The sequence below is a fragment of the Cryptomeria japonica genome, chromosome 6 (genome assembly GCF_030272615.1).
Source record: "Cryptomeria japonica chromosome 6, Sugi_1.0, whole genome shotgun sequence".
In the NCBI taxonomy this organism is placed as follows: domain Eukaryota; kingdom Viridiplantae; phylum Streptophyta; class Pinopsida; order Cupressales; family Cupressaceae; genus Cryptomeria; species Cryptomeria japonica.
The window spans coordinates 193,438,234-193,582,412 of NC_081410.1; the positions used below are offsets into that span (position 1 = coordinate 193,438,234).

Sequence of the window (144,179 nt, forward strand, 5' to 3'; positions counted from 1 at the left end):
ATTATGTGTGTTGTACCTAAGGAAACCTAGATGGACATGAATCAAATATTCCATTCTTTGGGCCACTTTATGTTGTATAGTAACATTGGGATATTACATTGTATTTATTTACTATTGGGGAAAGTAAATTAATAAAGTGAAAACTTAGTACCCAATATTAAATGTGGGGTCAATGGTTTGTAATCCCATAGTGTTAGTCACATGGTTTTATGTAATACCACTTGGTGATTTTGTGGGAGCTTGATTATATAAAAGCAACCACAAGGGTAGTTGTTTAAGGTTAGCAGGATTGCATGTTAGTGTAATGGTGAAAATTTAGGGTTTCCACCAGAAGAAGGATGAAAACCGCTAATTTTGTGACTTGGGGACCATTACATTCAAAAGAGGGTTCCAATCTAACTGATATAGTCACAAACTAGCAAGGATTAGGACTAAGAATTCTGATTGGATTGGGGGGTTTTGATGATGTGAATTAATACACCCTATTTTGTGAGTTGAATTATTGAACTTAAGGTAAAAGTGCTGAAAATTGAAGTAAAAATGTGTAAATAGTAAGCTAGAATTGCCAGATTGAGCCATGAACCTGGATCTTATCAAAGTAAGCAGATTCAGACCTATTCCCAGAAAGGGCTCCTAAAATGTTTGGACCATGGTGATCCTCTGCAAAATGGGATTAGAAAATCAGTTTGGTGGCAACACACACAAGAGCACAAGAAAAAAAATGTTAGTGTTAGCAACAAAAGATTATCCTAAACAAGCATATCAAAAGAGACACCAAAAGCATGGTAAAATATTTAACTATGGAGGAAAATACAACAAGGCATCTCCAAATGCCTTTTAACATGCTCTTAGCTCCTTCTCCCTTGTTCCTCTCCTCTCCAGATTCCAAATTAGTGTAGCTCTCAGCAGCTTTTTACACTATGGATGTCTTATGGAGATTCAAGATTGAAAATGCTTTTAATCTATTGCTATGCAAGTGTGAACAAAAGCTGAAATAAGAGATTTATCTAATTAGCTAATTGATTTTAAACCAAAAGAGTGAATATGATGCTAAATGCTCTCTAAAAATGCCTATAGATTAAATGCATGCAAGTTTTCAGGATTTGGATTATGAAGAAATGGGCTCTATTTATAGGAAAAATGGAGCAATGGATGGCTGAGATTGAGTAATCTCAACAAGGGTCAGGATTGAATGATATTCAATCCATGTGAGGACTTTCAACCCAATCCCAGGATGACAAGTGTCAACATGAGAGAGGTTGAGAGGAGAGGGAAGAAGCATTAAATGTTTGACATGACCTGAGGGTTAACTTGGGAGGTAAGGTTAAGGTTGGGTTGAGTGAATAAATTCTTTATTCAAAGAATAAAGCTTTTATCCAATGGATAAACTCTTGTGCAAATGTTAAAGGGATAACCATGGTCAAAGCAATAAATGCTTGAGGAGACACATGGGTTACATGAGGGTTAAGTTAGGGGTTAACCATAAATGGTCATGTAAGAGCCATTAATGGTTTGGAAGACTTTAGAGGTTAGATTGTTGAACACACAAAGCATTAAATGCTTTTCAAAGACTTTGAAGTCTTTGAGAAGTGACTCCAAGTTGCTTAGGAATGTGACAATAATTAGGAGAAGGATTAGGCTAATTAGGAAGGGTTTAGAAGAATCTAGAAGGGGATTAGGATTGCAAGTGGGTTTGGTGGGTGAGGGAAAATAGGATTTTAATTGAAATAAAATTCATTTATTTCAATAAATAGGTGCAAGTTGCATTTGTAGGAAAATGCAAGTGGGGGGCAATAAATGATTTAAATAAATGTTTTATTTAATTTATTTAAAGGAGGAAAGGGGATTAAATTGAATAAATAGGATTTATTCATTTAATTGATTGTGAATTTGGTTTAATGAATTAATTAAAATAAATTGAATAATTTATTTAATTAATAGGAGAATGTTTGAATATGAATTAATTAAATATTAATTTAATTAACTAATGGCTAGTGGTGTTTTAATCAAATAAATAGCAAATATTCATTTAATTAAAATGACAGATTTATGTGACTACACATGGTATTGGTCACCCTAGTCCTCCGAACTTTTCTCACTCCAATGGGCGATCAATTTGTCACTGTAAATAATGCTTATTCTGAAGATCGCAACTTTGTACCTATTTCCTGCACCCAAAAAGAAGGGGAAATAGGCTGGGAATAGGGGTTTACCTAAGTCAAACCTAAATTTAGGAATTAACCTTGAATGAAATGTTCCAAATACTGAAATAAACGATGGAAGGATATACCTCAGATTTGCAATGACTGATAATGATGCTTTGCTTCTTGAATGTAACCACATATGTTGTATGAAATGGCATGAACATGACAAAAGCCTAATCACACGCATGCTTACATATGAATGATGCAATGTTGCTCCATAATAAATAAATGAAGAACATGCAACCTTGAAGGTCTCTAAAAATGCTTGATGATGAATGCTTTAATGCTTGAATGGGCACCTTATGATTCTCCTATTAGTCTTCGTGATCATGAAATGAGAGGAATGGACCTCCTTATATACTTTCTCGTCGAAAAACACCTTAATTTTCTGACATAGGCTGATATGGATATCACAATCCCAATAACTCATTGTGACCATTGAGAGGGGCCAAATTAAGGTCCTATTTGAGAGGACCAAGGTGCCATGCCCTAGTCCCAATGAGGACCATGGCACCATGCCTTGGTCCTACCCCATTTTAGAAATAGAACAAAAGGGCCATGTGATGTGCAAAAGTATAAAGAGGCTAGATTTGAATGGCATGAACAAAATTAGGTCCTAGTCCAACTTTGGGATATGAATGCTAAGAGGGCCAAAATGTGGACCAAATTATAAGGGTGTACAATTTAAGGTGCTACAATTAGTTAGGTTAGCATTTGTGGAGGTTTGAAGCATGTCATAGAATTTGTGGTTACATGCGTGTTCACATGAAGTGCTAGTAGATGGCTTGTGATTCAAAGGTGTTCATGGGTGTATTGTAATTACTGAATAATACATGGTGGATGGATGCTTTTTGAGGCTAGGTTTTTCTTTCGCGATGGTTTTCCCAAGGTATATCTTGTATCATCTTTGATGGGTATGTTGTCTATTCTTTTGCATATGGATTTTGAGTACTTGTTTGTATTGATTTCTCATTTGGGTAATGTGGAAAATAACATTGTATGGCTACATATTTTCTAATGGTGGTCACTTTTACATGTTGTTTAAGTAACTCGGGTACTCTCATTCTCCTTCATATTTTGCCTCCTCTTCAAGCCAAAGGTTTCTACAATAACAATAATGAAAGTTTCCTTGGCCAAGTCTATTTGGTTGTTGTTTTCTCTAATTCATTTTTTTTGATAGGTGTTTTGTTTACAACAAGAGATCTTGAGGATCCGCGAAGGCTTGTGGATATAGAAGCTTCTTGATTTGCTAATTCTCTTAAGGCTTTGTGTAAGCAACATAGACCAAAGGTGGGTATAAATATGAGATTGTTTTAGAAAACTTTTTTAGAGCTATATATGGGAAATATATTATGAATGTCTAAACATAATATGGTATATAGGTGATTGTAGAAACTATTGTTATAGATGGAAGGAAAGATGATATGGGTTGTTTGATAGTAAGTCAAGCCAAGAGACTTCAAGACTCTTTGCTTTTATTGGGCCAACCCAAGCCTTATTTCTTCTTCATAATTTGCAACAATATTTTGCCTCCTCTTCAAGCCAAATTATGTACCCATTCTATTAATCTTATTATAAATTAATATAACAAAAGATTTATCATATGTTGGTAGATAATGTGAAGTATTTATGTTTTGTAATGCAGAGTTCTCCTAAGGAGAAGTTGTTCTAAGGTGGGTATTGTGGAATACTACATTAACAATGCAGAGTGCATGATTGTGGTGGTGAGAAAGTAGAATGGGGACTTTGGGAGGATATTTGATAAAAACTAGAAAGTTCATAAGCTTTTGGATGCTAGCTTAATCAAGTATCGTAATACTTTAACCATATTTATTTGTATATGGGTAAGTGCAAGAAGTTGTGTCCACTTAATGTGGAAGTTTTGGACTTACTTAAAAAGTCAAAATTGGGCGGAAAGAATAGGAAACGAATCGTGATCCCGTTGGCTCTCAGCATCCCGAGCCTAAAATCAAATGGGATCTCGTGGGCCCCGGGATCCCGAGCCTAGAGCTCCAAACGTGATCCCGTGTTGAAAACGAAATGGGATCCCGTGTTGAAATGAAACGAGATCCCGTGTTGAAATGAAACGGGATCCCGTTTCATTTCAACACGAGATCCCGTTTCGAATATATAATTTTTTTTTTAACGTAATGCGGTTCATTTTTATCACACGGGATCCTGATTCAAGGTGTGGAGCCCTCACAGGAATTGCCAGCAACCCGCCATCTAGTCTTCCAGGTATATTAATTTTTTAGTTGAAAAATTAGATTTTTAGTTTAAAAATTATTTTTTTTGTTAATAATTTTTAGTTTTAAATTTATTTTTTTTGTTAGAAAAAAATATGTTTTAGTTCAATAATTTTATTTTAACTAGAAAAGTATGTTTTTATTTTAAAAATTAGTTAAATTTAGTTTTAATTTTTTTTACGAATTGATTAGAATAGGATTTTTTTTAAACGAAATGAAAACCCCCAAAAAAATCAAAACCAAAACATTTAGTTTATAAGATCAAAACAAAAACAAAAACAAAAACCAAAACCAAAAAATTACAACAAAAATGAAACTATTTAAAACATCTTTAAATTGTATACAACATACCCCCTATGACCACATAGGATCACATCACGTCCAACCCCTTACGACCACATATGACCCCATATGATCAGCCATAGTGTCCAAAGGGGTCATGTATGTGGTCTTAAGGGGTCATGCATGCACATTCTAATGTACATGTGTGACCCCTTAGGACCACATACATGACCCCTTAGGACACTATGCACGATCCCATGGGGTTGCACATGTACATTGTAGAACACGTGTGTATCCCCTTAAGCCATCTCCTATTTTCAAATTCATTCCCCTTTTAAGCCACATTTGTCCTATAATTTCGTTTTAGCCATGTCTATATTATACCTTGAGTTACAATGCGTGTATGTGAGTGAGGAGCCTTTACTAGGACCACATTTTGTTCTAATGGGTCATAATCTGGTCCTAAGGGGGACCACACATGTGTTAGAACACATGTGTGACCCCTTACAACACAATGTGGTCCTAAAGACTCGTCACACACATGCCACTTTTTTAACATTTATGTACACAACATGTACCCCTTATGACCCAATTTGACCACATAAGATCTCCTATATTGTGTACATAAGTCCATCCCCTTAAGTCAAGTGTCTTAAGTACATGAAATTAACTAATTAACTAATTACGACTATACCCCTCTTAAAACATACTATTACAATCATACCCGTTTTAATGTATACTAGGACCTATTAACTATATTTAAAGTAAATAGTCTTATAAAATTATCCCCTTAACTATATGTATACTAGGACCTATAAACTATATGTATACTAGGAAATTTTAAAATGTATACTAGGACCTTTTAACTATACATGTATATACTAGGACCTTATAAAATGATCCCCTTAAGCCACATGTGCATCCTATATTTAAAGTAAATCTCTTTCCTTTACTTGCCACATACATCCTATAATCTAGGTAGATGGTATTAAGCCACATACATCCTAATTAGGCCTATCATCTTAAGCCACATACATCCTAATTAGCCCAATCTGTTTAAGTCATGTGTCTTAAATGATTAATTACAAAATTTGTAGATGCTAAATTTGAAATTCCTATTCTAAACTTACATGAAATTAACTAATTACAACCACGCAGACCTCTTAAATAGCATGTAATAGGTCCTATTAACTATATATTCAATTTGTTAAACTTAATTATGATCAAATGTAATTTAATTTCGACCATGTCCCCTTAAGACACATGTAATTAGGAAATGTTGCACGTACATCCTATAATTTCTAGGCATGTCCCCTTAAGCCACATACATCCTATAATTTATGCCTCCCCCTTAAGCCACATACATCCTATAATTTGTAGATGCTAAATTTGAAATTCCTATTCTAAGTACATTAAATCAACTATTTACAACCATACAGGCCTCTTAACATACTATTACGACAATTCCCATTTTAACATACTAGGACCTATTAACTATATATATTATTAAATGCCATATATATTAAATAGCATGAAATAGGTCCTATTAACTATATATTCAATTTATTAAACTTAATTATGATCAAATGTAATTTAATTTCAACCATGTCCCCTTAAGACACATGTAATTAGGAAATGCACGTACATCCTATAATTTAGGCTTGTCCCCTTAAGCCACATACATCCTATAATTTGTAGATGCTAAATTTGAAATTCCTATTCTAAGTACATTAAATTAACTATATTTACAACCATACGGGCCTCTAACATACTATTACGACAATTCCCCTTTTGACATACTAGGACCTATTAACTATATATATTATTAAATGCCATATATATTAAATAACATGAAATAGGTCCTATTAACTATATATTCAATTTATTAAACTTAATTATGATCAAATGTAATTTAATTTCGACCATGTCCCCTTAAGACACATGTAATTAGGAAATGCACGTACATCCTATAATTTAGGCTTGTCCCCTTAAGCCACATACATCCTATAATTTGTAGATGCTAAATTTGAAATTCCTATTCTAAGTACGTTAAATTAACTATATTTACAACCATACGGGCCTCTTAACATACTATTACAACAATTCCCCTTTTGACATACTAGGACCTATTAACTATATATATTATTAAATGCCATATATATTAAATAGCATGAAATAGGTCCTATTAACTATATATTCAATTTATTAAACTTAATTATGATCAAATGTAATTTAATTTCGACCATGTCCCCTTAAGACACATGTAATTAGGAAATGCACGTACATCCTATAATTTAGGCTTGTCCCCTTAAGCCACATACATCCTATAATTTGTAGATGCTAAATTTGAAATTCCTATTCTAAGTACATTAAATTAACTATATTTCCAACCATACGGGCCTCTTAACATACTATTACGACAATTCCCCTTTTGACATACTAGGACCTATTAACTATATATATTATTAAATGCCATATATATTAAATAGCATGAAATAGGTCCTATTAACTATATATTCAATTTATTAAACTTAATTATGATCAAATGTAATTTAATTTCGACCATGTCCCCTTAAGACACATGTAATTAGGAAATGCACGTACATCCTATAATTTAGGCTTGTCCCCTTAAGCCACATACATCCTATAATTTGTAGATGCTAAATTTGAAATTCCTATTCTAAGTACATTAAATTAACTATATTTACAACCATACTAGCCTCTTAACATACTATTACGACAATTCCCCTATTAACATACATTCAATCTATCCCCTTAAGCCAATCCCCTTAAGCCAATCTATTAACATACATCCTAATTAGGCCTACCCCCTTAAGCCAATTGTCCTAGTTAGGACAATCCCTTTAAGTCGTGTGTCTTAAATGATTAATTACAAAATTTAATTATGACCTATTTAGGCCTACCCCCTTAAGCCAAAATTATCCTATTTCTAGTTTGATCCCCTTAAGCCACGTGTCCTAACTGTAGGCCAATCCCCTTAAGTCATGTGTGTCACTTGATGATTAATTATAAACATTTTCATGTAGATGTTAAATTTTAAATTCTTATGTACATGATCATATATATTATATGTAAAATCGTGCATGTTCTTGATTTCATATGTACACATGTAATTTTTTATCATTTATATCTATTTGTAAAATTTGTATATGTATATATATGTTTACAATTTATATATATGTAACATGTTTTAAAATTATTTGTAATTTAAATTCATGTTTTAGTTTCAAAAGTTAGATTTTAAATTCTTATTTGATTTTTAATTAAATGTATCATGTGTACATGTGTACATGTGTATATATACATGCAGAGCTCAGATTACATACACATCATCACATGGATTTGTTTGATATAGAAGATTTGCTTAATGAAACAGGGCCTGAGCAACCCCCACCCCCACCCGATCATCAACCTCCACCTCCTGATTCTACTGAGGGTCCCTTTCGAGCCATTATTGATGAGAATGTTGTTTTCATACAGGGGAAAGTTAATGAGATCCTTAGAGCACCACATATATCCCCAAACATGCACTGTTTTGCATCGAAGATGCAAAATGTTATTGATGCAGTTAGGTCTATAGATGCAGAGCTCAATTCACATCGAGCATGGAGAGAGGAGAGACGCCAGTTTTATTCTGATGGCCTCTCCTATAAGGATATTTTGAACCTAAGAATAGAAAAATCTCACCTTGTTCCATATTTTTCAAACCCCATCACAGGTGAACCCATTCCACCAAACAAATCCCGCATATCCATGGGGTGGTGTACACATCGAGGCATGGACGATAATTTTTAGGATCGATGGCAGATGGTATTTGATAGTCCACCGCATGCCAACTTAGAGTGCCCTTTATACTTCTTGAGAAAATTATATGCAGAGTTTGTTTTGGGTTTAAAGCCCAATTATTTTGATATAAGAGCATTCCAAGGTGTTGGTGGTGGCATGCCACAGGATAGGTTGGGGACACGTATTGACCCCAATAGACCTACCCATCGCCAGGCCATTGTGGCTCCTATTCTTGTTATACCTATGACTGTTCATCAGCGTTCTGTTGTCTCCACATTGGACTCATTGACCACACTCACTGGTAGCCTTAGTCAGCAGACAGACGATTTGTTGGCCCGTGGCGACATTGACACTGGTGAGGATGATGTTGACATGAGTACAACCATTCCACGTACATCGACACCTCATTTTTGTATGAGTTGCCATCGACTATGCTATGGGTCTTGTGATGGTCCAGACCTTCCTTCGAGTTCACATCATGGTCCATCCTCTTCAGCTACACGGGGAGCATCCACTGATCATAATAATATTGGTTCATATGTCGATTTTCTTTGTGCCGATGATCATCCCGTAGATCATGATTTACATGGCAAACAGGTATGGGGAGATCCAGTACATACATGTACAGTTTGCAGTTATATATATATATATATATATATATATATATATATATATATATATATATATATATATATATATATATATATATATATATATATATATATATATATGTATGTATGTATTTACATAATTTATATAGATCTCTCTATCTATATGTCTTCACTATTTACACATTTACATGTCTCCAGCCCATGTTTGGGCCACTACGACACCAACTTCCATGTCAGATTACCCATCTGCCACTATGGTGAGTGCAACTCCTCCAACATCGGTTGTTGTGGATGAGCAGAGAGATTCGGTACGTTGACACTCTATCTTAATTTATATATATATTTAGAGATTTAATTAATTTTGTTCATCAAACTTACATTCAATATTTTAAATAAATAAATAAACATCATGTACATTTGATTTAATATCTAGATTTAATTAATTTTGTTGTACAGGTGGACACGACCATCAGGATGAGTTTACATCCAGATGGGCCATATGATCATCCTGATCCTCTTGGTAGTTTTCTCCAGACATCGTCATCATTTCAGGTATTTTTAAATGTTGATTTAAATTTTTAAAAATTGATACAAGTTTCAGAATCATATTTTATTTATCAATTAAATTAATTAATACATATAATTGACACGTGCAACTCTTTTTTAAATACCTTGTAGGATCTTGTTGATAGTGGCTCAGTTTTTTTTTATGTCACCCCGGATACTGTAATGCCTAGAGGAGATGATCCGAGTCAGGTATGTATGTGTATGAATATTAAGCTATCTCTAGTTCAAAATGAACATTTTAAATATAAATTAGATCTATATTTCTATTTTAAATCATCAATTGATCTTGATCTATGTGTGTGTGTGTGTGTGTGTGTGTGTGTGTGTGTGTGTGTGTGTGTGTGTGTGTGTGTGTGTTCATGTACTATATATAGCATGAGATACCAGTGCCATCGATTGCCCCTATAGTAACTAGAGATGCAGAGCTCTCAGTAGAGTCTAGAGGAGATGAGCCTACTCATGTACACGTATGTGCTACTGAACTTATAATTTCAACAAAAATAAATTGTTTTAATATATATATATATATATATATATATATATATATATATATATATATATATATATATATATATATATATATATATATATATATATATATATATATATATATATATATATATATATATATATATATATGAACATGAACTACATAGAACTCTCACAAAATTGAACATTTTTGTCTTGCAGAGTGGATCTTCTCCTCTTCGTCTGCGTGGCTTGAAGAGGAATCTAGATCATATTTAGGGCTTGCAGCCATCTTCATTTTAGGGGCTAGATTTGTTTCATGCAGTTTACTGACATTTGATCATTCCATCCCATGGGACTTGTTTATTTTGCGCACTTTGATTATATATTTCATTTTGAGCATGGACTTGATACATACATGTGTGTACATGTGTGTACATGTGTACACACTAAGACTTGTTTATTTTGCGTGTACACATGGACTTGTTTATTTTGCATGTGAACTTGTTGGTCATCACACATTTAGACTTGATATACATATGTGCAGTGCTTGTACATGTGATATATATATATATATATATATATATATATGTTTTACATTGGAGTGTTCACTTCTCTAGTACACAAACATACATGTGTTTCATGGACATTATATATTTATACATATATTTATTTATTTATTTATAACCATCTCGAGCTATATGTAAATTTCATTTATTTTTAATCTAAATCTATATATGTATGTGTATGTGTACTTACATAATACTAAAACTAAATAAATAGATTAAAAATAAATGAAGCAAGTGCAATTGAACACATATATGTAGTATATGATGCTCTGCAAAAAGGATTAGAAAATCTATTTGATGGCAACACACACAAGAGCACAAGAAACAAACGTTAGTGTTAGCAACAAAAGATTATCCTAAACAGGCATATCAAGAGAGATATTAAGCATGAAATAGAAAGCATATAAACATAGAATAAAATAGCTAATCAAGATGCTCATAGTTGCTCCTCCCTTGTTCCTCTCCTCTCCAAGTCCCAAATGAGTGTAGCTCTCAGCTTTTAGCACTAGCCATGGATGCCATATGGAGATTCAAGATGGTTGAATATGATAAGCAAATGCTATGCAAGTGTAGATAGTGATGCTATGAGAAAGCTCTATGCTAATGCCAATATAACAACAATACTCTAATGCTTCCTTTTGCTTGAGGAGAAGGGTTCTATTTATAGAAGAAATGGGGAAATGAAGGGTTAAGATTGAATAATCTTAACAAGGGTTAGGATTGAAAGATATTCAATCCATGTGAGACTTTCAACCCAATCCCATGTTGACAAGTGTCACCATGAGGAGGCTCGAGAGGAGAGATAAGGAGCATTAAATGCTTGAGGGGACATGATGGTTACCCTAGTCAAAGAAATAAATGCTTTGAAGAGACACATGGGTTACATGAGGGTTAAGTTAGGGGTCAAAGTCCTTAACCATGGGTGCAAGTGGAATTAACCATTAAGGGTCAGGTAAGAGCCATAAGTGGTTTGGAAGACTTTAGAGGTTAATTTGTTGAACACACAAAGCATTAATTGCTTTTCAAAGACTTTAAAGTCTTTGAGAAGTGACTCCAATTTGCTTAGGAATGTGACAATATTTAGGGGATGGATTAGGTTAATTAGGAAGGGTTTAGAAGAATCTAGAAGGGGTTTAGGCATGCAAGTGGATTTTGTAGGAAAATGCAAGTGGGAGGAATTTTGGTATTTTCAATTAAAATAAAATCATTTATTTCAATTAAATGGTGTAATTTGCATTTGGATAAATATTCAAATAAATATTAATTTATTTAAATGAAAAAAAGGAAGATAAAGCATTAAAATGCTTGAAGACTTTGAGGGAAACCATTAAAGGCTTGAAGACTTTAAGGGAAGCAATTAAAGTCTTAAGAAGACTTTAAGGGAAACCATTAAAGGCTTAAGAAGACTATAGAAGGAAGCCATCAAGTTTGAAAACTTTAAAGCCATCAAGTTTGAAGACTTTAAGGGAAACCATTAAAAGTTTCAAGTGGGTGAGGATAAATAGGATTTTAAATAAATAATTTATTTAAAATAGTTGTGCAACTTGCATTTGTAGGAAAATGCAAGTGGGTAGAGGATAAAGGTGATTTAAATAAATTATTTATTTAAAATAGTTGTGCAACTTGCATTTGTAGGAAAATGCAAGTGGGTGGAGGATAAAGGTGATTTAAATAAATGATTTATTTAAAATAGTTGTGCAACTTGCATTTGTAGGAAAATGCAAGTGGGTAGAGGATAAAGGTGATTTAAATAAATGTTAATTTATTTAAATGTGAGAGGTGGGATTTTGGAGGAGTTAAATAAATATTAATTTATTTAAATGTGAGAGAAGATTTAATTAAATAAATATGATTTATTTATTTAATTAATGGTCTGAATTTGGTTAAGTGAATTAAATCAAATAAATTGAATAATTTATTCAATTAATAGGAGAAGAGGGTTAAGATGAATTAATTAAATATATTAATTTAATTAATTATTAATTGATGGTTAAATAATCAAATAAATATTAAATATTCATTTAATTAAGTGGACAGATTTATGTGACTACAGTATGAGCAATTGATATTTATAAAAGTTTAATCCAGGTGCACATCTCTTGAATATATATAATAATTTAGAGCTTCATCCACATCTCAAAATAGCAAGTGCAATTGTACACATATACACACATGAGGAATTGATATTTATAAAAATAGCACACTTGTACACATGTACATATATATCATGTATTCAAAGCAATTGATAATTTCTAAAATTACCATGTACATGCACACATATATACATACTAAAAGCTTAAATATTAAAAAGTTTAATCCAGGTGCATCTCTTGAATATATAATAATTTAGCTTCATCCATGTATCTCAAATTAAAAAATTTCAAGATCCACACGTCTTAAATCTATATATATATATATATATATATATATATATATATATATATTAAAGTCTAACTCAATATTCTGAAATCTAAAGTATTATATAAGTTTGATCCAATCTAAGACATTTAAAGCAGTTTCAAAAGAGATCTAGATAAATTAGATCTCCACAATTTCAAAAGCAATCTAGAGATTTTTAATTAGATCTCCACAATTAAAAGCCTGGTAACAAGATGTACCTACATGCACACAACAAAAAATTAATCAGAACTTAATTAGAAATAATTTATTAAATGCATGTACATATTAACTAACTCAAATTTAATTTAAAATACAAAAATAGGACATGACTCGGCTTAAGGGGATGGGTGTATGATTGGGACATGTGTCTTAAGGGGATCAAACTAGAAATAGGACATGTGCCTTAAAAGAGGATCATTTGAATTAAATTATAGGACATGGCTCAAGGGGAGATTAATTATTTAGGACATGACTCGGCTTAAGGGGATGGGTGTACGATTGGGACATGTGGCTTAAGGGGATCAAACTAGAAATAGGACATGTGCCTTAAAAGAGGATCATTTGAATTAAATTATAGGACATGGCTCAAGGGAAGATTAATTGATTAGGACATGACTCGGCTTAAGGGGATGGGTGTATGATTGGGACATGTTGCTTAAGGGGATCAAACTAGAAATAGGACATGTGCCTTAAAAGAGGATCATTTGAATTAAATTGTAGGACATGGCTCAAGGGGAGATTAATTGATTAGGATATGACTTAGCTTAAGGGGATGGGTGTACGATTGGGACATGTGGCTTAAAGGGATCAAACTAGAATTAGGACATGTGCCTTAAAAGAGGATCATTTGAACTAAATTATAGGACATGGCTCAAGGGGAGATTAATTGATTAGGACATGACTCGGCTTAAGGGCATGGGTGTACAATTGGGACATGTGGCTTAAGGGGATCAAAGTAGAAATATGACATGTACCTTAAAAGAGGATCGTTTGAAGTATAATTTTAAAGCAAGTATAATCATTTCAAAAGACATACATAATTTTAAAACAAGTATACGTACCTCTATATATTAAATACTTATTCCATTACATGTAACACAATTGTGTAAGAGCTCTCAATAAGGGGATAGACCTATATATATCAAACAATAATATTTAAACCATCTATATGATCAAATGGTATGTAATAAAAAGAAATTATACATGTACACAATATATACATACATACATTTAACATGTATACATACCTCTTTATTTAAATACTTATTCCACTGTACCATCTGCATCCTCTCTTTTTTCCAAAGCATCTATAATTGTCTCATGATCTTCCATAGAAATTGTCCACAACTTTTTATTACTAGGTCTGCCACGATATCTCACTAGTTGTATATTTGTTGCAACAATCAAATGTGAGTAGTGTATTATCTTCTTATGTGTTTCATAATCTTCAAAAGCAGGCAAACCATTCTTCCTTGTCAAATATTTCCTTAGCCAAGTTCCAACAACTACCACTGAACCAGTCAGATAATGAAAACCATCGTCATCTTCTCAAGGATTAACTAGTTTGTGTTTAGTCTCAACACATCGAGCCAACCAATATTCTGTTTCTTCTTCATTGTCCTTGGGTGCAACAACGGCATACACATGTCCTAGACAAACAAAAAGTTAATAAATTATCACAATTTAGAATTAAAAAAATGCCATTTTTAATTTACACCAAATATAAAAAAGATTGAAACCAATTTTATTAAATGGCCAACAAAATAATAAAAAATGATTACCTTTCTATACAAGGTCTGAAACATGATCATAATCATCTGATGCAAATAGTTCATCATTATCTTCAATTGTGTTAATCTGATCTTGTGCTTGAGTAGCAATCAACGATCTTTCATTCCAATCTTCAACCCATTCGGTATTCTCACATACATCAGAATCACCTGAAATACAAAACTGACAAAAACATGCAAGTTCCCTTATCCATATAGTCCATGTGCTTGCATTTGAACTCTTAAATGAATGCCATTTTGCTAATCCGCTAATTGTCTCGCAATCAAGTTTCGGCACAATGTTATCCTCTTCAACTAACCAAAAGAATCGTTGAATTGTAGAGTTCACACTTGATCCAGTAGATAAGGTTGTGTTGCACCAATCTACAATTGCACGTGCATCTTTAAATTTTACATTATCTTCAAATTTTAATTGCTCTCTAGCAAGAATTCTTTTAACACATGCACCGGCTCCATCATATTCTCCTTTGCCATGTTCAGCTTCAAAAAAACTCCATATATGTTGGATATTGTATTCCTTGTGAGCCCTGCTTAACCAATAAAACATTCAAGCATTCTTGAATTGTTCAATACAATTATCTGACCATATAAGATGTTTTGTCATCTGGATTCCTCTTTCTCTTATATTTCTATAGAATATGCTGAAACAATATTGAACAAACTCTGACGAGTGCATCCTATTATCACTCACATAAAAATGATACTCCCTTAGGATTTTTCTATCATCCTTTGTGCTATCATCTGTGTGTCTATAAACAATATGAACAAAAATAACAACTTGAGTGGAATTGTAATATTGAGATTGAATTTCCTCTTGTGGCTTAAGAGTATAGTTTTCTGCAAAGTCCACCACTGATAGAATACTTCCAATTGGAAATGTATTTCTACATGTACGAAATTGAGAATCAAGCCATCTAGCATGTTGAGAGTGTGTCACATATTTTGGTACAATCTTACTTTTAAATTCTGACATGAGTGCATGTACACTAACCTTCTCTGTGATTAAATCGACATGCTTTCCTATTTTCCGATCCTTTAAGGGATACTCAACATTATTAAATCTTCTAACATCCACTAGTTGTTGTCCAAAATCAGTTTCACTACTCTCATGCATACATTCTACTAGTGATGAAAAAATGCCACAACTAGAACATTGTCCAGAAATACATGAATGTAAATAAAATAATTGTCCATCAGTTCTTTGACAAAATAAACTTGCTACAAATTCTTTGATTGATTCAGGTGGCATATCAATACCACATTCCTGGATAAGCATGTTACTATGCAAAACACAACGTATGTATCGAAAAACATCATAATAGTAATGAAATTGCACGTGTGTTTTACAACAAGAGACTCTTTACTTGTTAATTTTCACATACCAGGGCTTGCATTTTTCAAATGATCTTTGACTTATAGTGATATCTCCAGGTAACAAAACTTCATCCAAAAATTTTCTATAAAATTCAGTTTGAGTTGTGTCTAATAGGTGTTTTGGATGAGGGTCACGAATTTTACACCCCACTCTCAACTTTAGAACATCTCTAGCATTAGATGATACCCTTGTATTATCATGCCAAAACTTTTCATCCAAACATTTCACTTCAATATTCAATTTCATATCTGACCTACAAAGTCTACCACTAAAACTCCAACTTTGGTTGATTGGATCACTTTCAATACTTTCTCTTCTTTTAGCTACTCTAACCAATGTTTTAGGATGCATCTTTAAAATTCCACTAATGTTGCTTACCATCCTTTTATTCAAGGTTGCTTTATTCACTATGGCAGTTGTTATAGCTCGTCGCGCCGCATTCTTATCTTTAGATCGACTCATTGTACCAATAGATTCAATGGCACTTGCAACAGTAGACATAACATGCTTAACAGATTCATCTTTTTTTTATGCTTTCACATAGATGCTTATTTTTTTCGTCACTTTTCTCATTTTCCACATTCTCATCAATTGCATCATAAATTGACATTGAATTGCAAGTTTTTTTCGATAAAAAAATTCTTTGTATATTCTATTGGCATATGTTCTTATCTGTCTCCAAGAAATCTTACCAGGAAGATTATCCAAAACATTTTTTTCAATTTTTATAAAAAAATTTCCCTGATCTTCAACAATTGGAGGATTTTCATTTTCACCATGTTCAAAAGGATTTTTAGTTTCAACATTCAAAAGAATTTCATCTCTACCAACATGAAGGTTTTCATTTTCATGGACAATTCTATCAATCTCAACATTGGTATATCCAACTTCTACTAAATCACCAATATGAAGATCACCTATAATCACATTATCCATGTCTTGGAGAGAAGGATTTGAAGATGTACCTGGATTTGAGGATGTTGTACTTGGAATATTCTTCATAATTATTTCATTCACATCATCATCATCCATAATTGCATCATCTACGTCCATCTGATCTCCCAAGGCATCATCTTGAATGTTTGTCTCTTCCATTGTTGTGGATCCAGAAGCATCAGGATTATTCATTTGTCAAATCGTCATTCTTCTATCACGTTGACGTTTGGCCTCTTTCTCTCGTTCTTCTTGAATTTCCTCGACGGTCAATTTCCTCCTTTGTTTCTTCTTCTGACATTGTTTAGACCCCATGACTAAAAACTTATGCAATAAATGTCACCTTCAAAAAATGGATCTAAAATTGCAACCAAAAAGAATCCAAAGAACAACTAGATAATAATATATCATGTAAAAACTCGCACATTTGAATCGACATGTTTTATTATGTTAAATGGTCATATATTTATACAATTCAAAAAAAATAAAATTAATGGTAAAACCAAACGGGATCCCGTTTGCTTTTTTAAAAAAAAATAATTTGCAATAATGGTAAAAGCAAACGGGATCCCGTTTGCTTTTTTTTTTTTTAATAATTTGCAATAATGGTAAAAGCAAACGGGATCCCGTTTGCTTTTTTTTTTTTAAATAATTTGCAATAAATAACGGGATCCCGTTTGTAAAAAAATTTCAACACGGGATCCCGTTTGTAAATTTTTTTTTTGGGGCCCACTTGTAGGTTCGGAATTAGGCTTGGTAAATGGTTCGGAAAGCTGAACCTGAGGCTCGGAACTGGTTTGACCTGCAACTTCAAGCCTAAATCAAGCTTCCTACAAAAAAATGACTTCAAAAATATATTTGAACACCTAATTTTCAGAATTTTTTTAAACAACAAAAACCCATTATAGTACACACTGTCTAGATTCCAAATATATAATTTTGTAAGAGAATGGATCAATATTTTTAATTTTAAAATAATTTCTAATGAAAGAGATCCATAAACTTGAAATAACATGGTTTTTTAAAATTTCAATAACTTTTTTGTCTTTAAGTTTTGTGAAAAAAAATTTATATGGCATAAAACTAGAGACAAATCTATATAGTTTAAAAAGAAAATAAATTAAAAAATGTTAAGTTTATGTCAAATTATGCTTGCCGTACACGCGGATTTTTCAAAACAGTGATTATGCCCAATTAAAAAATAACAAAAAAAAAATATATGGAAAAAAATTAGAAAAAAATATACTCATCAAATATGAGTGAGTTATAGATCTTTTCCCAAAAGGATAAAGAAAAATAGTTTCATTTAGGTCAAATTATGTTTGCCTTACACGGGCATGGTATGGTCCTAAAAAGTGACTTTTAAACTATAGGTTTTACTAATGCCTATTCAAACTTCCTTTTTAAGATCTAGGTATTGAAAAAAATTACATATTTGGAAAGTAGACTTCGAGCACTATATTTTCTATTAGTGAATTTTTTCAAGAATCATCCTTTAAGTGCCTCAAATATTTAGGTCAAACGGGATGAAATCGAAAAAAAGGGGAAAATCTTCCACTTTTTGGCCAAAAAGTGGACACAACTTCTTGCACTTACCCATATACTAGTATGTAGTTAATATTTTGAATCAAAATAAAATCTTACACAACTTTTGAAATAACAATATGTTGAAGATAAATAAATTGAGAATAAATGTTATATGTAATATGCAAGTGATAAAGTAAATTTTCTTCCTTTAAAATAAATTCATCTATTATTCTTATTACGAGTTGGAGTTATATTGTATATTAAAAAAATTTAGACTACAAAAGTATTTTTGATTGTATATCAAAAATTGTTTAGAATTATATTCAACTTGTAATATTTTTTCACGACATTTAGTTAAGAAATTGAATATTTTGTTTTATCATAATTTTTTTTTTTAATTTCTAAAAAATTATACTAAGATTTTATATAATTATCTAGTTTATTTTTAAATAGGTTTTACTTTAATTTTCAGGAATTTTTTTTTGTTAAAATATAAATAAAATTAGATTAAAAATTAAATGTGGAGTCACCTCATGATCTTATAATAAAATATTAAATTACATAACTTCAACTTCCTTCTTTTCTTACAACTCAAAATTTAATTTAATTTTTTTTATATAATTATTTAAAAAAATCTAAAATACATTGTTAGTTGAAACATTACACAGTGACACCTCAAGTTACAAAAATTAAATCATAAATAAAAAATTGATATTCTTATTATAATTAGATAAATTTTGGTAGATTTAAGTTTTATATTGATTCAATGATTTTGTAAAAAAATGTAAAATAATTTTTTAGTTTTTAGGTATAAAATGTAATCGACAAAGAATCATAAGTAATTTTTCTTTCATTTGTGTGATAAAAATGGAATTCAATGCACATCATAGTACCATATGATTATAAATTATAAATCGATATTTTTTTATTTTTACAAATTTCATTTGTGAAAAAATATGGGACCAAAAGAAATTTTAGTCTTCACTTTTTATAGTTAGAGTATAGGGCTTGGAGTGGTAGCATTCAATGAGGTTGAAGAGTAGAGTCTCTAATGGTGTTGGATTGAGGGAAAGAGCCCAATAATATTTTGGGGAATTTCCCTTGTTGTATTCTTGTCACAATACATGATGAGATCAAGATGTAGAGCCTTTGCCACAACCCTGAAATTAAGGTCTTCAAGGTCACGTGGTCATCCAAATATGTTTTTTTTTTGGTAGGTAATAGGCCGAAGCCACAATATTTTGAATTATTATTATTATTATTATTATTATTATTATTATGTTTGATTAGATAGACCCTCCCATTTTTATGGAAGGCCAAGAGTCACAACTTAGAATTCCTTTGTAGATGTCCCTATTGGGAATTGAACTTGGGTCTCCACAGTGAGAACCTAGTGTTATAACCAGTTAAGTTCAACCCCTTGGACGGTCATTCAAATATGTTATTATATGGTCATGGGTGAATTTTTTGTACTAACTTGTAGATTTTGACAATTAACTCGTGGAGAAATTGAGAAAAAACTTGCAACTATGTTTACTAGTGAATTATTGGCAACAATGCAACAAACTAAGAGGGGGGCAAATCAATTTGCACCAAAAAATTCTATAACTTAAACCACAACTCAGATCTGATAATGGACAGTTAAAGCATATAACAACACCACATCAATAACACACATAACACCAATATTTTTGACATGGAAAACCCGATTAAGGGAAAAACCATGGTGGGATCCTACCCACAATGAGATAATACCCTGTTAGGAGTAAGTGAAATATTAAAATGGGGAATGCACATGCATTTAGGCACACTGCCTAGATCTCACTGCTCAAATTACAAAAACTCGGAAAGGCTACAACCTTTAGGGAAGGTTCACTACCTTATAAGAAGTCACACTGACTTACAAAAGAATTCGGATTACATCTGGAGAATTATGAACTGAGAAAATATCATCTCAACATGCCTGAGCACAGTTCTGGTTAAGCAAGCTATTTGATGTGCTCTACAATAGACTTTTGCACAACTTCACACACTTATCCTGCTACTGAATGATTGATACAATATTCACATGTAGCTTACACAATGAGTAGATGCCTTACACAATGATTACAATGCTTATTTATACATATCATCAACCTAGCAATATAGGTTGGTTCACCACACACTACATATTATAAAAATATAATCATACACACCACAATAATGCATGTAGACCAAACAATGTCGACTAAGACATAGTTTGGACATAAACAACCACCACAAATATGAAACACCTCAAGAATTATGCCTTGGTCATCTGCAACATGCTACAACACCAAAAACATCGCATAAAACAAAGAACATCACCAGACCAAGAAAATCTTCAATAACATGTACACCAATCAATGCGGACCACCAATACGCATAACACACGATCTAGAAACATCCATAGGCAACGTGAATCTCACTGCAACAATTACAACATCTTGGAATACAAGAGTCATCATCATTAGTATACTGGAGCACAAGAACATACTCAAAACTGACTATCAAATTGAAAGATTTGCTTACGAACTTCCAAATCATGAACCAATCGAATTGAGGACACACATTAACATCCAGAATACATCCCACACATCCACAACAAAACATATCACAAGGATCACAACATATATATTCACCAAAACCTACAACATTGAACAACTAAAATACCAGCTGCAACACTAGATCTCATAGTTCGATCAAATAATCATGCGGACCTCTAAAACTATAACTAGATCAACTAGAAATAAGTATCTCACAATGCATTAAACCACATCAGCTCATATGCAAAATATAAGCTCAACCAATTCAACCAATCTGACTATAATACTGAAACACATATTGACTTCACATATGTTGACATCAATGACAACATATTAGCCAACATCCGACAATCTCCCCCTTTAGTATTAATGGAAACATATGAATATGAAAAACAATCAATGCAAAGAAAGAAAAAAATATCCCCCAAAATTAGAAAAAACTAGCTTCCCCTTGGACCAATAACTCAACATCCTCTGCTCATCACCCCAAACTACTTTAGGGTTTTTCACATGCTTCTCTCCCCCTTTGACATCAATGACAAAGGTAAAGAGATAAAAAAAATTCTCCCCCTTTGAATTAGTACACAAATCTGAACATCACCACTAACTACTCTTGTTGAGTAACATCCACCACTCATCAATCCAGATCACAAGATATCTCTGTGAAGCTCACTAGACTAACGCAAATCCATTCATCTTAGTTCTCATTAGGAGGGGTCATCACCCCTAACTTCTCCCGAAGATATTCAAAGGTATCTTTAGGCAAAGTCTTTGTAAAAATAGCTGCAATTTGTTCCTTGGTAGATACATACTCCAATTTGACTTCTTCCTCATTAACCTTCTCTATCAAAAAATGATACTCGATAGATATATGCTTTGTCCTAGAATGTAGTACTAGATTATTAGAGATATTGATAACACTTGAATTGTCATGGTATATAGAAATAGGATCATCATAAATAACTCATATATCCTTCAACATCTGCTTCATGCAAATTACCTGAGTACAATTGCTAGCAATAGGAATGTATTCAGCCTCTGTAGTAGATAAAGAAATAATATTATGCTTCTTACTTGCCCATGACACCAACTTTTTTCCCAAAAAGAATGCACCACCTGTAGTACTCTTTCTGTCATCAACATCACCAGTCCAATTAGCATCTGTAAAAGCACTCAAAGTAAAGTCATCATTCTTAGGATACCACAAACCAAAATCAACTGTCCCTTTCAAATATCTGAATATCCTTTTAACAACAGTAACATGAGATTCCTTAGGATTAACTTGAAATCTAGAAACAAGGCATGCAACATTCATAATTCCAAGTCTAGTATGTGTCAGATACAACAAACCACCAATCATAGATCTATATCTGGTCTGATTAGCTTTCAGAGAATCATCTTCTTTTGACAATTTACATCTAGTCACCATAGGTGTACCAACGGGCTTTGAGTCATCCAAACCAAATTTCTTTAACAGTTCCTTCACATACCTACTTTGAGATTTGAAAATACCTTTATCCAATTGAGTAATTTGCAATCCCAAAAAGAATTTCATCTCACTAATCATAGATATCTCAAATTCATTCTGCATATCTTTAGCAAACTTCTTACACAAGTAATCATTCCCTCCAAAAATGATATCATCAACAAAGACTTCAACAATCAAAATTTATTTTGATCAATCTTGAAATACAAATTACTGTCACTAGTACCTTTATTGAATTTAAGCTTCATCAAATACTTATTCAATCTGGCATACCAGGCTCTAGGGGCTTGTTTCAATCCATATAATGCTTTCTTAAACTGACAAACCATGTCCTTTTCATCTGTCAACCGAAATCCATCTGGTTGTTCTATGTAAACTTGTTCTTCCAACTCACCATTAAGAAAGACACATTTGACATCCATATGATAAACTGAAATCTTTATGAGAAACATATGCAAGAAATAACCCGATAGCTTCAATTCTAGCCCCTGGAGCAAAAGTCTCCTCATAATCAATTCCTTCTTCTTGAGAATATCCCTTACATACAAGTCTAGCTTTGTTTTTGACAAGATCACCCTATTCATTCAGCTTATTCTAAAAAAACCCATTTAGTACCAGTCACATTTCTATCCTTAGGTCTAGGAACAAGTTCCCATGCCTCATTCTTCTCAATCTGATTAAGTCTTCCATAGCTTTAATCCAATTTTCATCTTTACATGCTTCATCAACATTTTCAGGCTCAATTTTAGAAATCAAACAAATTTCTTTTGCAAGTCGTTTCCTAGTCATCACACCTCTATTCTTGTCACCAATAATCTGATTCTCTGAATGATTCAATCTCACATACCTGAGAGTTTTAGGATTTCCTTGATTTTTCAGGCTCTTGAGCTCTTTGACTAGCATTTGCAACTTCTCCTTGATTCTTGAAGTCTTTTCCCGATCATCTTGAACTTGATTCTAGTTCTACACTTGCTTTCCTTTATCTGCACTGACATCTTCATCATCTGAATCATATCCACAAGGTCTCACCTATCCCATATTTCCTTCATCAACCTTCACATTAGTGCTTTCAACAAATTTTCTCAGTCTTTTGTTATAACACCGGTAGGCTCTACTTTTAGTGGAATAACCAAGAAAAAATCCTTCATCACATCTGGCATCATATTTTCCAAGATCCTCATCTCCTTTAATGTAACATTTGCTTCAAAAAATTCTAAAATATCTAATAGTAGGAGCATGACCAAACCATAACTCGTAAGGATTCTTACCAGTATCACCTTTGATATTTACCCAGTTAAGAGTGTATATTGCAATACTCACAACTTCTCTCCAATACATATGCGACATATTTCCTTCAATCATCATGGTTCTAGCAACTTCTTGATTTTTTCTATTCTTCCTCTCCACAACACCATTCTGTTGTGGTGTCCTAGGAGCAGATAACTATCTCTTCACACTGTGCTCTTCACACCATGCATTAAACTCACTAGAAGTGAATTCTCTACCTTTGTCAGATCTCAAACACTTCAGCTTTAGTCCAGTCTCAGTCTCAACCATAGCCTTGAAAATTTTGAACTTCTCCAATGCTTCAGATTTCTCCCTTAGAAAGGTAATCTACATCATCCTTGAATAACCATCAATCAACAACATGAAATACTTGTCACCCTATAAGCTTCTAAATCTAGAAGGACCACACAGATCAATATGCACAAGATCTGACAATCCATTAGAATTATATTGTTTTCTTTTATATGTAACTCTTGTATGCTTCCCTAATTGAAATTCCTTACATACCGGATTAGAGGTCTTTATCAACTTAGGCAGATCTCTCACTGCCTGAGTAGAACTTATCTTAACCATACTATCAAAGTTTACATGACACATCCTTCTATTCCATAACCAACTTTCACCAATCCGAGCAATCAAACAAATTTTACTATCAACATTCAAGTGAAAGATATCACCTTTAGTCTTTGTACCTAATGCAATCCCAGTTCTGGAGCTACTCAAGATCTTACACTTCCCATTCTTGAATTGCAAGTTATAACCCTTATCAACCATTTGACCAACACTCAAAAGATTATGCTTTAAACCTTCAACATATAGAGCATCATCAATGTTATGCTTAACATCAAGAGAAATAGAACCTCTACCACATATCGCACAAGCTTTGTTATCTCCAAATCTTACCACATCGCCATCATACTTTTCCATATTCACAAAATTATTCTTATCACCTGCCATATGATGAGAGCAACCAATGCCAATAACCCATTCATCTTTCTCCTCAACTTTCACAACTAGGGTTTTCTCCTCATTAATGCAACTTGTAGAATCAGTAGTAATTGGATAATCTTCTTTGATAGCAATGAACACAAATTCATCTCTAGAGTTTCCTTTATCAGACCCATCATCTATCACACCTTCATTAGCAACATAATAACACTTCTAATATTTAGGCTTATAGGGCTTAAATGGCTTCTTAGGATTCCTATCTCTTTCCGGACACCTTGATGCAAAATGTCCTATCTTATCACATGAAAAACATTTAAGAGGCAACTTTCCTTCATACTTACCAGCACCATTAAGGCAATGTTCTGGTAATAAGTGCTTCAAGATCCTCAAGACTTTTTTCCTCATCTTCCATCTCTTTCTCATATCTGGATACTCTTGGAGAAATTTCTCCCGGATCATATCTTTGCTTCCCAAATATAGTAGCTTTGAAGGAAGATTAGGTCTTAGGAAGAGAATCACCAAACTCACTCAACTCAAAAGCAACAAGTTTACCAACCAGCATGTCTCTTGTCACATTTGTCACAGTTTGAATCTCATCTCTAGCAACAACCTTATGTTTGTAAGCAGGAGGTAAGCATCTCAACACTTTAGCAACAAATTTAGATTCTTCAAGAATTCCATCGACACATCTGATTCCGCACACAAGCTCATTCACTTTCTGCATAAAAGATGTAATATTCTCATCTTCACTCATCTTTAGGTTCTCGTACTTTCCTTTCAAGCTCTGCAACTTAGCAAATTTCACACGACTGTCACCTTCATGCAAGGTCTCCAAATTTAACCAATATCATGAGCGATCTCAAGATCCATCACATTAGTCATTTCACAATTTGTCAAGGCACTCATCAATGCTTCCTTAGCTCTAATAGTGTATTCTACTTCCTTTAGCTCATCCGAAGTAGTAGGACCATTCTGAGGAACATTATAGGCATTCTTAGTGATCTTCCAATACTCTTCTCCAATGCATCTCAAATGAACCTGCATCCGACACTTCTAAAGAGTGTAGTTCGTTCCATAAAATCTTAGACTATCATTCTTAAAAGCAAAGGTTGCCATCCCGGATCTCCTCATGCAGTCAAGATTCTTCCGAAGGATCTAGCTTTGATACCAATTGTTGGCAACATTGCAGTAAACTGAGAGGGGGGGGGAGGGTGAATCAGTTTGCACCAAAAAATTCTATAACTTAAACCACAACTCAGATTTGATAATGAACAATTAAAACATATAATAACACCACATCAATAACACACATAACACCAAGTTTTTTGATGTGGAAAACCTGGTTAAGGGAAAAACCACGGTGGGAACCTACCCACAATGAGATAATACCCTATTAGGAGTAAGTGAAATATTACAATGGAGAATGCACATGCATTCAAGCACACTGTGTAGAGCTCACTGCTCAAATTATAAAAACCCAAAAAGGCTACAACCTTTAGGGAAGGTTCACTACCTTACAAGAAGTCACACTAACTTACAAAAGAATTTGGATTACATCTGGAGAATCATGAACTTATAAAATAACATCTCAACATGCTTGAGTACAGTTCTGGTTAAGCACACTATCTGATCTGCTCTGCAACGTACTTTTGCACAACTTCGCACACTTATCCTGCTACTGAATGATTGATACAATATTCACATTTATCTTACACAACAATTAGATGCCTTACACAATGATTACAATGCTTGTTTATACATATCATCAACCTAGCAATATAGGTTGGCTCACCACACACTACATATTACAAAAATATAATCATACATACCACAATAATGCATACAAACCAAAACAATGTTGGCTAAGACATATTCTGGACCTAAACAACCACTGCAAATATGAAACACCTCCAATAATTATGCCTTGATCATTTGCAACACGCTACAACATTGAAAACATCACATAACACGAAGAAGATCACCGAACCAAGAAAATCTTCAATAATGCACACAAAAATCAACGCAGACCACCAATACACATAACACATGATCTACAAACATCCACATGCAACATGGATCATACTGCAACAACTACAACATCTCGGAATACAAGAATAAACATCAATATTATGTGAGAGCACAAGAACATATTCAAAACTGTCTGTCAAACTGAAAGATTTTCTTATAGACTTCCAAATCATGAACCAATTGAACTGAGGACACACATTAACATCCATAATACATCCCACACATCCACAACACAAGATATCACAGTTCTGGAGCAAAACATATGGATTCACCAGAACCTGCAACACTGAACAACTAAAATACCAACTGCAACACTGGATCTCATAGCTCAATCAAATCATCATGTGGACCTTTGAAACTACAATTGAGTCAACTAGAGATAATTATCTCACAACCCATTAAACCGCATCAGCTCATCTGCAACATATAAGCTCAACCAATTCAACCAATTTGACTATAATACTGAAACACATATTGACTTCACATATGTTGACATCAATGACAACATATCAACTAATATCCAACATGAATAACTCAATCAAAGATATAACTTGCAAATTTTAGTGGCATTTTAAATAATGAATACACACACATATACATATACATGTGTGTGCGAGTATGCACATATACATACTTATATGTATATGCACATATATACATGTGTGTGTGTGTGTGTGTGTGTGTGTGTGTGTGTGTGTGTGTGTGTGTGTGTGTGTGTGTGTGATGCGCATACACACACATTTACATTTTTTATACATATAGAGAGTTACATGCATATATATATATATATATATATATATATATATATATACGCGTGTGTGCGCGTGCGTATGTGTGTGTGTGTGTGTGTGTGTGTGTGTGTGTGTGTGTGTGTGTGTGTGTGTGTGTGTGTGTGTGTGTGTGTGTGTGTGTGTGTGTGTGTGTGTGTGTGTGTGTGTGTGTGTGTGTGTGTGTGATGCGCATACACACACATTTACATTTGTATACATATAGAGAGTTCTTTGTCAATTTGATGTGTTGATATTGAATGATTTTATTATTCTATTATGATTAATGATCTAAATTTGAAATCCATTTCTACATTTCAAAAGTGTGTCATGTGAAAAATCTAAACTATATTATGGTTGATAAAAGACTAGGCATCACCATGTGGCCTAGTCTAAGATAGCTTTTCTATGTCCTTTCATAGTAAAACTATTTACTATTGACGTGACATTGTATACTTCTCCCCCACTTGATGTACTTGTTCAATAGTGTTATGTAATAAAAAAGTAAAGAGTCTTTTTCTATTTAGCTAGAGGGAAGAATGTGGACTTCCTTACCCATATAATCAAACCCTTAAAATCAATATTAAACAAAATTCAAGAAAACTTGCTAAACACCCGATACAATGTTCATGATATAATGCTAATGTAATTCTCTAATATTCTTCATGTAGATACTTTGCAATATGATATTTCAATTTACTAATAGTCTTTCAATAAGAATTAATGACCTAAGACCATCTATAACCTTTTTTTAACAACCTTTAAAAAATGATGATAAAAGTGCTCAAAATTGTAACATTATGGCCCTTTGTTCCACTACTTCTCCCTTTCCTCTCATTTTTACTTATGAAAAATATAAATTAAAGTAATCGAATATTGAAAATTAAAGAAAATAGAGAGTGCAATAGAATAAAAGAATATAAGATTTTTAAGGTTCATAGATTGTAACACCACCATTGAGATGCAAATGATAGATGTAGAGGGTGTGCTCTTGAAGCCCCTAGAGTTGTGATGGAGACCCCTTTGATGACGATTCATGGCAAGGCTTCGGGGTCAAAGGTTGGTAAGGCATGTAGCCCTTTGAATCTTTCTTATTCTTTAAAAAAAGAGATTTGAGTGGAAAGACAATATTGTTCTAGTTAATAAAAGATCTTTAGAACAATTTGACTTCAATCCCTTTAATTTTGGGCTACTTGTTTGTGGGTATTTTATTGTCCTTGTTAGCTATTTCTAATAGTTACGTGGTCATCTTATTGCTAGTGTTTGATGGTTACCCTTTGTTGTTTTATTGAGCTTAATTATCTATATTCCTTCTTGTACAAGAATTTAGACCCTTTCAAAATGTCATTTTACTATAATAATAATTTTTTTTAAATTATTAATCTTTTTGCTTTTTCATTTGATATTAAACTCTTCCATTTTCTCAACAATCTCCTCTTTTTCTTATATAAAACTATTGCTGAAATACTTACGAAATTGAACTAAATATAATTGTAAATATTATTATTCATCTTTATAAATAATCAAACTTTGAACATAATAAAAACAATAAAAATAAAAATAAAAATGACGATCTATTAATCTTTTTACAGTTTAAAGAAGCAAAAATATATTGTACTTTATCTATTTTGTTATTCATCTCTCCTCATAAACCTATTCACAAAATATTTATTTAATTTTTAAAAAGTTTTTAAAATTATGAATACAAACTTAGCATCTCTTTATGTTCAGAGTAAAACAGAAAATCTTTCTACCTGTCTACGAGGTACCTACTTATAAAGTGTGCATGGCTGCCTTGGTGTTTATTTCATCCATAAAAAGATTTGTTTGCACCGAGTATAGACAATCGTTTATGTACCTGGACTAACTGTGCTCTCAAGCTATTTAGAAGATTGAATCCAAGGATTACAGGCTTGCCAAGTTATTTAATAGGCTAGGTAGTTTAGATTTATTTACAGAGAGAAGCTAAAATCCGACGAGGAGGTTCAAATGAGCGGCGAGCGTGTAGAACAGCCAGGTTGTCCAATAACAAAACATCACCTTTCTGCCACGGAAAGGCAACAGATTCGTCCTCCAAGATCTTGAGGCATTCATGGACCACATCTTTGGGCAAAGGAGTCCCATCTCCAAATGTTACTGCCTTCTCAGGAACATTACGGGCATCTTCCCAGCCAGTATAAGCAGTCACCATACTGTTAAACCAGATCTTTCGATCCCTTGATTCGTCAAATTTTATTGCTGAAATGGGTCCCATAATAGTTTTAGCACTACCATCTTCAAGCCATTCTAACTTTGTGCCAATCTTTGCTGCCCTGGATATCATGACATTAATGTGAGTAAATCCAATTCAAATGAATAACACCCTATTCGATGTTGATATATATTATGAAGGGACATTCTATTTATTCAAGAAATGCATGGTATATTACATTTGAAAAACTAGAATATTAGAACTGCAAGTAATAACATAGTTACAGAGGTAATCCTTATCTATTAAGGCATGGAAAAATGACATCTGGTTCCGGCAAACAATTAGGTTAGATGCTGTTGGTTTCTTGTCAAGGTGTAAGGGAATTTTTTTGGCTGGATAGATCACTCTTAGCCGAGGGTTCAGCAAACAATAAGATTGTAGCTTGGACTAAGGTGCTTAATTTAGTCAGTATGTCTCCAGGAATCTGATCAGAAAAATGTATTACGGGGTATCTTCACAAATGTTGTCAACTGATGCCTGTGGGCAGTATAAGTCAGTTTGGATGCCATGAATGAATTCTCTTTAGTATGTTACAAATCCTCCGAGCTAAACCAAACAGATAGATGCAGCTTGTACCAAATTACCAATCAATCCATTTAGACAATTTACTTTTCTTTTGCATTTTCACTTAACCAACAGAGAACTTGTATACATGCATCAGAACAAGGCTATTCTGTACTCGCAAATCCTAGATACTTGAATAACTTACAATATGTGTGCTTGCATTGTTTCATTTAACATCAAACTTTTGATGTGCTCCAAGCGTACCTTCCATTAAAATCAATAATATCTTAGTCAAAATGGGATTCTAATAAATTATAAGGCTGGGGTTATTTCTAAAGATTTTGTCAGGTAACAAATTCAAATGATAGTTTATCTGAGTGCTTCTGGATTTAACTCTTAGTTTCTAAAAAAGAACTCAGTTTAATCCAGAAGCACTCAGGTGCACTAATATGGACCGTGGAAAAATCACATTTCTGGTCACATGAGTCATTGAGCTTCAAAGTAAATTGTCCAGAATGTGACGTGTGGTTGCAAGTTGATTATGTTAAAAATCAACTAACACAATTATATCATGAAGCATAAAAAATGAGAAAAAGATTGGCTTCATAAACTGAGCTTCTTTTTGTTTAAAAAAAATTGCTAAGCACTATTTTTTTAAACTGCAGGAACTGGGTAGCGCTCCTATAAGCATTAATCAATAAGAAAGTGAAGATATCATAATTACAGTAATTACAAAATCATTTATGCATTTTTTGAACAAATTCACTATGTTGGCTAGATCGAATCATGTATTTAGAGGGCATAGACACAATAAGAGCAGTATACTATTGTAGAACAGAGGTGGTAAATATCACCCTGCAAAAGAGTAATATTGCAGAGTCGAGTCAACATCGACTCTATGGAGCATATGATTATGTTCCTATGATCATTATTATTAATCAAAAGAAATGTTTAAGGATTGAAAGATATCTGATTTAACATGACGTTATAGTTAACGATGTCATTATTTTGGTTGTCTATGTCCTAATTATTACGTAAGAAACTGAAATAAAAAGTTCTCACTTATAGAGTGTGTACTCACCATTATTCTTGATATACTGTTGCAAGAAAGAATACGCTCCTCAAAAAGAGGCCTCTTATATATTTGAGATAGACAAGAAGCAGAGAGGTATACCAAGGCATAAAATTGTCTATACAGATTTGCATATTTTGTTTTGAGAGAAAGGGATGAAAAGGTCAATTGATATGCTGATGTAAAAAGTCAGGTCCCGGTGAAAATTTATTCTGTAAGATTATTTCTAGCAGGGCAATTACTACTTTTTAAATGAGGTCCATCAATATATGTTTTCTGGTTTTGTTCATTCAAATTCAATATACAAAATGTTTTGCGTATCCGATCCTCCCAACTTTTTCTTTTGTTTGTGTTGATTTGAAGCTTGTGTTACTTTATTCCTAAAGCAATTTTTTTTCCCGTTGATTTGAAGCTTGTGTCACTTTGTTCCTAAAGCAAATTTCTATGTTTTTGAAGATATGTCTTTCTTTGTTTTGATTAATTGTAAAGATGGGTTTTTAAAAGGGGCCCAAAACCTTTTACAAAAGACACAACAAGAACGAGAGAAACTACGAAAAGAGCAACCTTATAGGGAACTAAGCAAAAGCTACAACACTGCTGCAACAAAAAGTTAGGAACCCTACAGCAACCCTAAACAACAAATAAACCTAGTAAAAACAAATGGAATAAAGTAGAGAAAAGAGAGCAATTGCTGCTAACAACACTATAGAAACAAAGTAGACATAAATCAGAACCCCACGGCAGCCCAGGACGGCAACGAAACATCGTAAAACTAAAGAGAAGAAGGCAAAGAGTTGAGACCAACTGCCACTTCCCACTCGTCATTTAGAAATTGTAGGTGATCAGCCACGAACTGGTCTTTTGACTTCTTAAACTCAATCACCTTTGCTTTCTTTTAAGCATGAGTTCTCAAACTAGGGCCTTCTTGCAATGTGCTTTCCTGTTTCCTTAAGCCTGTCTGAAGCATATTAATTTTTTTAGCACAGTTTTGAATTGTTATTTTGCTCACAGTTATCAATATCTTCAAGCTTTCCTTGATAAATCTTCCATAATATCCCATTGTGCCATGTGAAAATTACCCACCAAAATTGGTTGGGCCAAGATCACCACACACGTTGATGCAATAAGAATATGTTTAGATTAAATCTTTTTCTTTCCAACGAAAACCATTATAGAATGTTAAGGTGAATAGAAATCTTATTTCCCATGCGTCCCATCTTATTGGCTAGTTGCTCAATAATAGAAGCAAACTCCTCATCACAGAATTCACCCTATCATAACATTCATGAAAACAAAGGCCAATCTAGGGACAAGTCTAACTCCTTGATTTAACTCTCCATCTTCCTCAATATCCTCTTATTCATGCACCTTCTCTTTACTCTTACCCTACTGATCCCAATCCACTAAATCCCAATCCACTAAAATATACTTCTTTAAAACACGGGAGGCTCTTTCTCTTAGGCTCTTCCAACCTATCTCCAACAACTATTCGCCCCTACTAAAGAAATTCTACCTTTCTTTTCTCCTTTCTCTCTACCTCGAAAACCTTAGAAGGGCCCATCAAATCTTACTAAGTGACATCATAAACCTTATTACCCCATTGCTCTTATTGGTTGTAATAAGCACCCTGATTTAAAAAAAAAAAATTTACCAATTGAAAGTAAAATGCAATGCAAAATCCTTCTCACTTTTTTATCACCTAGATCTCAGAATGGGGAAGGAGAGCATACGGTGTTCTGGAATACAATTAATTGGAAGTAGTGCTCAAAAGAAAGCACCATGTGGCAAGCCAGCCAATACCACTTACTTAGTGGGGTGCATATGAATTACAAGAAATAAAATTAAGTATCTTCCATCTATCTAGTGGTGAGTGAAGGGGCACATCTGCTTATTAGTGGGGAAGTTTATGGGCACATTGATGGGGAGGTATACTCAAAGAGAGTTAATTCCTTGTTTAAGGGCAGTCAGGTGTTGTCCTAGTGGGCTTCATTCATTGTTCATCCGGTCTACTAATAATTTAGACACCTCAACTCTCTAAGAGTGCTCTCAATCAAGATGTGCTCACTGGTTGCTCAAGCATGGTTGAGATTCATAAGGGTAAATCCAACCTTACACTCTCAAACTCCTAACAAATGCTTGTAGAGGTTGTAGTAGGTGTTTGTGATTTTTTTCAAGGATAATCAACTGGTTTTGAGTGAGGGTTTGATTCATTTCCCCATCGCTCCTTCCTTTTCTTATTTTCTAGGCCTAGTAGCCCTAGAGCCCCAATTAGCCTTACCTAACCGGTTTTTGTGGATTTGCTCACAATTTCTCCAAAGACCCACACAAACTCTTTGCTGATTAGGATACCCTTTTGGAAGTACTTTCCAATTTATGAGGTGAGAAATCTCAGTCTAACCGTACAAGTACAAAACCCGAGAAATGCTTGTTTTAGGTGGTTTTAGGCTTGTTTTGGTCTTTTTCCAAGGGTTAGGTGTCTTCCTTGATCTGCCACACCTCCAAATTCACACACATGCTCTGCCACACATCACTTGTTCATCCCAAACACTCTGCAACTCCAACCCTGCTCATTCCTGCAAACACTTGCATAATCTCATTGATTTCCTAACTGGGCTATGACTGAGCTCGCCTAGGAAATGATGCTCATTGGCCTTTCAATGACTTCCAAAGGAAAATAAAAGCTATATACATTGTACAGAGGTTCCATGGCTCGAGTCCCAAGGGTTATTGTGAAGAACTCAAAGGACTTCAAGCTGGAACCATGTTTGGGCCTCTCAAACCCTTACTCAGGCCGAGAGCTTGAAAAATTGAAAACTCAATTCAAACCTGCAAATAAACTAACCAAATTGCTTCCTGAGCACTACAAGAACATATACAAAACAACAAGCAAAGTACAACAATGCAATCAATCCATTAAGTATGGATTGCTACTCTAATTCTTGAAAAATGCAATGTAAAACTTCAAAAATGGTCTCAAATTGTATTCCAATCAACTCCAGGCGTTCAACAACCTCATTACATTCATTCTCAAGGATTTTATATGCCATTTTTGTCCTAACTAACTCTCCATCGGTTTCCTAACCAACCCTTTGCTCAAAAATGCAAAAAGTTGCTCAACGTTGCAAAAAGTTGTCAAGCAACTTTGACAACTTTTGCCAACAAGTGCATTTTTGCCTTATATGCTTTGTTTTCTCCTCCAGACCATCTAGGATGACTAAAAACCATTACATTAACATGTCCCAATGCCAAACAAGGCTATTCAAGGCATTTTTCATCAAAATGCAAGATTATGCCATTTTAGGCTTACAAGGGCTTTCAAGCCAAAATTGAGCAAATGCATTGTCCTAAGGACATTCAACCTACCAAAGCATTACAGAAACATATGAAGACCTATGTGATGTCCCCTTCTAGTTGACATCTGTCAGCTGAGTAGATTAGCCTATCACCGACCCTCGTAGGCTGATGAGGTTGGTTAGAGGGTCCTCTGGAGTTTGATTTGTCATTTTCAGAGCGAGCACTCCAAGACTGGTTTTCATTTGAGGTCTCCAGGACTTCGTTTGAGATACTTTCTATTTTTAGCAGTCCTGCTATTTATAGCCAGTGGGTTGGGCAGGGGCAGAGTTTGGTTTGGCAGTCTCCAGTTCTGACAGCAGGCAATTCTAATGAATACTTTGAGAGATATTAATATTTAATTATTTTAATTAAATATTAATTGGCGAACTTTAATGTTTTAATGTTTTAAAAGTCACTTTAAGTTATAACTTAAGTGAGGGTCTATTTCTCATTAGATGGGGCCAATTTTTTATTAAATTGAAAGTGATTTATTTTTGACACTTCAATAGTCAAAAATAAATAATAAAAGTTAAAACATCATTTTAATGCCAAATCGCACCCTTCTTGGGAATCTCGCCAAACCCTAAGTGGAGAAGATAAAAGAAGATTTTAGGTCTTCTTTTCATTATGCTAAGTTTTGATATTTTGTTTGGAGCTCTGAGAAGAGTTTTGGCCAAGGGTTTCAACAGAAGATTCTTCTGCAGTGATCAGAGGTATCGGTACAGGAAAACAGGGGATTCTTGTACAACAGCATCAGAGGCTATGAAATATTAGTTGATCTTGCTCTTACAGTTGGTTTCATTCAGGGACCAAGTTTGTGCTTATTAGTCTGAGAGGCACTGTTATTTATCAGTATTTTGTTGCAGCAACAAACAGGGAAACAAAGATACTCAAAGGAGATATTTATTGATGGCTATACGACTGCCTGGGGAGTAGCGCCAGTCACCTAAGGGGCTGCGATTTGCATGTTGGAGGGATCCAAAAAAAAAAAAAAAAAAAGAAAAAAGGTGCGCCTAGCCGGGAGTCATCCATTGAGCTACCATGCAAGCTTTTTGGGTCAGTCTGGAGTGAGTTATAGCATGCTGTCATAATAGACTGTGTATGACCAACAAGGAAGAAATAGGGGTTTCCAGAAATTCTTGGTATTTTTCAGTTCCTATCTTTTATTGTTTGTTTATGTATTGAGGGTAAATAAAGGTTGAATAAATATAATAAGGGTTTGATCAGTTTATTACTGAATTAGAATTGATTTCTAGCTTTTCCCTATAGTTGCTTTTTGAGCTTGTAATGGTTAAAGTATACTTGCTGTTCAAAAAAATTGCATAGAACAAACTTAAACGCAACAGGTTCAACTAAACTTCAGTTGTCAGAGTTGAGGGCCTTTTGAGGTTCTTACAGTGGTATCAGAGCTAAATCCTGCCATCCAAGGGTTTAGCAATTACATGCAGTCATAGGAAACGGGTTCATACAGGTATTACACACGCAGTAGAGCTTTTCTTGAAGGAGAGTAGAGTCTTAACAGCTAGTCAGATACCATGGGTGAAAGGCATACAGGCAGCCCACCCAGAGGCCACAGAACTGAGGATGAAGAGACTAGAGAATTTTTTAGGACTATGGCTACGGGGCAGCAACAGGTTGCTCAGGCTTTACAGGTACTCACCACCATGATGGAGTGTATGAATCCTCCAAACCGAAACAATCAAGAACCAGAGGACGATAGGAGTGTAGCCAATATTCCTAGACCTCACATGGCAGTTACACGCACAGTTGACAAGCCTTCAAGGCCTAATTTCTTGGGAGAAGAACCTAAGGATGTTGCTAGAGCTGAGGCGGAGCCTGTCTTTGTTGATAATGTTATGACAGTACATGATGAGTGGAGTCTTCTTCCACCAGATGTTAGGTAGAATTTGAACTTTGATCAGTTCATGAGGCAAAAACGGGAGGTAGAGAGAAACAGGCAAGAGAGGAGGCCTCGTTTCCAACATAGAGATCTTGAGTTTGCCACAAGCAAGCTCACTCTACCTTATTATGATGGCAGCGGTGCAGTTACAGCTAGGTCCTAGATCCATAAATTGGATACATACTTCACTCTGAGACCCATGATTGAAAGGGATGCAATTAAGTTCGCAACCTTACACTTGGACGGTACTGCACATGAGTGGTGGCATAACGGACTCATCACTCTCCAACATGATGAGATTACCACCTACCAGGAGTTCGCTGATTTGTTAGTAGAGAGGTTTGATAAGAAAGATCCAAAGTCTTACTTCCGGGAGTTAGCACAGCTGAAACAAACAGGGAACTTGGAGGCGTATGTTTCAGAGTTTTTGAAATTATCATGCATGGTGAATAACATGTCAAATCAGCGATTAGTAGTCTTGTTTATAGAGGGACTCATGGAGCCTTTGAGAGGATGGGTAAAGGCATTTGATCCCCCAACACTTCTACTTGCCATTAAAAAAGCACGGAGTATGGATGTGACAGCCACTAAGAATAAATTTGGGTCAAAAGGATCAACATCTTTCAAAGACGATAAGAATTTCAGCAAAGGGAAAGAAAGATCGGACTTTAGAAATTATTACAAATCAAAGCCAGCAGCCCCCCTCTTAGATCGTGAGACACTCAACGATTTAAGGCAGAAGAAACTATGTTTTTATTGCAAAGGTCCATATGATGCCAACCATGACTGTCCTTTGAGGCCTAAGGGCAGGGCAAATAGAGTAATGTGGGCATATTATGAAGATTCAGAATCTGATCATGAAAGTCAGCCTGCTGGTTATGATGATTTAGAGGCTGAAAATGACACACACAGTCCTCTGAAACTTGACAAGATGGAGGCAGAAGGTGATGAACACCTTAAGGAGGCACTCCTCACGAGTATTCAGCAGGAAGGGTCATTCAGAATGAGAGGAGTACTTGCTGGTTAGAAAGTTATTACACTGCTGGATATCGGAGCCACACATAACTTTATTGATGCCAGGTTAGTGGAGAAGAGAGGAATCCAGATAGAAGAGTTTGAGGGCATCCGTGTGAGGGTGGCAGATGGTTACACTTTAAAGTGTAATAGGATGATTACACAACTCCCATTACGTGTAAACAATTATGAGTTCAAGACTGATTTCTATGTGGTTCAGATGGGAGATACAGATTCGGTCCTTGGTATGAAGTGGTTACATGAACTAGGGAAGTTTACACTTGACTTGCAGGAGATGGAGATGTCTTTCACTGTTGATGAGAAAACACATGTGCTGAAAGCAATTAAGGACAGCAATTTCAGAATGATTACACTCAGGCGGATGGAGAGGCTTGTATGCCATGATCAGACTGAGTGGGTAGCAGAGTGTATGATCATGCCTATACAGCAGGATGCTCAGAAAGTTGAATATCATCCTGACATTTAGATACTGAGAACCAAACATAGCAAGGTTTTCAGTGACATACCATCAGGGAGGCCACCAGATAGGGGTTTTGAGCACATCATTGAGCTAGAGGAGGGAGCGAAGCCAGTGATGATTACTCCATATGGACATCCGAAGCGCCTGAAAGATGAAATAGAGAAAACCATAAAGGAGCTTCTGGCCATAGGACATATTCGGCCTAGTAAGTCCCCCTTTGCTTCTTCGGTTGTTTTGGTGAAGAAGGATGGCACATTGCGGATGTGTATTGATTACAGGGTCCTTAATAAACGGACGATCAAAAATAGATATATTATTCTGCGTATTGATGAGCTCATAGATGAATTACATGGGGCCTGTTATTTTTCAAAGATTGATTTGAGATCAGGCTATCACCAGATTAGTGTCCGTGAGTAGGATATTGAGAAGACTGCTTTTCGTTGTCATTATGGACATTTTGAGTTTGTGGTTATGCCATTTGGGCTAACCAATGCTCCTGCTACTTTCCAGTCCACAATCAACAAAGTCTTCAGACTTCAGTTGAGGAAATCAGTATTGGTGTTCTTTGATGATATACTGGTTTACAGTCGTACTTGGGAGGAGCACCTCAGTCACTTAGATATAGTTTTGAGCATTCTGAGTAGGGAATCCTTGTATGCCAAGGAATCCAAATGTGACCTTGGAATGACTGAGTTATTGTACTTGGGCCATATTATCAGTGCAGAGGGAGTGCAGATGGATCCGGAGAAGATTTGTGCTATTGTAGATTGGCCTACTCCAGTGAACCTTACTCAGTTGCATGGGTTCTTGGGCCTATGTGGTTTCTATCGCCGTTTTGTTAACAGTTATTCACGCCATGCGGCACCTTTGATAGACTTAATGAAGAAGGGTGCCTTCTTATGGACTCCTGAGGCCCAAGAGTGTTTTGAGAGGTTCAAGGAGCTCATGACTTCATGTCCAGTACTTGCTACACCTGACTTATCGAAGTCATTTGAGTTACAATGTGATGCCTCTGGTGAGGGCATTGGGGTGGTGCTTATGCAAGACAAGCACCCTATTGCTTATGAGAGTAGGAAACTCCGTGGACCTGAGAGGATCTACAGTATTTATGATAAGGAAATGTTGGCCATAATGCATGCACTGGCCAAGTTTAGACAGTACTTAGTGGGCAGCAAGTTCTGAATTAAGACTGACCACAATAGTTTGAGACATTTCCTTGGGTAGAGTGACTTAAATGACAGGCAACAAAAGTGGGTCAGCAAACTTTAGGCTTACAACTTTGATATTTCCTATATCAAAGGCACACAGAATGTAGTTGCAGATGCCTTGTCACGTCGTCCCCACCTAAATTCTATGGTCCAGATAGCAGAGGATTGGCAGCATATTATATTGGCAGAGTATGCCAAAGATAGCTGGGCTGTAGGTGTGATAGAGGGGTCAGTAGTGGACAGTAGGTATACAATTGTAAATGACTTGATCATCTACAAGGGGAGAGTGTACTTGATCCTAGGATCAGAGTTGAGAAGGAGGGTACTGCGGTTTTTTCATGATGAACCGATGGCAGGACATCCCGGGTTTTTCAAAACCTACAGATAGGTTCGTGAGCTCTTCACGTGGAAAGGGCTCAAGGCGGATGTTCTACAGTATGTTAGAGAGTGCCCTGTTTGTCAGAAAAATAAACAGGAGCATACATACCCTGCTGGTTTACTTCAGCCACTTCCAATTCCTGATAGGAAGTGGGAATGTTTGTCCATGGATTTCATCACAGGGTTGCCGAGAGCACAAGGACGTGATTGCATATTTGTGGTTGTGGATCGTTTGACGAAGTATGCTCACTTCTATCCGATCACGCCCACTTATTCAGCTATTCAGGTAGCAGAGTTGTTCTTTAGAGAGGTATTCAGATTACATGGCTTGCCTCAGACTATTGTCAGTGATAGGGACACTCGGTTTTTGAGCCACTTTTGGCAGGAGCTTTTCAGACTTTGTGGGACCGAGCTTACACCGAGCACCAGTTACCACCCTCAGACTGATGGCCAGACTGAGATAGTTAACAAATGGGTGGAGGGATACCTCAGAAACTATATTTCAGGGCAGCAAAAGGCGTGGGTGAAGTGGATTTACCTCTGTGAGTATTGTTACAATACCACTCACCACATGTCCATTCAGATGGCACCATTTAAAGCACTGTACGGGTATGAGCCTCCTAGTTTCATTGACTTATTGCTGAGTGACAATAGGGTGCCTAGTGCGGGAGACATGATACAGGAAAGCCAGGACATTGTGAAGACTCTTAAGGAAAATATAGCCAAGGCACAAAATCAGCAAAAACAATATGCTGATCAGAAGAGGACAGAGAGGTCGTTTGAGGTAGGAGACATGGTGTATTTGATGTTGTAGCCTTATCGGCAGTCTACTCTCAGGAGGAGTGGAGCAGAGAAGCTCAAGCCACGATATTATGGCCCTTTCAGAGTAACCAGGCGTATAGGTGAGGTGGCTTATGAGTTGGATTTACCGGCAGATAGTAGAGTACACAACGTGTTTCACGTGTCACGTCTCAAAAAGGCGTTGGGACACTGTATTGTTCCTTCCACGGTCTTACCACCCCTGGATGATGAGGGGAAGTTGATACTCGTACCTGAGGCTATCATTGAGTCCAGGGAGAGGAATTTCAGGAGACGTACTATCACAGAGTACTTGGTGAAATGGAAGGATTTGCCGGTAGAGGATGCTACTTGGGAGAGCGAGGAGATTTTACAGCATCCGGAGTTGAGATTTCTTGAGGACAAGCAATTTCAGGAGGGGCGGACTGTGATGTCCCCTTCTAGTTGACATCTATCAGCTGAGTAGATTAGCCTATCACTGACCCTCGTAGGCTGATGAGGTTGGTTAGAGGGTCCTCTGGAGTTTGATTCGTCATCTTCAGAGTGAGCACTCCAGGACTGGTTTTCATTTGAGGTCTCCAGGACTCCGTTTGAGATACTTTCTATTTTTAGCAATCCTGCTATTTATAGCCAGTGGGTTGGGCAGGGGCAGAGTTTGGTTTGGCAATCTCCAGTTTTGACGGCAGACAATTCTGATGAATACTTTGAGAGATATTAATATTTAATTATTTTAATTAAATATTAATTGGCGAACTTTAATGTTTTAATGTTTTAAAAGTCACTTTAAGTTATAACTTAAGTGAGGGTCTATTTCTCATCAGATGGGGCCAATTTTTTATTAAATTGAAAGTGATTTATTTTTGACACTTCAATAGTCAAAAATAAATAATAAAAGTTAAAACATCATTTTAATGCCAAATCGCACCCTTCTTGGGAATCGTGCCAAACCCTAAGTGGAGAAGATAAAAGAAGATTTTAGGTCTTCTTTTCATTATGCTAAGTTTTGATATTTTGTTTGGAGCTCTGAGAAGAGTTTTGGCCAAGGGTTGCAGCAGAAGATTCTTCTGCAGTGATCAAAGGTATCGGTACAGGAAAACGGGGGATTCTTGTACAATAGCATCAGAGGCTGTGAAATATCAGTTGATCTTGCTCTTACAGTTGGTTTCATTCAGGGACCAAGTTTGTGCTTATTAGTCTGAGAGGCATCGTTATTTATCAGTATTTTGTTGCAGCAGTAAACAAGGAAACAGAGATACCCAAAGGAGATATTTATTGATGGCTGTACGGCTGCCTGGGGAGTAGTGCCAGTTACCTAAGGGGCTGCGATTTGCATGTTGGAGGGATCCAAAAAAATAAATAAAAATAAGAAAAAAGGTGCGCCTAGCCGGGAGTCATCCATTGAGCTACCATGCAAGCTTTTTGGGTCAGTCTGGAGTGAGTTATAGCATGCTGTCATAATGGACTGTGTATGACCAGCAAGGAAGAAATAGGGGTTTCCAGAAATTCTTGGTATTTTTCAGTTCCTATCTTTTATTGTCTGTTTATGTATTGAGGGTAAATAAAGGTTGAATAAATGTAATAAGGGTTTGATCAGTTTATTACTGAATTAGAATTGATTTCTAGCTTTTCCCTATAGTTGCTTTTTGAGCTTGTAATGGTTAAAGTATACTTGCTGTTCAAAAAAATTGCATAGAACAAACTTAAACGCAACAGGTTCAACTAAACTTCAGTTGTCAGAGTTGAGGGCCTTTTGAGGTTCTTACAACCTAAGAGAAGACTCTTATTCACCACTTTAAACCAACCTATGAACAAACACACCAAAATGAAGAAGTTGGACTCAAAACTAGCTCAAAACTAGGTGCTCCTGCACCACACATCCACTTATTTAGTGGGAAAACTTGTACAATATTGGAATTTAAAAACAAGCTTTTCCACTTATCCAATGGTGAGCCATTACAACAAACTACTTATTCAGTGGGGTAAATATCAGCAAATAACAATAGCAACTTATTGGTTGTACTCTACCATCCAATTTTACAATATATAAATGCATATAAACAATAGCTTCCTGCGGTATTACCATTCGAAGCATTCTAATGTTAGAACATGTGCATCTAAATACTGATGACTACTGTTTTAAAATGTTGGTATGAAAGATACCTGTTGTAACACCTTCAAAATAGTGCCAAATACCATTATCAAATCAATTCAGCTTCTGAAACAACTATTTGATACCTTTCATAGATGATGATTGTGGTTGTAATAGGTTTGATTCACTTTCCTTTGCTGGTAATCTACCATAACAAACCTATACTACTGCTGGAAGTACTCAAAAATGATGAAAAAGAGTGAACAATACACTCCAAACTGCATACACTTGAAAGGAACTCCAAAACACATTAACACTAACCACCAAATTGAAAAAGAAAAACCACCAAATCTGCTATGAAGATATCAAACATTAGCAGATCTGAAAACAGAGATTATTACTGCTGTAACATTAGGACAACTATAAAATGCACAAAACTCAATAATACCCCATTTGTTCACTGTAGAATGACTTAGAAATGAAAAATAATCCTTTAGCTCTCTATCATACTGATGATGAATCACAGAGTGTGGTTTGAAACAATGATGCACAAAATACTAACACACTCTAATCCCGAAACTGCAGCAAGTAATGAAAAATAATCCCAAGTCATCTCCAAATAACATGAAACGAGACTACAAACAACAGTGACTCAACCTCCTTTTATAACTTTATTGGAGGGAAAAAAAACCAATTTAAAAATAACATAGTTTTTTTCCCTCAAAAAGGACCTTTTAGGTGAATTAATATTATTTTTCATGTACAAAGACCCCCAAGCCTAGGTGTCCATCATAGAGCACATTTTTTCACCTTTGAAATGAGATATTACATGAAGTTGTCTATTTATTGTTTCTCAACATTAGACAACATTAGTGAGATATTAATTAATAACTCAATAACTCACCCATGTTGCAAAAACTGCTAAGATATCGGGTTCTGCAGGTCTGCCCCCGAATCAGAGCCCAGTACAATTCAATGCCCGGCTCGAGCTGGGTTCACCCTCGGGTGTGCCCCAGGCAACTGGATTCTCTGTGGGTCTGGTTTAGCAGAACCCACAGAGAACCTAGTCGCTCGGGGTATACCCAGGGCGAACCCAGACGAACCCAGGCCTGTGGGTGCCCAAAAACTGATTTTTGCATAAGAAAATGAAAATATCATTTGGGGTGTTTGAATTTTGGGGGCCTCGTCTTCATCTCGTCTCCTCCTCTTCTCCTCTTGTGTGCTTGGAATTTTGGGTTGGCTTCTTGGATTGAGTATTGGTGATTGTTGGCTGAAGGCAAGTGGGTTTAAATTCAAGTTTAAGAATGTTTTTGTCTTGTTTTGGCCATGCCCGCCTTATGTGGTTGTAGATGGCATCCTTTGATAGGATTAAGCATGTTTTGAGAATTGTTAAATTGGGTGAAATCAATTTAACAATTCTCATGTTTTTAAAATTTGAGACTGCATATTTTATCAAAATTATCCCAAAAATTTTCAATTATTTTTTGTGTTTCAAAAAATGTAATTTCCATGCCATTAGCTTCAAAGGAGTATGCTTGTAATTTTGAAATTCACATTTTGAATTTTGAGTGGGGTTTGAGCTCTCGCGTTGAAATTGCATAATCATTCATATTGACAAAAGAAATAATTAAATTCCAAGTCTATTTGAGTATTATTTTGAGTGAATGAAATTCCTTCATGGAATTGAGATGGAGAATCATATGGCCATAGGTATGCTCTAGTTGGACCTTATTTTCTATGCCATGCATTTTTATGTGTATTTGGTTGTGGTTTAAGGATGTGAGGGCTCTAGGCTATGATGGAATAGACTCACACCCATACACCTATATGGTAAGTGAGGATAAGGGAATGAAGTTAAAATAAGGCATTAATTAAAATCAATAGGGATCACACCCATTCACCATTGTTAAACTTTTAGATGTTTTTCTAATACAATTTTTAATTAAAAAACAACAGATGCTTCAACCAAGGGGGCTATTCTTATCACCTTTCTTAGAATCAAGCCCTAAGGTAGTTGGGTTCATAGCCCTCAATATTGTGACAATTTTTTAGAATCCTTTGAAGACTTGATGACATTGCTAGGGGAAACTTGAAGACTTTTAAGTGAGTTTGAATAGGCAAGAGGGTGGAATATAGAGCTGGTTGATTTACAATTGAATTTAGGTCTCTAAGGATGTGATGGAGTCTTACGGCATCAAGTTTTGAAATGCTTTTGTTTATGTTATAAAGAATATGTCATAGTCTCCAATGATAACATTTTTAAGTATTTCTATCATTTTGGATGATGACTAGAGAAATCCCCTTGTATGGCCAAAATTTAGTTTCCTTCTTTGATAGTGAGAGTCCAACAACAATAGCGAAGAGCTCCACATACCATTAATAGCTGACCAATATGCTTGTGGTGAAAGAGCAAGATCTCTTCAATTTCAAAAAACTATCCTAATACCAACTTTATCTGTGTTGCCTCTAGATTCTATATTGAGATTAATCTAACCTTTATTTAGTGGATCCCATCCATTCAAGCATTGGAATATGATGCGCTACCAGAATGCTATTTCCCAACTTTTCTATAATCAAAAAGTCATTCATATAACTAGGGAATATATGAATTGTATAGAGTTTGAGAACTCTATGTGATGAACCTAAAACCTTACTTTCTTTGAATTATAGGAAACCCAAATAGAGACTTCAGTTATAAAGATTGTCAATAAATTAACGACTCACAGTTTTGATCCACACAAAATGACATAAAATTGCACATGAAAAAATAATTGTAAACTTAAATTTCAATATAATTTTTGGATATACAAATAGGTCTAGAATTATGAAGTCCTTACAATGTTATTCCTCCTTCAAGTTGATATAAGTCGATGCATATTTTCCTAGGGTTCATAAATATCAATAGATTTGTCAATGGTAGCAAACCCTTACAAATCTCAGGTCTCTGCATGTGGCCTGAGTGTGCCTTGATAATGCAGCTGACTGCATATGGTCTGTGACCTATTAGTGATGGGTCTAAATATGGAATCATAGGAAGTCTCAGCTAGATGACTAAATCTATCCTGCTGTCAATCATTTGATTGTTGTTTTGTAGGTTCCTTATAAAATCTGATCTCTACCAAATGCCTATAGTAATGGTGTTGATAGATGAGTATTGGAGTTTGGTATTAACTCTACCTTGAATACTCATATGAGATGATGAACACTGAAAGATGCCAGCTTATAGAACTTGCAACAGAAAATGAGTTTTCACAATTTGTTTATCCAGTTAGGAATGAATTATACCACTCAGAAATGATTTCTTCAAATATTCAATGCATCAATACAAAACTATCAATAGTTACATAATATCTTCTTCAAATAGAATCCAGCTCTCTCATTTGTTTTCTGCTTAGTCTCTGATACAATAAAAATCATCTATGCATTGAACAGGCATACAAAACTTACAGGAAACCATCTGAATTAACAATCACTCTATTCACCCAGCATTCCACTATGACATCAGATGTATAATTGACCCCTGTAGAATGTATGAGTGCAGTGATAATCAGTCTCCATGCGTAGTCCCTTCACTCGCTATGAATGGATGGCGATGAGGTGACTCAGGTGCTTGTGTTTAGCGGCGTAAGCAACTGTTGCAGTCATATGTCTTCACACAGATGATGCATCTAAGTTTGGGCTGATCTGGTATCTAGTTTTGGCTTGCTTCAACACTTAGTTCTTATGCAACTCCCATCAAAACATGTCACAAGCCTCATGGCTCCTAGAACCTCTCCTTAACCTCCTTGTTGGATCACACCTATATAGTGAGATTAATCAGGAATTGCCCAATATGGATGTAGTAAGAAAATCAATGATGAGGCAAGGAAGATATGAAATTTGGTAGTGAAGCTGGCAGGAATTTCATCCTACTAGATGTGAGGGCTCAGATTGGCATCCGAGATCTCTATGCATTCGTGTAATGCGAAAGTAGATAAAGCCTTCAATGCTTTCCTCTTGACTTGATCCCTTATTAATACTAATCCAACACAAGTCAGTCAAGACACAAATTAACTAAGGGGCGGTTTAGAATAAGTCGGCCCAAGAGATTTATAATAATTTATTTAATAGTTTCACTTATTCATAAATTTATTTAATTATTAAACTAATACTAAAGAAATAAACATACTTAGCAAAGTAGCAAAGGGGAAAATGCTATCAAACGTCGGCCCAATAAGGGCTGATTGGACCAACAAGGCTGGTCAGCCAGCCTTAAGTCTGGCTCATTACAAAGGTGCTGTCAGTATAATGAAAGACTACCTTAGAATGGTGTCAGAACATCAATGGATGATGATACGTCCTCCTTAAATGCATGATAATGTTGAAGACTCCCATGCCAATATCTATTAAATTGTATTAGTAGTGATCTGCTGCTATAGATTAGTAGAATGGATCACCTCCTCTTAGTTGATCAGCAACCTTAACCTCTCATAAGATCGCACAAGGGTTTGTGTCCTTTTTTTATAAGTGATCTATTTCACCTCAAGGGTTTTTGTCCTTGTCTAGCAGTGATAAATGATTTGAAAATAATTGCCAACAAAGGTATCCTGAAAATAGTACTGAATCTGATTTTATATCCCCATGGGAATAGGTCCCAAGGCTTAAAACTAGGTGGCCAAATTTTATTTCAAACTTGGATGCTCACAAATCTCAACTCCTTCCCATGTAGTGTCCTCAAGTGGAAGATTCTTCCATTTCACCATGTATTTGGATTAATCTTGTATCTCAACTTCTATTCTCTCACACCAATGATAGCTTCAGGGTCCAAAATCAATTTTCCTTCATCGTCAATTGGTGGAAATTATAATGAACATGTGACTTGGTATCCAAGGGCCTTCTCAGGGCATGCCACATGATAAATATTATGAATCTTATTGTTTTCTAAAAGTTCCGGCTTATATGCAATCTTAACCTCCTTATGATCTTGTAGGGCTTGTAAAATTGTGGCTTAAGTTTTTCTAAACCACTTCCCTTGAGTGAGGATTGTTTATGGGATGTTATTTCAAGAAAACCATGTCTCCCACCTCAAAAACCTATTTGTTTGATGATGATTAGCACACATCCTTTGCCAATTTTGGGATTATTGTAGTTTATCTTAGAGTGCATGCACAATATTTAGGCTTTGTTGAATCAAATCTCTAGCTCTAGGGACTCTAGAATATAAAATAATCAAATCTGTGAATGAAATAGAATCATAACCATAGAGAGCCTTGAAAGAAGTCATACCAATAGACATGTGGTGTGGTGAGTGGAATTGTAGTAATACTCTCCAAGGTGGAGTCATTGACCCAAGTTGTTTGCTACCCTATGGCATAGTCCCTCAAATACCTTCTATTCATTTGTTCACAGTTTTTATTTGTCCATCAGTTGAGGATGTTAGCTGGTTCTTGGAGTCAATTTCACACCTATCAATTGAAAGAGTTCTTGCCAAAACAAGTCGATAATTCTACTATCCCTGTCACTTACAATGTTCCTTGGTAGCCCATGAAGTCTATAAATCTCTCTAAAGAATAGATCAGCCACTTGTGGAGCCCTATACTCTAAAGATATATCATAAAAATGAGCATATTTATCAAGTCTATCAACAACCAAATAGATACAATCCTTACCTTGCACCTTTGGGACACATGATGAAATCCATTAAGATGCTTTGCTATTCTTGATTTGGAATGGGTAGAGGTTGCAACAAACTAGCTAAAAATACATGCTCTATTTTGTTTGGTTGATAAACAAAACGCTCCCTAACATGCTTCAGCAAATCACTTTTGAGACCTTTCCACGGAAAACATTCACTTACCTGCTGTATGTCTTGTTTTTCCCTAGATGACCAACAAGTGGTGTATTATGACATGCCCTCAAAATTTTCTTCTTCACCTTTTATTTTGGTACAAGATATACCCAATCCTTATAAAGAATGTACTCATCCACTACTTTGTACCTATCATCTTGAAGTTTTTTTTCCAAATTGTCAATAGCAAATATGTGCTTGGCATATTTAGCTATTATAGAAACCTTCCAATTAGCAGATATATTAGTCATAGAACATAAGGTTTCCTACAAAATGCATTAGCCATTGCGTTATTCTTTCCCTTAACGTATTCAAAGTCAAAATCATAGGCTTGTAACTAACATACCCATTTTTGCTGCTTATCATTCATATCCTTTTAATTGAGGAAGAACTTTAAGTTGTTATAATATGTTTTTACAACAAACTTCCCACAAACCAAGTATTGCTTAAATTTGGCTAGTGCATGCATAATGCCTAACATCTCTTTGTTATACATAGAGAATCTTCTCTCTATTTCCTTGAGTTTCTTACTCCCAAATGCTTTAGGGTGTCTATTTTGCATAAATATTGCTCCAATCCCCTCTCCTGAAGCATCACATTCTAAAACAAAACAAAGTGAAAATTTTGGAATAGCCAAAACAAGACATGAACTCATTTCCTCCTTGATCTTGTCAAAAGCTATTTGTGTAGAAGTGCTCCATGAGAAGGCCCCCTTCTTCGTCAAATCCTTCAATGGAGCTACAAGTTCTAAAAGCCCTTTGACAAATGTCCTATAATAGATGCAAATTCCCCAAAATCCTCTCAAATGTGATTATATCCTAGGCCTAGGCCACTCCCTTATTTCCTTGATCTTCTCCTCATCCACGCTAACCCCCTAGGTACTAATCTTATGCCCCAAATACAATATCTTAGTAACCCAAACTCACATTTGGATGCTTTGGCGTAGAATGCATGCTACTATAGTATGCCAAGCACCTCATTTATAAGCTTTAAGTGATCCTCCCATGCCTTATTGTAGATCAAGATATCATCAAAGGAAACCAATAAAAATTTCGTCAATTGTAAAATTAACACTTGATTCTACAATGTGGCAAGTGCATTAGTCAATCCAAATGGCATGACCAAGATCTCATTATGTGCATAATGACACTTGAAAGCTGATTTGTGCATGTCCTCATCTTGGATCCTTATTTAATGATACCATGGTTGTAGATTAATCTTGGAGAAATATGTTGCACCATCGATCCTGGGTATGGGACAATGATTCTTGATTGTCTTTTTGTTGAGGGCTCTATAATCAATGCACATCCTCATGGTCCAATCTTTTTTTTACCAATGCCATGGATGAAGGAAATGGGTTAAAGCTAGGTCATATATGCCCCATGTCCAACAAATCCTTAATTGTCTTCTCAATCTCCTTGTATCTCCTAGGGTGATAGTAAGGAGTAGTAATGATGAGTTTTGCTCCTTCCTCAAGCTCAATTTCATGTTAAAATCCTCTATCAAAAGGAAAACCTCAAAGTAAGAGCTTTCGTACTTGGATGGAATTGTATCTATAATCGAACATTCTATTGCCTAACCTACCTGGTCTTTACAAAAGGCCTTATCCATCCACTTAGCTGAAACAACCATGGGGCCCCCATCGGAGAGGCCATTAAGGACAACCTCATTTTCATTAGACTTGAATTTCATCTCCATAGTTTAATAATTTTATGTATTCACCAAGTGAGTGCAACCATTGTACTCAGAACACCAAATTGTCTCACCAATGCAAACCACATAGAAGTTATCTCACATTATATGCCCTTCTAGAGTCAACTCCATTTGTTGAATCATTTGGTTGCATGTAATGGTGAACCCATCAACCACTATAAAATTTAAAGCCCTCAAAACATTATGTCCTTAGACCTAACTTAGCCACCAAACCCTCATCAATGAAGTTATGGGTTGCCCCACTATCAATTAAAAACTATCACCCAATGCCCCTACAAGATTCCTCTAAATTGAAGAGGATGATATCTAGGTGCTCCTAAAAGTGTTGCAGGTGTTCCCCCTAAGGCATCTCCTCCTACCTTCTCCTATGCTCAGCTTCATCCACCACATTCTTAGGCTCAAACTCCTCGACCTTTGAATCTTCATCAGATACCATCTCAATGTAGTGTACTCATCTATTTCTCAAGAATGTGTCTTGGCTCCCATGGCTCTCTACATGTGAAATACAACTTCTTCCTTCAAAGCTTATTCTTAGATTCATTTATCTTGCTTGGTGTCAAAGGTAGTGTCTTGGGCTGTTGGAAATTCTTGTGGAACAGTCTCTTGTATTGTCCTAATCTGTGTCACCGCATTCGCCGAATTTTTGGCTTGAGGTTTGAAATTCGTTGAACCTATAAATTTTTTATAAAATTCGTAAATGTTTGGCTCAAATTCTTACGACACAAATATGAATTTGTTTTTTTAGGGTTATGGCTCAGATTCGTACGGCATAAATATGCGTTTTCTTTCTACGGTTCCAGCTGAAGCTAAAGTTTGTCTGTCATGCTTGTTTGTTCATGTTTGTGAGCCCCTACCAGGCACAACAGGTTTCCCCCGTGGCTTGTATATGTTATTGATGTTCATAAATATGAAAGTATTATTGTTTTATAACTTATCGGGTGAGTTTTATTTATTTTTATTTGTGGGTGAGAGTTCTATTATTATTCATTTATAACTTATTGGGTGAGATTTTTTTTTAATAGGTGGGTGAGAGTTTTATTATTAAAATATTAAGGGGTGAGAATTTTAACTTATCAGAGAGAATTTTATTATTGTTTTATTTTTTTTTTAATTTAAATTATTTTTAATTAAAATATTAAGGGGTGAGAATTTTAACTTATTAGAGAGAATTTTATTATTGTTTTATTTTTTTTAATTTAAATTATTTTTTTATTAAAATATTAATATTTTATTATTTAGTATATTTAATTATTCTATTTTACTTATTGATATAAAAACCACACTAAAATATTAAATACTAAATAGCATTTTTTACTTGTTAATTTAGTGTTCTTGTTTTATTTTTAAATTTTATATATATATATATATATATAAATTTTTGTTTTTATAATTTATTGTATATATTTTTATATTTCTTTACAAAAACATATAAGGCGAATTTCATGCCAAATTTTTTTTTCGAATTTTTTGTCCTTGCCGAACTTCATCCGAATCTCATGGTTGCCGAACTCAAATTCGAATTCGAATGTGGTGACTTAGGTCCTAATGGTGCATTCCTAGAATGAGACTTGTTCTTGGTCTTAGTATCCTCCAAGCTCAAGGCTCTCTGAATAGCCTCCTACATACATGTAGGCTCAAAATACCTAACCAAACCTCAAGATGAATGTGATAATCCCTCAATACATAAGAACATAAGTCTCCTAACCATAATATTAGGAATCATGAGTAAAAATTGCCAAAATTTTACTATATAGTCCTCCATTGAACTATGTTGTCTCAAGTGTGTCAACTCTTTGAGATGCACCTTGGGATCCTTCCTATCAAACCTATCTACGAGACTTTGTGTAAAATCAGCATATGTCACAACACTATGATGTCCTCGTGTGATTAATCCATGATGCCACCACTCATGTGCTATACCATTCAAATGAAGAATAGGAAACTTGATAGCTTCATCCTTTGTCATAGGGCTAAATGAAACATATGTATAAATTTTGTACCCAAGCCCATTCAGTGACCTTCTAGAGCCATCAAAATTTGTGAGATTCAACTTACTCACCGCTTGCTTGTCATGTCCCCTTTCTAGAGTGGACATCAGAGACGAAGGAGTTGGCCTATCATTGGAGTCTCGTAGGCTAGCAGAGGTTGATTGGGACTCATTCAGTGCATATAGAGACTCGGTTAGGATATTCGGTGTTTGGATTTGGTGTTTCTGGCAGAGGTAGACCAGTTTGGAGTATTTCCTTGATTTTAGGGAGCAGTTCCTACATTTTAGGAGGCAGTTCCTACTTTTTAGGAGGTTGTGACAACGTCCAGGGTTGGGGTTCCATGAGACCATTCCTTGGTTTTAGTTTCAGGAGATTTGGGTGTGTTTTCTAGTTTCAAGGAGCATCCCTAGATTTTAGGGATGAGACTGCCAATTGATCCATGATTTCCGACATCAGTCACAGATAGGTGACAAGTTCAGTTTCAAGCTTTCTATAGCTATTTGGGTTATATTTTTAATATATTTAAATATTTCCTAAGTTAGCGTTTTAATATTTTAAATAAAGTTATGTCTATAGCCATTTCAGAGTAACAAGGGTTTTTTGGCTTCATCTGGATTCGTATGCCCATGTGTTATAGCTCATTGGAAAGGTCTTGAACTTTTCTAAATGATTTTCACTTGCTAGGGTCCTTTTGGCGCTTGGAGTTATTTTATATTGAAAAAGTGGTGTTTTCTCTATACTTGGGCGCCCAATATTGGGAAATATGACTTTATATTAAAGCGCACTTTTCATATATCTTTAGGGTTTGATTTGGAAGGAAAGAGATATAAGGAGAAGGAAACCTAATTTCTCATTATCTTTTACATATTGTGTAATGTCCCCACTTTAGCAGTTGACCAAGTGTATGTGCGTTAGCCTAGCTCTACATGGTCCCGAGGGCTAACGAAGGGTTTAAGGGGATCCTGGAGTGTTTTGGCCTAGTCATTTCCAGTTTGGGCTAAAACGGAGTTGATTTACTTAGTTTCAGGCATACTTACTATTTTTAGTAAGTCAGCAGGACACAATAGAGGCTAGCTTTGGTGATTGGATTCGATACTCCTCGGCGAGAGCTTTTTGACGAGCTATCACTCGCGTTATTCGGAGTCCGATTGCTAATATATTTTAATGCCTAAAGTGTTATTAAAGTAACATTTAATTTAATTGTAAAATATTAAAGTGTTACTTTAATATTTATTTTATGGGGATGTGTGCAAATCAAAGGGACACCTAAGGGAGACATAAGTGAATATTTTAATATGTTTTATATTGCACATCTTTTATCCCACATTGCTCAAGTGAGTTGGGATGACCCTTGGAGAAAGAATAAAAGGAAGCTTTTGTGGCTTCATTCGGGATGTTGAATATGAGAAGAAATTGATGTGTGAGTTGCAGATCCGTTCTTGGCATTAGGGGACGTCTATCCTCTCTTGTGACATTCTAGACGTCATTCCTTTGGGGTTTGGCCTTTGGAATCCATTGCTATCAGCTTCATCAGCAGGCAGATTGGGTGCATCTCCAGCTACAGGCAGATTTGGTGTTTTTGCTCATACCTTCTTCACTTCTTGTCCAATGCTTATGCCATTCTGATGGGATGATTTTATGAAGATATTGGACTGATTGAAGACTAATTAATACTGTAGCTGCACTGTAGTGCAACACTATTCACGTTACTGTAGCACGGCACTATTCACGCCACTGTAGTGCGGCACTATTCACGTTACTGTAGCACAACACTATTCATGTTACTGTAGCAGCAAGATGGGAAGTCATTGTTGGAACATTATGTCAAAAATGCTGGAGTATTTAGTGAGTTGAAAAATCTACTATGTATTTGATTTTATTAATTCTGGAAATAATATCATATCAGCAGTAGTTCAATCTTCATGTTGCATATAATTGTAATTTCCTTCCAGTTCATGTTATGTGATTTCAAATCTATGCAAAGACTTAAAAACAAACAAACATTTCATTTCCGAAGCCATAAGGGGGTTTAAACATTAAACGGAGAAATAAGGAGTTGGATGCAAACTGTTTGACTAAATTCCTATCAGCAGTTGGTTTAGTTTTTGGGCATTCTAGGGTGCCCATTACATATTGAAAACTTGTTTGGTGCGATATTGCTCTGGTAGAGCAATTCTTCACGCAAACCTCATGATTGGTACTGGCTGGGACGTAGCCCTCAGCTATTGATTGGTAGTGGATTCTTTTGGCATTGGCATTATTGGTCAGAGTGTATGCGCTATTCCTTGTGGAGATTCAGATTGCTTGGTGAGGGTTTCAGCAGGGTGGTTGAATTTCCCAGCTGGGGCGTGATTGTTTCAGCTTGATGCCACCATTACAGCAGGTACACTTTACGCTGGAAGTGGTGAAGACTTTCATTCAGCCATAGCTGGTGTTCTTGGTTTGTGTTCTTCATCTACCCTTCAGTTGGCGCCATTATTCGATGTAAGCACATCCCCAGTGCGTAGGGAATAATCTGGATATTATAAATCAGAAATCTGCCTGGTACGATTCGTATCAATTCAGATTTAATTGACTGTTCTTACTTGTTTCAACTTCCTTCCTTATTTGCCGTTCTTTATTCATTACTTGCTTATATATTCAAAAAAATACAAAAAGAAACCAAACATTCTGCAACTTCTCTCTATTCTGTAAGACCATCAGCAAAATCATAGGAAAATATAGTTTATCATTTTAAAAATTACAGCAGATCAGCAAGGGGATCCATCAGGGATCTTTCATTGCTATAGATATCTATTAAATTGCCACATAGGTTGCCTCCCTCTTGATTCGTTCCTAGCACTATTATAATGTATGAATGGAATCTAGCATCTAATATCAAGATCAAGTATTGAATATTCATCCATAGATGCATTAAATTCATTTGCTATACCATTTAGATCTTCCTCTTCTTGTGCTTACTCAACTCTAGGTACCTCTTGAGGGTTGTGTGGGTCTGCAAATATTGCTATTAGGATATTTAGACCCATTCTGAATTAAGTTGTTGCCTTCTGCTCCATTATTCTGTGTAGATCTGATGGAATTGTTTGTGTTATTCAAATTTTGCAGCAATTGTAGGAGAATTTGTGTTGCTTGCTTCTACTATTTGGCCACTTGTTCCTACTTTCGTGCCATCTGTTGCATGAAGAATCTCCCATCCTCTTCCTAATCCAACATCTTATTACCTTCACCTCCAATTCCAAACTCTAACTACTATGGCTTGGCTTCAAGTTTGTTTCTTTCCCTTTCTATGACTTCATGATCGCTTTGGCTCAACAACATACACAACACACACCCAACAAGTTGGAAAGTCCACTGGCTTTGATACTAATGTGATGAACCTAAACCTTGCTTAGAATTATGGGAAACCCAAATGGAGACTTCAGTCACAAAGATTATCAGTAAGTTAATGACTCACAATTTCAATCCACACAAAATGACATAAAATCTGCACATGGAATAATTGTTGTAGCCTTCAATTTCAATATAAATATTGGATATACAAATAGGTTTGGAATTATAGAGTCCTTACAACATTGTTCCCACTTTAGGTTGATATAAGTTCCTACATATTTGACTAGGGTTCATTGAAATCAATATATTTATCTTCTATAAAAGAAAACACTCATAGATCTGAGGTTTTTGTGTTCAGCCTGATTGTGTCTTGAGGGGTCTAACTAGATATGGTTTGTTACTTATCAATAAGGGTTCTATGTATGGCATGGTAGGCAGTTTGAGTTGGTTGATGCAAGACATTCCAAATGACTCAATCCACCCTACTATCAATCACCTGATTGTTGTTCTATAGTTCCTTAAAAAAATCTAATATCTATGGTGCTGATATCTAAGTGCTGGAGTTTGGTATTGATCATGTCTTGAATACCTAGGTGAGATGATGAAAGTTCTATCACTGTACTAAAAGAATTCCTCTGAACAGAACCATAACAAAAATGGATTGATGATGTCGGCTGCCTTAAATGCATGACAATTTAAAATACTCTCATCCCAATATCTAGTAAACTATATTAGTGGCAATCTACTGCTGTATATTAGTAGAATGGATTGCTTCCTCTTAGCTGATCAGAAACCATAACCTTGCTTCATCTTAGGGGTTTTTGTCCCTGTCTATAAATGAGAAATGATCTAAAAATTATTGTGAACAAAGGTATCCTCAAAATATTCCTAGATCTGATTTTATATCCCCATGGAAATAGGTCAGCAAGGCTCAAAACTGGGCACCCAAATTTAATTTCATATTGGTGCCTGAATTCAGTTTCAAATTAGGTGCCTAAAATAAATTTATTTTATATATTTATTTATTTATATTTTATATTTAAAAATGTTCACCTTAAGGTGGCTTTAAAGAAAAAACACCCTTATCAATAAACTACTGGAGGTGAATCTCCTTTAGGAGGGACATGGAACTATACTTGTTTCCATTATATGATTTTGCACTAACTTGAGGATGTGACCTATCAAGAATTTCTCAATATTAAAGTTTCTTCCATTCTTTTCCATCCCCATTTCAAGAAAATAAATCCCAAAGCCAATCTAATAAGACCTTAAATTGCTTCAAATCTATATTCTCGGCTATTTACCAATTTTTCAGATGTTTTCTAGTGATATTGGTTCTAAAACTAGAACTCAATGGTTTCCAAACGTCCTTTTCTAAATGGGATTGTCGGAAGATATGTGTAATGGTTTCTTCTCCTCTTAGATAGCTTGGGCAAACTAAACAACCAACCCAATCCCTTTTTGGAGAGCCATAATGAGAGAATTTTTAAATGGAGTTTTGATAGGAATTGGTTGATTTTTGACTAGTTACAAACATTGGACTAGGTTCTTCATTTGTGTCTTTGTGTTTAGATGGGTTTTGGGATATCCAAATATAGAGAGGTGACATTTCATTTACCATTGTACCCCAAATAAGTTTCTCTATACTTGCCCAAGAGAGGATTTTTTTGTTGGTGAGTGTTGCTAATGCTAACTACACTCTGCAATATTGCAAAATTTCATAATTCCAATTATGATATTCCTATTGCTCAATGAAATAATCCACCAAATGAACTAAACTATGTTTCATTTTTGCCTAAAGACCCCTATAATCTAGCCTAGTAATAAGGAATACGAGTTCCAAGAGACTATTGAAATTTTGATTTTACTTCCTTACCCAAGTTGGACACTCATTCCATAATGCAGGTATGTCCTATCCTTTTGAATGCTTCCTCTACCCAAAGTCTAGGTTTCTACTATAATGTAAAAAAGACTTTTTTATTTTTTATGATATTTTTCTGTACTTCAGCCCAAGAAGAGATGGGATTTTTGTAAAATCTCCCCACAAATATCATTGCCATATAGATTCATTAAATATCATCAAGTATTTTATGATAAGACTATTGTCCATTCTTTCATTTTAAATTGACTTCCAAGATACTAAATGGAACTTGAAATTGTTCTCCATAACTTGCTTTAAGAACTTCTATTGTGTACTTTCAATGTCCTTTTGAATAACTCTTCAAATAGCTAGAATATACATCAGATGGATGGTCAATTTTTGCAACATTGTGTTGATGAGTCGTTTTCTTCCTACAAGGAGGAGCAAACAATTAGTCCAAGTTCCAACAACTTAGTCTATTTTGTATTTTTCTTGTAGTGTGATTCCATAAATCTCCACTTTTTTTACTATGTAAAAGGGAAGCCAATGTATTGTTGAGAAAGGAATCCTTGAAATTTTGTAATTTTTGAGGATTCTATTTTTGGCAACCAAGCATGTATTTAAGAAGAATATAAGAGACCTGGCCTTAAAAATGAGTTTCCCTAAATCCATATGATATTCAATCAAAAGTTAAAACTAAAGTTGTAGTCAAACTTAAGCCAAGGTTTCTAAATCAATTCTTAATTTTATACAATCTCTATAAGCCCCTATGTATCTTCACACTTCAATCTCGATTGAAAGAATAATTTTTAGGAGTTTTTTACAAGACTCGTTATGTAAGTCTCCTAAGTTTTGGGTTGACTAGGTCTAAACAAGGTTTGTCCAACCATAGCAAAAGCTCACCGAGTTTCTAACAGACATATTGAGTCTATTAGACTCACTGATAGATGCAATGCTTGTGACTCCTCCTAGAGGGACTCCCAATGCAAAATAAACCCCTTGATAAGGGAAAAAAAGTAAAAAACATGACTTACAAGAAAAAAATTAAAATAAAAAGGTATCATAAAAAACAAAATCAAGAAGATGGCAGAAAACTACAAATATAAAGCAATATCAAATGGTGATCAAAGGGTGCATTTGTGAATTTGGAATAGTGTGATGTATATTTGAAGTAGTCCATAGTGGATTTGGAAAACAAAGGGCGAATTAAAAGGAGCAAATCTAAAGAGGTATGCCTTTCTTTTCATTTTTTTTCATTTTTCCATTTACTATTTCATGTTACAATTTTTTCTTCCTTTTCCGATTATGGAACAAGAAATGAAAATAAGGAAAAATTAAAGAAAACTTAGTCTCCTCTTCATTTTTACCTCCTTTTTTGTTTTTGTAATCCTTTTGTTTTTTGCACCCTACTTGCAAATCATCATAATGTTAGTGCCGATAAAAAAGGCCCCATGTTGGATACATGTTGCCCCGAGTACTAAGAAAGGGGAATTGATTTGCAATGGTTAAAAAACAATTCCACCTTGCCCATAAATTTAGCCAAGGTGCTTATTTGTGTGCAAAAAACCCACTTGAAGTTATGCACATTCAATATAGAGGTCTTTGAGGAAAAAGAACTTAGAGAAAGGCGAAGTGAAGAAATAGTAGCAAGAGGCCAAATAGACACTTCTATTTCTAAACTCCCTTCATTCCCTTCAAGTTTAGGCATTAGTGTTCGCCTTGAAATTTGTAGATTGGGATTTGATTCCTATATTGTACCATGCACTTCTCCAGGGTTTTAACCATCTCTTGAGATCATTGATTGGAATAGATACAAATACCGAGTGGCAAGAAGCATAGTTGGAGATTTCTCTTTCTATTTCATGTGGCAAGTAATTAGTTTTGTTTTTTGTTTAAAAATGTGAATTTTGATTATCAGTGTCTTTCAAATTCAAAAGTGAGTATTTATTTTAAAATTGAGGATACTCAGTTATTATATCTATTTATTAGCAAAAGTTGGAGGATGCTATTGTTGTTTTTGGAACAAGGTTTAAAAACTCTATTAATGAAGAGAGATAAGGGACCAATTGTGAATGAGAATATGGAAAATGTGAGGTCCGTTAATGAGGAACAATGTGAGAAATATGGTAGAAGAAGGGTTGTTTCAACACCTCTAATGGTTGGATCGATAGAATTCCTTTGTGAGATTTTAGAGGAAGTTGTGGCTGAGTTTGGTCAAGCAAATGTTGTGCATGTACTTATAGACAATGCAAAAAACTATGTTGTTGAAGGAAGATTTGTAATTGAGAGACACCCGTCTCTTTTTTGGATTCCATGTTCTTCTTATTCCCTTGCCCTTATGTTAGAGAATCTTGACAAACATTCTAGGGTCAAACTCGTTGTGAATCATGGTTGTAATATTTAAAATATATATAAAGTTTAAACCATGCTTTGACCCTCGACTTAATGGGAAAACATATGAGGGAGTTGGCATATATTGGAGTAACTTATTTTGCAGCCAATTTTATCACATTGTAATCTTAAAATGAAAGTTTCTTTAGAATATATATTTGTTAGTGAGAAGTGACCCCAATCTTCATACTCAAGGACCAATGCCAAAGTCAACGTTGTGAATCGGGTCTTTGATGAGGAATGCTTTTGGATTCCAACAAAGAGTTTTTAGATGTAAGTTAGTATTTTGTTCCTCTTTTGCATAGTCTACAAGTTTTCTATTTATTTGTTTATGTTCTCTTCTTGAATCAATCTTATTTATGTTAATTTTTAACCAACCACAAAGCCTTCAGTTAGCCTCCTTTGTGTTGCTAAAAGGGAGAAGCTTGTGATGAGTATGTGTATGAGGGCATTGACATGGCCAAGGTGGCCGTTAAAGTCATGTACGCTGGAGTTAACAATAAATGTCATTTTATATGGGAAGCATAGTTCCGAGACTCGCTTGGACTTAGCGAGTCTTGAGCCGTGTGACCCTGGGCGAGTCCCAAGGGCTTAGACTCGGGCTCATTTGAGTTCAGAGTGAGACTCATTGAGACCTGGGCCTCATGGACTCAGCTTGGACTCAGTGAGTCTCGATCCCCGAACTCGGCCAAAGTCAATTTTTTTTAATATCTCAATTATAAACAAAAACATACATTTTTTTGAATTTTTTTTAAAAATTGCATCCAAAAACCCTAAAATGTCCCTAAAAGCATCATTTCACCTAATACAAAGATCATTTTTCTCTCCACTCTCTCTTTTCTCTTTTTCTCTAAATTTTTTTTGGGGGGGGGGCATAGCCCACGAACCCCCACTTCTGGCCCGTGGGGAAACACAAGTGCTTTTCCCTACAACACTTCTATCGTTGGGTTTTTCTCACATCTAACACCTTGTGTAGATTATCATTGCTACCTCTCAAATCCATTTGTGTCTCCACTCCCAAACTTCCACTAGATAGTGGGATTTGTTGACATGTTTTTTTATGACAATGCCTAACACAGAATAAAGTTGCCCAATGGTCACCTTATTCTCTCTTTTTCAAAGTACGATTGCATGCTAAGATTGCAAGAAGTTCAAACAATCGACTCCAAGTTTCCTTTATGCTACGGACGTGACTCAGTTGGCTGATGTAATTGCTGGTAATCCAAGGGGCCTTATGTTTGGACCGTTCTTTCACTTTTTTCGCTGTGGCTGGAACTTCATCATCGGATATGGCGATTTTGTGATGCTTCTGCTTCGGATGAACTGAACTAAAAGAATGGACTAAAACTAAAGGGATAGGGTTTAGAAGGATCTAGATCTACTTCTAAGGGCGGTGATATCAATAGGTAGCGCTCTAGTGGACAAATTCCAAATAAACCAAGCTCTGCTTCTCCAAGTTTAACTACAACTTTGCAAGAACCGGTGCAATCTTCTGAGGATGTTTAAGGATTTTCACATTGAGAAAGTGCATTTGAATACCCAGCACAATGCAATCCAAACGACTATTCACAATTGAACTTAGCACAAATTTGGGGGTTTAGGCTAACTTTACACCGCAACTTACAATCAGCAAGATGTAGAAAGTATGAACCATGGAAATTCATCAAACACTATCACATTTTCCATTGAAATCAAAGCACTATACTATTCTACTCTAAGTGAAGAAGGTGAAACCATGCAAATTTTGAAAAAATAACTTAAGTGGACACCATTAGAGAACAATGTTTCATTGTTATTTTCTTAGAATCTTATCGCAACAATTTCATACAAATCTCCCTCTCTTACAAAAGAGGAGGGTCGCCCCTTTATATAGGCTTCATACCTCGAGGACACATGCAAACCCTAATTAGGGTTTTCACAAAAAGATTCCCCACACATGATGCAACAAGGTGGGAATCATCAATTAATGACCCATCATGCCCATATACAATTAATTTACGTGCCCAAAATGGCATCCATTGTGCATTAAATGCACCACTTCTTTCAAATTCGCCCAATGTGTAATAAATGCTCCATCATCTCCTGAATACGATAGTTACTTGCGAAAGATGCTCCACCACTACATTAAGTACGACGGCTGCCATGGTCAAATATTCCAGCAATGAATGCGCCACTATGCCTTCACACGACGACTGCATGCAAAAAGATGCTCCATTGATTAGACTCGACTGCCACTTGGCGAGAAATGCCTGGGGAGGGAGAGAAAAATTTGATCCATGAAGAATTTTCTTGAAGTTTTTCGAACTTTCCTTGCTCTGGAGGAGATTTTTAATGATTTTCCACCATCTCCTATTTTTTGGGAACATTCAAAAAAGGGTTCCAGGTGTAGGAGAGAGAAAATTATCTCATGAATCCAAATCTGAAAGAATTTTGAAATTTGGATGTGATTTGATGCCTGAAAATGGATTTTTCAAATTTTTTCCAAGGGGGGAAATTTCTTGTTTAGTTCATCCTTGATTCCTTGCCTTAGAAATTTTTTCTTTAATTCATCCTTGGGTGTGATTTCTTCTTTGCTTGGAATTTCGTCCCAAAGAAAAGAATTTCCAACACTTAGTCAATTTTTCACCTTTCCTGGAATTTTGTCCTGAAGGAAGGAATTTCCAACACTTAGTCAACTTTTCCACTTTCCTGGATTTCTTTACCTTGGGCGCATTTCTTCTTCGAGAAAGGAATTTTTTTTGAATTCTTGAAGTTTCCTTCCTGAACCTTGATTTTCACATTCTGCTTCCAACCTTAGGCACATTTTGGAATTGGAAAAGAAATTCTAGAAATTTGTTCTTTGAGGAAGGAATTTTTGTGCTTTTTGAGTTCATCTTGTCCCGAGGAGGCTTTTTCATCAATTTACCACATTTCCTATTTTTAGGAATTTTCTTAAAATTTAGGATCTGGGTCCAAGAGAGAGAGAATTCTCTCACGATTCTAAATTGCAAAAAAATTGAAATTCGGATGAGATTTGGTGTCTAAAAATGGATTTTTCTAAAATTTCCCAAGGGGATTTTCTGCTTCTTCATTCCATTCCTAACCTTCAAATTCCCCTTTGCCTTGGAAAATTTCCAACCTTGGGCGTGGAATCCACTAAGTGGAGAAATTTCATCATTTCCACGCCTCTGTCATTTTAAAATTTTCTCCTTGACTTGGGTGCTATTTTCCTCTTGTGGTGGAATTTTGATTCTTCTCGGTTTTCCACTACCCCTCTCCTTTAGCACCCTAACTCATCCTTGGGCAAAATTTTCCATTGGGCAAGGAATTTCACTTTTTTCACATTTTCCATGCCATGGGCATTTTGGTGCCCTACTCCATCCTTGGGCAGAATTTTGCATGTGTCAAGGAATTCTTGATTTTTACCGTTTTCCATGACAATCTAGCTTTGGCGCCTTTGCTAGGATTGGGGTGCATTTTTGACTTTGTCATGGATTTTTTGTTGCTCAACATTTTCCAAGGCACAAGCATTTTAGCGCCCTATTCTATCCTTGGGCACTGTTTGGGCATAGGCAAGGAATTCACAATTTTTTTTTTAATTTTTCCATGCCCTTGCTAGTTTGGTGCCCTTACTCATCCTTGGGCAGAATTTTCCACTGGGCAAGGAATTCACACTGCCATGGATTTTTTACATTTTTATTTTTCCTTGATGACTCCAATTTTGTGCCCTACTTGGCAGTTGGGCGTGGATTTCACTGGATGAAGGAATTTCACCATCTTCACTTTCTGGACTTGGCCAATTTTCAATTTTTCACAGTTAGGATGCCATTTCAAGGAGTTGAAGTGATTTTCTAGATTTAGAAGATTTCAACGCTTTCCATTCCTGGACTGATTCCCACACAACCAAATTTTTGATCACTCTACCTACCCTTTGACTTTTCTGGATTTAGAAATGATCGTGTATATCTAGCAGAGTTCCAGGACTCGCCAGGACTCACCAAAACTCGGCGAGTCTTGGGTGGCTCGGACCCAGACTCGGCGAGTTTTGGCCGAGTCCTGGTGAGTCCTGGAACTCGGTGACTCGGCTCGAACCCGGCGAGTCCCGAGCCCAAAACTCAGCCGGCATAAACAGCCAAAAAAAGCAAAAAAACATTTAAAAAATGGTTTTGCTTTCTTTTTTTTTTCATTTATATTTTTAGCTAAGTTGTAAAAGGCATCTCATTTCATTCTATTGAAAAAATAGGAGGAGAAGAGTGAGTTGTGAGGAAAAAGAAGAGAGCATAGTAGGGCAACCAGCAAGGAGGAGTAGAATTTCTTCAACAAATCACATTGGGGCAGTGTAATACTTGCATTTTGGTGCATCAAAAGCTTGTTAGAGAGGATTGGAAAGAGGTTGCATTTCATTTCAACCTTCTTATCAGAGGTAAGATTTATATTTTTTGGTTTTTTTGGTGTTTTATAAGCAAAATTTACATTTTTTTTGTTTTCTTAAAACTTAAAGAAATCAGCAAACCCTACAATGTACATTTTTTTTGTTTAAAAATGTACATTGTAGGGTTTGCTGATTTCTTTACGTTTTGAAATGAAAAAACAATATACATGGTAGGTTTGCTAATTTCTTTGAAAAAAATGAAAAAAATGATACAAATTCTATTACATTGTTTTTTATATCAAAATCAAAACATTGCTATTATATTTTTTTTTGTATTAATTTATAATTTAACAATGGACAAATATTCATTTTTTTGTAATTGTGTCTTATTCTAGCAACCTTCAACTTTTGAAAACAATGTCTACTTCCAGTCCTCCTCATAGAGCAACCCCGGGTAGAAAAGATCCAGCCTGGAAATATACAGAACCTTTTCCCTGGGCAAAAAAAAGGAGAGGCAAAATGTAAATTTTGCAAAACAATCTTTCATGGAGGTATAAATAGATTGAAATACCACCTTGTCGGCATACGTGGCCATGATGCAGAGCCTTGCACAAAAGCACTTCCTCAGGCTATTTGTGAGTGCCAAGTGCTATTAGACACATTTGAGACTCAAAAAGAAATAAAGAAGAGGCAAAGGGAGGAGTTGGCTCAGACTAGCATTGGTTGTGTTGGAGAGGCCTCTTCCATGCCTCCATATTGTCCTAGTGGGAGTGCTAGTGCTTCTTTTGCCGGTAGTGTCAGTGCTAGTGGGAGTATCAGTGCAACTCCAACCATTGGTCCTAGAGTTCGTAAATCTAGGATGGATTCATATTTTGAGCTACGCACTACTCCTGGTGCCCAACCTTCACTTGAGAGCATGGCTTGGAACAAAGAGGTACACAATAAGGCTAAAGGTGCAATTGGAAGATTTTGGTTTTATTGCAATATTCCATTCTTCGCAGCCAAGTAATTCCTTTTAGTTTTTATTTGATTGTTTTAAGTTTTTAAGTTGTTAATATTCTTAGTTTGTTTTGTGACTTTGTCTAAGACTCTAATATTTATAATTTTATACTTATCTTATTTAATTTATTTGTGATAGGTCTCCTTATTGGCAAAACATGGTTGATGCCATTGCTATTTGTGGGGCGGGTTTCAAAGCCCCTTCTGATTCCGAGTTAAGTGGCCCAATTTCGATAGAATCGGTGGCTGATGTAAAAGCCACATTAGAGGAACATCGAGAGATATGGAAGAAGAAGGGTTGCACCATCATGACCGATGGTTGGACTGATAGGAGAAATCGGACGCTCCTAAATTTTCTTGTTTCTTTTGCAGGTGATTGAATAACTTGAATTTTATTAAATGATTCGTATTTTTTTTTTGAGTTGAGATTTATTGAATGATCATTGATCACTGTTTTTGCTTTGTTTTCAAATTTCAGGTGGCACCATGTTCATGAAGTCCATTGATGCTTCCGCACATTCTAAAAATGCCACTTACCTATGTGAGGTTATAGAGGAGGTCATATATGAAGTGGGCGAGGAGAATGTAGTACAAGTGGTGACCGATAATGCAACAAATTATGTTGCTGCAGGTAAACTTTTGATGGAGAGGCACCCATCTATATTTTGGTCTCCATGTGCCGCCCATTGCATTGACCTCATGTTGGAGGACATTGGTAAGATTGCATGGATCAAGACATGTGTAGAGAAGGCAAAAAATATTTGCAAATTTGTATACAATCATGCATGGGTCCTTAACTTAATGAGGCAATACACGGGGCAGAAGGAGTTGGCTCGTCCTGGAATCACTAGATTTGCCACTAACTTCATCACACTGCAATCCTTGATTCGTAGTAAGGTAGCTTTGAGATGTATGCTTGTTGGTGAGGAGTGGACTTCCTCATCCTATGCTATGAGTGCTGCAGGAGTTGATGTTGCAGATTACATTTTTGATGAGCCAGGCTTTTGGACCCCTTGTGCTGAGATCGTGAAGGTAAAATTTTTAAGCATTCTAATCTCTACCTTATGTTTTAAGTTTTAAGTTTTTATTTTTATTCGTATTTTTCTTTTATCTGCTTATTTTCATTCACAATTTCACACTTACATTAACTGATATTACATATTGTTTCACAATATTTGCAGTTCATTGAGCCCTTGGTAGTTCTCCTACGTGTTGCTGACGGGGAGAAGCCCGCAATGGGCTACATATATGAGGGCATGGATAGGGCCAAGGAGGGCATCCGATCTGCCTATGAAGGGGATGAGAGTAAGTATCATCCCATTTGGGATATCATTGACAGGAGATGGCAGACCCAGCTTCATAGGCCCCTTCATGTAGCTGCTTATTACCTCAATCCGACATTCCAATTCCGCCCTGATTTCAAGGCGGATGAGGAGGTTCTTAGTGGGCTCTACTCAGTGATAGAGCGAATGTCACCTGGTCATAGCAGCAGTATAGTCCAGGACCTAGAGGCTTTTTCTAATGTTGAAGGGGAGGTCTTCTCTCGTCTGTTTTGCAAAGAAAATCGGACAAAAATGCAGGCAGGTAAATTGTATATTTTAAGAAATTAAGAGCATAATTTTAATTATATGTTATTCAATTTGTTATTAATTATTAAATGAGGCTGATTTTTTTTCCCTTTTTCTCATCTCAGATAGGTGGTGGCAGATGTTTGGTCCTAAAACACCAAATCTTCAACAGGTAGCCATTCATATTTTGAGCCAACCATGCAGTGCTTCCGGTTGTGAGTGCAATTGGAGTATGTTTGAGCACATACACTCCAAGAGGCATAATAGACTGTCTGTGGAGAGGTTGAATGATCTAGTCTTTGTTCATTACAACCTCCGTCTTAGACACAAACAAGTTATGGACCATGACAGCACCCTGATCACGCTAAAGGAGGTTGATCTAGAATCTGAGTGGATCAGTGAGGCTACAGATCCTATCTTTGGTGATGAGGACTTAGATTGGATCGACCAGGTAGATAGAGAGGTGGAGGTTGTAGCCATGGCAGAGGAGGAGGTTAGAGCGCGAGGAGAGCCAGAGCCAGAGCTAGAGCCAGACACAGCTGATGTTTGTGAGGGTAGAGTGGAGTCACGGGCAGAGAGTATGGCTGCTGATGCATCCAGGACCTACCTTAGGGTTAGATGCCTTCGTAGGAAGGACCCGGGCTCCTCTGAGCCATAGACTTGTAGTTGTTTTACTTTTGATATATGTGTGGAACTGGAACATTTGAATTTTGATGTCATGGATTTGATATTCCATGAGTTTTGTAATATTTTTACATTTGACACTATTTATATATCTATGGTTATTGGTTGCTATTTGCTTCAGCTATAATTTGCATTTATACTAATCATAATGTGATTGATATATACTTGACACTTGTGTATGTGATGATGATCAAATTAACTTCTATTTGATGATGTTATTGTGTATTTAAGGTTTGTTTAATACAGGGTGCATGAAACAAGTTTTAAATCCTTAAAAATCGCTAAATTTCTTGGGTTTTTCACTTTGCTGAGTCCTGCCGAGTCCTGGCCGATCCGAGTCCCGAGTCCCGAGTCGAGTCACCCTTGCCGAGTCCACACCGAGTCCGAGTCCTGTTTCTTTGATATCTAGTCTTCAGTGTCGGCCTGCAAGGACTTGTCACAAATAAACTTTCCAAAAATAGAAACTCTTTCAAAATGTCAGTGTTAGAACAAAACAGGATGCAGGGACACTTCTAAAAATACAAACTTACTAAAAATAGTAAGTTTGATTTTCGGTGAAATGAAGACATTCCAGGAGGCAGTGAAATCCCTAAAAAATAGGAACTTTCTAAAAATAGAAAGTTGCTCAGAATTTGCTCAAATTTCACCTGCCGGTTCCTTAGAGGGTCCTGACTCCATTGCAACTTTCAGTTTTCGAAAACCTTAAAAGGAAACCCCTAAAATCTAGGACTAAAGATAGAAACCCTAAAATTGACAAAATGAGCCCTATACTTAACCAAAATTGCTGAAACGAGTTGTAGGCTTGATCATATTGACCCCACTCACTTGCAAACTCAGAGAGATGGACGAGATTGCCGCAAAAAGACTCCAAAAATCAAAAACCAAAAGACCGATAGGGTCTAAAAAGTAGGGGGTCCCCATTTGCAATGGGGCGATGTGTGAAAATGTCACAACAGGATCTACTTTAGATGCCTTCGTAGGAGGGTTATAGGCTCCTTTGAGCCATAGACTTCTAGTTATTGTTTTTGTTAATTCTTGCAACGTCGGTCATACAATTTCATTCCGATGCATACATGTTAACATATTAGTATATGCGTTAACAATAAACAATAAATAAATCAAATTCATTATGGTGATTGCCACTGGTCACACCCCTTCATGTTAGCGGGCTGGGAATGTTATTTTATACCACCGGTCACACCCCCTCATGTTAACAGGTTGGGATTAAACGATTTATAATATATCGCGATCAGTCAAGCAAGCGATTTGTTTGTTAAACATGTTGTGATATTATGAGTGGTACGTAGGGAGAGATGTGTCTTCCCACATGGGAAGACATCTCTTCTCTACACACCCTCTCATTCACATATATATTACACATGGGAAGACATCTCTGTTGACATGTAGCTAGGTCGGATCCCTAGCGAGGGCCGACCTAGTCTTGGAATTGCTAATTGGCCTTTCGGCCTTAGCAATTCTCCATAAAATGCGCAGCGTATATGTTTAATATAAAGGTATTGGTCTGGCCCTAATTAGTAACTTATAATTAAATAGGACTGACCCTATTCTTGGCATCAAATCAGTAAGGCCGACTTGAGGTCTTTTAGGTAGCCTTACCTCATACATATTCAATTGTCTTGTAGTCTTTCATACACAATGAATACATGCAATTCGCAGTAAGCGAACTTGTGCTTGGGGGTGACGATAAGACCTTATCGTCTATGGTTGGGAAGGCAACAATCTAATGTTTGCTTGCGGTGAACAAGCACAGTCTGAAAGTCAACATGGTATCAAAGCTACGGCTTTCCTAAATTGCAGATTTAGTCGGATGCGGCCTGAGCGAGTTGCAGTCGCAAGGTACTCATAGTCCTTGTGTTTGCGGAGGATTGCATTTGCATTATCCGCATGGTGGCCGTGGCTTCGCAGCCCCGTGTTCGTTGGTCGCAGAGTATTCACGAAGTATTCGCAATGGACATTGGGGTATATCCAAATCATCGCGGGATCATCGCAGTAACCGTGTTAGTGATTTTCACGGTGTATTCGCATTTGCATCTGCAACGTGTTCACAGTGTGAGCCATGGATGGTTATAGTCACGCAACAGGGAGGTGTCCACAAACATGTTTATAATCCGCACCGTGATCACCATGGGAATATTCGCATTTTTTATCACCGAGCTGATCATTTAATCGCGACAAGGTGGAAGCTCGAACCAGATTTGGGTCGTGATGGAGTTATCGTATTTGCCAGGAGTCGTGGAGGCATCAAGGTCGCAGTGGTGATCGTAGCAGGCGTATTCACACATGGAGGCCGCATCTACCATAAGGTGATATCAATAATTACAGTGCATCGAGGGGCGTATGGAGACTCATCTCGATACACGAAGATCGCAAAAGGTGGTGATCGCAAGTTACTCACGGTGATCTCATTGATCGTAGGGTGTATCCGTGTATGATCACAGGGGTATGTCCGCAGTATTTGCCTCGTCATAGTCATTCAGAATTGGAAGGATGGTCACTGCCACAGTGCTTGCTGAGAGCCATATTCACGGTGTTTGTATGCACAAGAACCCCAAAAGGAGTTCGTTGTATTCGCACTTGAATGGGTCGCAATATAAGAAATTGGCAATCACAGAATATGATCACAGTGAGTGGTCGACATTCTTGATCGTTTGTCGATTCAGTAAAAGCGTTTGGTGGCTTGGCATGTTGACGCCACCAAGATGGAGTTAGACGATGAGCAATGGCGAGGGCCGAAAGCCACGTAGCCATCTTTGCTAGATACTTCAGTATGGCTGGAAGCTCCAATACTGAGCCAGAACGTTGGTAGAAGACCAACCTAGAAAGAGATAAGTATTCATATGGTTGAATAAATTTTGTTGTCATTAAATCATGTATGATTTTAGTATTGACATTTCAGCTTCACGTCATGAGGTAATTCTAAGGGTTAAAGGGTGTAGGCTATTTAGAAAGTTCACCGTCATGCACATTGTTTGACCATCAACAACTTTGGTTGCTATGCCAACATTCTGAGCATCCTCACTAAGCTGAAGGTAGATGGCAAGAGCCAAAGGCCACTCAGCCACCAAAGATTCATGAAACAACTTAAGAACGCGGGTAAAAGAGATAAGTTTATATATGCTTGTATCATGTTCATGCTATTATTAATCATGTTTGATTCTAATATTGATGTCAGTAAGTCTTAAACTATTATGCTTCAGAGGGAGCTTGGAATAGGCATGAGAGCCTATACAAGTTTTCAGCTCATTTCCTTACTTAAAGAGATGATTGACGATATGTCATTATGCTATGGTTCCCTTCGTAGAAAGTAAAAGTAAAGGAAAAGGAAATTTAGCATTCTTTTGATTTATGAAAATCCTATGATGGTTTTCCCTAATAGGATTCTTATATTATGTATCTCATATCAAGGATTAAGAGGGAGTCCTACATTCCCTACAATCCTTAGTAAATACTAGATGGAAGAATTGACAATATTCAGTAAGCTTTTTTTTTAGGTCTTATGCATTTCCTTCTAGGATTAGAAGTATGACAAAGATCTAACTAAATCGATTAATGTTTTGAAAAGATCTAGAATGATGGATTGCAAACCTATGTCTACTCCTATGGAAACTGACTTGAAAGATTGAGTATGTTTGCGGCTAACTCTATTTTGTAGATACACTTGAGTACAACTACAGACAATTGATTGGATCCTTGATGTATCTAGTTAACACTAGACCTGACACCTGTTATGCAGTGAGTGCTCTCAGCCAATGTCCATTCTTCGCTTGTGTGCAAGAATGGAAGGTTCCATTCTATGCTTGTGTGCTAGATGGAAAATTGCAATTATGTAAAGACCCACTTGTGTATTACACTTTCTATGCTTGTGTGCTAGAACCATCCTATGTTTGTGTGCTAGGTGGAAGATGTAATTCTATGCTTGTGTGCTAGATCCATTCTATGCTTGTGTGCTAGATGGAACTCTAAAGGTTCTGATTATGTATTCTTTTTCTTCCCTAGTTAAGAGGGAGTGTTGTTTGTAACTAGGCTAAGAAAAAGGGGGATTCGGATTGCCTAAGGCAACATCCGAATCCCTAAAGGGCTAGGCCCTTTTGCCAAAGGGTAACGTGCAGTGCTGGACCCTTCACGCCAAAGAAGATAGCGTGTTCCTAAATAGGGCCAACCCTTTAGGGATTTAGATGTTGCCTTAGGCAATCCGAATCCCCCTTTTTCTTAGCCTAGTTACAAACAACAATCTCTTCTCTACGTACCCTCTCATTCACATATATATTACATGCATACAAGGAGGAGGATGACAATATACCGAAATTAAAGTGTTGTGCTTCCTTTCCATTCGCACTACTGCAGTTCAAATTTAATTCCAGACTATATCTTCATCTCTTCTATCCTCTTGATCACAGAATTTAAATAAACTTAACATGGTATCAGAGCTATGTTAAGGAAGATCAATTAAATTTTGTAATGATCATATAGACATTCACCCGGCTCTTAGTAGATCACATTCCTATAATCCTAATGGCAACCGGAGTTAGGTTTGAAGATCGACTAGATGGAGCATCAAATTTTGTATCTTGAAAATTTAGGATCATGCTTGTTTTGAAGGAAAATAAAATTGACTCCCATGTCAAAAGTGAAATTCCTGAACCCTCTGATGATACAGAGAAAATTTAGTGGAGCAAGGACAGTGAGAAGGCTCTTAAGATAATTGTGGATTCAGTGAGAGACCACATTGTGCCAGTTATTTCTAAATATGAGACGGCTTTTCAGATGTTCAAAGCCCTAGCTGACATTTATGAAATCAACAACACTAGCAGGGCTCTCACCTTGAAGAATCAACTACACCATATAAAGATGAATAAAGGAGAGATAGTTACATCCTATTTCTTGAGGATCATTGAGCTTAGGGATCAACTATCCACTATTGGACATATAGTAGACAACAAAGAATTTGCCATGATGGCCCTAAATGGACTTCCTACCTCATGGGAATCGTTCATTCAAGGAATCAGTGCTCGTTCTAAATTTCCTAAGTTTGATAGATTGAAAACCGATTGCATTCAAGAGGAATCTCGGCTTGTCACAAGAGGAGTAAAACAAAACAATGGTAATGAGGACATTCAAGTTCTAAACTCTAATTCCCACAAGAAAGGAAAGAAGAACTTTAAGAGAAAGAGGGACAACGACTCAAATGGAAAGAGGTCATCAAAGAAGAAGAGAGACATTTCTGAAGTATAATGTTTCGGATGTGACCAATATGGGCACTATGCAATGAAGTGTCCAGACAGGATCAAGCAACAGGCTTCAATGGTAGAAGTTAAGAAAGGGAGTGATTCTGAGAGACTAGTCTTCTACTCAACCCTCTCTAGTCAAGTCACCTCCAGTTCCAACTCATGGGTGATTGACAATGGAGAATCTCGACACATCACTGGATTTCGTGAGCACCTAGATACACTTGTGGAAAATTCAAATGAAGAAGTGACAATTGGTGATGACTCAAATTATCCAATTATGGAAATATGAACCTGCAATATCAACCTAAAGTGAGGCATATCCCTACAACTGACTGGAGTTCTATTTGTACCTGGTATAAAGAGAAACCTTGTCTCAGTTTCTGCACTTGAAGATAAGGGTTACAGATTAACCTTAATGGAAGGAAAGGTGCTTGCTTGGCCAAAGAACTCCACCATCAAGAAAGCCCACACCATTGGAGTAAGACAAGGGAGCCTCCACAGACTTTGCACCACTCCACCTCAAGCCTTGATTCATGAGACTCCAGATTCGAATGAACTTTGGCACAGAAGATTAGGGCACCTTCATTTCCATGCCCTACCTAAGATAGAGAAGATGGTGATTGGCTTACCCAAGCTAAGTCACAGTTCTGAAGGAGCATGCAAGGGGTGTGCCTTGGGAAAGAATACTAAAGGGTCTTTCAATTCTAGCAACAGTAAAACCAAAAATGTATTAGAATTAGTTCATTCTGATTTATGTGGACCCATGTCTGTACCTTCCTTAGGAGGATTTTTATATTATGTAATATTTGTAGATGATTATTCTAGGAAGACTTGGATATATTTTTTGAGGTACAAAGAGTTTGAAAAAATCCTTTCTAAATTTAAGGAATTCAAAGCTCTTGCAGAAAACTGACAGGTAAGAAAATCATAACCTTAAGAACAGACAATGGGGGGGAATAGACTTCTGATATATTTAAAGATTATTGTATAAATGTTGGGATTAAGAGGGAGTTAACTGTACCTTATAACCCACAAAAAAATGGGGTAGCTAAAAGAAAGAATAGGACTATAGTAGAAGCTACTAGGGCTATGTTGTTTGACCAAAATATAGAAACGTCATTTTGGGCTGAAGCATCTAGGACAGCTGTGTACATTCAAAATAGATGTCCTCATTCTCTTCTTGATCTTTGGGTGTCCAGTCTATATTCATGTTCCCAAAGAAAAGAGATCAAAATTAGAACCTTCTAGAAAGAAAGGGGTATTTGTTGGGTACAGTGAAACCTCTAAGGCTTACAGAGTATACATACCTGAACAAAGACAAATTGAACTAAGCAAAGATGTCATCTTTGAAGAAGACATAGCATTTAGGAGGTCCAAAAGGTCTAATGAATTAGAACACCAAGATCCTCCTACAAGCATGGATGAGGATCCCACCCTTGAGATTCAGAGGGAGACCCCTGAAAATGTTGAGCATGAAGTTCAAGACTTACCTTTGGAAGAACAGTATCCCGAAACTACGAAGAGACCACTTTGGGCTAAAAAGATGCTTCAAGAAGCTGAAAATTATGCTGCTCCTAAGGGGACCTTCAGAGAAAGTAAGAGACCTAACCTATTTTCCAGTTATGCTGCCTTGATGAGTGAGACCATTGATGCAGAACCTTCTTGTGTTGGAGATGCTCTTAAGCATCAAGTTTGGAAAGATGCTATGTCAGAAGAGTATCAGTCAATTCTGAAAAATGATGTATGGGATATTGTGTAGATGGCACCATTGAGAAGCACAAAGCAAGGTTTGTTGCCAGAGATTTCTCATAGAAAGAAGGCATTGACGATGAAGAGACATTTGCTCCTGTTGCCAAATACACTTTTGTCCGAGCAGTTTTGGCTATTGTAGCATCTAAAGGATGGAAAGTCCATCAAATGGATGTTAAAACTGCTTTTCTGAATGGTAAGATTGAAGAAGTTTATTTGGAACAACCTGAAGGTTTTGTGATTCATAAGGCTGAATCACATGTCTGCAGATTAAAGAAAGCCCTATATGGACTTAAACAGGCCCCCAGAGCATGGTATGAAAGAATTGATCACTATCTCTTGGAATTAGGGTTTACCAAGAATGAAGCAGATCCAAATCTCTACTACAAAGTAATCAATGGTGAATTATTAATTCTTATTCTTTATGTTGATGATCTACTAATCATAGGAGAGGATAATCGTATTTCTCGGTGTAAGAAAGAATTAGCCTCTGAGTTTGATATGAAGGATTTAGGAATTCTTCACTACTTCCTTGGATTGGAAGTTTGGCAACAGGCAAATGGTATAATCCTTAATCAAGGAAAATACACCATTTGATATACTCAAGAGATTTGGAATGATGGATTGTAGATCCATGACCACACCTATGGAGACAAATCTGCACAAGCTAAAGGAAGTAGCTGCAAAATCAGAGTTTGCAGATCCTACTCTCTATAGACAGATTATTGGATCTCTGATGTATTTGGTAAACACAAGACCTGATATATGTTATGTTGTTAATACACTAAGTCAGTTCATGTGTGAACCTAGGGAAATACATCTTGTTGCTGCAAAGCATATTATGAGATATCTTCAAGGAACCATTGGTTTTGGTTTGAAATATAAACATGTAGACCTTGACCTACATGGATTCACTGATTCTGATTGGGCTAGTAGCATAGTTGACAGGAAAAGCACATCAGGATGTTGCTTCAGTTTTGGATCAAGAATGATCTCATGGATATGCAGAAAACAGTCTTTAGTTGCTCAAAGTTCTACAGAAGCTTAATACATTGCAGCCTCCATGGGAGCAAGAGAAGCAGTATGGCTCCGGAAATTGTTTGTAGGACTGTTTGGTCAGCCATTAAATCCTACTACATCTATTGTGACAATCAAAGTTGCATCAAGCTTTCAATGAATCCAGTATTTCATGACAGGTCTAAACACATTGAGATTCCTTATCACTATGTTCGAGATATGGTAGAAAGGAATGTAGATTGCAGACATTCTTACCAAGCCTCTCTCAAGATCAAGATTGAACACTTTAGAGATAAACTTGGTATGGTTGAAAATGTTATTTAATTTGAGATAGTCTCATTTATTCTGATATACTAATATATTTAAGATGTTTAATGTGTAAACTCTTTTATTTGTCATGTGTGTGACTCCATGACTTCATGGGCCCCTTGTGAACATTATTGAAGGGTGATGACTTTTCAATAATGAACACTTGTTTCAAATTGATATTGTAAGGTGACGATTTTACAATTATCAATTTATCTATCTTGAAGGATATCATGTGACTTGATATCTGTGGACATGTCATGATTGTATATATCTCTAAGGCATTATGGTAGATATCAGTAGGTTGGTATCATTAAATAAATCATAATTATGATAGAGATCTTCATGGTGAATATTATGGACATAATATTTGTGGAAATGCCATGAATCATTATCAGTATGGTAGGCATTGTTAGCCGCATTATTGTACACGGGAATAAGACTAGTTAATTATGTGTAATTGTTTTGGTTAGTTGGCAACCGAGGGGTGGTAGTTGTGGTGCGACAGTTGGCGCTCACACCCCCTCGGTATCCTTATATACTTCTGAATGTAACTTGTAAGAGACGACTATGAATGGAATAACATCTCTTATACTTGTTTGATATCTATGGTGTTATTATTCTGCATAGTCGTCTCTTACAAGTTACATTCGGAAGTATATAAGGATATCGAGGGGGTGCGAGGGCCAACCGTCGCACTACAACTACCACCCCTCGGTTGCCAACTAACCAAAACAATTACACATAATTAACTAGTCTTATTCCCGTGTACAATAATGCGGCTAACAGGCATCATGTGACTTGATGCCAGTGCACATACCTTACTTGATAACTATGAGTAATGGTGAGTATCATGAGACTTGATATTCATTGTTGAACCATATCTCTGAATATCACTATGGTGTGATATCTCTTCTCTTCACAATCAATGGATGAATTGTGATGTTTTCTCTAACATGAAACATGTCCTCCCTAGCTAAGAGGGAGTGTTAATTCTTGTAACGTCGGTCGTACAATTTCATTCCAATGCATACATGTTAACATATTAGTATATATGTTAACAATAAATAAATAAAATTCATTATGGTGATTGCCACCGGTCACATCCCTTCATGTTAGCGGGCTGGGAATGTTATTTTATGCCACCGGTCACACCCCCTCATGTTAACGGGATGGGATTAAACGATTTATAATATATCGCGATCAGTCAAACAAGCGATTTGTTTGTTAAACGTGCTGTGATATTATGAGTGGTCTGTAGGGAGAGATGTGTCTTCCCACGTGGGAAGACATATCTCTTCTCTACGTATATATTACATGCATACAAGGAGGAGGATGACAATATGCTGAAATTAATAAGTGTTGTGCTTCCTTTCCATTCGCACTACTGCAGTTCAAATTTAATTCCAGACTATATCTTCATCTCTTCTATACTCTTGATCACATAATTTAAATAAACTTAACAGTTTTGATATTTGTTTGGAACAATTGATGTCATGGATTTCATATTCCATGAGTTTTGTATACATTTGACAATATTAATATATCTAGGTGTGCTATTTCCTTCAACTACAATTTGTGTTTATTCTTATGTGATCGATGTATATTTGTGTATGTGATCAAATTAGCTTCTATTTGATGATGTTATTATGTCTTTATGGTTTATTTATTAAAGAGTGCATGAAACAAATTTTAAATCCTTAAAAATCTCTAAATTTCTTGGGTTTTTCACTTGCTAAGTCTCTACTGAGGTTTTTTGTCGAGTCCCAAGTCCCAAGTCGAGTTACCCTTGCCGAGTTTGTATCAAGTCCAAGTCTCATTTCTATGATGGGAAGACATTAATCAATGATGGCACCAATAGCTTCACAATTTAATAATGTGGTAGGGTATCTTTGAATCTAGCATTTCAATATTGCTCAAATTTCAAGGTCGATGAGAAGGTTTTTGAGTGGGATTTATATAGTCATACAGAGGATGGAAGCAAACTCTCATATTAGAGCAACAATCATCTTCAAGATCAAGATCTTCAAACTTGCACAAAGGGATTTGTTCATAAGATATATGTAACACAACTCTTATGACATTGCAACTAGATAAAGGTTTATTAAGGATGCAGATTTCTTGCATTATTGCTAAATAGTGAGATTGAGTTATGTTTCACCCTTTTTTCTCATTTCATATTCATGGTGGGAGAGGTTTGGTGCTAAGGTGCAAAACCTTTTGCCGATTGTCATATGGGTCTTGAGCCAACCATTTAGCCAATAAGGATGCAATCACAATTGAAGTATGTTTGGGCACATACAATTCAAGAAGAGGAATAGATTAATGGTGCAAAAGTTGAACTATCTTGTTTATGTTTATTTCAACCTTTGCTTCCATCAAAAGAAAATGATGTTCTTTTATTTATCTCTCAATGAATTAGAGGAGGTTGATCCACTATCAAATTTGATCACCAATAGTGAGCCTCCAATGTTTATTAAGGATGACTATGCATGGTTTGATCAGTAAGCATGAGTTAGAGACAATTGTAGCAATAGAGGAATAGGAGAGTGTGAGAAAATCCCTTAGATATCGTTGACACATGCAGAGGTATCATGCCTGTGACAGCATGGAGGAACTATCTGAGATATGAGTACGAGAGCCATTGTAGAGCTTGTAATGTTAGACCTAGTGATGCTAGGTTAGGTGTTACTAGATCCTCTTTACTATAGTTCATGACTGAGTGATGTGCCTTTTCCTTTTGTTGCCGTGGATAACCTAGTCAATGAGCTTTGTACATACAAAACAGCTATGAATAATTTTATATGTAAAAGTTTCCTTCATCTAAATTCAATTTTCTACTCATTTGTTTAATGTATAATAGTCTATGTGAGCAAAGTAGCCTGTAATTGACTATTTTTTTATGACTTCAAAATTGAGTTAGAGAAAAACTCAAAAAAAAATCACGTGGTTCCATAAAATATCTATGATATCATTTTTTATTTTTATTTTATTTTTGAGTTTGTGTCATGATTTTGTGTTGATTTTAAGTCCAAGTCCAAAATCACCCACCGAGTTTCTTCCATCTTTGAGTCTGGTAACTATGTTAGAGACTATTACAAGTTACATCTTAGTTGTTTTAATTGATTGGATGTGATTGAAAGCCCAACTAATATTTGCTGACTTCAATGATCCAATTAGGGTCATATCAAGTCTTCATATAACAAGTAATAGTTCAGATTCGATGGTTCTTGTAGGACTGGTATTTGCTGTTTTTTTATTACCTTTCTCAACGGACATTTTAAAGGAGCTAGAAAACAATAGTGGGGGAACTAGAGCATGTCAAACCTTTTTCAGCATCATCCTTATCCTTTTATTAAAAAAATTGAATGAAATTCACAACCAATTCAAGGTGAGCATCATCACCTTCTCCCAAAACACTAATGAAAAGGAAATCAGACTCCTCTAAATTTCTGAAGTTAGGATTGATTTGCCGATTTTTGGTACACAAGATGGCTTAAAAGACTTGGAGTTTCTCCACCAATAATTTTTTGTCTTTAGAGCTGATTTAGAGAAGAGTGCATGGAAAAACATGTGCTTCCTTTCAAATATCTACATATCATGTTTTTCTTTTTCAAATTGCCCAGTCTGTGTCAGGTTTTTGTGCCAAGTTTAAATCCAAGTTCAAAATCAGCCACCAAGTTTGTGCAGAATCCAAATCTTGTAATTGTGTTAGAGAGTATTACAGGTTACATCTTAGTCATTTTGACTATATGAATGGGAATGGTTTCCTAGCTGGTTTTTAATGACTTATATGATGTAATTCGGGTCATATCAAGTCTAAAGATAGCAAGTAACAGTTCAAATTCAAAGGTTCTTTTAGGACTGTAGAATACATCTTACTCACCTTGCTTCACAGGCATTCTAAAGGGGCAAAAAACAGTAGTGGGAGGATTACAGCATTTCAAACCTTTTTTCAGCTTCATCCTTGTCCTTTGTCAAAAATGTGGAATGCCACCCACGGCCAACTGCAGATGAGAGATCATCATCTTCTCCTATAACACGAATGTAAAGCAAACCATGCTCTTCCAACTTTCTGACAAACTCAGGGAATTGATATGCCATTTTTTGGTATACAAGATGGCTCAGAACAATTGGAGTTTCTCCACCACTTGCAGGCTCCACTTCACAATAGAAAAATAATTTTGCAGGATATTCCAGTACCTATAGAAGACAACAATAATAAGTAATGTGCAATGTGAACAAAAATTGAAGTCAGACTGATACTCTAAAATAAATATAGGATTTAAACAAGAACTGTGTGGCAAAGGGTTAAGATAAAAAAGTTCAACTCAATTATAATTTTTTACATACCTTAAATCCATTTGAATTACTTATAGTTTTCTTAATTATTTTGATCAGATAAAAAGAGGGTTTGTATTATATCATGAAGAAATATGGTCAAAATGCATACGCAAGCTTGTGGTTTATTCTAATAATGTTTAGACACGGATTGACAAATCAAATAAAAAAATCCCATGGCCAAATTAACTAACAAATACAGGTGATTAGACTACCAAAACAACTTAAGACATGAACCATTCTTGAGCTTGATCAAGAAACTCAACATAACCAACAGCATGTCTATATTATATAACAGCAGCCATTTATCTGAATTTTAAACTAACAGTCCAAGGCACCGGGGATAATTAGCATACTGATTGAAATCTAGAAAATAGTCAAGCTATTTGTAAGAGTGTAATTACGACCCATACGCAATTCTGTAAGAAACTAAGGACTTTCCTTCCTTGAATCTGAAGAAGGATAATTACAAAATTGAGGTTGGATTTTAGCCATTGATTCACAGAAATGTTGGATGTAACATTCCTGTTCTCAGTCCATTTACATTTGCAGCCGAGGAATGAATTTGAGATGCTGGAATTTGATCCAAGAGATGAGAAATAAGGATGTGACTGTTGTAACACTTAGAATAACACGTGCCTATGCCTTACCTTAGCTCAAAGTCCCTATAAGGTGACAGCCATTTACTATACAAATTAGGGAATTAATACCTTTTTTCTTTTCAGCTTGGCATTGACAGCATTCAGGCTCCTATTCAATATCGTTCTCCCCTTTTCTTCAACCAGTAAACTAATTGTTATAAAAGAATTCCATAATTGAGAGGTTCAAATACTGAGTTTCTTCTCATACTGGCCATGAAGAGCCCATCTTCATCTTTTGCTGCAACCGTACTCTTTGTGTGTTATGTCCACCAATATCCATGTTATATTTGGAACCTCAACAGATAATTCTGAAACAGCTCACTATTGAGAATAGTCAAAGTGACAATGTAATGTATTGCTTAAGCTGTCATTAAAAACAAATAACAATGTTGAAAAGGACAGTCAGTGGGTTGGAATTCCGAGACATGCCCACCCTATCCTCAATGATTCTTTACGATTACCCTGCCTTTAAAACCCATGCTTGTGATCGCATTGTTTATATGCCATGTATGCCGATATTAATAACACAATGGCCCCCCCTAATCTGATGAGTAGATAATTTCTGAACAGCTCCAAACGTGTAGAGCTCTAAACTAATTTTGAGTAGATTCTGAACAGCTCTACACGTAGTAAGACTATTAGTTTGAAATTTTGAATTATAAAATGGTACTCCTTTGTGAGTGGATTTTTCTCACCTCATTCATTCTCTTCTTTGAAGAGTCAAAGTTTTCTGTTCGCAAACAACCAAAAACAAAATAGCTATGGAACATTTGACTGCTAGTTCTTCCTGCAATTTCCACTGCCCACCAAAGCACTGCCACACTGCCAGAAATTATCAGGCCAATGAAAACACCCTGTTTGATAGAACTGCTACATGAATTCAATGTTTATTTTGGTGAGATTCGATCTGTAGTTTTGTAAGTCATATCAAAATGACCTCCATTTGTCATTACACTAATAACAATTTTCCTCATATATACTGGAAATTATTACTACACAAGGTCACCCACTTAGCACATAAGCACTATTCAGTGACTTTCAAACCTTTTTTGCCATGATATATTTTTTCTGCGAATCTGAGTTGTTTTTGAGAAAACTCTATAGGTGCCTATCTTTCATCATTCTCACAAATGAGAAGTTTCAAGTCAACTAACAGAAGTTATCAGGCTGTCTCTTTCTTTGTTGTTTTGGGCCTCTATCAAATGAATTTTATAACTCTCTGATAATAAAAATATGTTTAGATCATTTAATGTGTTTTGAGTTGTTCAGCATTTTACAAGTAATCTTGTCTAGGACAGCCCATATTCTGCTAGTAGTAATGCTCTTGGGGTGATTGAGTAGATAGCAGATGGAGATACAAATACTCAATTTAGTGAGAAGGAACTTGAAAAGGTTAATGCACATGTTAAGGGCGATGCAACAAGGTATTATGGGAGATATTTTGGGTAATAGCAAGAATTTCTCCCCAATAATAGCACATTAACATAAATTAGGCCGACCACAAAAACTCACATTGCAAAAATGGCTAAGTGGCACAAATTATTCATTATCCATTTTTAAAACACAGTAATGCACATTAATAGCAAAAATTTCACATTTCTCTAAAGCTATTTGTAAGACCACACATGGGAAAAAGAAAAGCATTTTAAAGTATTTTACCCAAAAAGAGAATCTAACTAAAATTTGAAGTTTTGCAGTGACAGAACCAACTGAGGTCAATTGAATGGGAAATCTTAAGGTTTCGACAATTTAATGAACCAACATCTATTGCTGCATTGGGGGATGACATACAAAAATATCTCTCTTATCGGGAACAAATGCATTCCAGTCCGTGCATGTTGGAGGACAAAATTCGCAGCAGCTAGTATATTTTAAATATGCAAAGCTTGACATTTTTGAAGCTGCTATTGAAAGAACTGGTCTCCAAACTCAGCATATTTAAAGTATACCAACTGCTGTAAGTGAAGCTAGCATATTGGACAAAATTCACAGCAGCTAGTATACTTTAAATATGCAAAGCTTGAAGTTATTGAAGCTTCTATTGGAGGAAGTGGTCTCCAAACTCAGCATATTTAAAGTTTTTGAAGCTGCCATTGGAGAAATGTAAGTTTTGAAGTTGAAGCTTGAAGAGTATGCTATGAGAAAACATCTATTGTTGAGAGTAATTGTAATTTTCTCTTTCGCTCTTGGTGGGCTAACGCTTTTCTGATTTGCTAATTTAGTTCTCTTCGTTTCTCCTCTTTCCTTTCCTTCTTTAGACTAAGGGAGCATTCAGATTCCAGACGAATTTGGACCAAGCATCCTATTAGATTTGACCATCTTCAGTTTGTATTATAGTCAAAATCAATGGCAAATTAAGTAAGTATATTTCCTTCAACAACTGATCCTTTACCAACATCCTCTTCCACATGACCAAATGGAATAGTTAGTTCAAAGCAAAGAGCATACTTATGGTTGGATGGACGATAAATTTAGTGGATCTTGGTGAGCATGGACAATCCAACCTGCAAATTCCAGGTGACTGTACCTTCATCTTATATTACCTTCGATTTTTAGTTACTTGTGTGGTTCAAATTGATAACTGGATATGATGATTCAATGCATAGGTTAAACAACTCATTACAATCCCACAGCAAAATGAACTTGTAGTTAATGGATCAAATATGGTAATTATCTCTCGAGATGTCCCTTCTTTTAAACCATTGCAACACCTATACATGTCCTCAGTTAAGAATAGGATAGTGTCCTGGAAAAATTGTTGGTTATCTCTTGCAGGCAAAATTCTTCTGATTAAGTCAGTTTTAGCCTCTATCCCCAACTACATCATGTCTGTTCTTCCAATGCCAAGGAAGGTTAAGGAGGAGTTAGAGTCGCATTTAAAAACATTTATGTGGAAAGGTAACAAGGACTCCAAAAACAAGATTCATTTACTAGCCTGGGAGAAAGTATGCTTGCAAAAATTTTGTGGGGGTGCTGGTATACATAACTTTCAAGATAGAAACGTTGCTCTTGGGGCAAAGTTTGTCTGGAAGTTATATTTAGATAGTGGTTCAGTGTGGGCTTCGATCATTAGGGCCAAATATCTAGATTCTAAGGAGCCTGAGAGGATTTTTTCCATTTTGGATCCCCCAAATGGTTCTCAAATGTGGAATTTTTTATTAAAATGCAGAGACATATTTTTGCCCAACTTAACTTGGTTTGTTCACAATGGAAAATCAGTCAGATTTTGGGAAGACTCTTGGAATGGTTTTCCTCTATTGGATCATGTTCAGGGGTTACAGGAAATAAAGGACATTCTCAAATCAACATGGGGCTGTTTAGTGTATAATTATTTTCTTACCTCTTGTGCTAATGGTTTGTGGTCAATTGAGTGGAAGGATTCGCAAAACATACCTGTCTTGGACATTCAGAAACAGATTTTAAAAAGTGAGCTTAAAGGTAGAATGATATTCTATAAAGACTCTCAGGATAAGCTTGCTTGGATTCCTTCTAAATCAGGTTCCTACACTGTTAAAGAGGGTTACGAGGTTCTCACTAGCCCAAATGTGGGCCAATTTTTAAGAAGATTTTCCTTTTGTTGGTTTGGAGGAGGCTTGCAGAAGGAGGGTGCTTTTACTTGATTGGCTCTTAAGGATAGAATTTTATCAAGTGAAAGGTTGTCTTTTTAAGGATTGCTCCTCCTTTTAACTGTGTTTTTTGTAGTCAATTTCATGAGACTACGGATCATCTACTTCTTGGTTGTGACATTGCTTAGGGCTGTTGGATGTGGCTGCTTGGGATGTTGGATGGGCTTCTCCCCTTCACTCTTCATTACCTTTGGTTTTTGAGGCATGGCCAAAGCTATTTTCCAATTCTTTTTTTGCAATAATTTGGGAAATAGCTCCAGCCATTCTTGTGTGGAATATTTGGTGGGAAAAGAATAGGCACATTTTTAGGAAGGAGCACAGTAGTCTAGAGGGAGGATTGAGTAAGTGCAATTTCTGAATCAGTTAATGCTTATACTTTGAAACTCGAGAGAATAGACTTCCTCTTTACCTCATGGGATAATGACATTCTGAGTAAATGGAAGCTTTTAAGGCTTCCCTTTAAAGATAGCCTTATGTTTAATGCAGGAAATAAAATAAATAGAAAGGAGGTGAGATGGATACCTCCTCCTATGAATGCCATTAAGCTAAATTTTGATAAAGCAGCAAAGGGTAATCCAGGGGTGTCAGGAATTGGTTGTGTGCTTAGAAATAATGAGGGTCATGTCCTCATGGTGGGGTATGCTAGGATCCTAGATGGTTCTAATAATGTTGCTGAGGCTAGGTCTCTTCTATTTGGAGTCAAATTGGCTGTATCCCAAGGGGTCAGTAATTTGATTATTGAGGGGGATTCGATGAATATCATTACAACTTCAAAAAAATTTGAGGCTCCTAGTTGGAACATAGATTATAATATATATTATTAAGGAGGTTAAAGAAGTTGTCTCTCACATTGATAGCTTCCATATCTTACATTGCTTTCGGGAAGCTAATCAGTTGGCAGACTTACTTGCAAATAGGGGATGTCTTTTGATTGAAGGGGAAAGATTTATTTCCCATATGGAGGTTTCTGAGGATTCCGTACTTTTTGAGTGTGTAATTGTTGACTCAAATGCTTTCCATCATCCAGCGTTTGACATCTAACATGTGTGTGTTTTCTGTGCAGAAGATTTTTTTCATGTGTGATGATCTAATGATTGAGTTCATCTCAATCCAAACTTGGAAATTCTGGTTTTGTTTATTATAGCGGTGTGTGTTTTCTGATGTAATATGTTTTAGTATATTCACCGCTATTCCTCACATTTCCCGCTGAGTTGGAGTCGTTCGCTGGGGGTTAAAGTCCACATTTTGCATGATGTGCATGTGGTGCATGTGGTGTTTTGTACAGGTGGATCTCCTTTTGGTTTCAGCACACTCTATTATGATTAGCAATGATGACTTTCGTGCAGGATTTGTAAGCTGGGATGCGATGGACTAATTTTGAATTCAGAGCATTTGGCTCGTGGTGTTGCAAAGTGAAGGGCATTTCGATGAATTTGATATCTTTTTGCTCCTCTCACATGTGCCAGCGGTATTTTAAGTTGGATTTCAATGGTCATGGAAATATACATCACTTTGAGTTGCAGTCGGTTTTGCCATCTCTTTGAGTCGAGATCTTACTTGGTCTTCTAACTTTACAAAGTTTCTTGTGGGCTTGGAGGGTGATATATTCCCTCAAGTTTCTATACTAAATCTTATGTAAATTTTCTTTATATATTATATATAGAATGGGCTTAGGCCCTTTGCCAATAAAAAATAAAAAATAAAAAAGTGCTAAGAGTTTTCGTTAGGGTAACAAACATGATAGCGTTTTTAAGTCCTTAAAATAAAAAAATCATGCTTGCATTTATGCTTGCTCTTTTCTTAATTTGCAGAAGCCATATATATATATGCAAGTGCCTTTTCTATGGGGACAGTTTTGTTGTCAGGACATAAGCCAGTTTGATATCATTTAGAGGTATTTTTCTTATGTAGTAAGAGAGTATTGTGTGTCTAATGAGTAAGTGTATGTATTAGTTTAAGTAATCAAGAAATGGATGCATTATTTGTTAGACAAAAAAAACTGTTGCAAATATTGACCACATATCTCGCCAATATTTGCAAGCACAAAATAGATTGCAGAAAGCAAGGCACTGTAAGTGAATGGATTTTCTTAAACCAATTTATTTGAAGACCCAGTACAGTAAAAGAAGCATGGATGTAGCAGTGGATATGTTATCTAGATCACCAGTCACAAAGCAGCCTTTCATAAAAGAGTCTTATCAAGATGTAGATGCAGATTTTAGGGAAATATTCAGGCAATTGAAGGCCGAGAATATTTATATTAAGGACTGTTACCTCACGAATGGGCTGCTCTGAAAGTTGGACAAGCTATGTGTGGCAAGAAAACAAAAAAAATATTAACAAGGGAAGCACACACTTCCAAAGTCCCAGGACATTTAGATGTTGGCATGACTAAGGCCAATTTACAAAGGTATCTATATTGGCCCAATATGAAACAAAAAAAATATTAACAAGGGAAGCACACACTTCCAAAGTCCCAGGCCATTTAGATGTTGGCATGACTAAGGCCAATTTACAAAGGTATCTATATTGGCCCAATATGTAGCAAGAAATATTTAAATTCATTAAAGGATGTAAACGAGGCTGTAAAAGTAAGCCTAAGATTAGGAAAAAGGTTGTATGCACTTCAAGGGCATGGAAAAGCATTTATGTGGATTTTGTGGTAAGTTTACCGAAATCTAGGCATGGGCATATCTCTATAATGCATATTTTGATTCCATATATGAAACCAATAATAGGAAATGAAGCAAATGAATTATTCTTTTCTAATGTTTGCCTTTTTAGGCAATGAAACCAATAATAGGAAATGAAGCAAAGTAATTATTCTTTTCTAATGTTTTCCTTTTTGGTTGCCTAAGAGTCTTAGACCATTGTTTCAAATAAGAGTTTTGGAAATGTTTTGGGTTCAATGAATATAAAGCCAATTGGAAAATGGAGGTTGTCAATAGGACTTTATTGCAGCTGATAATATTATATAATAGCAGATGTGTAGAGACTTTGGATGAGCCTTTGGCATATAACTAGCATTCATATAATAGGGTTGTATATACATCCACTAATAAGTGACCATTTGATGCATGATTGGGTTATTCTCCCACTAATCCACATAATGTTTTGATGGAACTTATATTCTCTTTTTTGGGGGGATGGGGATGATAGGCGACATTTGAACATGTTTTGGGGATGATAGTTCAGAGGGTCATTTGTTGGGGGTAGCGTGTGTGTGTGTATGTATGTATGTATGTGCGATTTTTTAAAAGTATATAAAGAAATTCAAATTTTAAGAAGTTAATTATACATGACATCAAATTTTAAGTTTAGGCTATACAAAATGCATCAAATTGAATATTAAAAGTACATCTAAGTACCTATAAGTAGTTCGACTGCTTTAACCTATAATACCTACAAACCCTATACATGCATATAAGTGGGATGTACTTGTATTCCTATTAGGGCAATGTTAGATGTTTCTACAACTAGGATGTCCAAAAAATAATCCCAAATAGAGCTCATGTAACCCTCAACTAGTTGGACCAACCAAATGATGAATTGTAATAAATGCCCAACAAAAGATATTTATGACTGAAGTTGATTTTTTGTATTATCAAATCTATGTGGTTTTCTTTTGATTCAACTACAAAGTGTCTAAATATATTTGTCTTTTTATCATGTGGATGTTAAGTCAGTCTTTAGCAACTACAAAGTATTGTATATTGTTGTATATAGTAGCTTCTCTTGTTGATAATCCAAGTATAGTAGAAATAACTAGATCTTTTTGCTTACAAATTATTTAACCAATGATATAGAGTGGAAATGAAAATAAGAATGCAATAATAAAACATGTAGACCACAGAAACACTAATATATGTGGAGAGAACCCCATTGGATAAAAAAACCCATCACTAAAGAGGATACAAGCTTGTATTAATTTGAAATGTAGAGTACAACTTCCCCTTTCAATCCGAAAACATTTTGACAACACTACAACACAACCTAGAAAAATTACAAACCACTATCTCAAAGCCTCAATATATAGATATATACAATCTAGAAAATCTAGAAAATTTTAAAAATCATAAGTAGTTTCCAATGCAATGGAATAAAACCATGAGCCATAGTCAACATATAGAAGAGATATCACGACTCATATGTTTGGGAGTTGAGAGTATCTTTCTAGAAGCTTCAAAACCTTTTTCATGAACTTGGTTGTCCAAATTCACTAGTGGACAAAAACAACCCATTAGAAGACAAAATAGCAGAAAAAATAAAAATAAAAATTCTCACATCATTATTCATGCTTTCTTTCACCTCTTATAATGCTATCAATGCTTCTTACACATCTTACAACATTATAAATTGTCATAGTTTCCTTTCCATTTCATGTGAAGTGTCCAATGATGTATTACAATGCTTCTTCCTAGATTGTGCTCCTTACACATATTCCAAGTCAGCTAAAGAATAATAATTGTGTATAAATATCCCTAACCTCATGTGGACATCCAAGTATGCCTTCTCTGTGATTCTTAAAGATATATACATATACAACTAACTATTAAATAAAGAAATTATAATGATCTTAAAGGGTTGCAAGACAAATATCAAATTGGTTATAACATTCTCTTACTTAATATTTACATTCAATGGCATAATAGAGAATATTGAAAAAATAAAGTGCTAAGACAAACAAGGCCCATAGCTCCCTACATTAATAGAATTTATGCATGCTTGTTGTCTGAATAAGTGAATCTGCAACATTCTTCAAAGTTTCAACCTTCTACATTGTGACTTTTTGACCTCGAACCGTTTTGCAAACAAAATGATATTAAAGATCAAAACATTTTGTACAAGCATGATACATCAGGTTTTTAGTAAAACAATTTGCACTTAAATTGTCATATCTTATACTCACCTTTTTGCAAACAAAATCAATACCTGAACATACTCTCTATAATCACTGATGAGCCTTAGTTTTATGCCTTTATTTGCACACATTTTGCTATACTTAGGACTTCTGTATATTTGCTAATGGGACTTTATATTATGATTTATCTGACTTTATAGACCTATTTTGATGATCATGTTACCTATAGTTTGAAACCTTTATTTTGACAAAATCACGAACCTTATGAATGCAAATATAAGTATTTACTGTTTTTATATGATTGATAAATGTGTTGCATTAAGTTATCATGAAATGTGGATAGGAATGCTTGTTCTAATAGTGGTGATGCAGTTGCATGGAAGACTCTTTGTGATGAAACAAGGCTTCATTTGTAGCAGCATGGCAACATGGACATGATTGGACAACAAGGCATGGAAAATGTCAAAGGTTGATACAACTCGAAACTAGTTGTTTCAGTTCATTAAGGAATCTTCAGAAGCAGTTATGATTCATTAATAGTTCTGTTAATTGTCATGTTGGACGTTAGAGCATATCTAGGAAAGATTTACAGATGTTCAAGGACGAAATAGAGTCCTAATTGTCTTAGTTCTCCTAGATTTCATATTATAAATAAGAGCCTCCACCTAGATATTAGGAAGTGGAGCTGCTCTTGTGGAAATGGTTGTAGGGATGAATGTTATAAATCCCTTCCGTGTTTCCTAGTTAGTTAGTTGTTGTTCTTGATAAAATCATGTTTTGTTGTTAAATTGATTTTGAATAGAGAAGCTAATTTACTTGCTGGAATAGTTAAGTCTTTGATGTTTAACATGTTGATACAAGCTCAATAGTTAGTTTCTGTTGTAACTTTTACTCCAGAAGACTCACCCAAGGGGGCCCACTTGGTGAGGATTCTGTTTGGTTAGCTTTCATGCACTTTATTTTTCCAGTTGTCTAATTCTGCTATGTTTAAGTTGCTCGATGATTGCTTATGCAACCACAAATTGTTACTATGTGCTTGTTCTTGGAGCCACAACAAAATAAAATATTAATTTATATATAAGTTAGAGGAATTTACATTTCGATAAATAGAATTTAGCAAAGTCTTTCCGAGTTATAATTTTGGAGTGAGTTCCTTTCCTATGGAGATTTATTTAGCATTTCCATTTTCTTAGAATATGATAGATTTGTTCTTTGACACTCTTGGTGCATATATTTTGCTATCCCATTTCAAGTTGTACGACCTCAGATTGATAAGATAAATGAGTTAGGGTAGTGGGGTTGGGATCGCTGCTCAATTAGGAATTCATGTCCCTAAAGATGATTAATATGTTGTATTGACATCCATTACTTTGAACCAACAATCACATTGCTTATTTACAAGCATGTGTTGTAGCCATATACTCTACATCTATATACGAAAGAGAAACTACAAAATGCCTTATTCATCCAACTAATTGCTTTATCAAATAGGCTCATCATAGTCCCTTGTGTACCTCACACTGCTCACATCATATATCAGGTACCCAATCAAAATCAACAAAGCCCCATAAATCAAGTACTTTTCTCAGATCATTAGTCCCATGCTAGCACATAAAATAATCTAAATTTCCTTACAAACATATAAATACTCTCTTAAAGTAGGTCTAATGTTTTCTACCAAGGTGAGACATAAACTTAATTAAAAATCTCATTAATTGAGCAATATTTTGTCTTGTACAAATCATTTCATTCATAAAGCTTCCAACTCCATTGAAGTAAGTAACATTATAAATATATTCAAAATCATCATCCAATTGAGGATATTGTTCCAAAGAAAATGTGCTACTACAAGTGAAAGAATACTTGCTAATATACAATCCTATATTGCAAAAGAGTGACAAACACTTCCTTTGATTTAATCAAATTTTTGTGTTAACCTAATCCCTATAGATTCTAAAGGATTACAAGGAATATATCACATTCGTTCTAACATTCTCTTATTTAATATTTACATTTTAATGGCATGATAGAGAATATTAGAAAAAAAGTGCTAAGAGAGAAAAGGCCCATAACCTCCCTACACTAATAGAATTTCTCCAAGCTTGCTAACTTAATAAGTGAATCTACAACATTCTCCAAAGTGTCAACCTTTCTAATTGTGACCTTTCGAATCTAAACCATTTTGCAAAACAAAATTGATATTAAACATCAATATATTTTTTACAAGCATGATACATCAATTTTTAGTCAAATAAATTAACTCAAATTGTCACATTCTATACTCACCTTTCGTGCAAAAAAATAATACTTGTACTAGTCTATTAGATTAAATTCTCTTTACAAGCATGTGTTGTAGCAATATACTCTACTTTTGTATTCAAAAGATAAACTATACACTACCTCTTACTTATCCAATCAATTTGTCTATCAAATAGGCTCAACCCAATCACTTGTAAGCCTCCTTCTTTGTAGATCTTGTACCCATCAAAATTAAAAAGCCCCATAATTCAATCACCTTAATCACATCATTAGTCCCATGAGAGAAAATAAAATAATCTAAAGTTTCTTGAAAATATCTAAATACTCTCTTAATATAGGTCCAATATTTTCTACCTAGGTTAGACATAAAATTGATTAAAAAATATTACTAATTGGGCTTTATTGTGTTGTACAAATCATTGTATACACAAGGTTTCTAACTGCATCAAAGTAAGGAACATTATAAATATATTCATAATTATTATCCAATTTCGGACATTGTTCCAAAGAAAAGCTCATGCTACTAGTAAAATAATACTCACTAACACAAAATCCTATAGAACAAAATAGTGTCAAAATACATCTTTTGATTTCACCAAAAAAATTTGTTAACGTAATCCCTATACATTTCCATATCCAAAATGTATTCTAAAGCTCCCAAATCTTTCATATCAAAACCTATCAAATAACTAATTTTTAAGCTCCCTAATCATCCCCTTGTCATTTCTAACTAACATATCATTTGTATACAAGACAATGATTAGTAAATTATATTTTCAATTAATTTAAAATAAGTACAAGCAACTTCACTATGAAAAAACTAAGCTCTAGTGCAAAAGCATCAAATTTTTGGTATTACATGCATGGAGACAATTTCAACCCAAACAAGGGCCATTTTATTCTACAAACCAAATGCACCTTTCCCTTTACTATAAAATTGGCAAGCTATTTTATGTAAATCTATTTTTTTAATATCCCATGCAAAAATACATTTTTTTCGTCCTTTTGATCTTCCTCCAAGTCATAAGCAATGAAAATAGATAAAATAAATCTAATAGAAGATAAATTAGCAACAAGAGAGACTTTCGTCAGAGTCCACTTCCTCAACTTGAGAGTAACCTTTAGACGCTAGCCTAGCCTTTCACTATTCCAAATTATCATTTATTCCCATTATTTTTTAAATACTTATTTTCAACAAATGGGTTTCCTCCCCTCGATTATCTCTACTAGATCCCAAGTATTGCATTTGTCCAAGGCTTTCATTTCATAATACTTTCCTACAACAAAGGCTCATGCTCCTTTGAAGATAGGGCTTCCCTCATGAACCTAGGTTCATTGTCAATAGAAAGTAAAGCAAAGACAACGAAAATTTGGTGAACAATATCTTTGTATTGGTTTCCATTTCCTTGTGAACCTCAAAGATGTAAAAAGAGTCTCCTTTTGTTCCTTCTAGTAACTCTCATTTAAACCTTCTTGATCCTTTACATCCTCAAGTCCATCTTGCTTTCATCAACACATGCATTTTCTTGATCTTTAAAGTAAGCATAAAAAAGAATTGTCTTATTTAGTTTTTCTTTTAGCTATTCAAATTTTGTGAATAATTTTATCTCCTTGAAAATTTTATCATTAATGTTGGTGTAAATTATGTCTCATAATTACACTTTACTTAAGTTGACTTCGAGTAATGCATTTAATTGTAGTTTGCATATGAGACACTTAGGGAAGTGTGCACATAGGGAAGTTTCTTGTAGGAGAAATTCCACCTTTTGTGGTCTTATCTTGTTGTTACATTCCACCTTGGTTGGGTGACCTCTTGTGGAATACTTTATTATTTCTCCCACCTACCCTCACCTACCCTTGTTTCTCATTGAGCCACATGTCATGATTGTGTGCTCACATATCCATATCAGTCTTGCCTTTATAAGTAGGCTCATCTTCAATGTATGTAATTTTCGCATCTTGATTAGAATACAGTTTATTCTTATCAATATTTTGTCTCTCTTGTTGTGTTATTCATTGAGCTCTTGATCTTGGTTATTTTTGACAAATTCTTACATGGTATCAAAGCCATTGTGGCTTCATTGAGTAATATTTTTGGAGACATTTTGGAGAATTTTGTTTTCAGATCTGAGGAGATACAAAAATTGGGGGCATCCTACAACGATTTCAACCTCACCATTGAGTTCAGAGGCCATTTTCATGAATTTTGAGTATAAATTTCCCTATATATGATGAAAATCAAATTAGGGACTGGGGAGGAAAAATTTACCCTATTTGGGTAGTATGGTATGGATTTTGTAAAAAAGAAAATTCTACGAATTATTTAAAAAATAATTTTTTTAATTCGCAATTTTTTATTTTTAAAATTGTAAAAGTTAAAAAAAAGGTTTATTTTTTCCTCATTCGTAGTCTTCTTTTTTTCTAGGTGTCATACTTTAGTTCTGAAAACCTACAGCTTTGGTCGGTCTACCTTGCTCAGACTCTCACCATCCCGTCAGTACTAGGTTCCCAACACTTGCTCTGTCTATTGACCCATACTTTTCTGACATCTTTTTTCTTGGCTGCCCACTTTTCTAGTCTGCATGCTCCACCGCCTGCGCCACCCCGAGCTCACCTCAATTCTGCTTGGATGGGCATTCAATGCTTTGCATCCACACAACTATCCCGCCTGCCACATCGGTCTTTGACCACACACAACCTCCAATGACTTCCTTTCCGCTATGACACGTGGCACTCACCCATTGCACGCTCTATGATCTGTAATAGACACCAACGTCGCCACGTGATAGGATGACACTCACTCCCACCTGCACACCATGGGACACTTTATGGCCACGTATTCGCTGAATGTAACAACAAATCCTCCACGTAGTCATTTCTTATTGGTCCATGTCGATATCCATACCTGCCCAATCAACCTATCACGTAGGCATAAGGACCACACACCTTAACAGTGCCATGCAAGCGAATAGATTTTCCATGTAGTCTACTGCATCATTGTACGACATGACAATCAACAGGCCATGTCAGCAGTTGTACACCACATTAGTATATTCGTACAAAATGTGTTTGCACGTCATCTTGCACATTCAACATCGATACAATTTTGTATTGCCACGTGTTAGACTCAGATTTGTTCGTACATCGCCACGTCATCTTCCATACGGTATGGACAACCATGCAACATGGTTATTTTTGGCCATGATGTCTAGACAAGCGTCAAAATGATGAGGCTAGCACCATGTCAACACTTTTTTGAAAACGATGAGCTTTTTTATTTTGTAGTCCAACTTCAGAGGTTCATAACTTGGTCATTTTGAGGCCTTTTTAGTGCAAATTTTTTTATTTGGGCTGATTTTTCGTGCTCTTCATAGTAGTGTAGTTTTTTTTATGATTTTGGTGGAGATATTTTTCAAATTTTTTAGTTTTTCACAACTGTACCTATCCAATCCTCGATTCTGCAACTTCTCGGGTTCCATTCAAGCTCATACGACCTCCTTTCCAAGTGTCTTTTTTTTTAAGTGTATAATTTTTCATCTACTTTCATGTGGTTCTATCATATTTTCACCATTTTGATTAGAAATTGTACTTTCAATAATTGGTCTTTTTTGGCCTATTTGGTACTTGTAATTTGTTTAGATCTTGGTTTAGATCTCTTGCATTATTGGTTTGAGTCTTGTATAACCTATTTGAGGCAGTTGTAATTATGAAATTAGAAGCCCACTTTGCCCTTGTTTGCAAGTGGCCCATTGTACACACACTACATATAAAGTGTCAAATCATCATTTTGGGAGGGTTTTTTTTTGTTTGAATGGATTTAGGGGGTTGTCTTGTTTGATTGTACCTCTCTCTATCTTGTGCTCTTTCATTTTGTTGTCATGGATTCTCCTAAATTTTTACTTTTAACTCGACATAATTATGCTTCTTGGAAAATAAAAGCATAGAGTAAGCCAATGGAAAAAGGACTCATTCACTACATAAATGGAATAATTATAGCACCTACAAATCCTAAAGCAGATCTTGATGCTCAATTGGAATGACTCACTAAAAATTCTATGGCTCTTGGAACTTTGAGAAAGTATGTATTACATGACCTGATTTTTTAGATTGAGAAATGTACTACAATTAAGGATGCTTGGGAGTTCTATGAGAAATTGTATGGCCAAGTTGACAAGATTAGGGGCTACAAGCTTGACAATGAACTCACATTGTTGTCCATCCCAAGGATTTTGATACAATCCAAGATTATGTCATGAAAACAAATGAGCTAAGAGAAAAGGTTAAGGATTGTGGCATTGACAAGGATGCTCAATTGGTTTACAATTTGTTGGACAAGCTTCCATCAGAGTTTGCAGCCTTTGTCTCTAGCTTTCACATGCATCGGTTGACTCAAGGTGTCTCATACATCCACCATCATTTGATGCATTCACGAAGATGTTGATACATGAGCAATCAAAGTTGAACAAGATGGGGATTCTCAAGTCTTCAAAGTCACAAGCTTTGGTGGATAATAAAAGGAATCAAAGCAATTAAGGAAAAGAAAAGAACCAAAACCAGTCTAAGTCAAAGCCACAACAAGATAGAGTGCAATCATCCTCTCCACAACAAGGTGATTCTACATCCTCACCTAAGGGGAAATCATATAAGGATAGGCTTTTTTGTGCATATTGCAAGAACTCGGGACATGATGAACACCATTGCTACAAGAAAGATATTGATGAATTGAAACATCTTCTTGAAAAGAATATAATCTGTTTGCCTTCTAGAGTGTCTATTTCAACTTCTTCTTCCAAAAAAAAAAGAATTTGATAAAGGAAAGGATCACACTTTTGGGACAAGTAAAGGACAATCTCTTTGTGCTACTACAAGTTATGAATTAGGGAAATGGCTTCTTGATTCAAGAGCTTCTCATCATATGGTATCTTTGCAATCTATGTTTTCTTCATTTGAGCCTTGCATCATGCCACTGATTTTGATGGGCAATCATACACATATGAATATGATTGGGAAACTATCTATTTCCATTGGGGATTCAATGATGTGTTGTGTGTACCTCATTTGACAAAAAATCTTCTTTCCAACTATCAGATCACTCATGGGGCAACAAGGAAAATTGTGGAGTTCACACCTGATTCGGTTTTCATCAAAGACTTTGAGAGTAGAGCTATCATTGCAACTAGGGTGGTGAATCATGCATCTCGGTTGTACTCCTTTGCAGATTTTGGTCCTATTGATTCTTCACGTGATGGTCACACTTGTGTGGATTTAGATATCAAGGAGAAATTTGGGTTACTTGAACTTGGGTGTTCTCACATGTGACCCAGTTCTTGAGACTAGCATTTCATCTCCTCCCACTGATATCAAATCTACTATTGCACTTGATGATGCAAATATTGCAATAGTTTTGCCTTCATATGATTCAATGCAATAGGATATACCTTGTCTTCTAGCTATAGTTCCTTGGGATGACTACTTGATAGTCATTGCAGGTTTGTCTGTGTAGTCCTACATTGCAAATTTCAGAGACATCATTGATGATAATCAACTTCTCTTTGATGGAGATGATCCTTCTTCAATTGTTGCTAGGGAACATTCCAACCCTCTTGTTTATTCTCTACATGATCATTCTCTTTAAGTTGACATGATTGTGGATACTTATGTACAAAATTTGGAGGAGGTCTCTTTATCCTTAGAGGAGACCTAAGTCTTTGGATCATGTTCTACATTCATCTCCATTGGATCTTGGATTGCCTCTTTTAGAAGTGTGGCCTAGTACAACTGATTTGGAGGGGGCAACTTTCAGTATTAACATAGGGACACTTGAGAAAGTTTCAGAGATTTCATACATGATTTTGTTTTCTACATCTTCCCTTGATGATTGGGGAGACTTCATGGATACACCTTGGTTTTATTTCTTCTCAAGGGGAGGAACATTGTTCAACGATTGTGGAGTAGCTTCTTCATTCGGTTTCGAGCTTCTATCATTGGTGCAAATTCTACATTGAGGAAGGGGGGGCGGGGGGGATACTTGGTCTCTCTTCTTCTCTCTTATGGGGTGGAATTTTTCTTCACATGGGGTTTTGTCCTTCTTTGAGAGTTCTTTTGTACATTTTCATCTCTCTTTTGGGCATGTGGTTTTCTCCCTTCCTACACTTGTGAGAGATTGCATTCCTTGCATTTGCATTTGTAAATGGGTACCTAACACGACCTAGTAGCTGAGACCCATCTTGCATAGTTAGCTTGATTCTACATTCCCCTAAGTTGCACTTAAGGGGGGGTGTTGGTATAAATTATGTCTCATAATTACACTTTACTTAAGTTGACTTAGGGTAATGCATTTCATTGTAGTTTGCATATGAGACACTCAGGGAAGTGTGCACATAGGGAAGTTACTTGTAGGAGAAATTCCACATTTTGTGGTCTTAGCTTGTTGTTACATTCCACCTTCAGTGGGTGATTCACCTCTTGTGGAATAATTTATCATTTCTCCCACCTACCCTCACCTACCCTTGTTTCTCATTGATCCACATGTCATGATTGTATGCTCACATATCCATATTGGCCTTTCCTTTATAAGCAGACTCATCTTCATTGTAGGCAATTTTTTATGATCTAGTTGATGGTATTTTGCATCTTGATTAAAATATAGTTTATTCTTATCAATATTTTGTCTCTCTTGTTGTGCTATTCATTGAGCTCTTGATCTTGGTTATTTTTAACAGATTCTTATATAATTAAAATAAACCATTTTTAATATTAGTACATCCCAATCTCATAACATTTGATATTCTTGCCATAAATCATGAAAAAACATGTGTTAGCATTAAAATCTAGTTTAGATTATTTAGATCATGCACGTGAACATAAGTCTCACAATCAAAGAATCTAAAATGAGAAATAGGTGGTGTTTTCCAAATCCATACCATGTAAAGTGTTTTATCAACTAGATAAAAAGTGGGAGATTTATTTACTAAATATCAAGTAGTATTTATCATCTCAACCTAGAAACATCAATCTAACTTAGCACCTCTTCACATACTTCTAGCTTTATCCATCAAATTCTTGTTCATTTATTCTATCTCTATTTTTTTTGGAATGTGTGGAGTAATCTTCAACATAACAACACCTACATGCTTTTTGCAAATTCTCTAGAGTAGTACTCACACCATTATCTAACCTCAAGAACTTTATTTTCTTATCCATTTGTTTCTCTATGAGTGCTTTAAATTATTTAAACTTATAGAACACAATAGATTTGTGTTGGAAAAAATAAATCTAAGTGCACCTTGAGAAATCATGGATAAATGTAACATATAGCAACATTTTTCAATGGAAACAATATCCACAAGACCAAACACATCACTATGAATCACTTCAAAAATTTCCTTTTCTTTATAAGTACTATATTTGAATGTTATTATTTGTTGTTTACCAAACACACAATGCTCATTAAGTCAAAATTAGTACTAGACCCAGATAAACCATCCATAATGTTTTTATTTATCAAGTTTCTATGGTGCCAAAGTTTACAAGAATTAGATTTCTCAATTACATTGATATCTAGATCTCCACAGTTGATGCTTCCAAATTGAACTATGTTCCACAACATGTGCTTCTAGCCAATACCCAGTTTCCTTTAGCCTACTTGCAAACACTCTTCCCAAAAGTAGCATGGACACCCAAATCATTCATTTTGGAAACAAAAATCAAATTTCTTGTAATCCTTGAAATGTGTAATACATTAGTGATATTTTTCACTTACCCATCACAAGTATCAATTTCATTGCTCCCAACCAATTATTTGTGTCATTGTCACCCAATAACACCTCCCCATTGTTACATTATTTATAAGTAGAGAACCACTCCTTATGAGGATTCATGTGTTAATAATAATCTAGATTAATTAACTAAGAATCGTCACTCTAAATGTTAGCTAAAATAAGATATGTATCACTAACTTCATCATTAGAGGATTTCTTAGTAGAAGAATTGTCAATTTTTTTTCTTATTCTTGTATTCCTTCTTAAGGTGGTTTTATTGTCCACAGTTCTAATTTGTATGAACCTATTCTTACTAGGAATTTAGGGTCTATCCTTAGATTTAAATATATCTTTTGACTTATCATTTACCTCCTTTTTCTTATCACCACTTTTTTACTTAGATCTTCACCACATGCAATGCCTCCTTAGAACTGTCCTCCATAGAATTTCTCCTCATCTCCTCACTAAGAAAAGTTGCAACAAGGGCATCGATCTTAGGATCAACAATAGAACTACTAAATAGTACTATTATATTTTCCAAAAACTTAGACAATGAATGATAATGCAATACAAGTGGGGGGGGGGGGGGGGTGTTGGGGGTTCAAATAGAAATCTTGTAAACACCTCAATACTAAGATGGTATATTTCACGACAATGGGCTCAAAGACCCAATCATGCCTCTTCCTCTATAAACTAGTCCTTTTGTCTACTAGTACTACTAGTCACAAGTGACATAGCTGCTCTCAACCAATTCCAATTTGCAACCCAATTAGGGTATCAGGTACACATCATGACCTTCTAAAACATGTCTCAAAATCTCCTTGGTTACCTTGAACCAACACCTTCAAACTAGGACCCTTATGATGTCCTACAAGACCAACTAGATCACCTTCACAAAGGAACTCTCAACCAAGTTTCTTCTCCAACCCAATACTCTGCTCCAACATTATCTACATGAAAAAATGGTTTAATTTAATCATCTCCAAGATTTAGAACCATCAATTTTTCATCAAACTATGAAACCCTCACTACTAGCTTGTCAACAAGGCTAAAACAAATAGAGTAACCAACTTAGGGCATCAAATTTATGTTCCACTCTGAAACCAATTGGAAAATTGAAAGGACTTGGAAAAATACCATTTCACCAAGATTTAGAATATTCCCACGGTGGAATGGGGATTTATCACCAATTTTGTGTCAAAACCCTTGTTTACTGGAATTTTAGACCCACTTTTAGTATTTTGCTCATATCTCCCTTAATATTTGATGAAATAACCTCAAACCAACACCAAAAGAAATCTAACTCAATCCTCCATCCAACCATATAATATTTAGTTCATTTGGAGGCCATACTTGCATGTAATTCGCTGCAACATGACTATTACAAAGAAATTTGGAAAGTTGCAGTCAATAAAACCACCATAACTCCCATAATACATCATAAAAATTGATGAAGTTGGATTCAAATGAAAGGTGATAAAGTGTATTCACTTTCCCCATTGTTCAAAGTCATTATTGCACCCATTTAGTGCTCTATAAATATTATTCTTTTGATTGTTACAGTCATAGAATTATATACATAGTGTTCTTTTATTACCTCTTCATCAAAATCCAACTTACAATTCTTGAAATCTAACCATTGGTCAATGGAATACAAGTATATATAATATTTTATAACTTCTAAAACATCTATAACTACCTTTTGAACTACATGACCCTTCAACTTCCTAAATTGAAACTTTTTGACAACTTTTTACATAAATGACAACTTTTGCATTTTTCATCTATTCAACTTCTAACTCCTTTCCAACAACCTAGAATGACTCATAAACCTTAGAAATGAACTCCTATGACATAATATCTTTCTAGACCCCCATATTTACTTTATCCATCTAACAAGACCTAATGGTAATATCATGCCTTCTTTGATACAATATTGACAATCAATACAATATTCCTTCATTTCACAAATGAGGACTTTTAGATGACTTCCAATGGCTTCATAGAGCCTCAAAGCATATAAGAACATGACTTGAACATTGACCATAATCAAAAGATCCTGATTGTTTGTGAAGGCTAGGTGCTCCAACACCAAATGGGGTAACAAGTCACATTTATTCTCATGTTCAATCTTTATATCAATAGCGTCTGATTGACTCAATATTAAATCACAAGAATGCAAGTGTTCTAAAATCAAATCTCCTTCAATTTTTAATGATTATAGTCTCCTTTTACATTACAACTTGTACACAATCTCCTTATATTTTTATAGACTTCTATCCTCTTTCACAAGAAGAATGTGGTATACTCACTAGAAACATTCAATAAAATAAAATTAGAAAGACACAACTTTATTGTATCTTGGCCTTATTAATCTATTTTTACCTAGTCTTATCTAATATACCTAGGGTTTTCTCTTATTTACCACTACTTTCTATTGATCCCTTTCTTCTAAAAGATCCCACATCTTCAACTTCTAAAATTCATAGCTTGTACCATTAAGCTTCTCAATCTTTATATGACATGAGTTGGCCATAATCTATATCCCTAGAATCTAAATTACAAAAAAAATAATTAAGAACCTCAAAACAAAAATTCCTACACTTCAAAAAAGGCTTTCCCCCATAATCCAAATAAAACTACGTCTAATAGCAAAGGTTGAAAATCCAAATGAAAATACATAAAAAAAAATAAATCATTAGATCTTGTTGGTTACAAATTCTGTAACCAATGATAGATCATGAATGGAAATGAAAATAAGCATGTAGCAATAAAACATGTAGACCACATTGAAAAAATATTTTCTAAGTTTAAAACTCCACTACTAAGGAGTGTTGTTCAACTTGTATTAATCTTAAATGTAGAGTATGACAACACAACTTCCCTCCTCAATCAAGTAACATTTCAACAACATAAATAGTCTTATCAAATAACATTTCAACAACATAAATAGTCTTATAAAACTTAATGACCCCTATCACAAGGCCTTAATATTTACACAAATGAAATCTAAAAATCAAACCTTAAGTCAAGTGGTCTACATTTAAAAAAAATCTCTTTAACATGTGTCAAAGAGTTATAAACATTTGTCTAGAAGCTTCAAGGCCTTTTTAATTAACTTGGTACTAGAGGGCAAACCAACATATACCCTAATCCAACAAAGACAATTAACGTCATAAACATCATATAGATGCTTTATTACACCTCTTACAATGATACAAGTTCTCATAGATCCCCTTCCACTAGGGGAAAGGACCCAGTAGTCGTGCACCCTAACTTCACGCTTCTCAAAATCCTACTTGGAAATTTCGAATCACTCCGATTTTTTTACAGCAGCTTACTTGGCAAGTCCCCTGCTTATAACTAAGGTTTCAGGGCCACATCATCAAATATGATGCCACATCAGCATGCTTTTTGCCAAGGTGTCCAAAACAGCCCCAAAAAAAAGTGAGACCAATAGGCGTGCATTAGAGACCCCAATAGTTGTGCAGCCGATGTGGCATCACCTGATTGGTTACTTTTTACAATATTAGTACATTTCTTAACAACTATTGGTACATTTCCTAACAACTGTTGGTACATTTCCTAACAAAAATTGATATTTTTTGTTTCAAACAATAGGTTTTATTTGTTCAATTTTTGGAACAAAAGGTATCAACAACCCTCACAACAATTGGAACATGCTCAACTACTGGGTCCTTTCCCCTACATGCCAACCATCCAATGACACTCCCCCCACATTATGCCCCTTGCACATGTTCCTAGTATACTAGAGGGTAATCATAGGTCATAAATATTCTCAACCTCACGTGGACAACCAAGTTGGCCCTCTCTATGATCCATGGAGATGTACGTATAAAGTGAATGTCACCGATTGTCCCAACATTTCTTAGGTACCACTAATCTTTGGATGCTCTACTATATAGCATTAAATTTTATACATTGATTTTTTTGGTTAGTCAATTGATTTTATTCTCTAGAGGTAGATGTGATTTTAACACTCTTTATACACAATACAATTTATACCTTTATAATGAGTCATACTTATAAACTAGTTTTCAAATTTATTTTTTTTAAGCAATGAATTTTTTTTTTTTTTGGTGTTGGAGATGCCTAGATCTCCAAGATGGTCAAGGTATATCTTAAGTATCTCTAATTGTTCTAATGGTGACTAACCATTCTAGCAACATTTAAAGTTCTTGAATGACATAGATTAAGAACATTCCAAAAATTCTTATGATGGCCAAGCGATGTCCCCTATCATTTTCAAAGTCCTAAAAATGGTTATACGGACAGAGAAGGGATTTTAAAGTGGGGAATGTGGCTCCATGTAACACATGATGTAATAGAAAACACAAAAGGGAGGGAGATTTAGAGATGACAAGAGAAACAAGGCTCTTTAAGAGGATTAGGAAAACATATATTATAGTGAAAGAACAATTGAAAGAATATCAATTTGAATATACTACTAAAACCACCAATTAAAGAAGGCAACTCTTTCAAAACTATCTAATTAAAGTAGTAAACAAAATGCTAGTAAAAAATCAATGCTTAACCTAAGAAACAATTTCAAACCTCTAAGTCAAAAACATAATCATCTACTTCACCTTGAGAATTAATATAGGCAAGTAACAATAGAATGATTTTGTCTCTTCAATTTTTAAACAACTAGGAGTCCCTTAGCACGTGAAAGGACACTATTTGAATATTATAAGACGATATACCAAGATGGCAATTGGAAACATGAATGTGTAGAAATGGATGTAATATCCTTTTTGGCTCCATTCCAACATTCTTGGAAAGTTTTAAATTTCTTAGAGAACACCAACTTTTTCAAAAAAGAATTTTGACAAGATAATGAGTTCAAGTAATTAAAAAATGTCCAATGGTACTTTCAAATATAATTTTGACATTTTGGAGATAAAATTTAATATTGTTCAAAAATATTTTGGCATGGTCAGAGTTTATATTTGGTTGATTTTAATATATTTCTTTAACTTAGGTGCATGCACGAGAAAAATAATAATTAGATGTTGAGTTGTTGAAAAAGTATAAATTAAAAGATGAATTATATTTTATTGTTTAAAAGGAGTAGACTTTTTTTTACAGGGAATGAAAGGACACAAATAATAATATTTTATCATTTCAAAAAAAGTGTTTATGAAAGGGACACGTCTATTCTGGCTCCAAAACGACAGTACGGATTAACTAACACGCGTGTTAGTCGCGTGTTTTACACCGTCGACTTTGCAATTAACGGTTGTGATTGACTAACCTGTCGCTAACACGCTGTACGAAAGGTCTGTTTTGGAGCCAGAATAGCTTCAGCCTTATGAAAGGGGGTTTTGAAAATTGATTCTGAATATCTTATCAAAGATTGAACTTGATTAATCCATTTGACCATTAATTACGTGGCTGAAAATCTGCCTAACTGATTGAGTGGATCCATATGGAGTTTACCTTGTGCTGGCCATTTGTATCATTTGATTGTATAATATTTAGCTATTAGATTTGTAGAGTTTTTTATTTTATTTTTTTGAATATCCCAATAACATTTCAAATGTACTTATGATTCTAAAATAGTGCGAAAAAAGATTTACCAAATAAAAGTTAGATGACAAAAGATGTTTTATTTTGATTCTTTTGAATTGAAAAGTTATAAATTATATATACGAAATATAAATTATTTTTGGATAGGATGCGGTAGCGTGCTGATCAAGGCGTGGAAATTAATTGGTCAGAAAGGCGACCGCCGACTTGGGTAGTTTGAAAAAGAACTTTTCGGAGAGTCTTTGTCTCATTAGGACTCTGAAACAGTCGCCGGCTTTCTGAAAATAAAGCAGTAGACTAGATTTAATGGCGTGGAATGCTACGGCAGCCTTCTAAAATTATATTTGAGCTGTGTTTTTAGAGCATTTGAGGAAGTTTAACATTAGTTGGACTCTATAAATATATATTCCACCTGTCTCTGCCATCTTGGAGGAGTTTGGATACATTAGGACTGCCCCAAAACCAATTTAACCATCCCTGCCTTCTCATTAATTGGACTAACGTTGATCTTAAAGATTTTCTATTTACTCAAGCTTACCAGACAGCATGTATAAACACAATTCAAAGGAAAGGATTAATAAGTTGTATATAGTTTGAACTTAACTGCAAACTGGACCAAAGGAATGCTCACTACCAAGTTATTAGAGATTAGAAGCAATCCTAATCAAATTTCAAACTTTTAATAAGATCTGATCAGCATCGATCCTCAAATCAAAACTGTATTGCCCATTAAGAGTAAACATTAATAAAAAACATGGAGTGAAGACCAACCTGAGCCATTTCATGATGGAATGGAATTTTCCGATCTGGGGGAGATTCATTTGCAGTGAAAACTCTGCCAAAAACATTTACTCTGGGAGCAGCTCCCCCAACATAAGGCAATTCCTCATACCCAAATGCTTCTACCACATGATTGAAGTCCACAGGTGAGTGGATTGGAAAGCCTCTAAGTAAGAGAGCCCCACTTGAATGGAGAAGAGAATCCAACCATGTTTTATGCCTTGCTATGGCTTCACCCACTTGAGCGGCTGAGGAGAAGGATTGAGATTTAGCAGGAAGCAGCACCTTTGGGAATTGAATTCCTTCTACTAACTTCTCTTCAGCTATTCGGCTCTCCTCAAGCTCTAATCTGCCTTCTGCTTGGCCTGCCATGTCCACTTCCGTTCAGCAAACAATCTCTTCCACATGCAAAAAACAGTGCACTTTCAGAAGACATTAAATATTTAGAGGACAATTCTCTATAGGACTATTCTAGTTACGTGTCAATTTTTAATTTGCTATAAAAAAGACGGCTAAATATTGTTTTTAGTGGAAAGTGCTTTAGGCCGGATGGTGAATGTACCTATTAGGTTTTAAAAGATGGTTAGATACAATGTATTTTGAACTGTTTTTATTAAAAAGTATTTTAAGTAGAAATATTAATGTATTTATTAGGTTTTATTATTTGGTAAGAAGTGAATCAATAAGAAAGTATAATTAAAATATAGTTTTTTTTTAATATATATAATTAAAATATAGTTTAATTATAAACTGTAGATTAGTAACTTTTTGAATTGAAATCTATTTTTGGAGTTAATATATATTTTTATTAGAATGATGTAAGTTAGTTTAATTATAAATTGTAGATTAGTAATTTTTTGAATTGAAATTTTTTTTTTGGAGTTAATATAATTTTTTAATTATATTGAAGGTTTCTTAAATAGAGTAGCAAGATAAAAGGGATAGAATTTAGATGAAATTTCATGATTATGTTCACTTGAGTCAAAGTAGTATTAGGATGGGTGACCTCCTTAGAAGATCAATGCTTTACCTTAGAGATGAGACCATGTGAACAATGAGATGGCTTACACAACACACACTAAGCTTTGACTACTTAGGTGTGTTGTGGGCCCATTCTTTCCTCTAACGTTCTTTCCCGTCCGTTTCCATTGGAAAAATAAGCACCGTTAACTTCCATGGCTCCTGTGGGCCCCTCTAACCCATCTTTTTCCCTTACCTGTCGTTTCTGTTCCCATTAATCCCGCCCAAATTTTAATTTTTCAAACTCTTTTCTCTCGCCCATAAGCTCTATAACCGCAACAAATAGGTTTTTGACCTTAGTGGATCTCATTTTCACACCGCCTATGCCAAAATGGGAGCTATCGAACCGGGTAGGGATGTCCGTCGTAAGTGTTGGAAATGCCTTGAAAGACATGCATGTAAAGTGTGGAAGCATAGGCAAGGCACGTGAAATGTTTAACAGGATGCCTCAAAGAAATGTAGTCTTGCTGAATGACGTGTTTGCAGGATATGCAGAAAATGCATCAGTTGAAAAGGATTTTGCCAAACTCCCCACTCTTTGCTAGCATCCTCCCTGCCTATGCCAAAATTAGAGCTTTGGAACAGGGTTTAGATAAAGAAAAGAATTTTTTATATCTCTACTTCCACATGTTGGTTTCAAAGAAGGCATGAAAGAAGTCACTTCTCTACTAAGTTATTCGCAACAACATATTAGGCTTTCATAGCACATCATTTCATGAGGAGCATGGAGCCCAACCAAAGGATATATGTGCCGAACTAGAAATTTTTGAAAGAATGCTTGCGACTGTATAAAAATTCTAGCAATGAAAAAAATTAGTCTAATAAATTAAAGTTTGAGTTGGCCTGAAAGTGATAATAGTATTTTCTATGGTGAAGCCTGGAGGATCCAAGTTGTACGCTTACTTTGATTTCCAATACCCTTACTTTGGCTCTCATAAAATATTCTCTCCATTGTATAATATATCAGCAATTACTTTAATTATACAAAGTATATGGTTTCAGCTTTCAAACCATGCTTCATTTTCTCCGTCACTTAGAATTTCTTCCCGTTGTGGTCTTAAAATCTAGAAGATGGTTGGTTGTGTTTTCTGCCACTGCCCATCTTCCATGTATTAGCTTACAATGTGAACCACAAACCCACAAAATATAAATATTATTACAACCAGATGTCTATAATCTGTTTATAAATGTGTTGTGTATGAATCAAGATCTATAATTCTATGTATACCCATACATGTATGGTCCCCTAACTAACTGTGTATTGCATGTATATGTTGGATGTGTTTTTTCTATGTATATTCTCAAATAAATTTTTATGCATGTGTGCATATGTAGACCGCATATACCGCTGGACATATATGATCACTTATGTTTTATTTGGGTAATGTACATATGTGTATATATAAACTATTGACAATGGATATATGTGCATGTACATATGCATCTAGACATTTACAAAGATATGGCAATAATGAATTGTTTTCTTGCAAGTCCAATTTAAAAATAAAATAGCCATAATAACCATACATACAAAAAAGTTATTGTTGTGCACTTTTCAGCTGATATTAATAATCCAGCACAAACTATTCACATTTGGATATATACACATGTACATACACATTTGGATATTTGAAGACATACATAATAATCAATTGGTTTATTTGAAATATAAATTAAAAAGAAAGTAAAGGCATAATAAGAATATAGACAAAAGGGTTCCATTTATTATTAAATGAGTTGCAGTTGATAATCTATAGAGGTATCAATAATATGATAGTATCCAATATTAAAATTGGAAAAGAAAGTGAACTTTCCACAAGATAGACAAGAATTTGACAAGATTGTTGGAATAATTAGGAAAACACCTTAGTAGTTGATTAATCAATCATTAATTACTTAGGTCCATTATTATTATCTTACACTTAAGCCAAACTTAGGAGTGTTTTTCTATAATTAGATCGAGTTAATTATAGGTCAATTTGTCTCAAGTTATGTGACTAAGAGACTTGTTATGCTCTAATTTAATCCTCTCCTAGGGTTTTCATCTAGAGTGTTTCTTTATGCTTTTATAAGCATTCATTGTTTACATTGTAATTTATCCAATTCATTTATAGATTAATCTCAATATCACATTCCTATTGGATCAATCTCTCTCAAGGTTGCACATCATCAAACACAACTTTTTCTCTTCAGATATAATAGGTGTTTTGGTTGTAGATGGTTTCTTAGTGTTGTGGAGATAGCTATCAACTCCAAAAAAGATAAGATCATGAGATTCCATCTGGCCATAAATTTTGTTGAAGTTGAATAAAGATTTCCCAAGAAACTAACACAATTAGATGTCTTGGATTGAACCCATATTAAAAGACATTCTTACCTTTAATTTCATAGCAATTGGGATCACCATTAAGAACTTAAGAATACATCTGCAATAATTCATTCCTTCCTTATTTGCAGTTTACTCTATAATCAACAGACGGTTATTCACAATACCACTATAAGACATTGATAACGCTACCTATCATGCTATATGTTAAGAGATGTTCTTTATTTTAATTTCATAGCAATTGGGCCACCACTAAGAAGTTAAGAACATACCCACAATAACTCATTCCTTATTTTTAGTTTGTTGTACAAGAAACAAACAGTAATTCCCAATTAGCCTTTAAGACATTAACAATGTTGGCTATGATTCTCTTCCACATTGTTGTTTCCTAAAACCACTACGCCATAATCCTAGAACTCTTCTAACCTTCAAGTATAAGGCTTGTCTTCAAGAGGTAAAAAATAGTAGGGTTCATAAAAAAACTAAAGAGGATCTCAAAGGCCCATCAACAAGAGTGGATAACCTCTCTTCCACTTTGGGATCAACTTAAACCAAAAAAAGTGTTCCTGAAGGCATCCTTAGCAAGATAAATGGTGTTAAGAGAAGTACACGGTGCAAAAATTGCAATTGTACCCAAAATAAGTTTGACAAGAAAGATTGTCACTATGATGAAAGCTAACCAACTACATAAAATATTTAATATAGCTAATAAGGGGAAGAGATAAAGGTAAGTATAAGTGATTCACTATGACGAACAAACTAATAAGATTTGTTAATGGTGTTTTTCTATTTAAATTTTATTTATTTAAGGAGTGTAATTGCATCACTTGCTTTGAGGATCGATGTGTATCCAATGGGCAACAAAGTCACAGTTTATCAAAGGAATAACAATGAAATTAAAGCATACAAGGATTGATTTAACCATAAAATGCATCAAATGAGAAGTATCAAATAATAGGACATAATTGTCTAACACCACAATAAAGAAGTTAAAAATCTTAGTTATCCACATAATTGTCATACTTAGTTATCTAAATTTAATTGTACAAATAAATATGCATCAAACAAGTGAGAATTAAAAATCTTGTAGTTCATTAGAATGTTATCATATTATCAAATGTTCACATTCATGCTAGCAAGTGTGGTAAGGGAAATACAAAAAGTAATGGAGACACTCACTATATAATATGCACACATGTATTTTATTCTTCACATGGTCAATGAATTCAAAGCCTTTCTACAACTGTACAAGACATGAGTTGAAGTTGTTGGCATATGCACACTCCAATGAGACATTGAAGGTGATTGAAGGTTTTGTCATTGATGGCAACCTTACAATCCTATGGCACCGGCAAGGCATTACACCGGCAAGGCATTATACCGACAAGGCATTACGCCGGCATCAACAGATCACACTCTACACCGGCGCCGGCAGAAAAAGGAAGCATACCGACACAGAGGCCGATAGGATTTTTGATATGTTATATTTTGTTTATTATTGTAAAAAAATTTGTAAGACGACTTGGCATGTTGTAAAATGACTCTCATATATAAGAGAGAGCATTGTAGACATTTTGATATGAAAAAAAAAATTTAGAAGGTAGACCTATTATACGAAATATAGGTTAAGGGGTATATGTAAAGAACAGAGCAGAAACCGGTATTGAAACTGGCATTGAAGATGCTATTGTAAAGCAGTACAAGTTATTGGATTTGTATAATCCATATTGTAAGTCAGTGAGACTTCCCATTGAGCAGTGAGCTCTAGGCACTTGGCCTTCCTGCATGTGCAAGCCCCCTATTGTAAGTAATATTCTCTTATTGGCCAGTAATGAATATTGTGGGTCACAAATCCCACCGAGGTTTTTCCCACACTGGGTTTCCTTGTTAAAATATTGTGTTATGGTGTGTTTCTTATGTGGTTACTTTCATTTCTGCTTATTGCATTATTTCTTGTTTATCGGTACACTGTTATAATATGTTCTACATGTTTTAAATCAAGAAATTCAACTCACCGGTCAGATACTGATTCATCCCCCCCTCTCAGTATCTGTGGGAATCCTAACAATTGGTATCAGAGCTTGGTCCTCTATTTTCAGAAGCCTAACAGCTTGAGGAAGATCTTGACACCGGTAGACATGGAAAATCTGATGAAGCAACTAGAAGCAGCTCTCTTAGACTATGATGCATAAAAATTGAAAAACATCAAACTTGAAGATGATCTAAAGGCAGCTCAGGATATCATTCAGGCACTTCAAGAGAATTTTACCATTGCAAGAAACAAGAGAAGAGAATTACGTGAAAAGTTGCAAAATGAGAATGATGAAAAGGAATCACTCAATGATGAGATAAGCAATCTGAAACTGGAAAACATAACAATGAAGAATGAGATGCAAGATATGATCATGAGATTCTGCAAAGAAACTGAGGATAGGAAAAGGAATAAAGAAGAATTGACCAAAAGAATAAGTGATGCAGCAAATGAGAACACAAGACTCAGCTATGAAAATGACCTTTTGAAAACAGATCTGATGCATACACAGAATGACTCAAATGAACTGATGAGATAGAAAGAGATCTTACAAAGAGAACTGGATATTGCAAATCAACACAAAGACAAACTCAAGAAAAGCTCAAAAGAACTTGGTGACTTGCTGAAGATTTAGAAACCTAATGGTGACACTTGTAGAATTGGCTTTGAAGCAGGAGAAAGCTCTGGTACTGCAAACACTCAGGATCACATCAAACCAGTAAGACAACCAAATGCTTATAAATTCAATGGAAAATGCTTTAATTGTAATAAGTATGGGCATAGAGCAAATCAATGTAGATCTATAAATTATCAGAACATCAACACACCTACCAATCAATGTTCAAAATGTAACAAGGTTGGTCACAACTCTGAAAATTGTAGAATGAATGTGAGATGTTATGTTTGTGGAAGATTTGGACACCTATCTAATAAATGTAGAACACAAATCGGCATAGGTTATGGCAAAGCTATTCAGAAAAACAATGTGACTTGTTATGCATGTAACAAGATTGGGCATATTGCAAAATTCTGTAGAAGTAAAGGATCACCGGTAGATAACAAAAGTTCTAGCTTGAAAGGGAAAGAAAAAGTTGAAGAGGTAAAGCAAGAATTCTCAAAACAATAGATTATAAAAGCTAACCTAAATGTTGGAAATACTCCTCCACCGGTAGAACCAATCAATGCTTCACCGGTAGGACAAAGTGATGATTCATCGGCAGGACAAAGTAGTACTCCACCGGCAAGAAGCTCTTCATCAAACTGAAGAAAATCTTCTTTGAGGGTTTGGCAATAAATGAGACATATGCTATTATTCCCTCGGTTAGAGATAAGAAGTTGGAAATTACTTCATTACCGACAGACAATGTTAAGTGAATACTTAACTGACATGCATTAATTATGGTAGATGACAAATAAACACTATAAATTTATGGTTTTGGCTCCATTTCATTTCACCGTGATTTCAAACATTCGTAGAGCACAAAATTTGCATAGCTAAGGGATTTCAAGCAAAGAGGCGAAGCACTTCAAGCAATCAATCCATCAAAGGACATAAAAAGGTATTTATCATCATGGCATCCACCTCTGCACTTGAATATATAGAAAACCCTACTGTTGTTGAGGTTATAAAATGTCGTAGGCCCGTGTTTCAACTAGTTCCCGAGGTAGCAAAGAAAGATGACAATGTAGGTGCTTTTTCTCAAATTCCAAAAGGAGTTGTTTATGCTGAAGACCCTGGAATTTACATCCACTACAACATAGAGGAATTAGGAAATGAAGAAATCAAAACAATGTATAAATCTGTCATATGTGATGAATCCAGAAATGTAAAACTGGAACATAAAATCATTGAAACCCTAGGATTTACCGAAATCCTCTGCATTCCTGAATTTCCCAAGGATGTGATTAGGATAGTCTTAAGCATGGTTCATGGAGAATTTTTCTAGTTAGATGCAATTCATAAAATTACCAAGGAAGTTGTCAAAGCAGTGATAGGGTTACCGTCCACCGGTAAAAGGCCAGATAAAACCAAGAAGGTCTCAAATGACCTAGTTACTAAGCTAACTAGTGCAACATCCAACAGAAGGTCCTTAAGGGTAAATGATGTAACAGATATAAATGTGAGATTTGTTAGCATGATATTAGGGTATAAAGCAACTCATGCAAATAGACTCAATTCAGTCTCAAGTTTATGCATTAAGAGTGCTTATGACATGATCACAGACAATGTAAAGATTGATATATGTGAGTGGTTGAAAGATGAGTTAATTGACAACCTAGGAAAGATTAAGAAGGATAAGAAAGGAACTTTTAGGTTTGGAAATCTGCTAGTATGTTTAATGCTACATATAACCAAACAGGTTCCCAATATAGGCTACAAAGAACTTGGATTTGATATAACGGTAGGAAAACAATTGACAAAACTATTCAACAATATGGGAGAAGATAAGGAAAACAATATCCATGATTTCTTTCAAGCACTTAAGGCCAAAATGAAGAAGAGAATCAGGTTGTCACAAAAAATCGTTGACAAGTACAAAGATAACATATGCTTTGTAATAAAAAAGGATGAGATATGGATGGAGGCAGTCATCCCAAGGACAATTTAGGTAACAGAAATGGGTTATGAAACTGATGACCTCATCATTGAAACATATGCTAAAGCACTTCTAGAAGCACCAAATGAACCAAAGGAAGAAGTATTTGGTAGTGTTGAGACCATAGAAAAACAAATCCAATCTAAGAAAAGAGTGAAGAAGGTCGAAGTAGTTGTGAGAAGAGGTTCTAGACAAGCAAAGACCATTAAAGAAGATGTGATGAAACAAACCGGTATCACTGAGGAAGAGTTAGGGACTTTACAACCCGAAACTCACCTATCACCGGTAGGTACTTCTTCAGAGAACGACATACTTGCAACTTTCAAAAGAGTTGTAAGAAAAAGAGATCCCTCACCGGCAACCACACCCTCACCTAGGAGGACAAGGCAAAAACAACAAGCAGTGAGATCTCCAGTTAGGAAAGCTACACCAAAGAAGAAACTGACACCCAAGAAGAAGAAGAAGAGGAAAAATCAGGACATGGCCCCTCTTGACATACTGTTAAATGAAATTACAAAGGAAGGGAAATTAAAGAATTTAGAAAAATTGTATAACACTCTGACAACAGAGGAAAAAGAACAAGTAGAAAACAATGTTATTTTGCACATGGACATGTATAAGAAATTTTTGATGGAAGTAGCAGATGAAGTACCAAATGAACTATTTCAAAGATTGGAAGCAAGAAGACAAGTAGTAGTAGAACTTGACAAGAAAATCAAGATAGAAAAGCTACTTGTTGTGTACTTGATGAACTCACCCAAAGAAATTGATGATCTAATTGTTGAAGCCAACCAGTCAGTATTCTCTACTGCACACTGGCACATTGCATTAATGGTAGGAAGAGTTAATGAGGTGACAAATGAAACAAAAAATGCATAGGACACATTCCTAGTTGAAAAAGAAAAACAAAAAGAATACATGAGCCATAAACCTATAAAGGTATATCAGAAGGACAAGGACAAGGGTAAAGGTAAAGTTGGTGGACCACCCAGTATCAAAGTTAAAGACAACTTAACCCCACCTCCTTTGACTACTCCACCGGTAATAACAACAACAACAACTACAGAAGAGCAATCGACAGCTAAAAGTATGAATGAACAGGATGTCAATCCTAATCTTGAAGTCTTATATGCAGTAGATGTTGATACACAAAAGATCAACATTGTGGTGGATAAAGATACAACTGGTAAAACAAACATGGATAGTAAGCCACCGGTAGTTGAGCAAACTGATAACACACAAGAGAGACCGACAGATGACAAAGAACAATAGGTAGAAACTCAAACTCAAACTGAGGCAGAGCAACAAACAGAAGAGCAACAGGCTCCAGAACAGGGACAGGTTCACATGGAAACAACTCCACCGGCAACAGGAGAAGACCAAAAACCATTGCTTAAAGAAATGGAAACACAGACTGACCTACCAGAGGTCACAACAAGCTTGGTTACATCTACCACCAGCGGTATTCAGATTATTGGTTCCTCATCAACAGGATATAAATCAACCGATGTAACAGAAGTACTCTTAGATTCAATTAAGAAGATAACAGATTGCAGCTCAAAAGCTTATAAGGCTATAGATGACACCATACCAATCTTGAAGAGGCTAGCTCCTAACTGTAACATAGACAATAAGGATTCATTAAATCAAATTGAAATTTTGTCAAAATACATCAATGAAAACACAGTGACAATTGAGAAAGAGGCTTTGAAGAATAAGGTAGAAATTGAAAAGAAAAAATTCTTTGAAAATCAGATAAAGAAGTGTACCAGAGAATTTGACACACTTCTACAAGAACTATGTAATTTACTAAAAGAGTTCAAGACTTTGTACAAAGACACCTGCAAGACAAACATACTAATAGCCGATATAGATAAGCAAATAATCAAGGTACAGGATGAAATAAATAAACTTGCAGATAATTTTGTTAACTCACCAGATACACTATCAGTTTTTGAACAATAGATAACAAATTTTGAGGATGAATTAATAAAGTTGGGAAGAGAAAAGGAGAAAATAGAGAATAAGGCAAAAAGTTTAAGGTTAAGATTGAGTCCAAGATTGGACTATCTAGCATTCATTTGGAAAGAGATATATGAGGCACTTGTACAGGGACAAAGGACACCAATAAAGCACATGCAACATCTCACCGGTACAGTTCAAAGGACAGAAACAACCATCAAAGACAGTAAAAAGTTTATGGAGAGTATAAACTTAATTTTGGCAGATCTATTTCAAATTGTAACTATCCAGTTACAAGGTTGAAACTACAAACTCTACTGACATCTTGACAACCTTTGTCATTGATGCCAAAGGGGGAGTAGTGATATGAGAAAATCCAATAAGCACAAGAATCATATGCTCAGGGGGAGCACACATTTTTGGTCATATTTTTTGGTAACACATTTTTGGATTACAAGTTTTTGGATACACTTCTGAATTTTCTCATGAGTGTTGCCATTAATGCCAAAGGGGGAGATTGTTGGCATATGCACACTCCAATGAGACATTGAAGGTGATTGAAGGCTTTGTCATTGATGGCAACCTTACAATCCTATGGCACCGGCAAGGCATTACACCGACAAGGCATTATACCGACAAGGCATTACACCGACAAGGCATTATACCGACAAGGCATTACATCGGCATCAACAGATCACACTCTACACTGACACCGGCAGAAAAAGGAAGCATACTGGCACAGAGGCCGATAGGATTTTTGATATGTTATATTTTGTTTATTATTGTAAAAACTTTTGTAAGCCGACTTGGCATGTTGTAAAATGACTCTCATATATAAGAGAGATCATTGTAGACATTTTGATATGAAAAAAATAAATTAGAAGGTAGACCTATTATGCGAAATATAGGTTAAGGGGTATATGTAAAGAACAGAGCAGAAACCAGTACTGAATCTGGCATTGAAGATGCTATTGTAAAGCAGTACAAGTTATTAGATTTGTATAATCCATATTGTAAGTTAGTGAGACTTCCCATTGAGCAGTGAGCTCTAGGCACTTGGCCTTCCTGCATGTGCAGGCCCCCTATTGTAAGTAATATTCTCTTATTGGCCAGTAAGTGAATATTGTGGGTTACAAATCCCACCGAGGTTTTTCCCACATCGGGTTTCCTCGTTAAAATATTGTGTTATGGTGTGTTTCTTATGTGGTTACTTTCATTTCTGCTTATTGCATTATTTCTTGCTTACCGGTACACTGTTATAATATGTTCTGCATGTTTTAAATCAAGAAATTCAACTCACCAGTCAAATACTGATTCACCCCCCCTCTCAGTATCTGTGGGAATCCTAACAGAAGCCCTAGGCAATATTTCACACCTACATAGCCTCTAGATGCCACTAGTAGAACCACTTCGAGAGAATGGTTCTACTAGAATTTAACTAAAAATCTATAAGAAATTTCTCATATTTCTAATTAAAAAATTGCTGAATTAATTTGTAGTCATATGGGTCAATCAAAACCATTACAAAACTGATAATAATCTGATCTTAAATAGAAAACAAAAACCAATAAGAGCTATCATAAAATCTCTCCTTGAAATTGGTCTTCTTCCCTAGAAACTTGCTTCTCCTCCTCGAGTTCTTTAAATGGCCCTCTGTAAAATCAACAATAGGATATTTTAAATGATTTGTTGCTTCCAAAACCAAGAGGACAACATATTCTCACTTTAGAAATTGAATTTAATGTCATTAGATGTCTTGCCAACTCCACCTCTAAACCTACCAATTGATAATATCTATCAACAAGGCCTCCTCCTCGGCCACTCACAAGAACCTCCACAATAGAAAGAGACCCAAAAATCACTCTTGGAACCAATTTGTATAGCTATTATTTAGGATGATAATTATGAGTGGTAACAAATGATATCTCCTATAATATTACACCCAAAAAAGAATATTCTAGGTTTGAAGTAGAATATGCCAGATTCAAATTTGAATCACCTAGTCAAACTTGCCCTCAAACTATGGCCACAATATTTACTAAATATTGGCCTTTCATTAGAAATATCTTCATCCTACAACTTTATTCAACAAAAACCTTAGTAAAATTACATTAAAATATTTTTGGTGATGTAAGATTGCCCTTACACCATCCAAATTTCCACTATCAATTTATTTTGCTTTTGCCAACACATTCTTGTGTGTTCTAGAAAAATTGTCAAATATAAATATATGAGCATACTATTTAGATGAGGTGGAAGAGCCTCTTTGATTTATAGTGGTCAATTGAAATTTATGTCACCTATTGCATGAATCATAAGATATGTTAAAATAAACTCTTCAAGCATTTGAGAGATTTATAAGATACTTGATAGCATGCTTGGACAAAAAAGAAAGGCATTCATAGTAGTGATCCTACTTTGAGATTTGACAAGAATATTAGGCCCATTACGATACAATGATGGAACATTGTGAGCACCACACTTCATATGACAACCTATGATCTAACTCTCAAATAATATGCAAGAAGGATTGGGAAAGTGCATCCATCTCATGGGAAAGAAGTGAAAGAAAGGCTAATGAATTCCTATGAAAAAAGTATACTAATAAGGAGTCAACTCTTTTAACACATCGGCTAGCCTTCCTCATTCTTCGTAGTCCAACCTTAAACAAACTAAGGTAATGATGAATAAAGTCATGCATTAGCTTAAGTTGACACTATTAAATGGTGAATTTCAAATGATTATAAGGATGCACTTAAGCGGAGGGTGCTTGCCTTTATCCTCCTTTCGCAAGTTGCCAATTATTTTTTTGCAAAGAAGAATTGGTCCACATGTAAATTCATTCAATCAATCAAGAGGAACAACCTTTGCCTTTGATTGATCAAAGAAGCTGGTGATCACTCACAATGTCTCACAACTACAAAATCAAGAGATTTAAGTAATTATAGACTCTAGTGACACACTAGGATGTTAATTCTTCAAATAGCATATAGGTTGTTGAGAAAGGACAAAAAATTATTGATTGACATTCTAATGGAAGAAGAAACTTCTCATAGTAGGAATGACTCAAGATTAAACTCAAATTTTAAATCAAACCAACTAGATGTTGGTTATGGATAACTGCATATTTTTTATATTTTATCATTTGTAGATAAAATTTGTAGCCTTTATACATTTTTTATAGTTTTTATATAATATATATGCATATTAATAACAATAATAATAACATTTTTTAATTTATTTGTCAAATCTCCTATAAAATACCAATTCAATTCTAATGTTTTGTAATTAAATTATATAATATCTATGATGAATGGCTTATTCATGTTACAATATAAATATTTAAAATTTTCTTGTATTTCAAAATATTCTATATTTTAAAAGTATTAATCTATTGTCATCCCCTTACAAATTACTTCAAAAAATTCTCCTAGAAACACATCTTTGTTTCTCCTATTATCCCTAATGCAAGCCTAGATAATTCAAGCTAGTACTTAGTTATTACTATTTACGTTCTTAACTTAAACTCTCTCTTGCATTAAAAAAATATTTATTTCAAGCTATGCCCAAGAATAACTTCAATCCAAATCTCGTATGATTTTGTTAAGTTAACAATGATTCTCTGTTCACGATAAGTCTTTAGAAGGAAGAGAATTTTTAAAAATTATTTTATTTAAGAGAAGTTCAAACTTTATAGAAATCTCAAGTTAATAATCATTCCCTCTTGATGATAGGTCTCTAGAAGGAAGATATTTTTTTGAAAAATTATTTTATTTTAGTAGAAACTTGTTTAAGTTCAAATTTCATAGAAATCTCATGGCAATGGGAGGGAAATATCCTAGATTATTGTAATAAGTTCTTTTATTCTAGATCAACTAAAATATTTGACATATCATTCTTGAAAAATAAAATTGGAAGGCTAAATAAGTCAGTTGAAACTCCAAATTCTATGTGATAGTTCAAAAGTAATTATCAAGTTAATCATATAATTAAAATAACCAAGTTAATCAATATTTAAGAAATCCTTTGATCTTGGGGAATAAATAGTATTCATAACAAACCACTTAGAAAGTATGAGATGCTCTATTGAGAAGCTCAAAAGTTAAGAGACCATTTCTTTTACTTTTGGCCACATGTCCCCTTCAAACCACTCATTATGATATCCAATAGCTAGTATTTATATAGATGATTCTAGCATATGACAAAGCTAAACCAAAACTTATATTCAATTGTTCAATTTTTTTTGAGGCCGATAAAGTCATTCCATAAAATTAAGGGTATATCATAAATTATGCTTTATCAATTTATATTTAATAAATGATTCATTTTTTAAAAATTTTGGTAGCTGATTTTTGGATGTTATAGGTGGTCACCAGGCCTGGAATTTGACAGGCAAAATGGCCGTTTTTTCACTTTTGAACCGTAATTGACAGATTAAAAAATTAGTAGAATGTATGCATTGACATGCTATTTTTTTCTAAAACCGTATAGATGACACTTCAAATTATAAATAAACCGTAAAAAAATATAGTAGGTAATATATATATTAGTTTAGAATGTTTATTATAAAAATACAAATTTATTTATAATATTTTGAAATGGAAAGATTTAGAATACGGAAGGATGTAGTTGTTTCTAATTTTATAATATTTTAATATGATTTTTTAGAATAGTTTTATTTTTTCATATGAATTTAGAAACTTGTCATAATTGAAATGATAGAATATAATTGATAAAATATTTTAATATAAATTTTTATAATATATTCTATTTTTTTATATATGAATTTAGAAACTTAGTCAATTTAATTTTTTAAATATATTTAATAAGATTGTTATAGAAATTTGTCATTATATATATAATTTTAAAATTTAAATGTTTATTATTACTAAATTGGTAATTATTAATTGATTATCATTTAATGTTAATATATAATATATATTAGTGTATTAATTTAGAAACTTATTTAGTAAATTTAAGATTTTTGCATATATTACTAATTTATCATTATTTTCTCATTAAGATAAGATGTGCATTGATTTTTATTGCTTCAATCTTCTACTTTTATATTTTTTGACAGTTCAATTTTTTCTTAAAACGTCAAATGAAAGACATTGAAATGACTAGACCGTCATAAAAAATTCATATGACAGGTAGGGGTGACCGTCAAATTCTAGGCCTGGTGGTCACTAAAAATAATCTCTTAATTATTTTTAAAAAAAATAATTTGTACAAAAAATAAAATAACAAATACACAATTGCATGTGAATGACATTTGTAATTATTTTTCTACAAATTAAAAACTACTTTTAGAAAATAAATAAAAATAGAAACAAATAAAAACAATCAAATTATATAAATATGATTTAAAATTACCAATGAAAAATATATAATCAAATGACTAATTAATGAAGAGTGTATAATAAAATGAGTGAACCAACTTTTGAAATTATATTAAAAGATATCAAGCTGAAAATTTTAAGAGCTGATTAATAAATGGTAGATAATAGTTGTCTTCCACATATAACCCCCCAAAAAACTAAATAGTGATGTAAAAGAACAGTAATAAGCTTTAAAGCTTCCGAGTTAGCCCTAAATTTAACCAAATGCCAACATAGATCACATGCAACTAATTTCAACGTCTAAACCTTAGACCTAACAATCGCATTTTATTGAAAATTTCTAAAGCATTTAAAAAAAAAAACCAATTTCTTCATATCATGTTAACATGGCGTTCCATAAGAAAATATTTCTTTGAGGCATTCCGTGAAATAGTTCACGTGCCTTGTTTAAGCTTAAACATTTTGCATATGTCTACCAGGTCAATTGCAGCTACACCACCTGACAAAATTACTCCATTGTTTATCCATGGATGCCCATACCGTATTCCAAAGCTCCCATTTTCGCGCAGGCTGGGGGGATGTTGGAAAAGCTTTGCATATGCTAAAAGTATCTGAACGCTTCATCAAACGCATTTTCTGCATATCCTGCAATCTAAGCATTCCATGAGACCACATTTATTTGAGGCCTCGGGTCAAACAGTTCCCGTGCCTTGTCTATTCTTCCACTTTTTCGCATTCACGTCTACCAGAGCATTTACGACTGTAATTTGCCCTTCTGTTATGCTTTCATGGATGTCTACCCACATTTTGACACAGGCGGGGAGTACGCTGCAAATAAAAACGGATCTCGATGAAAATCTGTTCGTGGGTACGGTGAAACTTTAAGGCAGGAAGACTTCGAATTTGAAAGTTAATGGCGAGTTTTTTTTGGGCGGAACGGGACTGTAATGGAATGACAATTGAAAGGACTGGGTCCACAGCCACCTAAGCGGTTAAGGCTTAGTGTGTGCTGTTTAAGGTTGGTCTGTAAACAACTAGTCATGAAATATGAGTCAATGAGTCTGACTAAAACTGAACAGTTAAATCATAATAAAAATATCACAATTTGGCACATTATAGAAAACACCTCCTACTTGTTAATCAATGAGCTAAAGGAGTTTTACTATGAATGGTTCATGAGACACAACACTTGATCAAGTTTTACAAATGATGTAGCATCCTAAGTGGTCTTCATGGAGGATTATATATGGTTAACCATGCTTGATTCAAATTAGTACTAAGATGGGTGATCTCGTAGGAAGTCTCAATGCTTCACCTCATATTAGCGTCACTTAGAAGCAATGAGTGCTAAGTGGACCATTCATTCTCCTGAGAGATGATTTTATGTGAATCACTACTCACGAATAATAAGAACTTGATTCATCCAACTTCTAGCACCACCAAACATAGTAAATATATATCCTTAATTCGATCTCCTACTATCAAAATCTATAGCCTAACTTGAATCCATAAGTTAATGAATAGTCATTGAGTTATAGTCCCTTGTACAATAAACATGATAAAAAAAATGGAGTACATAGAGGTACCCTACAAATACTTGAAGACCCTCTTCACTATATCCCAATGTGCTCATTCAGTAGTAATAATGGAACAACTAACAACCCTAATTGTTGATGCATTATATGGTTTTATAAAAACCATAAAATACATAAAAATCTCAATTACACTAGCATATGATACTCTAGCCATATCTTTCATCTCGTGAAGAGGAGTTAGACATCAAGCTCAACTAATAACTTAGTCCCTATATAAATAGTAACACACAATTTGGTTTGTAAGATGAGATGCTAAATCTCACCAATATTGTTTCACATAGTAATTCTAGATCAACCCAGGATTCATGTTAGTTATATCATTACCCATCTATCCCCAAAATGAACCTATCTACTACCAAGTCCTTCATCTCAAATTATGTTAAAATTTGAGATTTCAATTTTCAAATCATACCCTAAATATTATCAAAATATAACATATCATCAAAACAAAATGCAATAATAATTGATCACCATCCATCTTATAATTTAGATATAAAGGTCCAATATGGGGCCTTATAAATCTCAATCCCAACACAAATGTATCAAAATTTCTATACTACATCCTAACATTTTTTCTTAAGATTATAACATATCATCAAAACATTTTTCTTAAGATTATAACATATCATTTCTATACTACATCCTAACAGTTTCAAATCATACCCTAAATATTATCAAAATATAACATATCATCAAAACAAAATGCAATAATAATTGATCACCATCCATCTTATAATTTAGATATAAAGGTCCAATATGGGGCCTTATAAATCTCAATCCCAACACAAATGTATCAAAATTTCTATACTACATCCTAACATTTTTCTTAAGATTACACAAATAATTCTTGAGTTATTTATAAAAATAAATAATTTACCTTTCTTAATGCAATGTTATCATTGTGACATGTATATAAATATTTTCCTCCAAATAATCATGAAGGAAATGTCTTCAAATCTATCTACCCAACCTCAAGATCAAATGTTGTTGCAATAAACAATAGATATTATATGGATGTCATGTTAGCAATTGAGGATAAATTATCAACATAATCAATCCCCTCTATTGACGATTTTTCCTACCACCTCCAACCCTAAGGAAAATCAATACTTCTAGGTTATGGGATTGTGAACTTATAGTACTTAATTCTCACTATCATCAAGCTGAAGACAAAAAAACACAAAACAACAAGGCTTTCATTTAGCCTTCTTCACTTTGAGTTCCACCAAATTGAGGAGGGTATTCCTTATCTATAATTATTATAATTTTCACCAATAAATTTTGCTAAAATCAACTATAGGTTTCTTAGTGGTGGATAATTCTCAAATCTACTGATAACGGGTGTCAATGATCAACTAGTTTTTCATATTCATCCCATTTCTTGTAATTAACTTTTGAGAATAGGAAATTCGCAATCTCCCTTGACCTTTCACGGATAAGTTATATATAATGCCAACAAGTTCTACATCATGTTATTTCCTTCTCTATTTATCTCGGAGTTTCCCAAACATAGAACAACTTGAACAAAAAGAAAGAAAAGGAGAGAGATAATGAACTTAATGTTATGAAATATTCTTTGAGTCTAGTCTTGAAATCTTGACCAACCAGTACCCAATCCATGATATAGAGTCGAGAATTCATTAAAATGCAAACATCTAACAACAACGTGTTAACATTAGTGGGCTAAAATAACATTGATGCCTTACACCAGTACAACCCCTTTCATTGATACAAAAATCATTCTTTAATTAATCTAATAGACACTTCTAAAATTACTATAGCATGAATGAAGGGTTTTAATTTCTTCCTTGAAGAAAACCTACAAATAACAAAACCCTTGGCATTTGCTATTCATATAAAATAAGAAGTATACAATAGAAACAATTTCCATAGAACTTTTCATGATAAATCATAGACTAATTTGTATTGCCCTTTAAGAAATTTACATTCTCCTTGTTTTCAACAATCTCCCTGAATCAAACCCTAACATTAATTCTAATGATATTCTTAAGGGAAACAGGTCACCAGAATCCCCTTTCTACATCCCTGGAATTCCTTTATAACAATAAAGAATGCGACAAGCTTCAGGCTGCTTACAAATGACTACTTTTTCATTTGACACATTTCAAATTATATGCAGGAAAGAGACACTATTTCAAATCTAGAATATGACAAAACTAGATTTGTTTACTAAAAACTGCCTAGATAAAGAATAAAACACCATTGAAGTCCAACTTCTTTGAGTCATGCCACCATCGCATTCCAGATGTCTGAGAGGAGGCAAGTTCCACACCATGTTACCTAAAAGATGAACTCCACAATCTTGAAGGGAGTTTCACGACAAAAGAAGTGGAGCATCCCCAAGCTAGAGGAAGATCTCACTGTTCTAGACTGGAAGCCATTCAAGTGTCCAAAGAGGAACTCAAAGAGAAAGGTTGTAATCAAAGGAGGGGTTGCAGCTCCAGCACTCATCCTGAAAGACAAGTTCTGCATCTGAACCATCCACCATCCATCCTTTCATTTACTTCTCCCCCTGCCTCTTAGTCGCTTAATGTTGCAAGGGCAATTATGAGTATCTCTTGAAAGAATCCTTGCAACTAAAAGGGCCTTTCAATGCCCCTTTGGCTACCCATCGTATTTTCAATACCCCTTTGACTACAAAAACAGTCTATTGAGAAAATCCCCATCCAGTATCATAAAATTTACATCTTAAGAACACACAGTCCTCCTCTGCACACACAGTCCTCCTCTGCATATGATTGCTTCATTTCTAAGATTTCTCCCAAACAAACACAGAAGGTTACTTTTAAAATTGTGCTTGACCAATGCACTGATTATTAATTTAACAACCCTCAAGCTCTAAAAATAGCCTGACTACGCGTGCAAGCAGTCCTTTTTGCTTATGCCTTTTGGGAAAACTAAAGCTTTTTGTTAACCTTCCAACCGCTAATTCAATTATTCTTTTGAAAATTTCTGCCACCTGTACCCATTCAGCCTCTTTCGCCGCCACTTTAAATCCCTTGGTCTTGCTACATATAGGGATTTCTGATTACCCATCTAGAGCTAATCCTGCACAGGCAATTTTGCCATGATTCTCTTGTCTTTTGATCATAAAATTCACGTTTCTTAGTTCCATGGACTTTGATTTCCCTCGTATCAATCTTTTCAATCTTATCTATTGATTTATGCAACATCTACGACTGCCTGTAGCAATTCGACTTGACATTTGATCTTGACACATGTCATTCCTTTGTGCTTTCTTTGTATCCGGGCCATACATCCCTAACGATTCCATCCTTTTCTCGGAACTCGTCTAGACCATTTCATGTGTTTTGCCGAGTGTCGAGTTGACACATCAGACTCCGTTTGATCAACCCATAGCGCATTCTGTCCATATTCGGGGATCATTGAGGTGAAGAAGATGCTTCCAACGAGTCCTGAGTGGCATCTACACATTACTTTTGTAGCCATCCCTCTCGGGCTCTCGCCTAGCTAGAAATGAGATTTTCGCTGAGGATCAAGCTTTCAGTCTTGCATGGCACAACTCGGGGCTCGACAAGACAAGGGAAAAGTCTCCACCGAGTTCTGAGTTTCTTCCTGGAGATTTTCATCGAATGGATTTACATCCCATTAGACACGTATACTAGGTCCCAAGTGTCATTTTAGTTCAATGTAACCCTTTTCTCATTTATGGCCACATTTTAAGACTCACTCATCATTCATACCTAGCCTCCTTTATAGTCTTATGCTCATCTATTTTAGTAATCAATAAAAAATTCTTATAATCAAAAGAAGTATATTTTTTTTTGGTTGTTGTCTTTGACAAGTAGATCTCCTCGGTGATTGATGTGAATACAAGCTAGTTCTTCTTTGGAACTCTCTAATCATTTGAGTTCTTTTCAAATTATGTGTGTTCTTTTTGTTTTACTTTCTTGATCATTGGGGTAGTTAAATGACACTTACTTTTCATATTTTTCTAGTTGTAAAATAGTGGAAGAAGGCTTAAGTTTTCTAAAAATAACGCTTCTACACTATATACAAATCTCTTGGTCATAGGATTCAAAGTGTTGTATCATTTTACACTAATACCATAATTAAGGAAGATACATTTTATAGCCTTTTTCTTTAAGTTTGACCTCTTTACCCTCCTTGACTACTTCTCCTTAGGAATATAAGCATATGCCTCAAACCGAAAAAAAATCCTAAGATTTCTCAATCAAGTTTTTTTTCTTGACCACACCTCTCTAGGTGTATTATCAACAAAAGTTGGTGTATGAGACTTTATTGTCAAGTAATAAGACATAGTTCAACTACTCTAGATCTAAAAAATATTCTAATCGGGCCCCACTAAGCATATTCCTAGCCACTACCATCAATGGTCATATTCATTCTTTCTATAACTCTATTTTGTTGAGTGGTGTACACAATTGTCTTAAATTTTTCTATTCCATGATCCTTGAATAACTTTTCAAAATCTATTGAACAAAGCTTGCCTTTGCCATTAGTCTTCAAAATCTTAATATTTTTACTAGTCTAATTCTCTACAAAAGCTTTAAACTCTTTTAACTAATTGAAGGCTTCAAATCTTCTCCTAGAAATAAATATATCCATCTATCATTTTGTTATAATTATCAATGAATGACACATAGTAAATAAATTTCAAAATTGAAAGAACCTTATTATAATTAAAAACATAAGAATGTATCAAGTCCAATACCTCAAAAATTTTATGAGAAGTAGAATTAGAATAAAATTTTTTTTTCATAAACATAATGTTTAAAAAAAATCAAATGCAAAGTTGGAATCATATATCCCCTCAACAAGGTTTTTATTTTATAAGGTCCTTAGATCCTTCTCACTAATATGATCCATCCTAGATCTAGTGTGATAAAGGATTTTTCTCTATAAGAAGCTTAGTTACAAAAGAACAAGAACTCTTAGGTGCTTAAAAAGAATGAGTATTAGAAGTTAATGCACTACTTCTCTTTGGCGTTGCTTCTAATGGTGAACGTGGAGATTTTGTATTTTTCTTAACTATAAGAATAGAAGATTGTACTAAAATATGCACAAAGCCAACTAAATAAATTTCCTATCCAAATACTCTTTAAAATTAGCATAGACCTTGTAACCATCTTGCACCATCCACTTGGGAAAACCACCTATATTACCATATCATTCAATTTACATACAAAAAGGGGTTTTTTTCCAAATCAAGGATCTTAAGTACATTATTTCTCTTCTTCATTAATCCATAAAAGAATCTAATCAAGAATCTTCCATAACCAAAAATATTTCTATGAAAATCATCTCCAAGGTGCATCTTCTCACCATCATGTTCTTCATTTTATGTGAAATCATTTGAAAATATGCATTAGAATTAATCATCCTTCAGCCATCTGATGTATTTGTAGCTAACCTAGTCATTACAAATACATCACAATTATTCTAGGAGGACTGCTTGGACTCATCATTAGAATTTATTTTTCTTTTATATCCTCCTTGTAGTCTCTTTAGAACTAACCACTTGTGTCATGGTTCCAAAAAATTTCTTTGAAATTATTAGGAGATTTGGATCTCCCATAATATTTGGATCTAGATTTGTCTTGCTTCTTGTCCTCCTTGCACTTTTTCCCCTATATATATGAATATCTAGGACCACCTTGGCTGATTTGAAAGTCTTTCTATACATATATTTGGAAAATAATGATGCTACCACATCCATTTTTAGTTGAGGGGAAAATATCAACATAATCAATCTCCTCAACTTAGGAGCATCCCTTTGCAATCAACCCATCTCGCATTTATAACTATTTCCATAAGTAAATGTGGAATCATGAGGGTCCAAAGAGTGGCAATAAGAAAAAAAGCATTCTAAGTTACCAAAAAATGCAAAATGTCAATTTGACTTTTTAATTGGGTTTGGTAGATAGTACATTTTACCATGGTAAGAACCAAAGAAAAATGTATATCAACTTGAAACGGATATCCAAATTTTAAGCTAAATAACAAATAAATGTTTTATGCAAAAAATAATAATTATGATATGATGCATGACATGACATGACATGATACATGGCATGATATGATATGATATGATATGATATGATACATATATAAATTTAATATAATTGTATGTTGGAAAAGTGGGTCAATGAAACTCAAAATGTGAAAAATAAAGTCCAAAGAGACTTGTCCACACACCCACAGGACTTCTTGGTGCAAGTTATGGAGTCACGAAGGATGACTCAACTTCCCAAGGTTGGTTCCATGGTTCTCTATCTCACAAGGTCCCTCAAACCAATGCCTTTGCTCTTAGATCATTGAGCAAAGTGGTTTAGGGATGACAAATGCAAGAACGAGGGATGCTTTTGATTGATTTTAACATGAATGCATCTTATATATGCATGATTCTACAAAATGCAATAAACTAGATTATAAGATGACAAGATTAGTAGTAATAATATCCTAACATGATATACTAGTTATATGATTTAAGCTAATGATAAAGGAAATAGTCTAAAATGCTTATTAGATTTATTCCTATAACAAAGAGAAGCTAGATGTGCTAAAATTGAGCATAAATGAGATACTAAAAGCTTGCATGGATATTAGATAATAGATTTCTTAGATTCATGGATCCTCAAAATGGAGGAAGGAGAGCTCTATTTATAGTGAAAATGGGGCAATGGATGGCCAGGATTGAAAGAGTTAATCAAGGGTCAAGATTGAAATTGTCAATCCATGTTTTCAATTTTCACCAATAAAATGGTGACAATTGTCAACATAAGTTTGGTTGAGAGGAGAGGTAAGAAGCATTAAATGCTTGAGAAGACCTCATGGTTACCCTAGGAGGTAAGGGTTAAGGTTAGGTTAAGGTTATCCATTGGATAAAGCTTTTACCCAAATGATAAACTCTTGTGCAAGGGTTAAAGGAATAACCATGGTCAAAGCAATAAATGCTTGATGAGACCCTTGGGTTAGATGGAGGTTAAGTTAGGCAAAAAGTCTCAAACCATGCCACTAAGGGTTAGTTAGCCATTAATGGTTTGAAGACTTTGGGGACAAATTTGTAAGAGTCCTTCCAAATTTGGGGGCATTGATTGGATAAAGGCTTTAATATATTTTGAAGACTTTACTCCAAATTTGAGAAGTGACCTCCTCAAATTTAGGGAAAGGGGATAATGAATGGGTTTGGGTTAATTGATTAGGATTAGAAGAATCTAGAAGAATTTAGGAAGGGGGTTTAGAAGGCAAGTGGGAGATGTAGGAAAAGGCAAGTGGGTGGGGAAAATAGAATTTAATTAAAATAAAATTAATTTATTTCAATTTGGTTGCCATTTGGGAATTTGAATAAATTAGATTTATTCAATTTGGGGTAAACTATTTAATTAAATGTAAATTTAGTTAAAAGTAGAGAGAAAGGGATTTAATTAAATAAAATGATTTATTCAATTAAATGATGCAAAAGGTTTTAGTGAATTTAACTAAATAAATTTAATAATTTACTTAATTAAATAGAGGAATGAACATAAAATATTCATTTGGGAATATGGTCATTTTTATACGTCTACAATAATATATATTACACACTCCCCTCAACCCAAATGCAGACATAATGTTACTTTAAGCTGCCAACAAATGAAAAATAAAGGAGTACCCAGAGCTATAAAACTAAGAAAGAAAAAAATTAGCTATTGGATTGTGGCAAAAGGACATAGTGATCTAATAGTGGTGAAGAAAACAAACAATAGAGAATTCACCACTCAAAAGTTGTGGCATCAACCTTGTTGCAATAGTGTGTAGTAGAGTCATTGCTTCTCACCAACTCTGCCAACAACTCTCATTTCTTTCCCTCTCCTCACATGAGACAAACAAGTGCATACAATGACGATTCAAAACCTGGTCCTCCATTCCTCTCGCCCTCCCTTTAAAAAACAAGTTTATCTATTTGGAATGGTGTAATGTCCCCTTCTCATTGATGCTTTTTCAGTGGTCCATTAGCCTATTCCTGAGACCTGTAGGCTAGGTGGAATTAAGAATGAGGGTCTAGCATTGATGAAACAAGGACTTACTATTTTTAGTAAGTCAGGGAATGACCATTCTAGTGTTACTGTCCTACTGAGCTCTCCATGTTTTGCCTCTAGACGCGATGATCATGCTTTTCTGAGCATTAGTTCTTGACTTACTATTTTTAGTAAGTGACTGTGTGGCACAATTCTATTTTTGGCAGTAGACAGGGTTCTGATTTTGCAGCAGTTTTGTGGTAGTCCGGGCTCAGTTCCATCCTGGTTGTGATAATAATCAGTATGGGAGTCATTTGCGAACATAATTAAATATTATTTCCTTATCCTAAGGTTAATATTTAATTAATCTGTTTATTGGCTACTAGCTTATTAAATTTGGGATTAATGCTTATTTTATCCTAAGTTTTGGCGAAATTCAGGTGTACTATGGGATGTAGAAATATTTTAGAAGATTATTATTTCACATTGCATCTCCATTATTTGCCTAAGTGTTTAACGTGGGTCCTCCCCCTTTTTGGGCTTGAGTTTTGACTTAGGAGAAAGTGGCACTACACTTGGGTCCACATGTAGTGGAATGAAATTCAAATGCAAGGCGTGGAATTCGGAGGATTGGCATTTGAATTTGAAGAGTGAAGTTATAAATATGAGGCTTGGGCTCCCATTTGCACCATCTTTGAAAATTACATCGTTCTGTTGTCGGTTTGGCTATTGAACATCTAACTTCGAAGTTGGCTTCCTAGCTGAGTCTCAGTTTCATACTTGCAATACAGTACCTAGCTGTGCCCTTGTGTTCCCATTGCAGATTGGTTAATGAGTTGCAGATTATGGAGTGATTGATGTTGGATTTGATTGTTTCTGGTTGTTGGTCGCGAGACTGCTGAAAGTGAAATTTGCTCATATCTCTTAACCAGGTGACTCCATCCATTTGGGTGCCAACTCATCCTTCCTTCCATGCCATGGCGATACAATGTGTGAGTTTTTAGCATTTTAAACTAAGTAATGAATTTAATAGATGAAATCGAAATTCCTAGGCTAGGTGTGGGTTTTCTGTGTTGCATTGGGATGCGTGCAAAATAAAAATGGGTTTGTTTGGGATGTGGCTTTGATTGGTTGTCATTGCATTTGATGTACGGTGGGATTGGGATTGATTTGAATCAATTCGGGTAAAAATTGAGTGAGTTATGAGTGTTTTGATGTTTCCATGCGCTGTTGAAACTGTACTTTTAGCCTACAAATCAGTGTAATAGAAAATTACAGTCTTGTTGTAGAAATCTGCAATTATTCTCCTCATCTCATCTCAATATTATAAGGTTGTTTCAGTAGTACTGATCATCCCTTCTTTCTGTTTTTATTTGTAATTCCCACTGCATAAGTGGAAGAGGCTGGCTTGTCGCCTTTTAAGTTTTGTAATTCAGTTTTTGTATTCTGTCCTCCCGCTGAATAAGTGGTCGAGTGATAAGTTCAATACAATGGTCCTCTCGCTGAAATATGCAGTAGAGTGATAGTTTAATGTAATGTCCTCCCATTGAAATACGTGGTTGAGTGATTGAACTTCAGTTTATTGTAATTTTCCCTTGGTCGGTTTACTGCCAAGAGCTTTGGTTTCTATCCTTCTGGATAAGCAGAAGGGGCTGGCTTGCCACCCATGCATTGTAATTTTCAATTTGATTATTATTGCTAATGATCCCCGAAACACCGTATGCTCTCAACCTCCCAGTTTGGGCTCTCAGTGAACAAAGGGTGGAAGGGTTCCCTTTCAGTTGTTTGGTTTATTCCTCTAACCTTAATGGGTTATTTGTTGTGGATGAATTGTTATTGGTCTAAAAATTTAAAAAAAATTAGTGGAATATTATATTGGTATCAGAGCTGGTTTTCCTGCCAACCTGTGAGAGTCAGTGGGTTCAAAAGTCTCCATGAGTGACAGAGACATCAGATACTACAACAGAGAGCAGAAGAGACAACAGTTTCAGGTTCCCATAGTGCCGGAAGAGGATACTTTCTCAGAAGTACTGAGAAACAGAGGAAAGGATATTGATACTTCAGATTCAGTGGATTCAATGGCAGATAAGACTACAGAAACAAATGAGGCACCCGACAAGAAGGAAGAGATGCAATTCAATGCCATAATGGACATGATGTATTTACTGTTGGCAAAGCTCAACCAGAATGTTGTTGGGGTCCCTAATCAGCCCAACAATGGACCGGAAGCCAACACTTCTAACACTCCTGTAGGCAATAGAAATGGGAGTAACAACAGGAGTAACAATGGAGGTTCAGCCCCAAGGCCTTTACAACCTGTCTTTTTGCCAAAAGAAGTACAACAAGCTGAAACAAAGATACCCACAGCTGATGAGATAAGAAATAGCTACATGGAGTATGCTTCCCTTCCCGATGAGATCTAAGATATCCTAACTCTGGATCAATTCATGAATCAGAAAATGAAAAGAGGAAGGAGGAATGACTACAAGTCTAATGCCCCAAGAGATTTCCAGCAAGTTCTTGGAAGAGTGACCTTAGCACACTTTGATGGAAGTGCTAAGAGTACTGCCAGAGCATGGGTACAGAAGTTGGACAATTACTTGTCCTTGAGACCGATGTCGGAGGAGGACATTGTAGACACTTAAAAATAACTATTTTAATTATTTTTAATTCCTCACATAATTAATTAATTAATTATGTTAATTAAAATTCTTCTCAATATTAATTAAATATAATTAATATTGTCACTATAGCATAAGATTGATTTATTTAATAAATCAATCCCTTTTTTATTCTTCTAAAAAGTCAAATCCTCACAAATCTTCCTCTTAACTAATTAATTTCAATTAATTAGTTAACCTACATGATTCCTACAAATCATCTTCTTAATTCATCATTAACCTAATAAATTCTTCTAGAAACTCCCTAAACTCACTTAACATTATTTTTCTAATTTTTTTATTCCCTCCACTCATTCTCTCTCCTAGTCAAATTCTCCTACAAATATAAATCCCACCTAACATTTCCTCTAATTTCCCTCTTAATGAGCTGTTAATGGCTAATCATCATGATTAGCCACAAAGTCAACTCTTTGTCCTTTTATCCAGCCACTAGCTTTAAATGCTCTTTTTCTAGATGAATGTAAGATTTTCGAAATCTCACATTCCTCTAGGCATTTCCCTCTCCCAAGGAATTTTTAATTCCTTTTTATTCTTCTAATCCCCATAATATCCGTTTTTGGAGAATTTTTAATTCCTCCAATGCATCTTATAGAGTGTGGAGATACAAAATGCCTTTTAGGGCATATTTCTTGGTCTCTACACCCACTCTTGGACCTTGTGTGACCTCACAAGTAAATCTTAGCCCTTCATCTCGAATTCATCCTAGCCATTTGTTTTCCTTTCCTCTTCCTATAAAATAGGGTTCCATTCATTCATTTGAACATCTTGAAATCCAGTAAGCTTATGCTGCCCTTTTGAGCCCAGGAAATCATCTTGGCAACTTGATCATCTCATCCTTATCATTTGTGCACAATATTGGAGAGCCATCCACATCCAGCAATCAAAGGAGCACATCAAGTGGAGCATTATCAAAGGGGCGCCTTCACTTCATCAAGCTCAATCTGAAGGAGAAGGTAAAATAGCAAGGTGAAATGGTTTTTTTATGATATTTTAGCATTCTGCATGTTTATTTCGTTATGTTTTGATCAGTTTACCTTTCAAATCTGTTTTCCCCTCTTCATTTTGGCACGTCCGGTGGGACTCACGTCCCTGAGAACTAATGTTGTTTTTTGTAGGTTTTTGTGAGTTGTGAGACGCAGGTTCCAGAATAGCGCGATTGTAGGAAAAAAATAAATAAATAAAGAAAAAAATATATATATATATATATATATATATATATATATATATATCTTTTTCGCAGGTTCCAGAATCGCAGCTCTGCATTTCTACGCGACAGCTCCTCCTTATTCTGTTCTGTTTCTGTTTTTTTTTTATGTTTTTGTTTCTGTTGCAGCACGACAGCTCTGTTATCTGATTTGTTATTTGATTTGTTGTCTGTTCTGTTTTAGTATAATCTATGTGAAAGTAGGAGAGTATGCTCTTGTCTATATAGACAATTAGAAATCCAAACCTTTCACTTTTCTATTCTGTTTAGCACGACTGTATGCTCTGACCGTAGGAAAGTGTGAAAATAGGAGAGTATGCTCTTGTCTATCTAGACAATCAGAAATCCAGACCTTTTACACTTTTCTACCTATGTAGTGCTACTGTCTGCTTTGTTAATCTGTCTGAAAATTTTAGGCGCTAACTGTAGTCTGCATTTAATTTATTTATTTCCTGTTATCTGCTCTGTTTAAATATAATCTGTCTGCCCGCAGGAAAGTGTGAAAGTAGGAGAGTATGCTCTTGTCTATCTAGACAATCAAAAATCCGGACCTTTGACATTTTTATTTTTCTGTTTAGTGCGACAATTTGCTCCGTTAAATCTAGGGTTTATGTCTGCTCTGTTAAATCTAGGGTTTCTGTTTTGTTAAATTTAGGGTTTTTGTTCTGTTAAATTTAGAGTTTCTGTTCCGTTAAATCTAGGGTTGATTTAAAAATTAAAAATAAAAATAAAAAAGTAAATTTTTTTTCTATTTTTTCGCCATATCTTTTTTTATCTTGACTCCATTTCCCTTCAAACTTCACCAGATTCTCCACATTGCCATTTTCCACATTTTCTTCCTTGGAGGCCTTATCTCAAAAATCCACTTTTTGAAACCCAAAATCCCATATTTCTCTATTTTTAGGGTTTGCCATAACTTCTTCCCTTTTCATCCAATCACCTCCAAATTTTTCCCATATTATCCATCTTCAACTTTTGCTTCTTTTTCCCTCTTGAACAAATTTTCCCATTCCTTCATCTCTCCTCCAAAATCCCCATTTTTCGCTTGCCTATCCCTTGGGAAGTGGTAAAAACCTAGTCAAACCCCATTTACCCATCAAAGATTTCTTCAAATCCACATTTGTCATTAGTAAAAAAAAATTTATTCATGTTTTTCTATTCATTCCCAAAAAATAAAAAAAAATTAATATTTTTGTCATTTTGTTGATTTTCGCAGGACGCTTGTTGAAGACTATTTTTCCAAACTACTAATCAAATTGTTTTGCAGGATGCTTTTTGAAGACTCCATTTTTCAAACTACTAATCAACTGGTTTTGCAGGTTGCCTAGCTGATTCAACCAAATATTGTGCATTTATTTAAATTAGGCACCTAGATATTAATTAAAATGGAATGAACCATTGTCTTATGTGTCTTTAAGAAAAGCGTAAAGGTAGGAAAGTATGCTCTCGTCTTACTAGATGATCAGAAATCCAGACCCTCCAACCTTTTCTTATTTGATTGTGTGTTTACCTCTAGCGGGCCTGCCCTCCCAACTTGCTCTTTGAGAAGGTAAGAGGGGAACGACCCAAGTGAGTACACCCGGACCTGGGGTTCCCAACTCACTATAATAAATAGGCCATTGACTACGAAAGGGTTAACGGTTGGGGCTATATGAGAGTTCACTCTCACATTGGGTGCTTAGTAGGATCCTAGAGATCTCAATCATGCTTGCGTGACTACTAAGTTCTTGGTGCTTCGTTGGGCTATAAGCCTCAATTGCGCTTGCGCAACTTCAAAGGGTAGCTCCTAACGGGAAGAATTACTAAACACCTTGTTCATAGTGGCCAAAAACCCTCTAGTCATTGGTGTAGGAGGTCGGATCGCTAAAGCGGCCCATATTCTTATGGCCCTTAGTAGAGACACAAAGTTCGCCATGAGGAGTTTTCATGGAAATTGATGCTTGGCTGCCTCGAGAAGTGAGTGCCATGGAGGGGAGCCAGTGGGGTCAAGCATCTAAGTGTCCGCTCTGGGTAAGCGTAGATGGGAAACCAATTGGGATTCAATGACTATTGTCCTTGCCAGCCTTAAGAATGTTGTATATGAGCATGAGTGTCTTTGAGATAATATGCATTTAATCATTGTGTTTTCTTTGTTTGATACATACTTGCCAAGAGTAGACTAAAAACACATCACTGTCCCCAAACACTTTGCAAAAATATTTGTCAAGACACAAACAAATTTTCCAAGTCATTACCCACACCAAGTCCAAAATTGCATCAAAACTCCATCCATCCCATTTTTCATAAGCCTAAGAGAGAAGCTAAGAGTTTATCCGCTACGTCAACATTCAAGTTTGTCCTTTGAAACACCTACTATCGTCCAAATCAGGGTGGTCATATCCCTTCATACAACTTGCCATTTAAATAGATCCTTCATGTTCATGCCAAAGACAACCTAGTCATCAAGTTTTCTTTTAAACCATCACTACCATACCTTATTCATCAATCATCCTCAAATTTCTTAAGTCCTTTCATCCTCAAATTTTTTAAGTCCTTTCATCACAAATTTCTTAAGTCCTTTCATCCTCAAATTTCTTAAGTTCTTTCATCCACAAATTTCTTAAGTCCTTTCATCACAAATTTCTTAAGTCCTTTCATCCTCAAATTTCTTAAATCCTTTCATCACAAATTTCTTAAGTCTTTTCATCCTCAAATTTCTTAAGTCCTTTCATCACAAATTTCTTAAGTCATTTCATCCTCAAATTTCTTAAGTCCTTTCATCACAAATTTCTTAAGTCCTTTCATCCTCAAATTTCTTAAGTCCTTTCATCCACAAATTTCTTAAGTCCTTTCATCACAAATTTCTTAAGTCCTTTCATCCTCAAATTTCTTAAATCCTTTCATCACAAATTTCTTAAGTCTTTTGATCCTCAAATTTCTTAAGTCCTTTCATCCTCAAATTTCTTAAGTCCTTTCATCACAAGTTTCTAAAATCCTTCCATCACAAATTTTCTAAGTCATTTCATCACATTTTTCCTAAGTCTTTTCATCACAAATATCGTGTATGGTCGCAATTCGATCCCAAAAGAAAAAGATGGTTGATCAATAATATGGCATGCTAGACATTGGTGTCCTATATGAAGATCCCATGCAAGATCATACACAAAGTGGGCAACCAAGCGATCAAGATCAAAGCCAAAATCTTGACATAGTTAACCAAGATGAACTTTGTCCGGAAGTGCAAACTTTCCTAGCGGATTCTTATAACCAAGAGATGATAGAAAAGTTTATTAAACACAATCCTACTGCACTTCTGAAAACTCTTCTTGAACATGGAGCTCAACTTCCACCTGAATTTAATAGATCCGCTCTCGTCCAACAACCACAAGGAGACCTCGCTCCCACACAAAGTGCTGCACCTACTATTCAAACTCAATCAATTGCAGCCCCATCAATCATCCAAGCTCAATCAATGCCACCCGTGACACCTCCCACCACGGTCTCCATCCCGCCTTCTTCCTCCTTACCATCCATACCACTATCAAATCCAATCTCATCCATTCTCCAACAAACTTCTATACCACCTCCTTCTATTCAACCACATATTTCTATTCCACAAACTTCCCTTTCTCCCAACAATGTCACAAATTTTATCCAGACCGCATTCAATCCCGTCACAACAGTTGGCAGACCGCAACCAACTATCACACGAACCCCAGTGACATCGGTCATCACATCCCACGTTCCCACCTCCTCATCATATCAATATATTGGTGGTAGTGCACCTTCTTTAGTTCATCCAATTCTTGGGGTAGATACAATTCATCAATATCAAAGTCCACAACAAGACCTCATCAAGGAAATTCAAGACATGAAGAATATCATCAAAAACATGAAAGAAAAGACTAATAAAAGGAAAGCTTACTCATTCGAAGAGTTTTGCCCTTGTCCTTACGAACCATCTATATCAGTTGCACCATATCCCTTGGGATTTGAGATCCCTAAATTCACCAAGTATGAAGGCAAAGGAGACCCCCGCGACCATGTTCGAGAATTCCACATCTTATGCCAAGAAGTCTCCTATAGTGACCTTTATCTTCGCAGACTCTTTCCCAAGAGTCTCACGAGAGACGCCCTGGCATGGTTCTCATCTTTACCATGAGGTTCCATTGTCTCTTTTCCAGACTTGGCAGAAAAATTTGTGGCCCACTATGCATACAACATGGGTAATGATGTTTCTATGATGGACCTATGTAATACAAAACAAAGGCCTAGAGAAACCTTCACCAATTTCCTACAAAGATGGTGACATCTTATCAAAAAATTCCAGTGGGACATGCCAGAACAACATCAAATTGAACTATTTCAAAAGAACTTGGTGCCTGAACTTTCAAGACCTTTAATATCTCAATGTATCAAATCCTTCCAAAAATTGACCGATAAGGGCCTTGCCCTTAAACGTGTCTTGTTGGAGGAAGGCCCTTAAACGTGTCTTGTTGGAGGAAGGAGCCTTGAAACATTACCAGAAGTCATCACAAAGTTCTTCCTCTTATCATAACGACAAGCCAAAATTCTGGGCTAAAAATAAAAACGTGGTCAATGATGGTGTAACTGATGCAAAGCGGGTCCAAACCGTGGTCGCTCCCCCAAAATCCACCACCAATATTCATCAATCCAACAATCAAAACAATTCAAATCAATCTCAAAAACCTCACAACAATGTCTCAATCTAGGGACGACCACCCCGATCGAATAACAGGACTCCAAGAGATTTCACTCCTCTTCATGAGCCTATTGAAGTGGTGTTTCAAAAACTTGTCCAAGCAGGTATAGTGGTTTTTCCAATCACTCACTCGTTTGATCCCAATCAACCTAAACCAAGATGGTATAATGAAAATGAGTATTGTGAATACCATCGTATCAAGGGACATGATACACGAAAGTGTATGAAACTAAAGATCTACATACAAGATCTCATTGATAGAGGTGAGATTGAGGTAGCAAATGCAAAACCTGGTAATAATAATGAAAAACTCAAAATGTACCAGGAACCCTTCCCAAAGGATGATAAAGGAAAAGGCTCATCATCTAACGCAATGGGTTATGACTACGCAAATCACTTAACCGGTTTTGATTTTTTAGTAAGTCGCATTGAACCTACAGACAATCATGTCAATGTCATAACCATCCAAGGAGTTAATCCTCCTTCTTCCCAAAGCAGACCAAATCCGGCTAGAATAGTCATTCAAGGTGCCATGCCTTCCACCTCCCATTTCCAGAATGACTGTAATGCAACTACACACCGAGGAAGAGTCACCATCCAAGGAGTTCCTCCCCCACCAAACCCCCCACCCATGTCTTCCACCCGCCGATATGACCTCCTTGATCAACTTGGGAAGACACTCGCGTAAATCTCCATTTTGGAACTTCTCAAGACTTCTCTGGTCCATAAAGAAATTTTGGAACAAGCCCTTCTCCAATCACGCGTTCCTGATAACATCAACGTCACCCATTTTCAAACCCTCATTGGAAACCTTGCTGCCCAACATCACATTGTATTTAACTCCAAAGATGCTCCCGCAGATGAGGATCATAACAAACCTTTGCACATCGAAGCTCTCATCCACAAGCACAAGGTCAAACGTATCCTGATAGATGGTGGATCCGGGCTTAATCTGTGTACATACAAATTGATAAAACAATTGGGACTTTCTGAGGATCTGATAGACACATCAGGAAGGATCACAATAAAGGCATATGATGATGCAGAGAGAATTTCAAAGGGCGTGATCACCTTACCTCTTCAAGTGGGCCCCATTACAATTGAAACCCCTTGCCAAGTACTCGATCTTGATCTCCCCTACAACATTCTCCTTGGGAGGCCATGGATTCATTCCTTGCAGGCTGTACCCTCCACCTATCACCAATGCATCAAATTCCCCTATAATGGAAAAGTGATCACTATCAAAGGTGATCCCCAACCTTTTCAATATTGCAAACTATTAGAAGGGAAGCATCCGTATCATTGCCCGCTAAATAGACCTTCGCCAACGCCTCCATCTGACACATCAAATGTTGCCTCCACATCATCCCAACCAAATAATCAAATCAAGATCTTGGACAATGGTTGTGGAGAATACAAATTGGAAGACGTCTTATTAATAGGCAACCTCCCTCTCTCTCCTAAGTCATTTGGTAAACCAAAAGAGCTAAAAAAGGACCTGAAACCAGTCATGCAATGCCAAAACACAACCTTCTAGAAATGGGGCCCACTTGATAATGAGAACCTCGAAGCAGATATCTCTTCATGGCTGTACCGAGAAGAGGATGATGATCCAACAAGAATATCCAAAGAAATGTACCCAAAAGCATTTGCCATAGTTGAAAAAATGGGTTACAAAGGACACGGTCTGGGACCAGAGGAGAAAGGAAGAAAAGCACCCATAGATCCTATCTCCTACAGATACAATAGAGGCTTGGGGTACACCTCGGTGCCTAAGATTACTATTGTCGGTGCCCCTTCTAGTCCTTCTTCGGATATCGAAAGCGCTGACGAAGAGGAATTCCACGAAATGCCTTATGAATACGAGAAAGATACCTTCTTTGATGCTTACATCAATACCATCACCCTTGTAACCCCTCCCACTTCACATGAGCTACATCTTGTCCATCCTGAACTCATTGACTGGGGCCAACGAGACAAACCCACTTTAGATATCTGCGCCAATGACAATGCTCTCATTGCTCTCCTAACAACGCAAAATATGGAAGATTGTAATAGAATTGAGGGTATTCAACTACACAAAAAGGGATACTTTGGTAGTCAAGTCAATGCCCTTATCCACAAAAAAGATAATAAAAGAAAAAGATATGATTTCCTAGGTGAAAACCTCCCTAAGGTGCTTTTGGATGAACAAGAAATAAAAACAAAGGGCGTATCTGAAAGTAAAAACCTGGAAAAGGCACTTGATGATGAGGGATTTGACCTCCCTACCATTGGTTACCTTCCACAGGACAAATCAAATTTGTTGATAGAAGAAACAGACAACATCAACATGGGCACCGAAGTCATTCCAAAAAATGTGCTCATTGCCAAATCCCTCACCGAAATTGAGAAACAAGACTTCATCAACTTCCTTACAAAGGTTAAAATCAATTTTGCATGGTCCTATTCCGATATGCCAGAGTTGGATCCTGCCTTGGTGGTTCACAATCTCGTTGTCTGCCCAGATGCAAAACCTGTAAAACAAAAACTCCGCAAAATGCACTCGCATATTGCTCTCTTGGTCAAGGCAGAACTTCAAAAGTTGTTAGACGCAGAATTTATCAAACCCATAGACTACGCTGAATGGGTCTCCAACATTGTACCTATCGGCAAACCTGCTGGGGGCATCCGCATTTGCACAAATTTCTGAGATCTAAATATAGCTTGTCCTAAAGATGATTTCCCACTCCCAAACATAGATATGATTGTGGATCTTACAACAGGACATGAAATGCTATCACTAATGGATGGGTTTTCTGGATACAACCAAATCAGGATAGCATATGAGGATCAGCATAAAACCGCATTCACAACACCATGGGGTACTTTCTGTTACCTTTTGGCCTTAAAAATGCTGGAGCTACATATCAACGGGCAATGACAACAATTTTTCATGACCTCTTGCACAAAATTATGGAGGACTATGTGGATGATTTGCTAGGCAAATCCAAGACAAGACAAGAGCACATCCCTATTCTAAAATAGATCTTCGAAAGATTGGAAAAATACAAGCTGCGCCTAAATCCAAAAAAGTGTGTGTTTGGCGTCACATCAGGAAAACTACTAGGATTCATTGTTTCTTGCAGAGGCATCGAGGTTGATCCCACAAAAGTAAAAGCTATTATGGAAATGCCTCCGCTAAAAACTCTCAAACAACTACGCAGTCTCTAGGGAAAACTCTAGTCTGTCAGGCATTTCATTTCACAACTAGCCGACAAGTGCCATCCATTTGCACATTTGTTACGTAAAGACACAAAATTCAAATGGGATTGCCTCTGTCAAAAGGCCTTTGAAAAATTAAAAGAATATCTAGCATCACCTCCAGTTTTGATGCCACCTACCCCTGGAAAACCCCTCATTTTGTACATATGTGCTACTACAGTGGCATTGGGGGCATTACTGGCGCAAACATATAATCAAGGGAAGGAACATGCCATTTACTACATCAGTTGGACGTTGGTAGGATATGAACTCAACTACACCCCCATTGAAAGAGCATGTTTGGCATTAGTATTCAGCACACAGAAATTACGACAGTATATGCTAAACAACAAGACAAAATTAATTGCTAAAATTGATCCACTTAAATATCTCCTGTCAAAAGCTGCTCTCACTAGCATAATGACTAAATGGGTCATGCTTCTAAGTGAGTTTGACATCGAATATGTGGACAGAAAGGCAATCAAGGGACAAGTTATTGCAGATCAATTGGTTGAAGCTCTACTTCCAGGCGACCATCCTCTTCTCACATAATTACCAGATGAGTTCATTATGACTGTTGCCACATCCTCCACATGGAAATTGTATTTTGATGGCTCCTACACTCAAAATGGATCGGGGGCAGGAATATTATTGGTCACACCTCAAGGAGATGGCATCCCCAAAGCATACAAGATAGCCTTTGCATGTACTAATAACATAGCAGAATACGAGGCCCTCATCACAGGTTTACGCTTGGCTATCCACTGGAAAATAAAGGAATTACAAGTCTATGGAGATTCTCAGCTCGTCATAAAACAAGTCAATGATGAATACCAGACAAAAGATGATAAACTCCTTTCCTACCATACCATGGTTGAAGATCTTAAGCAACATTTCACAGCAATCAAGTTCGATCAAATCCCACGAACAAACAATAGGGCTGCAGATGCAATGGCCACCATTGGCTCCCTCCTTCAAATGCCAGCACACAGTCAGAAGTGTGAGTTCTTGGTCGAGCAATTGTTTATACCGGCATACGACCTACCAGAATCTGAAATGGTGTGTGTTCTCATTGGTCCAGAGTCCCCTTGGTACCAAGAAACCTTCGCTTTCCTCAAAGACAACACCATTCCCCCACATCTCACCAAAACCCAACAACAAACTTTCATCCGCCGATGTGCTCGTTACACCATCCTTGCAGACACCTTGTTCAGAAGGCATTTTGATGGTTCCCTCCTAAGGTGTTTAGATAAACAAGAAGCTAAATGGGCATTACGCGAAGTACATGAGGGCATCTGTGGGGCACACTCAAGTGGACTCACATTGGCTAAAAAATTTTTGAGAACAGGATACTATTGGCCTAAAATGGAAGAAGATGCATACAACTATGTGAAGAAATGCATCCCTTGCCAGCAGCATGGTGACAAGATTCATGCACCGTCACAAGAATTGTAGCCATTCATTACACCATGGCCCTTCTCGCAGTGGGGGCTCGATCTCATTGGGAAAATCCACCCTTCATCTTCCAACGGACATTAATTCATTATCACCACCACCGAATACTTCACCAAGTGGGTAGAGGCTATCCCTCTTACTTTCACCACCGGCAAGCAAATATCTAAATTCATCCCGAACTACCTAATCTGTTGATATGGCATCCCAAAAGTTATCATCACAGATAATGGTAAACAATTTAAAAACCAGGATGTCAAAGAACTTTGCCAAAAATTC

General features: G+C 35.4%; 2 protein-coding genes across 2 annotated transcripts; one reads left to right on the top strand and one right to left on the bottom strand.

Moving 5' to 3' along the window:
- Positions 1-29,457: 29,457 nt before the first annotated feature.
- On the bottom strand, positions 29,458-106,168 carry LOC131076992 (clavaminate synthase-like protein At3g21360). Its single transcript, XM_058014353.2, has 3 exons — positions 105,733-106,168; positions 79,873-80,126; positions 29,458-30,171 (listed from the first exon to the last, which is right to left on the bottom strand). The coding sequence occupies exons 1-3, from the start codon at positions 106,111-106,113 to the stop codon at positions 29,808-29,810; spliced, it is 999 nt and encodes a 332-aa protein (XP_057870336.2). The 5' UTR covers positions 106,114-106,168; the 3' UTR covers positions 29,458-29,807.
- On the top strand, positions 65,196-67,693 carry LOC131076993 (uncharacterized). Its single transcript, XM_058014355.2, has 5 exons — positions 65,196-65,356; positions 65,490-65,722; positions 65,829-66,382; positions 66,532-66,934; positions 67,044-67,693. The coding sequence occupies exons 1-5, from the start codon at positions 65,211-65,213 to the stop codon at positions 67,574-67,576; spliced, it is 1,869 nt and encodes a 622-aa protein (XP_057870338.2). The 5' UTR covers positions 65,196-65,210; the 3' UTR covers positions 67,577-67,693.
- Positions 106,169-144,179: the final 38,011 nt, after the last annotated feature.

Excerpts from the sequence above, each read along its gene's own strand:
- LOC131076993 (XM_058014355.2), top strand. The coding sequence starts at position 65,211 with ATGGATTCATATTTTGAGCTACGCACTACTCCTGGTGCCCAACCTTCA. Across the intron at positions 65,357-65,489 it reads ATTCCATTCTTCGCAGCCAA|GTCTCCTTATTGGCAAAACA; the intron begins GTAATTCCTTTT and ends TATTTGTGATAG. Across the intron at positions 65,723-65,828 it reads TTTTCTTGTTTCTTTTGCAG|GTGGCACCATGTTCATGAAG; the intron begins GTGATTGAATAA and ends TTCAAATTTCAG.
- LOC131076992 (XM_058014353.2), bottom strand. The coding sequence starts at position 106,113 with ATGGCAGGCCAAGCAGAAGGCAGATTAGAGCTTGAGGAGAGCCGAATA. Across the intron at positions 80,127-105,732 it reads TCCATCATGAAATGGCTCAG|GTACTGGAATATCCTGCAAA; the intron begins GTTGGTCTTCAC and ends TGTCTTCTATAG. Across the intron at positions 30,172-79,872 it reads AAGGATGAAGCTGAAAAAAG|GGCAGCAAAGATTGGCACAA; the intron begins GTTTGAAATGCT and ends CATGATATCCAG.